The sequence below is a fragment of the Lynx canadensis genome, chromosome E3 (genome assembly GCF_007474595.2).
Source record: "Lynx canadensis isolate LIC74 chromosome E3, mLynCan4.pri.v2, whole genome shotgun sequence".
NCBI classification, from domain to species: Eukaryota; Metazoa; Chordata; class Mammalia; order Carnivora; family Felidae; genus Lynx; species Lynx canadensis.
In genome coordinates, this window is record NC_044318.1 from 32196373 (window position 1) to 32318268 (window position 121896).

The following is a 121896-nucleotide window of genomic DNA, read 5'->3' on the forward strand; positions in this document are numbered from 1 at the left end:
GAGAAGGGGCACTGTCCTCGGGAGCCTTCTGGGCAGCAAGGCTGGACGTGGCCACGTTACTTGTCCTGGGTCCCGAGTCCGTCGCGCCCCCATCTCTGACATGGGGGCCCAGGGTTCTTGTCCTTTCCTGTCCCCACCCTTCCCCAGTGAGGCTGAAGCAGGAGGGTGGGGGTGGGGGGTTAGGGCACAAGATCCAGAGGGCCAGGTGCCTGGGGTGGGCTGGCAGGTGGCACAGCCCTGGGCCAGGAAGAGAGGATGTCCCGTGCTCTCAGCCAGGACACCTCCAGGAGGGGCACATCTGGGCCTGGGGTCTTGCTGGGGACCTTCCTGTGTCACCCCCTCCCAGCCCTCCACACCGCTCATTCCTCTTCCCAAGCAGACCAACCTGGACCATCTGGGTGGAGCTGAGGGACTTGAGAGGCAGGTAAACTGAGGCCCAGAGAGTGCCGGAGCTCAAGGTCACTGTCAAGAGTCCCGTCTAAGGTTTGGGCTCAGGCTCAGGCTCCCTTAAATCTGAGTCTCGCCCCAACAAGGCCTAAGACATCTTCTTCAGAATTGTGTATGCAGCGGGGGAAGGGGTCTCCTGTGTCTCTATGCCTTCCCCAGGCCCTGCCCACCGCGGAGACCCCAGTGACGCAGGTGGGGCAGGGCCTCCCTCCTGACCTCCCACAGTTCCTACCCCTAGTAGGCGAGTAAGGCAGGAGGCAGGGCCGGACTCGGTCGCCGGCCCATGCCCCATGGGCAGACCCTTCTGATTAATGCCTGACTGGAGCTTCCAGGAAGAGCCTCCACTCCTCCCTCAGATTGGGGCCCCCAGATCAAGTCTGTGCCTCCCCCTTCAGACTGGGGCTTCCAGGACCATGACTCCCACTTCAGACTGGGCTGTGGGGGCTTGGTTGTCCTGTTGAGCCCTTCTGTCTGTCCCCCGCCTGCCCCAGAGCGCATCAGCTACGTGCCCCAGCTCTCCAGCCCCACCCTGGCAGGGACGCTCACCCAGTCTACCTTCACGCTGGAGCAGCCAAGGGGCCAGTTCAGTCGCCTCAACATCTCCGACTTGGACACCATCTGGCTGGTGGTGGCCCACAGCAACGGTGGGTGCTGCAGGGGCAGGCCTGGGTGTTCCCTCTGTGAAATGGGCAGGAGGCCTGGGCGGAGCAGCGGCTGTGGGGGGAGGGGAGGCTGGTCTGCAGGGGATGAGGCGTGAGGGCTGTCTGGCCAGGTGGGATGGGGTGGGGCCCTGCCCTCTCGGCCCCCACCATCTGACCTGCGGCTACCCTCAGCCACCCAGAACTTCGCTGCCCCACAGAGGGTGGAGGACATCCCAGTCCCGGCTGACTTCAGCCAGAGGGGCTACTATCTCACGCTGATGGCCAACCGGTTGCTCTACCCGGGCAACCAGCCTGGCAACCAGCTCCGGGTCCTACGCGTTGGCAATGATACCCGCTGCTCCCCTAAGACGAGAGGCTGTAACCACCCCCTGCCGGGCCCGGGCCCCTATCGGTGAGCTCCTGCCTGTGCCCAAACCTGAGCCTGGGGCAGCTCCGAGCTGAGTGCCTGGGTTTCTGCTGGGGGGGTGGGGGTGGGCAGGGGGCAGGGACCAGGGACGCCTTGGTGAATTCTCCCTTCTTTCTTGGGCAGAGGGCCCCCCATTTGAGCCCCTCCCCCCATGGGCCATCTCGCCCCTGTGGGTGTTTTCCCATCCACAAACTGTCCCCAGCCCTGTCTCCCCTCACTCAGGGCTTGATTCACTGATGTGGGGTGCTGGGGAGCTAGTGCATTCCACACACATTTCCTAAGTGAGGATGTTGAGGCCCAGAGAGGGTGAGGGATGCGCCCAAGGCTACACAGCTGGAATTGGAACCCCTTCTGGTGGGTTCTAAGGCTGGCTTTCAGGCCCAGTCCCCAATTCCCCAACCTCCCAGTACCCGGGAGTCAAGAGGTCAGACAGGTGCCAGGGCCAGAGGGTTTCAGGTTCCGGAGACCCCCACCCCCAATCCTGGGTCTCCTTCTCAGAGTGAAGTTCCTGGTGATGAGTGACAGGGGACCTGTGGCTGAGACAGAATGGTCCAGCGAGACCCGCCTGCAGCAAGGTACGGGGCCAAACGAGCAGGTCAAACACTGGGGCTGGGGGGCTGGGGCCTGGGGGGCTCCTGAGGTCGGGCTGGGCTGGGGAGAATGGACCAGCCCCCCATCAGAGCCACCATTACCATCCTGCTGTCTGCAGGTGCCCCTCCCCCAGCTGGGGCAGGGATGGTTGGTCTGGAGGCTGTTCCAAGTCCCCCTTCTGGGTCAGAACTCTCTTCCTTCCTCCCCAACCCCCCACCTGCCTGGGGGACCCCCTCACACCTCTCAGCCAAGGCACTACAGGCTGTCCCAGGACCCCAAAGCGCGGGCACCGTGGTCATCATTGCCATTTTGTCGGTCTTGCTGGCTGTCCTTTTCACTGCCCTCCTTGCTCTGCTTATCTACACCTGGTAAGTGGCCAGGGTCTGGGCCCCCTGGGAAGGGTGGGGTCTCTGACCCAGACCACCTCTTATCCTCCTCATCCTCTCTACCCAGAAGCCAGTAGGGCTTGTGAGTGTGTTCGTGTGCGTGTGCGTGTGTGTGTGTGTGTGTGTGTGTGTATGCATGAACCCCTCCCTCCTTTGTCCCTTTCTGCCGACCAATGGCCGGGTGCGGGACGGTGGTGGCCTGGGCGTGTCCTCGCTCTCTGAGCGGCACCCCCTCGCCCCCTGGCGGCAACAGCTGGAATTGCGAGTAGGGGGCTCACCGCAGACACTCCAGATGGGAGACACCGAGGCGGAGAATTGCTTTCAGTTGAAGCGCTGAGCTTTGCCTCAAAACTTCATTCAGAACTCGCATGCTGGGGCCTGGTGGACAGGGGTGCCCACAGGGCTTCCTAGAGAAAAGGGGAAACCTGGTCTCTGGGTGGGATTTGGGGAAGGGGGCAGCAGTTCTAGGAGGGAGGGGGGAGGGTCTGGGGCAGGAGGGTTTCTGGCAGCCAAGCAAGGGGTGGGGGGCGGGGGTCATGACTCCCAGCTGAGGAAAAGGGCTGTGTCCTGAAGGCCAGAGGGAGCCAGTGGCGGCTCTCGATGAGGGGAGACAGGGCAGACCCTGGGGTGCGGGGAGTAGAGGAGAGTGTGGGGGCTGGGAGGGCACAGCTGGATTTGTGAGGTTTAGAGGAATAGCCCGGTTCCCTTAGATTAATCCAGCCCGGCCAGTGGAACCTCAGTTTCCCCAATGCTCCTATGCCTCGAGCTCCAAGCCATGGGCAGTAGCTGTAGTACTTGGATCAGGCCCTACGCTCATCTTCTCTCCCCTCCCCGAAGTCATGACACCTGCAGGAGCGCTCCCATTTCGGGCCCAGAGCAGTCGACTTGCATGAGAAGATACAACACCCACCACGTGACTGACCCCCCAGCCGTGGGGGCCTCATGAGGGGTCCGCACCTGCCCCTCGGCCTCCTCCCTGGTCCAGGCTGCAGGTCCCGGGCTGGGAGCATGCCCGGAAGCTTCTGGAGCCCTGGAAGAGAGTGTTTCCAAGTGAGGGTGAGGGGAGAGTGTCCTTAGCCCAAAATTAGGCCTGTCCCTGTCAGAAATAAATGTCCCCAGCAGCCCTGCACATCTGTGTTGTTGTTCACCTGGGGAGTCTCCCTGGACCCCTGTCCCCAGCTCTCCTGAACAGGGTGGGAGTGGGGGCTCTTAGGAAGATATAGCACCGGAGGTGAGGCCCAGGGTCCCAGGCCAGCTGAGCCATCTGGGTCCCGGTAAGCCTCTCGTCTGGCCTCTATGTCCCTATCTGGAAAACGAGGGTGATTACACTGGCCTCACTGGGCCCAGGTTACTCTCCACCAATGAGATGAGTGTGTTCACCCTGCCCTGCATGTCTGGCCCTGGGTGTCCCAGCCCCCAGTGTCCTTCCGGTGGCCCCCTCTCCAGCTGAACTGGCCTCCCGGCTGGAGGGCTTAGGGCCTCTAAGCCTCACACCCAGCCCTGTGCTCACTCTGGGCATGGGGGGAAGCAAGTGCATGTGGCCCTAGGGCTCCTAGGGAAGCCTGGGCTCAGCCCAGAGCTGACTCTGGCCCCAAACCTAGGCCAGGGCGCCCAGCATTTGTTGTCATCAGCCCCACTCCGGGCCGGGCGGGAGATGACCCGAGCAGGGTTCTGCCCTCAAGTTGCCCTGTTCCGGGGGGGGGGGGGGCGGGAAGGGAGGTGGGGGGAGTAGAGGGACACCAGCACTTCGAGGACTAGAGGGGATGCAGGTGCCAGATCCAGATGAGGCTTCACAAGAGGCTTGCTGGGCAGGTGTGTCCTTGGAAAAGGAGCAGTGCTGTGCCAGGTGACACGGGAAGGGGGCACAGGTCGAGGCAGCAGCCTATGCAAAGGCCTGGAAGCAACTAGGGGCTGGTGGGCGGGCAGGTTTGGGTGGCTTGAGGATGGGGTGAGGGATGGCAGGGAGGCGGGGGGGCGGCCCTTGCCACGTGCCCCTTGGGGCAGGGGGCAGGGAAGGAGGGCGCTGGCTGGGTTCCCAGGTGCCTGTCTCTGGGAGGGGCAAATGGCCCTGATTTAATAGCCAGTGCAGACACATCCCGTTCCAGGCTGGGAGGGGTGAGGGTGGGGAGGGGGGTAAACAGGCTTCCGCCCCCTGCCTAGGTCAGCCTTGACCTCTCCAGAGCCTTTTCAGAGCAGCCATGAGCCCCAACCCTGGGCCTGGGTGACCCTGGACACGTCCCTTACCCTCTCTGGTCCTCAGTTTCCCTTTTTGTGAAAAGGGAGGGTTGAACTGGGTGACTAAGGCCCTTACTGAACAAACCGACGCCCTGTATGGTGAGGCCTGGCAGGAAACAGATGGCATGCTGTCTGGCAGGGCAATTGAGAGCGTTTACAAAGGTGTGGTCAGCGTGCTAAGGGAGCCAACAGGAGAGGGCCCGGACCCAGTGTTTATGACGGGGACATAATCACTCCCGTACCTCAAGGGCTGACAAGAGGGGAGTGGTATCTCCAGGGCCAGTGAGCGGGAGTCGTGGGTGAGGGTCTGCCCAGCAGGGGCTGGAGATAGAAGGACGCAACCACTAGAGGGAGCCGGCGAGTAAATACCCCCCTTTCTCCTGCCTTCTGACCTCGCGCTGGTGTCTCGTGACCACACCTAACCAGAAACAACAGGGCAGGGGGCTCTGGGTGATGTGGTCCATGTGCCACCCTCTTGGGACCAGAGCGGGACAGAGAAGGACCAAAAATGGGTAACAGAGGACTCCTGTGATCTGTTTTACTCACAGCACTTCTGACACCAACAAATTCTCTGTTGTCTACTATGATTTATTTTTCTTAAATGTTTATTTATTTTTGAGAGAGAGAGAGAGAGAGAGAGAGAGAGAGAGAGAGGGGCAGAGAGAGAAGGAGACAGAGGCTCCGAAGCAGGCTCTATGCCGACAGCAGGGCTCGAACGTGCGAACTGTGACGTCATGACCTGAACCGAAGTCAGATGCTCAACCGGCGGAGTCACCCAGGCGCCCGGGTGTACTATGATTTAATTCCATTCTGACACTAACTCCCTGGAGTTAGTATAGATGGGTAAAGGGCTCAGCCCCATAAGACTGCCCCCTCTGGCTTCAGACACTGCTGACAAGTACTGAGTTCAGGGATACCCACATTTCTGTCCAACTGGGCTACAACTCAGGGACTCCTGTGACCCCATCCGCGGATTGGCTGATTTGCTAGACCGGCTCACAGAACTCAGGAAAACCGTTTACTTGCTATTCCGGGATTGTCATAAAGGCTACAACTGAAGAGCAAAATAGAAGAGCCACCTAGCGTGAGGTATGGGGGGAGGGGTGCGAGGTTGGCATATCCTCTCTGGGTGCCCCACTCTCCCAGCATGTTTACCAACCCGGAAGCTCTCCGAACAGGGGCGCCTGGGTGGCTCAGTCGGTTAAGCGCCCAACTCCGGCTCAGGTCATGATCTTGTGGTTCATGAGTTCGAGCCCCGCGTCGGGCTCTGTGCTGACAGCTCAGAGCCTGGATCCTGCTTCGGATTCTGTGTCTTCCTCTCTCTCTGCCCCTCCCCTGCGCATGCTCTGTCTCTCCCTTTCTCTCAAACATAAATAAATGTTAAGAAGAAGAAGAAGAAGCTCTCTGAACCCCATCGACTAGGGTCTTTCTGGAGGCTCCATCATGGAGGCATGGTTGATTCAATCACTGGCTCAACTTGCTCCTCGATCCTCGCCAGCGGTTGTCGCGGGGTGGGGGTGGGGCTGGAAGTTCCAACCATCTAAGCGCATGGCTGGTGCCTCTGGTGACCAGCCCCATCCCGAAGCCACCCAGGGCCCCCCCAAGAGTCACCTCATTAGCATGGGCTCAGGTGTGGTTGAAAGAAGCTTGTCTGAAAACAAAGGACCTTCTTGTCTCCCCTAACATTCAAAAACTTCTAAGACTCTTAGGAGCTCAGTGCTGGGAATCAGGAACAAAGATAATTAAATAAATACACACATTAGTTTGAGAGAGAGCAAGTGTGAGAATGGGAGGGGCGGAGGGAGAAAAAGAGAATTTTAAGCAGACTCCATGCTCAGCGCAGAGCTCGATGCGCAACTCGATTCCATGAACCCCGGATCGTGACCTGAGCCGAAATCGAGAGTCGGGTGCTCAACTGACTGAACCACCCAGGCACCCCAATATCATGATGATATCAGAGAGGGTCACAGACCGCCTTTGTGCCAAGCCTGTGGAATCAGACCCTTCCCCACCTTTGTGGTCTCCAGACTGGACAGAAGGGCAAACAGGTGACCTGAAAGTCCTGTCCCAGACAGAAGGCTGCCTGAGGCCAGAGTGGGGGTGGGGGCGTGCAGAGGGGACGCTGCAGGAGCGCATCCCGGAGGCTTGGAGGACAGGGACCTCTGACGGGACATCCCAGAGGCCCCCAGGGCCACCATACAACCTCCATAGCCAAACCTAGATCTGCCCCCAGACCCCCACCTCCTTCTGGTGCCCTGGTCCTCCAGGCCTCAGGCCAAACGTTGAAGCCCCTGATGAACCTCTCCCCTTAACTACAGGCCCCCGCTGAGTACACGCACCGTTTTTGGTGACAGGCACAGCCAGGCCCCGAAGCCGAAGCCATCTCCTCGGGTCCTGCCCGGTGCTGAGCTCAGAGCCCAAGCTCAGGGATGCGGAGAGCCCAGCACGTGTAGGCGGGATTCTCTCCCACCCGAGCTCCCGTGGAGCCTCAAACAGGCCTGGGTTTGCTTCCCTGAGCTCTTCCGGGGCCTGGGAGCTCGGGGCTGGCTGGAGGGGGAGGCCCGAGCCAGGGTGGCCCCGTAAAGCTGCTGATCACGATCCGCATGCAGCAGACAAGGAACCTCAGCTCTGGAGCTGTGTCGTGGGACCCGCTGTCGGGGAGAGTCACTCGACGGTCAGGGCCCTGGGAAGGTCTGTGCCCTGGCCCCAGCCCCAGCCCCGGCCCCCTGCCTGACCCTCCTGGCTCTTTTCGTCCATGAGAAGGACAGAAGAGACGGGCCACAGGCTCCCATCATCCCCTTCCCCGATCACCCACTCCTACACCCAGCAGACCCTCACTGACTTCGGGCTCGCCGGCACGAGACATGGAAACCTGGCCTCGTGGGGGCTAGGTATGCACAGAGGTAACAAGGGGACCTTTATGTGACGGAGCAGGAGCTGGTGGGGTGACACTGACCGCTGACCCACTCAGCATGCCTGCTGTCGGGGGCATAAACCTGGGGAACACGGGCCTGGGGACAATCGTCTTGAGCCATGAAATGATGTCCAGTGGGTCCCCATGTCACCTGCTATCAGGCTGAAAAACAGACAAATGGATCCGGGCAGGGGCCTTTTTCTGCCTTGCTAGCTGTTTCACTTTTGCTTTTCTTTCTTTCTTTTTTTTTTTTTTTTAAGTTTATTTTTGAGAGAGAGAGCGAGCTCGAGCGGGGGAGGTGCAGAGAGAAGGGAACAGAGGATCTGAAGCAGGCTCTGCACTGACAGCACGGAGCCCGACGCCGGGCCCGAACTCACAAACGGTGAGATCACGACCTGAGCTGAAGTCAGACGCTCAACCGACTGAGCCCCCCAGGACAAGCCATGGGAACTTGGCTCGCTTCCTGGAGGAAGCTGTCTGAGCCGGCCCAGAGACGGGCATGACCGTCTCCCAGTGGACACGGGATAAAATCAGAGAGCTGCCTTCTGTTCCCGGGTTGGGCTCAGTACAGGAAGAGGACAAAAATGGAGCAGACACCCAGACACCCAGCTGTGCCCTGCAGCAGGAACCCAGGTGGCCCTCGTGGACTGTCACGGGAATGTAGACGGCTCCACCCCCTCCTCCCTGCCCGTGGGTATTTGCACCCCATCTTTGGCACAGGACCCAGCTCCGCTGGGAACACTGGCTCGCACAGAGGGGTCTGAAGGCCTGGGTGGTGCCAGAAGCCAGGCAGGCAGGAAGGGCTGCGAGGCCCCGGAGAGGAGGGAATCAGCTAGTCCTGGAGTCCGGGAGGGGGCTGCTTCTGCATCTGACCCTATCCTCTTAAACTCCCTGGGGGATGTTTCCACCCTGAGCCGCCAAAATGCACCCCACCTGGAGAGAGGGGTCTCTCTAGGGTCCCAGTCACCCAGTTGGGAGGCCTCTCCCAGGGAGGACAGTCCAGCCAGGGGGGTGGTCTCCTCCACCCTCCCAGGATCCGTTGGTGAATCCCAGGCCAAGGAGCAGGTGCTCCTGGGATCCCCCTGGGGATGTGCTGTTTCAGGGGCCAGAATCTCTGCTTGCTGGGTGGGTCTGAACTGCCCAGAGTCAGGTCTAAGGTTCCTATCAAGATGGCCCAGGGGCTCACACGTGATGGTCCCCTTGCCCTGCTGATGCTGTTCCCGCCTCCTGCCACCTTCATGGAGACCCCAAACCCTCCTGGCCCTTCAAGCCCAGCTTGTACGTCTCCCTTCTCCTTGTGGCCACCTGTGACCCCTTCACTGCAAGTTATTTGTCCCCCCTGAATCTCAAGGACTCCAAGAATATTCCCTGGTTGTCCATCCATCCCTAGTGGGGTGAAGGGTCCAAGAAAGACAGACGCGGAGCAGGGGAAACAGACAGGAGACGCAAACCACCCTTGTCAGCCACCCCTGGTCACTCCAGCCCAACCCAGCGAATGCCACCCACAGAGGGCTCGGTGAGTCACAGGAGGGACTGACCCATGGCACAGCACTTACTGGGTCCCAGGAACGGGCCGAACAATTCCCAGACGTGAACCCCTAAATCCTCAGGCAAGCCCGTGATAAATTCATTTTACAGATGAAGAAATGGAGGCATGGTGAGAGCCACCAGGGCAGGAAACACAGGGGAAGGGAACCCAGCTTGGGGTGGGGCAGGGAGGGTCTCAGAGCTTGGCTGGCGGGGATGGGGCTGGAGGGCTCCTGGAGGGGACTCAGGGTGCCCAAGGCTCCCACCCCTGCCTCTGATCTAGACAGCAGCTTGGGTGGTCCCCTTACCACACCCAACTCCCTCCCCCAGCTTCCTCAGCGGGAGGATGGGGCAGGGCTTTCCACTCCTTTCGGAAAGGTTCAAGAGGTTAATGAGAGCCAAGCACGGAACTGCAATCAGGAGATGAACATCTCGGAAGACAGGAACCTGGATCTGGGCTGAAGGCCAAGGGTGGGGTGGCCAACGGCATCTCTGGTCACGGAGCCTGACTACCCGCTGTCCCAGGGCCACAGCTGAGCCCCTCTGACCAGCCAAGGGCCCCCACGGAATCCCCAAGAATGTCAGAGACCCCTTCTCTTCCACTGCGCACCTGCTCCAATCAGGGTTATTTGGGAGGTGGGCCCTCAGGGCTGACAGACTCTGCTTGTCCCCAACTCACCTGCCTTGAGTCTAAGGCCCGGTTGACAGGGGTAAAGGGGAGAACAGGTTCGGAATCCCGCCAGAACCCTGGAGGGATCCCAGGCCTGTGTTAAGGTCCCAAGGCGTTAAGAGCGGCACACAGACTGGACCTTGAGTCTCCGTCTTCAGGCTTGGTCCCCAAGGTGGGGACATTTATCTCTTGACCTTTCTCCATGTCCCCAGCTGCCTGTTGTCCTTCCCAGGCTGCATGCTGGGCCCCGGGGGCAGAAACAGCTTAGCCACAGTCCCTGTCCTAGGGGGCAGAGGGTAGCCAAGACAGAGGGGTGTCCTTTTGGGGGTAAGGAAGCGCTCTGTCCTTGCTGACCAGTCAGGCGGGCCCTTTGGCTGGGGGGGGGGGGGTGGGTTCATGAGGTGGCCGGAATGATGCCAGAGGTGTCCTTCTCTGCCAGACAAGGCTGAAGAATCTGGGCCGGTGGAGGAGACATCTGGTAGGTCCACTGGGCAGAGGTGGGGACAGGCGTGAAACGCCCTGGGAAGGACCTTAAGAGTTGACCCGTTTAGGATTCTACCCTAGGACCTCGTAATTCCACTCGGAGGTATTTCCCCAAGGGAAGCGAGCACTCGTGTCCAGCAGAAGACACACGAGCTATGTTCACCGCCGTCTTACTCGTGACAGCCCCCAAACTGACCACAGCGCGGGTGTCTCTCCACGGGCCAAGGGAGAAGAAATTGGAGGAAATTGTGGGAAGCCAGGAACACAGTACATTCTGTATGGTTGCATCCATCTGAAGGTCAAAAGCAAGCAAGACTGTCAGGATTGCTGTTGTCTCTGGGGGAGGCAGTGACTGGACGGGGGCGCAAGGAAACCAGCTCGGGGCTGGGAATGTTCTAGATCTCTGTCTCGGGGATGGTTACCCAGGTGTATGCATGTGTGAAAAATTAAGCTGCTCGCTCAAGATCTGTGTGGGTTTGGTGGCACCTGGCGGCTCAGTGAAGCGTTAGATTTCTGGGTTGTGGCTCAGGGCATGATCTCGCGGTTTGTGAGTTCGAGGCCTGCGTCTGGCTTTGTGCTGACAGCTCGGAGCCCGCTTGGGATTCTGTCTCTCCCTCTGCCCCTCCCCAACTCGCTTGCACATGCTGTCTCTCTCTCTCTCTCTCTCTCTCTCTCTCTCTCTAAAGTAAATAAACATTAAAAAAGAAGAGACTTGTGTGTTTTACTGTAGGAGAAAGGGTCCGTGTTTATTCATGAGCCTCTACGGACGGCACCGCGGCCACGAGGCCCTGACCCAGAGAGGAACTGGTCCCCCCCCCCCCCCGCCCCACGCCCCACGCCCGCCCTCACCATCAGCCAGGCTGCCCCTCCCCCCAGGCGCAGGTCAGAGAGACGTGGGCCAGGAAGAGAGCGCGTGGGGTCCGGCAGGGGAAGAGGGGACAGTCACACAGAAGGTGTAGGAGGACGGTGGAGATCCTGCAGGGGGCGGCTAGGGCAGGAGACCCCAGTGAGGCCGGGGGCCCGAGTGCCCGCTAGGCCCCAGGAGCAACCGGAGTGGAGGAGGGGGAGGTGGGGAGCACTGCCCGTGGTTGGGAGTGAGGGGTGTGCTGGAGCCTCTGGGCAAGAGTCAGGCTGAGAACCGGGAGCCGCCTCCACCTCCTGTGTCCCCCCCCCCCAACCCTGCACCTCCCTTCTTTACCCCAAGACCCCTGGTTCCTGTCAGCCCAGCCAGGGTCCTGTGCGGAGCGGAGCGGGGAGGCGATGGCGCCAGAAGCCACAGCAGGTTTATGTCCTGGCTGCGGCTGCCCTGCTCTCAAGCCAAGTTCCTGTCTCACACATACATCCTTCTCCCCTTGGAGCCGGAAGAGGCCCGGTCGGGGCCCAAGAGGCCAAGGTCTCCCCGCGATCATGCCGTCCCCACAATCTTGGGCCATTTCTGTTCAGGGGACACCCCGAGATCTGGGCCTGGCCCCTTCATCCCTACTTCCTGGCCCCATCTCTACTCCTTCCAATCCAGCCCGGTGTCACCCCTTCCAGGAAGCCCACTCGGAACGCCGCCACCCTGTGTTAGGAAGGGTGTGCTTTGGTTTTCTTAGAGGCCCTGGCGGAGATCTGGACCCAAGACCGTGGACTCCTGGCCTTCAGCTTGCAACACCCAGGACTCCTGGTTTCTCACTCGCCTTGCCACGCCTCAGTTGCCCACTTTGGGGGTGGTGGGAAAGTAGTTTTTACCCACAGGGGCTGAGGCTGAGGGGGTTCACAGAAAGGGGCCTCTGAGCTCCCTGCTGGCAGCCACCCTCTGTCACTGGTGGGATCTCCATGCCCACAGGGTGCCTGAGGGACACCTGTCACCAGCCCTGTGCCTGCCTCGGCCCACCTTGGCTTCTTGCCCGAGACCACTCTCAGCCGCTTTGGAAAGCCCAGAGGGACCCGCAGCCTGTTCCCACCCCAGCCCCCAACAAGGGGTCCCTGGGGAGAATTGAGGGGCCATATCGTCCTTCCCTCTGTCCCCACCTCAGTCCGGGGGCTAGGACGGTCCCCTCTCTTTCTGTATTTTCTCTTTCTGACTTCCTGTCTCTCGCGCTCTGTTTCTGAATGTTTTTCTCCACCTATTTCTCTCTCTGCCTTTCACTCCGGGCCGGGTCTTCTCTCTGTCCTGCCAAGGACAAGGACAGGGCCCCGCTAGGAGAGGACAGCTTTGTCAAAGCGACATCGCAGCTCCTTGTTTATACAGCAGATGTGATGCCAGCACTTAGGCCCGAGTTGTCTGTCTGTGGTTTCCTCATCCCCTCGCACTGAGAAAAGAATGTCCCTGACGTGCTCCGCACTGGAAGGTGCCTCCTGAGGTCTGGTGACATCAGCATGCCGTCTTCACAGCCACTCACTCTACGGGGTGCAGCCGCCACTGTCCCACTTTACAGATTAGGCAAGTGAGGCCCAGAGAGGCAGAGTTACTCGCCTAAAATCACACAGCAAGTCCTATTGGAGCAGTGGATTCAGGATTTGAACTCAGTGCTACAGCTCCAGTGTCCACAGTCTTCACCACGGGTCGCAGTTTTAAAAACCGTATTTAAAAAAAAATTTTTTTTTTAATATTTATTTATTTTTGAGAGACAGAGCATGGGTGAGGGAGGGGCAGAGAGAGAAGGAGACACAGAATCCGAAGCAGGCTCCGGACTGTGAGCTGTCAGCACAGAGCCGACGCGGGGCTCGAACCCACGGACCGTGAGATCCTGGCCTGAGCTGAAGTCGGACGCTTAACCGACTGAGCCGCCCAGACGCCCCTTAGAAATTGTATTTAATGCTCTCTGTCTACATGGGGTGGGTGGGGTGTCAAGGCCAGCCGAAAGAGGGGAAGCTGGGAACAGAGCCCCATCTGGCCTGTGAATGCCCTTCCACCTGCCCCCCAAGACTTCTCATGGCTGCTGAGTCCACACTGCCTGGCACACGGCTTCACTCGGCCCAGAGACTGCCAGGGCTCCCTGCAGTCCAGAGTCCTGCGCCCGGAATTTGCGGGTGCCCAGCTGGGCCTCTCTGACCTTTGTGTGGGGGCGGCCCTCCCCACCTTCAGCACATCTGCCCAGCTGCTGGGATCCGCATTCCCTCTCCTTCCTCTGACCCACCGTCTCAGCACCCCCTTTGAGCTGCAATGCCCGAGTGCCATTGCCCCCGTCCTGTCTCCTCCCCGTAGAAGGGACGTACCAGCAGCCACTGTGTGGGGGGTGGGGGTCGGGGGTGGCAGGGTGGCATGACAAGGCCTTTCCTCTGGGCAGTGACAGTTTTCCCCAGGAAGCGCTGTGGGCGTGGGCCTCCAGCTCAGGAAAATCCACAAGGTCTGGTTGGGGCAAATGCAATGGCTCCAAAATATTGAAACCACAAAACCGAAAACAATAGTAAATGTTTACTTAAGTTTCTTCTAGAAGTAACACTCTGTCAGCCTCACCCACTGTTACACTTAGTATTTTAAAACATGTCACTGTGCATGAAAACAATTTGTAGGTCACATTTTCTCACTTTGGAAAAATCCCCAAGATTCCCAAGAATGCATGGCGTTTGTAGAAAAATCAAGGCCAGCAGCAAATCACAAGAGCTACTTGTGCCCAGATAGCTTCAAAAACTAAGTTAGAACATTATTTTCAAATATGTTTATGGCCAAAATATACATATAAAGTTGGGGTCTATTTGCAGTTTTTATTTTTTATTTAAAAAAAATTTTTTTTCATTTATTTTGAGAGGTAGAGAGCAAGGGAGGGGCAGGCAGAGAGAGGGAGGGGGAGAGAGAGAGAATCCCAAGCAGGCTCTGCCCTGTCAGCGCAAAGCCCGACTTGGGGCTTGAACCCGCGAACTGCGAGATCGTGACCTGAGCTGAAATCAAGAGTCGCCTGAGCCACCCAGGCACCCCTGAACCAATTTTTTTTTTAAGCGCACTCTTCAGCGGTATCAAGTGCATTCACATTGTTGGGCAACCCATCTCCAGAACGTTCTCATCTTGCAAAACTGAAACTCTATACCCATGAAACAACAACTCCCCATCCCCCCTCCTTCCACCTTCCGGTCCGTGGCAGCCACCATCCCACTTACTATTTCTAAGAATTTGACGACCCCAGGTATCACATATAAGTAGAAGCATGCCGTGTTTGCCTTTTCATGGCTGGTTGATTTCACCGGGCGTGATGGCCACAAGGTTCATTCGTGTGGTAGCATGTGACAGGATTTCCTTCTTTTCTTTTTTTTAATGTAAACACTACCCCCAACGCGGGGCTCGAACTCACAGCCCTGAGATCAAGAGTTGCATGTTCAGGGCGCCTGGGTGGCTCAGTCGGTTGAACGTCTGACTTCGGCTCAGGTCATGATCTCTCGTTCGTGAGCTCGAGCCCCATGTCGGGCTCTGTGCGGACAGCTCAGAGCCTGGAGCCTGCTTAGGATTCTGTGTCTCCTCCTCTCTCTGCCCCTCCCCTGCTCATGCTCTGTCTGTCTCTCTCAACAATAAATAAACTTTTTTTTTTTTTTCAACGTTTATTTATTTTTGGGACAGAGAGAGACAGAGCATGAACGGGGGAGGCGCAGAGAGAGAGGGAGATACAGAATCGGAAGCAGGCTCCAGGCTCTGAGCCATCAGCCCAGAGCCCGACGCGGGGCTCGAACTCACGGACCGCGAGATCGTGACCTGGCTGAAGTCGGACGCTTAACCGACTGCGCCACCCAGGCGCCCCTAAACTTTTTTTTTTAATTAAAATAAAAAAAAAAGAGTTGATATTCTCCTCTAGCCTCCGGGAGTCCCTTCTTTGTTTGAGGCAGAATAATATTCCCGTGTGTGAGTGTGCATGTACGCGTGTGTGTAACACATTGTCTCTGTCCATTCTCCTGCCGATGGACATTCAAGTTGCTTCTATCTCTTGGCTATTACCAAAAATGCTGCAATGAACTTGAAGGTACAGATACCTTTTCAAGACCCTGGTTTCAGTTCTGTTGGCTAGATACCCAGAAGTGGGATTGATGAATCCTGTGGTAATTCTATTTTTAATTTTTGGAGGAACCTGGTATGGGTGCGTTTAATCAATTTTGTTCCAGTTTTACAAGGATGTGAGTGACTTATAACCTCGTATTCGTTTTTGGTACACAACACGATGATGTAACACAGGTATGCATTGTGAAGTGATCACCACCAGAAGTTTCCTTAACGCCCACTACCTCACGTAATTATCATTTTTTTTTTCTTGTGATGAGAACTTTTAAGATCTACGCCCTTTGCGACTTTCAAATACGCTACACAGTATTGTTAATTACAGTCACCAGGCCGTACGGTTAGATCCTCAGGGCTTATTTGACCTTATGTCTGGAAGTTTGGAACTTTTGACCAGCTTCACTCATTTCACCTGCCCCGCACTGGGTGCATTTTTAAATGTTTTTATTGGGATGTGGAGTGGAGCCCTGGCTGAGACAGGTGTAAAAATAGCCCTGTGTGTGGGCAAGGCATTCAGCGTGCAAGCTGGGGGGGGTGGTTCCCCAAGTAAAACTATTTTTCTATCACTCAATGTCATCTTAAAGTTTTTAAATTCATTTTGACAGAGGGAGAGAGAGCAAGTGGAGGAGGGGCAGAGAGAGGAGACAGAGAGAGAGAGAGAGAGAATCCCAAGCAGACTCCTACTGCCAGGGTGGAGTCCTATGTGGGGATCGAACCCACAAACCATGAGATCATGACCTGAGCCAAAACCAGGAGTCGGACACTTAACCGACTGAGCCACCCAGGCGCCCCATCACTCAATGTAATCTCGATCGAACACTCATTTTTGATCTCAAGGCTGTCCCTTGTCCAGGGCTCTTTCCCTATCCCTGTGGAGCCCGGAGGCCGTCACTGGTCCTGCCGGCCCTTTGCAAGGCTCCTCTGAAGCTCCAACATCCAGACTCTGCAACTCCAACACGTTCTTCTTCCCACCTTTCTGATCTGCTGTGAATTGGCTTTCATGAGCCCTGGACACTTTTGACTGGCATGGGTCAAGATATTAAAACCTATTTAATGACTGGGCACCTGGGTGACTCCGTCGTTAAGCATCTGACTTTGGCTCAGGTCGTGATCTCACAGTTTGTGAGTTCAAGCCCCACACGGGGTGAGCTTGAGCCCCACATGGGGTGAGCCCTGCTTCTCTCTCTCTCTCTCTCTCTCTCTCTCTCAAACAAAACAAAACAAAAACCAAAAGACGTATATTTTATGACTGCTTTGGTATAAAGATGAACACAGTCCTGACTGGACTCATTTGTTATATATTCACTAGATTATATTCATTTTTTTGTCCTTCTAAAACATTTCTGTGGGTTCCTAAAAACAGGTGCGTGGAGATACTCCATTCGCCCGACCACGTGGGGCAGGGGCACAGAAGTTCAGGGTGGGAGGGAGACCCGTACGCTAACGCCTCAAAATGTCAGCCTCCTGTATCTCCAGCACCCACGTCCACCCACGTCGCTCCTCTGCTCCAAACCTTCTCTCCACGGGGAGCATTCCCCTCCCACCTGTGACCGCATCATGCACCGCCTCCCCATCCTTCCAGACCAGCTCAGTGTCACAGCCTCCGCGAGATCTCCTGAGCCCACACCACCTCCATACCTCTCGTTCATTTCTCCGCCCTCCACTTACCCACCCCTGCATGTCCATTTCTTCCCTTCAGCTGTGAACCCCTTGAGGGCACGGACCGCAGCTGGCTGTTCTCTGGGTCCCCAGTGCCCAGCAGGCGGCCTGGCACACAGCAGACACTCAGTGAATGCCGAACACATAAGCGGGCGGCCGAGTGAATGAATGAGTGAGTGAGCAAGGAGGATGGGAAAGGAGGGCAGTGGTCTGCTCCACAAAGGGGTCCGCTCTGCAGGCCTCCACAGACGGAGGGTCTGGGCCGATGGGGGAGCCAGGGCTGGGCTCCCCTCCCGGCCCCGCCCTCTGACTCACCCCTCCCCAGAGACCGATTTCTGGGAACACGCCGACAGCTTGGCTGGCCTCCCTGGCTGAATCCTCCGTGTTGACCATGTTCTGCCCCGGGAGTCCCCGCGTTCAGAGGCTGTGCTCCCAGGCTGCAAGGCCAAGGCCAAGGTGGTGCAGAGGGAGAGCAGTCATGTGTCAGCAGGGGGGGCGGGAGCAGCCCCCATACAGCCTCCTCCTTCCTTGTAAAGTGGGTGAGCTGCAGGACGCTGAGCACCCCGCGGGCGACTCTGGGGAAAGGGGGTGACAGCACCTGAGGCTCGGGGTGTCACGCGAATCAAATGAGAAACCTGTGTGGGTGGCATCTAGAGAAACCAGCAACATGGCAATTCGAGACCGTGAGGTGAATATCGTCACTCCCGGGGATGCCCAGCCCCTCAAGCCCCTTCCTCTCCGCAAGCCCCTCCTCCCTCCCCCCCCAACCCATCTTCTGAGGTAGGTCCCTCCCAGGACAGATGTGTGCTGTCATTGGCTTTCCCAGCCCTGTGGTGACCAGGGGGGATGCCACAGTTCAGTGCAACACCCTGGCTTCCGGTGTCAGTGTGAGATGAGGGGTCTGTGGTTAGGGCCGGCGCTGGGGGTGTCTGCACAGAGTCACTTCCGGCATGTGCTTTGGGGCGTTGTTTTCGGCTGGGTGTGGCCTTTGGGCCTGGTTCTCTGGCCCTCCCACAGAATCTGTGACACGCTCAATGGCCTTCTAAGGAATCCCTTTCTGTTTAAATTAGTCAGAGCTGGTTTCTGTTGTTTGGAAGTAGAAACCAGGGCAGTACGGCCCAAAAAAGCTAAGGGGGGGAGGGGTTGTGGGTGGTATCATTAAAGGTCTAGAGCCCAGACAAAAGGAGGGTTTGGTCTGTTCATGTTTGCTCTGCGTGGCACAGCACAGCAAGGAGGCCCAGCCCCTCTCTGAAAGCTCCATTCCAGAAAGGCCTGTGACAAACTGGAGGCTTTCTAGGGACAGTGACCAGGGCAGCGTGGGATCTAGAACTCATGGCAGGGGGCGCCTGGGTGGCGCAGTCGGTTAAGCGTCCGACTTCAGCCAGGTCACGATCTCGCGGTCTGTGAGTTCGAGCCCCGCGTCGGGCTCTGGGCTGATGGCTCGGAGCCTGGAGCCTGTTTCCGATTCTGTGTCTCCCTCTCTCTCTGCCCCTCCCCCGTTCATGCTCTGTCTCTCTCTGTCCCCAAAAAAATAAATAAATGTTGAAAAAAAAAAATTAGAACTCATGGCAGGGGAGGGGAGCCTGGCTTGGGGCTGAGGCGGCTGGGGAGAACAGCCATGGTTTAGGCCTCGAGGGCCACTCTGGCAGCTCGGAGGGGTGGGGATCCAGGCCTTGTTCACATCTGGAACAGTCTTTGAAGATGGACAGGGCTGCCTGTGGAGGAGGTGGGCTCCCCAGCACTGGGGGTGAGCAGGGACTAGATCCTGAAGTGGACAAGAGAAGCCTGGCTTCAGGGCACCTGGGAGGCTCAGCTGGTTAAGCATCTGACTTCAGTTCCGGTTACGATCTCGCAGTTCGTGGGTTCGAGCCCCGCGTCGGGCTCTGTGCTGACAGCTCAGAGCCTGGAGCCTGCTTCAGATTCCGTGTCTCCCTCTCTCTCTGCCCCCCGCCGGCTTGCACACACACGTGCGCTCTTGCTGTCTCTCACTCTCTCTCAATAGTAAACTCTAAAAACAAATTTTAAAAAATAAAGAAAAACATGTATGTCTGCTGTACCATTGTGACAGAGACTGTCTCCAGTAGGCAGTACAAAGAATTAGGGATGTGGATTCGTTGGAGGAGGGGATTTGTGGCTGGGAGAGAAGAAAGACTGACTCTTCATTGAAAGCATTAAAATTTTTTTTTAATGTTTATTTTGGAGAGAGAGAGAGAGAGAGACAGAGTGTGAGTTGGGGAGGGGCAGAGAGAGAGGGAGTGAGAGAGGGAGACACATAATCCGAAGCAGGCTGCAGACTCCCAGCTGTCAGCACAGAGCCGGATGTGGGGCTTGAACCCACAAACTGTGAGATCATGAACTGAGCTGAAGTTGGGTGCTTAACTGACTGAGCCACCCAGGCTCCCCAAATGCATTTTTGTTATGCTTGTTTTTTATGTTTGAGAGAGAGGGGGAGAGAGAGAGAGAGAGAGAGAGAGACAGAGAGAGAGAGAACAAGTGGGGGAAGGGCAGAGAATAAGGGAGACAGAGGATCTGAAGCAGATTCTGCGCTGACAGCAGAGAACCTGATGTGGGGCTCGAACTCACAAACCGTGAGCTTGTGACCTGAGCTGCAGACGCTCAACCGACTGAGCCACCTAAGCACCCCTGAAAGCATTTTTTTAAAAAGCAATCTCTACACTCAAGGTGGAGCTTGAACTCAAAACCTCCAGGCCAAGAGTCACATGCTCTACCAACTGAGCCAGCCAGGCACCCTCTTTCTTTTTCTTTTCTTTTTTTTTTTAAAGGAAGCATTGTAAATATCCAACGGCTTTTGAACTTGGTAAAGTGTGCGTGTGTTGTACAAATAACAAAATAGGAAAAGAAAACAGAAGGTAAGAGAAAATAGAACCTGTGCTAGGCACCCACACATAGTGTTTCCTGGGCATCCTTGGCAGGTGTCACTGCGCCCTTGTTGCTGGTGATGAAATGAAACCAGCTCATGGCAGTTCAGAAAGCCACCCAGAGTGACCCAGCAAGGGAGTGGTGAAGCTGGGTCTAGGATCCAAGTGTGCAGTGATGTTTCAGACGATGCCCTCGGAGCAGGAAGGGCGGGGGGAGGGGGGACAGATGCCCAGGGCCAGTTATGGCTGTGCCAGTCCCAGGACTGTGACCTCTAGATCTGGGAGAAAACCGCGAGGGGCCAATTCTAGAAACCTGAGCTCCTCATCCAAGTTCCCACCTCGGGGGAGGGAGGAGGCGTTAAGTGAGGTGATCACTGAGAAAGCCCCCTCCTCACAAACAGGTTCTCAAAAAGAATCCTGGTCTTTCAGACTCAAATACACTGTCCCCAAAGCTCTGGACTGCCCTGGCTCTGGCTGCCTCCTTCTGTGTCCAGGTGGCTCTAACATAAACACACATATTGTTTGCTAAGTTCGTCCGATTGTTCATTCATTCATCTTACACCTACGCAGCGCGTCCCACGCGTCAGGCTCCGGTGGCCAGGGCTGTCCTCCTCGCGCGTCCCCTGCCCGCGTGTCCCCGCACTTGCCCGCGCCTCTGAGTACACACTAGGGCCCACTGCCCCCGTGCACCTGGGAACTGGCATTGGGACCACGCCCGCCGCCCACACATACCCGTGGCACGGGCCACCCGGCGCCGACCGTCGCCCCCTAGCCCCACGGCGCCCCCGAGCCAGCAGGGCAACAGATCTCGGCTCAGGCCCCTCCCATCCCCCCAGGCAGCCAATGAGCGCGGCGGCCTGGGCCGGCCCCGCCCACGCCGGGGAGTCCCGGCCGCCGATTGGCCCTCCGGGGAGCACTGGCCCCCGCACGTGGGGCGGGGGCGGGGGTGAATGAAGTGGAAGCGATTCCCCCGCCCCCGCGCTTACCTCCCGCGCCCGGCTCGGCCCGCCCCCCCGCCCCCCGGCGCCCAGTCCCGCGCTGGCCGCCCGCTGCAGCCGACCCCGGCGTCCGGCTTTCCCGGACCCGCATCCCGCGTCGCGGACCCGCGATGGCCAAGCGCAGCTCGCTGTCCATCCGCATCGTGGAGGGGAAGAACCTGCCCGCCAAGGACATGTGAGCGCTGCCGCGGGTGGGGGCCCCAACTTTCTGGGGAGGGGCGCTGCCCCTTGTGCCTGACCTTGCTGGGGTCCGCACGGCCCGCCCACAAGTGGAGCAGCGCGAGGGTGTGGCGAGTGTGGCCGCGGTGGGGGACTGGAAGGGAAATGGGGACAGTTAAGATTTGTAGGGGGTGACAGGGAAGGGCTGTGGACTGGGGAGGGGACGGGGGTCTATAGGGGCCTTAGTTAGCAGGGAGACAGCGAACGGCGGCTCAAGAAAGGAAGGGTAGAGCTTTAACAGGACAGGGGCTGAGCGTGGGGGAGACCTCGCTAGGAGATGCCTCAGTGAACTGCGGGGGGTGTGGCTGGGGGGGTGGGGGTGCCCCCTGGAAACTAGGGGTCTTCCTCAGTAATTCCGAAACCTTTAGTACCCGGGAGTGTGCACCTGAAACACGCCCCCAGGGCGGGGGGCTGTCCCGGGGCTTCCAGCTGCGCGCTGGCGTGGAGGGTGAACCTGCAGGTCAGGAGGCCGGTACCGTGCAAAGATGGGGTGGCTGAGCCATGCGGTGGCTTTACCTCCTCACAACTGCCCAGCAAGGCCGTTCTCATCGTTCCATTTTACAAATAAGGAAACTGAGGCTCAGAGACGTGAAATGCTGGCTCCAAACGGCTGGGCACCATCTTGGGGCCAGAGCTCCTAACCAACACCAACATCTAGGGCTTTCCCTGGTCCCTGGCCAGATTTGAGGAGGTTTTAGGGGCCCCTTGTCCCAGCCCCTTTCTCAGTAGGTTCCAGAGCTGAGTTGCCCCATCCAATCCTTGCCTCCCTCGCATACAGCCTTAGACAGCATCTTATCTCTGAAGCCTCAGTTTCCCCTTCTGTAGACTGGAGGTCAGAATCCCTTAAGCACAGGGGTGTCTGGCTGGCCCAGTCAGTAGAGCATGTGACTCTTGATCTCGGGATTGTGAGTTCTAGCCCCAGGTAGGGTGTAAAGTTCACTTAAAAATGAAATCTTAAAAAAATAAAATCAAATCTCTTAAGCACAAAGCTCCAGGTGCGCTGGCTGCCTGGAGCAGGGTGTGGGGGAAGGGGAGCCCAGAGGCGGCACTGGGTCCAAAGTCTACTGTCGGGAGCCCCCCTCCACACCCCTCCTCTGCCCAACCCCGGCTCCTCAGCAGGCACCTGGATGCGAATGGGGAGGGGTGCAGGAGGCTGGGGCGCGGGCATCTCTCCCATAGGCGCAGTGGCCCCTGGCCCCCGTGACTTTCCCCGCTCTCTCAGCGCCTTGAGCAGTTCTAGTTCAAGGCCCCCTGGGCCAGGCGAGGCCAGACTCAGCAGTTGCTATGGCAATGGGTGAGGGAGGGGGCTGCGAGGGCCATCTCCAGGTGGGTTTCTGAGCTTGTAGGTGGGGCGGGAGCTGAGCCTGCGGTCTCTGGGGAGAGCAGGCAAAAGAACTCCGAGGAGGGTCTTAGCCTCCGGGCCCAGCCTCTGAGCACCCCCCTTGCTGGCACTGGTAACTAGGTCAGCTGGGCCTCCTCTGGCTGGTGGCTGCCGGGAGGAGCATCCCCTCCGTCTGTCACCTTCCCCCCCCCCCCCCCCCGCCCCGCCATCCCCGCAGGCCCTAGTGCCTGGCCATAGGCTTTCCCCAGCCCTGGGTGGTGAAGCCGTGGACTTCGTCTACCAGGGGGCCAAGGTGCCGGCTTCTCTGGCCAGCCCTGCCTCTGCACAGCCGAGGGGCCTTGGGTCTCCTTCCCCGGGGGAGTGGCCACCGAGGCCTGTTGGTTTGCCTCCGGGATCTCTTTCCTTGCCCTGCCCCCCTCCCTACTCACCTCCCCTCACCTCCTTTCCTCCGCCCTCCCCTTAGTGGCTCTGACCTGTCACCTGGCTCTTAAATCTAGCTGTGACCCCGCCTCCCGCCCCCCCCCGCCAGCCTCTCCTGGTTGGGCTCTTCCCCGCCCTGCTTTTGCACACGTTTAGGATCTTCTGCCTTCAAACACGCCCCTTCAGAGTCCTCCAGAAAACTCCTGGTCATCCTTCAGGACCCCTCTCAGACGTCCGCTCTGGCTTTCCCTGGTGCCCTCCAGCAGGGCTGTTCATTTGCTGTTTTGTGTCCGCCAGCGGTTTGGGGGCAGTTAGGATGAAGCCCTTGGTGGCAGCTGCTGCTTCTTGGCAGCCTGGGGGTGAGGGTAGGAACCGGGACACATTCATCTTGGCATTCCTGGGGCTCTGGGGTCACCTGGTCCACAGTAGGGGGGGGGGAATAAGGGGTGTGGAGGACCTTTCCATTTAATCCTTTTATTTGTCCTATGAAGTAGATATGCTCAATTTGTAGAAGGGGAAACTGAGGCTCAGGGTGTGCAAGTCACCTGCCAAGGCCACACAGCATTTGGGTAGGGAAGTCAGCATTCAAACCCACTCTTTCTGCTGCTGACAAGCCAAGAATCCTGGCTGGACCAAGGTTTCAGGCCTGCTGTGGGGCTCTGTGGGGACTGAGCCTTGCAAATGCCATGCAAATGATTTAGCTCCCGGATGTCAGGGGTTTGAAGATCACCGGAGGCCCCGCACTGAGTACTGGAGGCAGGGGTGGTGGTGAGCCTGCCTCACTGTGCCTCATCGGCCTGCCTCCTGAGTAGCATCTCTTCCAGCCGGGACTCGCACACCTCTGAGGACGGGGAGCTCACTACCTTTATAGTGGCCCATGTTGACTGAGACTGTTCTAAGGAGGGAGACATCATCACACGGCCACGGCCTGCCTCCCTGCCACCTCCACTCATGGGCTTTTCGTTCTCTTAAGGGCACAGAGCACAGCTGTGCTCCCCATCACCGACAGCTTTTAGAGCCCACCTGTTCCTGTTTTGTTTCCCTCTACCGTCTCCCATCCTTGGGTGCCTGGGTCAGCCAGACAGGAGCTAAGTCTCATAATGACTGGTGACTGGCTCCCACGCCCAGTGGCCCTGGGGACGGGCCCGGAACTATTTCAGGGTTTGCCCTGATCCTTCCCCTTCCACAGCCTGGAAACTGCCAAAGGCCTAAATATAGAGACCCTGCAAGTAGCCAGGCTGGGGAAGGAGAAGTCAGACAGGGGACCAGCCCAGGGGCCTCATCAGGGCAGAGGGCACTGGGCAGGGCCACAGGTCCCAGCAGCTGGCCAGGGATCGTGGTCGGGCCTCTGGCTTCAGCCTGCTCTTGACACCGGCCCCTCTGCCCCCCTGTGACCCAGCCACCCAGCTCACCCTGCCCCTGCACATGCAGGTCTGTCCCAGCCTCCGGGCCTTTGCCCACTCCAGCGACCTTGCCTGTAACACAAGCCACAGACCTCACTCTTCATTCAGAGATTCATTCCCTGAGTGACAACTGCGCTGTGGGCAGAGCTGGGCTACAGGGGTGCCAGGGGTGAGGGCAGAGGCAGGGTAGAGGGGGTCCACCCCCCAGAGGCCTCGGCCCACACCGATGTCTCCCTCCTTCGGAGTTCCGGTGCAAACATGCACGCAGCTGCCGGGGCCCTGCCGCCCAGCCCAGCTCCTGGGGCGCACAGGGCCCTGATTGCTGGAGGCCTATGGCCCCCTGGCTTTGGGGTGGTGGGATGCAAGCTGGGGTGTTCCCCAGGGGCTCTTTGGAGGAGGGGGCTCCTAAAGGACAAGGGGAGGGGCTACAGGAAGAAGAGCAAGGCGTCTAGGGCGGTGCCAACATTTACTGAACCTCTCCCACTGGCTGGCCCTCTTCGAAGGTCAGGGCCCGAGGCAGCCGTGAGCCACCGTCGTGGCCCCACCGTGCCATGTGGGGAACTGAGTCTTGGCAGACATTTCCGGTCAGCATCAGGAGGACCTTTGGAGATGTTTGCATCTCGTGGCTTCCTCTGCAGGAAGGGCCCCTTCTGAGAAGGGAAGCAAGACTTGGAACTTCCCCAACCTCCAACAAGCAAATACACTTCCTTTTAATGGACACTGGGCCTGAAAGGCACTTCTGGAGACAGTCCTCACCCCCTTACTTGCCTGGGACCAGCCCTAGGCCTAGACCACCCCAGGAATCCCCCACCAACGGAGACCAGGGCGCCTGAGCAGTCCCAGGTTGGTCTGCCCCTTCCTTCTTTCCCGGGTGGCCGAGAGCTCGGGGGCAGACTTACATTTGTTCATTCATTCGTGTATCCAGGAAACATTCCTGGGACCCCTGTCCTCGCCCCTGGGGGGATGCAGAAGTGGCCCCTGCGCTCAGGTAGTCAGGTGGGGATGGCAGCTGAGGACAGTACTCACGAGCAGTCCCGGGATGGAGAGAAGATGGAGAGTTTGTAGGCAGTGGGACCCAAGGGGAGACCTTACTTCCTGCCTCTGGGACGGGGCAGGGCTCTTGGGGGGGTAGGTGGGGGGGGGTTGGGGGAGGCTGAGGCTGGGAGGTGGGCCTCGCTGTCCAGGCTGGGGAGCAGCAGTAGCAAGGGGTAAGGGTTCAAGGGCTCAGAGGAGAAAACCGGCTGACTTGGGTGTTGAGGATAGGGGTTTCTCCAGCTTGCCCGGGGCTGTTCCTTGGGCACCGTTACAGGGCGGGGCGGGAGGAAAGGGTGGCAGGAAGAAGCATCCATTCATGAGCGGGGGGGGGGGGGGGGGGGGGTAGTGAGCCGTTTCTCCCCTTCCCCTGCATCTGGGCAGGGGAGCCTCGGTGCCTCCCACACTGATGGCGGGGCACACGTTTTGGCCTGAGGAGCCTTCAGGCACCAGCCCGGGCCCTGGTACCTCAGACTTGATTGTCCTTCTCCTGGGGTCACCGAGGGGAGGGCTGGGAACCCCTACCCTCACCCTGCCTGCAGCTGGACGCCAGTCCGCCCCTCCCTGGCCTTCTGTCTTGCAGCACCGGCAGCAGCGACCCCTACTGCATCGTGAAGGTGGACAATGAGCCCGTCATCAGGTACGGGGGTGGGGGTGGGGGTGGGGGGTAGAAGGGGAGGTCTCGGAGCATCTAACCCCTGTCCCCCGCCCCCACCCCCAATGCCCTGACACACCCGCTTGGAGGGGAGAAAGACCCGACCCGACCAGGAACTCCTCATGCTAATGACTGACCTTGACGCCCATCCAGGGATTATATCCAAGGGCTTCTCACCAACTCTGCCCTTTTTTTTTTTTTTTAACGCTTATTTATTTATTGATTTATTGATTTATTGATTTATTATTTTTTTTATAAACATAGGGGCACATGTGTCCCTTTGTTTTTTTTTTTAATTTATTTTTAATGTTTATTTTTGAGACAGAAAGAGACAGAGCATGAGTGGGGGAGGGTCAGAGAGAGAGGGAGACACAGAATCTGCACAGGCTCCAGGCTCTGAGCTGTCAGCACAGAGCCCGATGCAGGGCTCGAACTCACAGACCGTGAGATCTTGACCTGGGCCCAAGTCGGAAGCTCAACCGACTGAGCCACCCAGGCGCCCCTAACGTTTATTTATTTTTGAGAGACAGAGAGTGAGCGGAGGAGGGGCAGAAAGAGAGGGAGACACAGACTCCGAAGCAGGCTCCGGGCTCCGAGCTGTCAGCACAGGGCGCGACGTGGGGCTTGAGCGCACGAACCGTGAGGTCATAACCTAAGCCGAAGTCGGCCGCTTAACGGACCGAGCCACCCAGGCGCCCCGTTTACAATCTTTACAGCCCTCAAAAGGGACAGAGGATGAGGATTAGGACCAGCAGCTGTCATTTACGGGGTACAGTCTGCCGGGCCCTGTGCTACACCTTTTGCAGCCCGTTTGAAAGCTTACAACGAGCTGGCTGTGATATTATTAAATCGCGTTTGCAGATGAGGAGCCCGGAGGCTCAGAGAGACTAAGTAACCTGCCCAGGGTCACCTACCTAGGAGGTGGCAGATTCGGACTGGAACCCAAATCTGGCGGAGCCCAAAGCCAGAGCTCCTTCCCCCTCCCCGGCCCTTGCTCCCGCTTCCTGAGAGACTCCCACAGTGGTTGTACCCCAGAAAGGCTGCTCCAGCCTGGGGGCCCCAGCCTGTACCCAGAAGGGCCACGTCCCCTGGGTGTGGACAAAAGGGCTCCACGATTCTGGGCAGGGCCTTTGCGGTCCGTGCCCCGGACTTCGTGGCCGGAGCCGCCCCCCTGTTCCGCCCACCTGAGCGCCCATGGCTGACTGCCAGCCAAGGCTGACAGACTCGCGGTTCTCCCCCCCACTGCAAACAGGACCTCAAGTCTTTTGCCTCATTCCCTCCAAACCACGATACCAAGAGGGGGCAGGCAGGATGGCTCTGGTTGTCTCTGTGACAGACAGGGAAACTGAGGCTCCAGAGTTCAAGTTACCTGAGAAGTGGTTGGGGTGAAGGTGACGCCCTGAGCCTTCATCCGGGTCTTTGGGGGTTTCAGCTCTGCCCCACCCCCACCCCCACATGCCCTGCTGAGTCCCGTGAGCTGAGGGGCGCTGCCCTGGGGGTTTGGCCAGAGCTGGGTGAGGCTCTGCCCACGCAAGACCTCTCTGGGTCAGGCTCTGGACCGTGACTCCTAGGCCCCCCCAGGAGGATTGTCTAGCTCCAGGGTCAACTTGGCCATCCCCCTGTTCCCACCCTTAGTAAGTCTGTTCAGCATCAGGAGCCAGGGTGAGGCTGGGAGGCCGGGCTTCTGGTCCCGGCTCTGCCACTGCCCCGTCACGGGACCTGAGGCCAGCTACGGCCACCTGTGGTCTCAGTTTCCCCAGATGGAAAATGGCCTGATGGATGCGGCCCTGTGCCCTGCCCAGAGCAGCAAGGAAGATCAGGAAGGAATGATTAATGGTGGGCAGTAGGGTCTAGGACAAGGAAAACCATCCACTGGCAGAGCACTTGTTCCCGGGAGTGGAAGGAGATGTGGGGAAAGGTGGACTTAGGTCACACGGCCCCGTCTTGCCGTGGCCTGGAGCCTGCGGGGGGCCCAGACAGGTGCTGAGGGTCCTCTCCTGTAGGACAGCCACCGTGTGGAAGACCCTGTGCCCGTTCTGGGGTGAGGAGTACCAGGTGCACCTGCCGCCCGCCTTCCACGCGGTGGCCTTCTACGTCATGGATGAGGATGCCCTCAGGTGGGTGGGCCCCCACTCTTTGGCTGGGGCCCAGACCCCACCACCTGCGCATTTCACTGCTGGGACTGCTGGTCGCTTTGCATCCTCTTTACAGCCTGGCGGGAGGGGGAGCCCAGAAGGGTCTGGAAGGGATCGGGGTTTGAGCGTGTGGGTGTCTGTGGGGGCGGAGGGTTCACTGGGCTCACACCACATCGTACGTGTGCGTGTGCGGGGACACAGGCGCGGGTGTGCTGGGCCGCGCGTGGGGGCTGCGAGCTAGAGAACCCACAGAGCATGAGCTCGGCAGATGCGTGGGCACACGTGTCCATCTGTGCGCAGAAACAGGGCACATACGTACCCACCAGAGGGTCCAGAATGCAGGGCCTACGGGAGGGTCATGGGTCCTGCTGCAGTAGGCTCCTGTAAGTGACGAGCGTCAGCCTCCCTGCTTCCCACAGGGCCCCTGAACTGGGCAGGAGGGGGGTCCCGAGCCCCCTGCAGAGCCCTGCCCAGCTCTGGTTCCCTCTTCATCCTCCAGCCGGGACGACGTTATTGGGAAGGTCTGCCTTACCAGGGACACCCTGGCCGCTCACCCTAAGGGTAAGACCCCCGGGAGGGAGCCTGTGGCCCACTCTGGCCTCCCTCCTCTCTTGCCCCACTGCTCTGCTTGTCCCTGGCCTTCCCCCATTTCAGAGACGCTTCTTCTAGGCTGCTTCAGGGCCCATGCTCACGGAGAGCCATGTCTGCCCTCCCTAGAAGGGCCTCTGGCCAGCTCCGGCACCCTGGCCTCTGTGCCCTGGGCCCCATTCTGCCCCCTGGCTGGGACTGCACCCCCCTAGGGCCGAGGGGGGCTGCTAGCAGTGGGATCTGAAGCCTCGGCAGGCAGAAGAAGGGCCTCTCTATGCTCCATTGCTGAGGTGTAGAGGCCCCCTCCTCCCAATCGGGCTGGCTCTTTCTGTACCTCTGGAGTCCCCCCAGCTTGGGCCCCAGTGCCACCGTGTCCTAAGCCTGTGAGGGGTCAGCCAGTGGCCGGGCTGGGCCCCTTTGGTGACTGCCGGGATGCTGACATTGTTTCCAGGGTCAGCTCTTTCCCAGCCTCGCTGTGTGACCCGGGGCCTCCTCTGGGCTGGGTCCCTATCTGCCAGGGAGGGTTCAGGCCAGGAGCTCTCAGACAGTACAGGTTCCGCTTGTCTGAGTCCCCGGGACTCTCCCGGGGCCTTCCCGGCACGCACCTGCTCCTGTCTGTGAGGCCGGGCAGGCATGCGGGCGTGGGGGGGACTTTGCTGACTCATGGAGCCTCTTGGCCCCTGCCAGGCCAGAGGCCTTTCCTGCCCGCTGCCCCCAGCAGCCCCTCAGGGTCCAGTGGCCCAAGTGATGCTGTTCCCTTGCCGCTTCCCCGTCTGGCCTTAGTTCCTCCTCCAGCAGCCCTAGACAAGAGCCACTGTTTTAAGTTGGAGAAACTGAGGACAGAGAAGGCAGTCCCGTCGTGAGTCAGGGTCAGAGCCGTCACATGCCTTGTGACACAATAGTAAGGACACAGGGGTCACCGGATTTGGATGCTCATCAAGCCTCTTCCAAGTGCTGTTGCTCAGCTGCTGAGCCTCAGTTTCCTCATCTGTCAGTGGGGACAACAGCCCCCGCCTCACGGAGCTTGAGGGGACCCCGAGGGGCCTGCAGAGGGGGCCGGGTGGCGCCTGGCGGGGCTGAGGGAGAGGGCCAGGCCCCCGGCTGAGCCGCCAGCCCTACAGGTTTCAGCGGATGGGCGCACCTGACGGAGGTCGATCCCGATGAGGAGGTGCAGGGCGAGATCCACCTGCGCCTGGAGGTGGTGCCGGGGCCGCGGGCCCGCCGGCTGCTGCGCTGCTCTGTGCTGGAGGCCAGGTGAGACGGGAGGCGCGGGGGAGCGGGGCGGGGGGCCCCACACAGCTAGGGACACCGGCTAGGACTCCCGGTGTGCCGTCCCCCCCTCCATGTCCTGGCCCTGCACCTCCTCCCACGAGGAGGGCCTCGGACCCGAAGAGGTTTCCTGGGTGACCGCACACGGGAGGCTATGTCTCTTGGAGAAAGGGGTGAGGTTCTAATGGTGGAGCTTCGGGCATCACAGAGGGGACCCCAAACTCTGAACGTGCAGGCCCAGTGCTAAGACTGGGCTTCCGCTGCCTTTAACTCCAGTATGAACTTGACCTGATACAGCGTGGGTGTGTAGCGGGGTCCTCAGTGGGGTGGGGGGTGGAAGGAGTTGCTGGAAAACTCCAGATGGGAGGGGCGGGGTTCTCTCCAGGAGGGAAGCTTGGGTGGGAAGGTGGGCCTGAGTCACCTGTGACAGGGTTCCCCCTCCCCCCCCCCCACCCCGGCTATTTTTAGCTGCAGGCTCCCCTCCCGTCTGGGCCTGAGTGTGAGTCACACACGTTCCATGAGAAGCGCCTTCCTTTCTGGCTCCAGCCCACCTCCACAGGGTCCTTGCTCGCCTCTGGGGCGGCAGGGTGGGGAGTGGAACCCCATGTGGGTGGGTGGCTTCCCTGGGAGGAAGATCTCTCTCCTGCAAATGAGGACTGTGGCTCCCCTGGGCTTTATTTTCTGTCCTGGGGCTGGAACGTGGAACAGCCACAAACACATGGAAAACTTGTGGGTGGCCGAGGCTCCAGCCTGGCCTCCGCTCAGCAGGTGCCTGGGTGGGAGGAGTGGTCTGTCCAGACCTCTCTGTAAAGTGTGAGGGGCCTTGGCCCCCGCCGCCCCCAGCTGAGACCCTGCTGGGGTCCTGAGAGGCCTACGAAGCTGCCTTTGCTGCAGAGGCAGAAAGAACGTTTCTCCTCTTTCTGGGCAGGTCCTCAAGGCCAAGCTCTGGGATTCCTATTAGACGGTTCTGAGGAAGAAAAAAAACCAGGCGTGAGAGGCTTTGAGCTGAAAATACCAAAAAGAGCAGAAGCTAATATTTATAGTAGATGGAAGAAGGATGGGCTTTGTTGTTTTGGCGCAAAGGGTCCTGAGCTGGGGGCGCCTGACCGCCCTTGGGCCTTGCAAAGGACCAGCTGTGGAGACAGGGCAGGATGGCCTATCGGGGCTGCTCATGAAACCCCCCTGGCCCTGTGGGGCAGGCCTTCTAGAAGCCCGTGATCTCAATTGTTGGGGCGATCTTCTCCATTCCACTGACAAGGAAACCGAGGCTCAGAGAGGTGGCCCCAGCTCAGTCCTGCCCTGGGAACAGATTGGGGGTGGGGCGGCACAGCCCGGGCTGTTCCACGGATGCGCTCGCCTCCCCCAGTCCCCAGAGCAGCAGCTAGTCCTGCCGAGTCAGAGGATCCCTGGTCTGGTGTGGGTGCCCCCGGAGGCCCATGGGGTGAACGCTGTGGGAATCAGGGTCCAGAAAAGGGAGGGGTGCTGTGCATGGTTACCCGGTGGGCCCGGATGACCCCCGCAACGGTCACGTGACAAGCGGGTGCTCCACTTTCCCCAGGGACCTGGCCCCGAAGGACCGGAATGGTGCCTCTGACCCCTTTGTCCGAGTGCGATACAGCGGCCGGACACAGGAGACCTCGGTGAGGGGGCTGGGGAGGGGGCAGGCAGGCTCAGGGTCTGGCCTGGGCCCTCATCACCCGGGAGGTCAGGCTGGGACTACGGTCCCACAGAAGAGGCTTGGAAAAGCGGGGTGACCTGTGTGAGGGCGTTAACAGAGCCCAGCCCTTCTGGCACCAACCTCCGCAGGCTGGGCCGAGACAGCCAGCAGCTCCCCGCATGGCTTTCCTCACCTCCAGCAAATAGCTGGGGTGGTGGGCGCAGCCCTGGGAGGAGAAGGGGGTGGAGTCTTGGCTTCTCGGTGCCATCTGCTACCTTTTTGCTGTGTGGCCTTGGACAAGTGCCTCACCCACTCTGAGCCCCAATTTCTCCCGGTTTGGGGAAGGTTTGAACAGGAAGTTTATACCTCTCCTGCTGCAAGGCCCCTGCAGGGATCCCACGTGGGGTGTTTGGGGTGGCTGGGCCTTGGGGGGGCCCCTTGGGGTCACCCCACCCCTACTCACCCCGTTTTGGGCAGATCGTGAAGAAATCACGCTACCCACGCTGGAACGAGATGTTTGAGTTTGAGTTGGAGGAGGGGGCCGCGGAGGCGCTGTGTGTGGAAGCCTGGGACTGGGACCTCGTCAGCAGGAATGACTTCTTGGGCAAAGTGAGCACCCTGCCCCTTCTGGCTGCACCTGCCCCGCCTCCATTCCAGCACCACCCCCTCCTCCCCTCCTCCCCTCCTCCCCCACCCCGCCCTGCTGCTGCTTCAAAGGGGCACTCCCCAGGGCCGGCCACTGGTGCTCAGGGACCCCCGGAAGGGACTCCCCCAAAGGAAGATTCCTTGGCAAGGAAGAGCGCTGCGGGCCCCAGCCCCAGCCCCAGCGCGGTCCCCCTGCCTCTGCCTTGTCCCCAGGTGGTGTTCAATGTCCAGAAACTGTGCTCGGCCCAGAAGGAGGAGGGCTGGTTCCGGCTGCAGCCCGACCAGTCCAAGAATCGGCGGGGAGAGTGAGTGCCTGGGGCTCGGTGGTGGGGCTGGTGGGCTGGGGGTCCCCAGGGCAGGGGGGCGCGGGCAGTGGCTCCAGTAGGCGGGGCTGCGTGAGGTGGGGGGAGGGGCTGACGCAGCTCCAGGTTTCTTTCTGCGCTTGCCCGATGGCCCAGGCTCCGTTATCCTGGCCCATCCTGCCGCCTCTGGCTTCTCGCAGCCTTGGACTCAGCCCTGTCCTCCAAGGCAGTCTCCTGCTTTCCACCTTCTGGCAGATTCTGGAACAGGCCTTCAGCCCTTTCCCTTTGAGGGTTTCTCTGCAGACCTCAGACCATAGTTTGAGTCCCCAGAGCTCTGACTCTCCCCCCAAATTCTCCAGGAGTAAGGTTGCCAGATAAAATACAAGCTGTCCCCTTAAAGCTGAGTTTCAGACAAACAATGAATAATTTTTAGTGTAAGTATGTCCGTGCGATGTTGGGGACCGACTTCTACCAAAGATATTCAGATTTAACTGGGTTTCTTGTATTTTTATTTTGGTAAATCTGGCAACCCCCTCAAGGAAGCCCTCTGGCCTCCTCGCTCACCACTCAGCCCGGAAGTGGGGGATCAGCAGTGTCCCCCACCTTGGATGGTTCACTCTGTCTCTCTGCAGAGGACCCCAGACCCCCCATCCCCACCATCAGCGGGGCAGGGGCAGGGCAGGGGCTGAGTCCCGCAGCAGGCATTTCCATAGGACGAGCCGTTTTGGCGGCTTCTACTGTGTGTGAGGCCATGTGCTAGTGCATCACTTAGTGAACTGTCCTGTGCTTCTGGACGTGGGGGCCTTAGAGAGGTTAAGCCTTGGTCAGCACCCTCCCCAGAAGGGGTCTGAGCAGAGGAGCTTGGTAGTTAGATCCATTATGGCGAGTTGCTTAATCCCCTCGAGCCTCAGTTTCCCCTGGCAGGTTGTTATGACAGTTGGGGATTGTGTAGGTGGAGGAGCGGATCTCTGAGGGTTTACAGATTCAAAGCTGGGAGCCCCGCATGTCCATATGGGTCGAGCGCAGAGTTCAAGGCGTCTAGAAGTGACAGGGAGCCAGGCGGTGAAAATGGGTGGTGTTCCCCTGAGTTTGGAGGCGGGAAGGGCTTTCCAAGCAGAGAGCACCTTGGGGAAAAAGTGGGAGGGGTGCAGTGCAGGGAACCAAGGTGGAGGGCAGGCCCCAAGGGGGAGTATGGAGGCAGTGCGGGAGGGGGCACGGCCCAGGTGGCCTGGGTCCCTGGTGGAGAGGTCACAGGCTGCCCGTTCCAGGGGCAACCTGGGCTCCTTGCAGCTGGAGGTGCGGCTGCGGGACGAGACGGTACTGCCCTCCGGCTGCTACCAGCCCCTGGTGCAGCTGCTGTGCCGTGAGGTGAAGCTGGGCACCCAGGTGAGGGGGCCCCGGGGGAAGGTGGGAGGGTCCAGGGACAGCAGGCCTGTTCTCCCTGTCCTTCTAAACCTGCTCTGAAGAGCAAAACTCTCAGTTGTCAGGACGGTGAGGAATTAACCAATGCCCAGGGCCCCTCGCCATTCTGTGGGAAAGCACCCCTCCCCCTTCCCCGTGGTGGTCCCAGGCCCTCAGAGTGAAGGGTTTGGGTTCCCCTGTGCGTCTTCTGACCCTGCCTCTCCTTGCTGCCTCCTGCAGGGCCCAGGGCAGCTGATAGCACTTATCGAGGAGACAACCAGCACCGAATGCCGCCAGGATGTGGCCACCAACCTGCTCAAACTGTTCCTGGGGCAGGGACTGGCCAAAGACTTTCTGGACCTGCTCTTCCAGCTGGAGCTGGGTCGTACCAGTGAGGCCTGGGAGGGAGTGGCCTGTCTGAGGGTGTGGTGGAGAGGGGAGCCAGGAGCCAAGGACTCCAGAGATGCTGAGAGGGGAGAAATCTGGGAAGTCTTCCTGTAGGAAGCTGCCTGATCTGATTAGGGGGCAAAGGAAAGAGCAAAAGGCAGAGTTGGGGCAGTGGGCTGGGGGCTCCCAAGGTCCTCTGTCCTCCCCAAAGCCTGGTCCCTCTCTCAACCCCCCTACCCACTAGAACCTCTGCTTGTAGGTGAGGCTAACACCCTGTTCCGGAGCAACTCTCTGGCCTCGAAGTCCATGGAGTCTTTTCTGAAGGTGAGGTTGAGTGATATGTGCTCTTTGTTTCATAGATGAGGAGTTTCAGAAGGGCCAAGAAGCAGAGTGGGAGCTTAGATTCCAGTCTCCTGTGTCCAGGGCCCTTTAAGGCTAAGAATTGCCTTCATCCGTCCATGCAGTCATCCTGTGGCAGCCCTGTGTCGCGCCGTCCCCATTGTGTGCCCCGCTCTCTCCTGAGTAGACACAGCAGGCAGATGGTGTAGGGGGTGGCTGGGAGGTCAGCTGCAGGGAGATGGCAGGCAGCTGGAGGCGGGAGACGGGACCAACGCCACTCACCGCCGCCCCCAGGTGGCTGGGATGCGGTATCTGCACGGCGTCCTGGGCCCCATCATTGACAAGGTGTTTGAGGAGAAGAAGTACGTGGAGCTGGACCCCAGCAAAGTGGAAGTCAAGGACGTAGGGTGAGGCCGGGGGCGATCCCTGGGGGCGGGGGTGTCAGGCCCTTTATGCAAATGTATGTTTTTCGCCCTTTCTGCCTGGGCCCGGGTCTACCTTTTCATCGCTCTGCCCACCTGTGCGTTGCCTGTGTGCCCCTGTCTCCGCTGATGCCTTACTGCGCCTGTCTCCAGGAGCCCCTGTGCAGCCGTGTGCACGGGCGCTGACCTCGACCTTCTCTTGCGGGTCCCCTGCGGGCCAACGCAGGTGCTCGGGGCTGCACCGCCCGCAGACAGAGGCCGAGGTGCTGGAGCAGAGCGCGCAGACGCTGCGCGCCCACCTGGCGGCGCTGCTGAGCGCGCTCAGTCGCTCCGTTCGCGCATGCCCCGCCGTGGTCCGCGCCACCTTCCGCCAGCTTTTCCGGCGCGTGCGCGAGCGCTTCCCCAGCGCCCAGCACGAGGTGCGCCCTCTGCCGGTGGGCCGGGCGGAGGGAAGAAAGCGGTGGGGAAGGGGGCAGCTGTGGCGCCCGGAGGCGCGGTGTTGGGGGGGGGGTGGGGCTTCGAAGCGCCTGGCGGGGTCGTGGGGAGAGGGAGAGGCGGGGACAGCACCAAAACCCAGCGGGCTGTTCCGAGCACTGGCCTCGCGGAGTCCAGCCCCTGCTCTCCCGCACCCCCTAGAACGTGCCATTCATCGCCGTCACCAGCTTCCTGTGCCTGCGCTTCGTCTCTCCCGCCATCATGGCGCCCAAGCTCTTCCACCTGCGGGAGCGGCACGCGGACGCCCGCACCAGCCGCACCCTGCTCCTGCTGGCCAAGGTGCGGGCCCGCGGACACTGGCGAGATGCCCGACCGGGTGCCCGGGGGGCCCTTGCCTGGACAGCGGTGTGCCCCCCACTGGCTCCAGGAACACCTGTAGCACCGCACTTTATAGTTTGCAAAGCGTTTTCACGGGCACCGATCTCGTGTGGATGAGGAAACGGGTCTCCGAGGGGCAAGAGGTTCCCCAAGGCCGTGTAGCCTGCGTGTGAATAGCGGGCCTTGTAGCCCCAGCTCTACTGACTCCCAGGCTGGGGTCGTCACACCCAGTGGAACAGGCTGATATTAAACTTGCTGTGAAAGGCCAGCCGGTTGGGCTCAAGTAGCCTCGACTGTCGGGTCCCGAAAGGCTTCAGACTCCATGGGGTGCTCGGCGCCGAGTCCCAATGGGGATGGAATGGGCCTGTGAGCAGTGCGTGTGCTGCCTCCACCTCTGCTTCTACAGTGGGGGTAGCACAGATTTGGTGGTGGGGCGGGGGAGGTTGCAGGGGTGGGCCCTTGACCCAGCAGAGCCTGGCCCTCGGCGGCTGTCCCCCCTCAGGCGGTTCAGAACGTGGGCAACATGGACACGCCAGCTTCCAGAGCCAAGGAGGCTTGGATGGAGCCGCTGCAGCCCACCGTGCGCCAGGGCGTGGCCCAGCTGAAGGACTTCATCACCAAGCTGGTGGACATCGAGGAGAAGGAGGGTGAGCTCTCCCGGAGAGAGAAGCCCCGCGCCCCGCGCAACCGCCCCAGACACGCGTTTGCTCCGCCCCCCGGCTGGTGGCCCCGCCCACACCGGATCCTCCTCCGGCCCCGCCCACAGCCCTCCAGGTGTCGTCGCCCCGCCCTGTGTCTCCGGTCCCCACCTACCTCTGCGCCTCTCTGGTTGCGTCCGCGGCCTCTTGGTCATGTTTGCCCCGCTCCCTGCCCCATGGCCTTGCCCGCTGCCGCCTGTGCCCCTCGAGGCCCTGCCCCCTGCCTGCTGTTGATGTTTGCTCTGCCCGAGTCCCTGCTTCAGCTTGGTCTCGGCTCACATTTTCCCTCCCTCCCTTGCCCGCCAGAGCTGGGCCTGCAGCGGGCGCTGAGCTTGCAGGCGCCGCCGGTGAAGGAGGGGCCGCTCTTCATCCACAGGACCAAGGGCAAGGGTCCCCTCATGTCCTCCTTCAAGAAACTCCACTTTTCCCTCACCACCGAGGCCCTCAGCTTCGCCAAAACGCCCAACTCCAAGGTGGGTGAGGAAGGAGGTGGGCGAGCGGGAGCACCCTGGAGGCACCTGTCCCTCCCTTGGAGCCCACCCAGGGTCCACTGGGATCAGAGAATAAAGCCGGGCAGGACCTTGTTTGGGTGGCAGCCACAGAATCTCTTAAGACTCACGGGAGGGAAGCTTCTCTTCCCCAAGGGCCGGGGGTGGGGGGACAGTGCTGCAGTGTCAGTCCTGGCTTCCTGGTGCATGAATTGGGTGGGGGGCTGAGGGGTGCTTCCGGGAAATCAAGGAATTAGAGAGGGTCTGGGAGGAGCCCTGGTTTCCAGCTCTAGGAAGGGTCTCAGTCCCTCTGAGCCTTGTTGCCTTGGCCTTCAAGTTGAGGATGATGGTCCCTATGTGCCAAGCTGTTGAGGGTAGAGGAGATGGTCGCTCTGAGGTGCAGCACCTGGGCCCTGCACGGGGCGGGATCTTGGCCAGTGGAATGACTGAAGGCCCTGGGCTGGTCCCTCTGTGCTTTTCTCCCAGGAGTGGCGGAGGGCATGCTTCTTGGGCAGACCTGCTGACCCCGAGCTGGGCCGACCCGGCCCCCAGTCAGTCAGGCTCTGGGGACAGTCTTCCAGGGATGCCCAATCCAGCCCTGAGCAGTCGATGGGGGAACTGAGCTCCCTGGGTGACTCCTCAGCCTGGGCCTCTCGCTTTCCAGCGCATTCCACTCTAAGCAGCTGCCTGGCCACTGAGTCCCCTCAGGATTTTCTGCAGCCTCAGCAGAGCCCAGCAGGACCTTCCCTCATCCCCCTCTGGGCTCAGCATTGAGCTCTGCCCTGTTGTGGACATACCGCCTATCCCCCTGTGCAGCACCACCCCTGTCTGCCCCCCTCCTGTCTCCCCGCCAGCAGGTGTACCCCAGAATGGGCAGCACATCCTCTGCCCTTTTCTTTTTTTGATTAAAAAAATTTTTTTTTAATGTGTATTTATTTCTGAGAGAGAGAGGAGAGAGAGAGAGAGTATGAGCAGGGGAGGGGCAGCAAGAGAGACACAGAATCCAAGGCAGGCTCCAGGCTCTGAACTGTCAGCACAGAGCCTGATGCGGGGCTCGAACTCACGAACCGTGAGATCATGACCTGAGCTGGTCAGACGCTGAATTGAGCCACCCAGGCGCCCCTGATTTTTTAAAATTGAAAAAAAAATTTTTTTTTAATTTTAGAGACAGCACATGTAAGAGGGGCAGAGGGAGAAAGAATCTTAAGCAGGCTCCACGGTGAGCATGGAGCCTGTGCAGGGCTCGATCCCACAACCCTGGATCATAACCTGAGCCGAAATCAAGAGTCACATGCTTAACCGACTGAGCCACCCAGGTGTCCCTCCATCCTCTGCCCCAAGATGGCTCAGATGTGTGTCCCCAAGGCTCCCCTCCAGGTTTCCCCACTCCCCGCTCGTCACTGAGGCCAGCAGGGGTTGGTGGGCTTGGATGCCAGGCTGGGGGGTGTGGGTGCTCTCCAGAGGGCCGCGGGGACTGGTTATTTGTGTGCTAAGGGCCCCGGCAAGCTCTGATGGGAGAGACGAGGGGCTGGGGGCCGCTGGCACAGGTGGAGTTTCAGCAGCTCGGGGGCCCCTCGGGGATGTGGATCTGTTAGGCACAGAACTCCCCATCATCCCGTTTGTGTCTTACCATATTGGATGACGACAGGAGTGAGAAGGGGCCAGGAGGTGGGTTGTGACTCTTAGAGCTGGGCAAGGTAAAGGCAAGTTGGGAAATTATTCATAAGGGAAAAGGCACAGGGTCTGATCCCGGCAGGTGCTACCTTCCAGCCCTGGGGAATGCTGGGATTCCAGACAATGTTTCCCATGCTCAGACCTCCCGGGGCCGCCGGGAACCCTCGAGAGGCCAGGCATCGGTCACCATCTGTCTGCACTGCATCTGGCCGAGGTCACTCACAGAGCTGGGTCCTCTACGCCAACCCCCGCTGCTGCAGAAAGGGAGACTAAGGCCCAGAACTAGGAAATGGCGGGGCCCCGGCTGGGACCCTGAGTCTGCCCGCTCCACCCACTCCAGAAAAGTACCCTCATCAAGCCGGCCAACATCCGGGCGGCGGAGAAGGTGGAGGAGAAGAGCTTCGGCAGCTCAAACGTCATGCAGCTCATCTACGAGGACGATGCGGGCAAGCCCCAGACGGTCTACCTGCAGTGCAGGGTGGGGGCCGTGGAGGGCCCTGGAGGGGAGGGGTGCTGTGGGAATGGCCACCTGGGGGGCGGCTACACGGAGGCCCCAGGGAGTCCCCTACCCCTTTGTTGGCCACATCGGGTCCAGCAGGGTGTGAGATCCGGCGTGTGTGTGTGTGTGCGTCTCGTGTGTCTGTGTCCTAGACTCGGGGCGCCGTGCCTGCCTTTCCCTGGGCCTGTCCGGTTACCCACATGTAGGTCTGTGCGAGGCCCAGCATCTGGACGTGTACGTCCCCATGATTTGGAGCTTCGTGTTGTACCTGTTTGCGGAAAACTGGATTTCTGAGTATGTGTGTTGGTGCCTGTGTGTTTGTGTGTGTGTATCAACACGTAATAATCACATGTTTACGGAAGTGTGTGGCCCCGAGTGCGTGACCTCAAACCGCCTTCTCGTCTTTTCACATATTAACTCATTCACTCATCTAAAAAATATCTGGTGAGCACCTGCAAGGTCCCCAGCTGTTCTCAGCGGTGGGGGTTCAGCGGCAGGCGGAACACAGCCTTGCCCTGGTGGAGCTCGTGTCCCAGGGGAGCAGATGGATGTTAAATAAATATTTAAAATGTCAAATGGTGGCAGTGCCTTCAAGAGCACAAACGAGACTTAGGGAGGGAAATAGGATGAAGTAGGCTTCGGTGGGGGGAGGACCCCCGACGCGTGGCATTTGAGCAGGGCCACTGTGAAGGAGGGACCATCTAGGGGGGACGCAGGGACCAGGAAGGAAGGCTGAAGTGGGAGGGGTTTGGCTTGTTGTGGGAAGTGACTGTCCCAAGCCACAGGGGGAAACAGTGACAGCAGGGCCACCACGTATCGTCGGCAGGGGGTATGCTGCCCCAGGGACAGCGGAGGGGGCCGGTGGTGGCCGCGGTCCAGCCCACGCTTTGCGCGTTGGCCCACGTGCCTGGGAGTGCCAGGGAGGGAGGGCTTCCCGGAGGGGGTGACCTCTGACCGCCGCCCCCGGTGTCGCCTGTAGTGCGTGAACGAGCTGAACCAGTGGCTGTCTGCGCTGCGGAAGGTGAGCATCGGCAACCCTGGCCTGCTCGGCTCCTACCACCCTGGCGTCTTCCGCGGGGACAAGTGGAGCTGTTGCCACCAGAAGGACAAGTCAGGTGGGAGAGGAAGCGCGGGCCCCTACCCTGCACCCATCCACGCGGGGCCTTCGAGCCCTGGCTTGCTGGACTGGCTTGGGGGGCCGCCTGTGCGCCTGCGGGAACTCGCCAGAGGCCGGCCGGCCCCTGCGGGTGCTCCAGGCAAGGAGGGTTCGTGACTGGCCGGTTTGGGAAATGCCTTGTGGTGTGTGTGCCGCGTGAGGGGACACGGAAGGCCCTGTGGTGGCCTGAAACCCAGTTGGGATCCCGTTTCTAACACCCTGTGACCCAGGGCTCCCTAACTCACTTGACAGGAAGCCTTGTCTTGCCCAGTGACTGAGGTTCTTGCAGAACCAGGGTTCCAAGGAACGCGCTTTAGGAATTCCTTGCTGATGAGGGCAAGAGAGGGCCCCGGAGTTCGCAGTCGGGTACCGGAGCTGTGGGCGGGGGGACCCTGGGCACTAGAGGGCTGGCCGGGAGGAGCCTCTGCTAGAACTTTCGGTGATGACGGAAATGGTATGTGTCTGTGCTGCCCGGTACTGAGCACGTGCTGGTCGTGAGCGTGTGTCTAGGCTTGAAATGTGGCTAGTGTGGCCCGGGAACTGAGTTTTAAGTTTGTTTTCTCGTATATAATTTTATTTTAGTATTGCTATTTTTTTAACGTTTAATCGAGAGAGAGCGGGAGCAGGGGAGGGGCAGAGAGAGAGGGGGGCAGAGGATCTGAGGCAGGCGCTGCGCTGACAGCAGAGAGCCCAATGTGGGGCTCGAACCCATAAACCGCGAGATCGTGACTTGAGCCGAAGTCGGATGCTCAACTGACTGAGCCCCCCAGGCGTGGCTAGTGGCTACCCTGTCGCACAGCTCAGTTCTGGAACTGTGACGATCTTCCCTTACTTCTGGCTGCTTCACAAAATTCTTGCTCCCCAGTCACAGAAGAGCCTCAGCCCTTGGAGCCCCCCCCCCCCGCCGCCCGCCTCCAGGCCAGGCCCCTGGAGCCTGGCACGGGAGGCCCTCGGAAGCTGACCCACCCACTCTAGCCCGGGCCCGCGTGTGTGACTGAGCAGTGGCGGGTCTTTACAAGGGTGTCGCTGGTCGGTTGGCCTGACTTGGAGCCGTTGGCTTTGATCTTCTTGGTGACAACCCTCGTCATTGGTGAGGGGGGCTCCCCAGGGCACTAGGTGGCAGGGTCTGGTAGCCCATTTTATGGAGGCGGAAACTGAGGCTTACCAAGGGCCGGTACCTCTGCCAAGGTCGTAAAGCCAGCAAGTGGCAGGGCCAGCTCATTCCAAGGCACAAACCCCTCAGCTTCCCTCCTCGTGATCTTACGGTTCCAGGGCACTCCCTTCTTCCTTCCAGAAGGTTGTGCAGCTCCCACGCTCTGCCTTCGTGTGTCCCAGGGCTCGGGAGCAAATCCGAGGGATGAGCTGCTGCCCTCCTGGGGCCCCTGAGCGTATTCCTGTCCCTCTCCCGGCCTCAGTGTCCCCACCTGCGCTCCCAGGAAGTTGGACGTAAGCTCTCACAGGGCCTGCCCACACCCTGCCCTCTCTGTGCCCCCAGATCTGGGCTGTGACAAGACCCGGTCACGGGTGACCCTGCAGGAGTGGAATGACCCTCTCGATCACGACCTGGAGGCCCAGCTCATCTACCGGCACCTGCTGGGCGTGGAGCCCGCGCTGCGGTGAGGGGGCCCGTGCAGCCCCAGGGAATGTGCCAGGCGAGGCCCAGAGTTGGGACTCGGGCTCAGGGCTGCTCTGTGTGGCTGGTCTCTCCCTTCGCATCAGGCCCGGCACGGGCCTGCCTTTGGTGGCCACACCTGGGGAGGGACACATAGGTCTCTGCGGCATGAGGCACTTAGGGCAAAGGTCCATGGGCTCTGGAAGCCCCAGCCTCCCAGCCTGTCCAGCCTTCCTGTTGTGCCCTCGGGGCTCAGGGGTTGCCCTCGGCCACCTCTCCGAGTTCCTCAGCCACCTCCGTGGTGCCCTGGTTCCCAACCTTGGCCCCAGCTCCCCAGCTCAGGAACCAACGGGATGCCTGCGCCCTACCCCACTGACTCAGAGGCTCTGGAGGACAAGGCCAGCATGGCGATATTTTTAAGCAACCCGGTGTTTCCTGAGAGTACTGCCTCCCCGAGTCTGCGGAATGGGGGCGGTTTTCTCTCCCACACTCCTGTCCCCGGGCCCTGGGGGAGGGGGGCTACGGTCCTTGCTCCTTCACGACTTGTCCTTGTTTCCAGCGGTTAACTCTCTTCCTCAAAACCCTTCAAAGCTCATGCGGTCAGATTAGAACCACTGGCCCCCTTGTGAGCCACAGTCACCAGTAGCCTCCAGGCCACCCTGCAGTCACCTCCTTTCTGCCGGTGCGGCCCTGTCACCAGCTCCCTCTCCACCCCTACTCTGGCCCCCTTGTTCAGGGACTTCATCCTCCACCTCCAGGATGAAGCCACCACCTTGTCTGCTCTGTTCCTGGGACCCACGGTTACCCCCATTTAAGCCAGGAAGTGGCAAAGGTTTGAACCCAAGCAGCCTTGTGTTCGGGTGGTCCCAACACGGGACCAGGGCTCATAGTCCCAATCACAGCACCCTGCTTGGAGAGCCTCTCCCACCTCCAGAACGCCTCGGCCACCCTTCTCATTGCGCCCACCTCCTTGCCACCCACACCACCAGACCTCCTGCCTCACCCGCACCTCTGATCCACTGACACGGTGGCCTGTCCTCAGCCCTGCTGTACCCACTTCCCATGGCTGCTGGTACCAATTACTGGACACTTGGTGGCCAGAAACAACGCAGATGTATTCTCTCGTGGTAAATGTCGAATAAGTAAATGAACAGAGCAGGTGAGGGCCTGGACCGACCCTGCAGGACCTAGAAGGCATCTGAGGAAGAGGACCCCGTTAGATCTTACTTAGCACAGGGACACCTCTCTTCCAAAACAGATCAGGGAGACCATCCAAAGGGCCAAGCCAGTCGAATTCCTAACTAAGGAACTTCAAGCCTGGGGTCCACTTGGCCGCCCACTCTCCCTCTGTGCAAACTCACAGGACTGTACCCTTGAGGGCCCAGGGTGGCCCAGGGTGGCCCAGGTCTGGTGGACCCCGGTTAGGAACCGTGCTTGAATTGTCAGTTTCCTATTTCCAGAAGAAAGAAGCTGGTTCCACAGCCAGTTAATAGTGGGGACTTTCAGGCCCCAGTTGGCCCCTTTCCCCAGGGCCCTCTGAAATAGGAGTGGTGCCTTCTGATGACCACTGCCCCCCCCCCCCCCCCCCCCCCCCCGCTGCCCCGTTTTGGAAGTGGGGAGGACCAGAGGAGGCTGGAAGAGGAAAAGTGCCAGGGGACCAGGGGACCAAGACCTGGGCCTCTGTTTCTTCCCCACAGACTGAAAGGGTCAGCCCCCCAGTCCCAGGACCTCGTCCAGCTCAGGGGGGTCACCCAGCCTTCCTGGCCAGGGCACCAGGAGCCCTCACTCTGTCCTCCCCCGCAGGGAGAAGCACCGGGAGCTGAGCGCGGGCATAGAGGCGGGCTCTGTGCTCACAGGCCCTGGTGGAGGTAGGTCACCGCCCCCCCCCCCCCCCCCCCCCCCCCCCCCGTGTGGACTCTTGCAGGGGCCCGAGCTCCCTTCAGGGCTACTATGGGCGGGGTCCCACTCCCAGGGGCTCTCTGGCCTTTGGCCCCACCTTGCCCCCATCCCGCATCTGCCTCCAGCCCCTGAGGACCCACTGGCCCAGCTGCTGCAGGTGCTGCGGGACCTCCAGGAGGCCCACAGATCCAGCCCAGCCAGCTCACCGCCTTCCGAGCCCAGCTGCCTCCTGGAGCTGCAGACGTGAGGCCTGCCCCACACTCCCTGCCGAGCCCCCTGCCCGGTGCTTGGAGACCCCGCCCCCCGCCCCCATGTGCTTCTGGCTCTTCACTTCAGTCCCCCTCCCTGGGGAGCAAGGCTCAGGGCTCTCCTGGGCTGGGTGAGTCCGAAGGGACCAGGCAGCAGGGGGTCCATTGTCACCCACCTCAAGTCTCTAGGGGACTTGGGGAGCTCCTGCTTCTCCGTGAAGCCTGGCTGCTCCCCGCGGGCCCTGCAGCCCTCGCTGCTACTGGCCCAGACTCTGGGGACCCCTCCTGCCCAGGACAGATCTAGCCAGAAACCACCCCTAGGATGGCCCCTGCCTGTTGGACTGATGCTCCTTGGGCCCAGAGAGGTGGGAGGGGACACGGATCCCAGGAGGCTAGGCCTCGACCTCAGCATCCCCTTCGCTCCTGGCCACCCCCACCTGCTCCCCTGCGGCCACTGCCTGGGCCCCCAGGAGAGCTTCGCGGTGCTCTGTCGCTGACAATAAACCTGCTGTGACTGCCTGGCCTCTGGGGTCTTGTGATGGGGGTCGGTGGAGGGAGTGGGCCTGGGGACTCCAGTGGCTCTTGTGGGTGGCCAAGGACTGGGGCCACCAGCATAGCCTTTGTGTATCCCTTCTGTCTCCCACCCCCAAATCCCGGGGGGATTCCCTCCTCCCCACCACTGTTGTCGCCACCACACCCCTGGGTCCCACGGCTCCATCCCCCACGGGCTCCAGAGCCTGACTTGTCTCCCCTTCCCTTCCTGGCATAGGGGGTGCTGAGGCTGCGCCGCCCCCCGCCCCCCAGCAGCGTCTGTTCTCTGGCTGCTTCCTTAGGGCCTCACACAAGTCTGCACACCTGTTGAATCTCCTTGGGTTTCAAGAACCTTGTGGTCAGGGACTATGGACCCCAGGGTCTGCTGTGCCCTAATGCAGAGTGAAGGGGAAAGAGGTGTGCACTTAAGGGGCTGCCACAAGTAGAAGCCCAGGCTTTAACCGCATACACGCGGCCCCGTAGTGTCACCCACCACCCTCTCCTCCAAAAGGGTCCTGGGGTGGGGCGGCTGCTGCAGCCCAAAGGGGGTTACAACAAAGTGCCTGGCCGTGTACCCCCGCACCCTCAGGGTCTCTCAGGCAGGGAATGAGGTCCCGTTTGGGTGAAAACGACATCCCCTTTTCCCCTCACCCCCGCCCAGAACAGTTAAGTAGCAATCCCTGGTCCAAACTTTCCCAGGATGGCCCAGAAGGGCGGGTTACAGCCTCAGGGCATTGTCACCCTCCTTGCCTTTCATTCCTCCCCACCTACTTAGCCTGGTGTGGCCTGGCTTGCAGGCCGGTGCCAGCCTCCACTTCCTCACCCCAGGGGCCCAAAGCTCAGGAGGAAACAGCCCCTCCCAGGAAGTGGTGTGGAAGCTCCGGGTTTCCTTGGGGGCTCCTCCGCTGCTGAGGCTTCGGTAGCTTATGGGAGACCCAGGCCCTTGGTTCTGCCAGCTCAGGCAGGGCCTTTAAACAGTAGTACGGGCGCCTGGGTGGCTCAGTTAAACCTCCGACCTTTAAGTTTCCGACTTTGGATAGGGTCATGAGCTCCGGGCTCCTGAGTTCAAGCCCCACGTGGGGCCCTCTGCTGTCAGCACAGAGCCCACTTTGAATCCTGTCCCCCTACCCCTCTCCCACAAATAAACATTAAAAAAAAAAAAAAAAGATTAAATTGGCTTTGGGATAGATCTCAACAGCAGTCATTAAAAAACCAAAAACCCCTAAACCGTAGTCTGCCGAATACCAACCAATGAAAACGGACTCCTACACTTGCCCCTCCAAGCTCCTCTCTCCCCCTTGGATACACCTGTCCCCAGCCCTTACCCGCTGTCTGGCTAACAAGAAGCTCATTAGGCCACAAGCCCCCTTGGCCAGCCAGGGACGGCACAGCCGGGGGCCCGTGGCAGGCGGCCTTGGCGGGGGCTTCACAACCCACTGGCCCGGGGACCGGGAGCCCGTGAGGCGTCTTCCGCCCCCCGCCGGCCACAGCTGCCCACTGCGCCCTGGCTCCATCCTCCGAGGGCCTCGCTGGGTACTCCGAGGGCACATCTCCAAAGAAGGATCAAGGGGCACGGGGAAGCGGAGAGGGGCACATTGCCACTTAGCCCGGAGAGGCCCTCTCGGCACCAGCAGAGCAGCTGCCGGCACCGCGAGCGGGGGCCGAAGCGCGCCCACAGGGGAACGAGCACAAGGAGCCGACTCCGGGTTTACGCATGCGCAGAACCACCAGCCCCCGCCCCCGCCCCCGCCTTCGGTCCACGGGCTTTTCTCGTGCCTGCGGTACATCCTCCGGGCCGATAGGGGGCAATCAGCCGGTCTTCACGCGGGTTCGGCCCGGCCGGAGTAACCCGGAAGCAGCCTCTAACCCGGAAGAGGTGGTGTTATAGGATTCTGCCGGCGGCGGTGGTGGCGGCTGCGACGCTAGGATGAACGCCCCTCCCGCCTTCGAGTCGTTCTTGCTCTTCGAGGGCGAGAAGAAGTAAGTGGAGGCGGGGCGGGCCGGGGGTCGCGGGCAGAGTCTGGGGCTCCTCCGGCTCGTCCACTGCCGGGAGGACGGAAGCAGCTTTTACTGGGCGTCCCGTCCGCTTCGCCCTGCGTACGCCAAACTTGAGACTGCCCTGCCGGGCGGTGGTGAATGTCTCCATTCTGCAGAGGAGGAAACTGAGGCTCAGAGAGGCTAACTGCCCCGGCACACAGGAAGTGGCGGTCTGTATCGGAACTCAGGGTACCTGATGCCAGAGTGCTTTTCCTCTGGGATCCGACAGCCTCCTCATTTCTCTTCCTGGCCGCCGCTTTCATCCTCCTGATGCAGCCAGAGTGATGACTCCTAGGCTCTTCACTCGCCCGTGGGGAACCCTGGGATCTTCACTCGCCCGTGGGGAACCCTGGGTGACCCCTTGCCTGCAGGGGGAAGGAGAAGGGTGTCTCGTGGTCTCAGACTGGGCTTGGCTCCTGGATACCCCACTTAACGTCTCCATACCTTTGGGCAAGTGACTTAATCTGCTTGAAGCCTCCTCTGGAAAATGGGCTTCTTGCTGTATTCAATCACAGGATTTTCTCTTAGGGGAGCTTAACGAGGTAATTTACGGAAAGTCAATTAAGCATCGGCTTTTCCTTCTCTTAACAGCCTGGCATGCAGGGAGGGCTCTGTGGTCTAGCCCTTACCAGCCACTTAGTCTCCCTTGGGAGCAGAGGCTGTCCACTGGGGCCCATTTTGCCCCCCAGGGGGGCTTTGGCAGTGTCTGCATTTTTCGTTGTCACGAAGGGGGTGCTCCTGGCAGTTAGTGAGTAGGGACCAGGGATACCGGTCGTGTCCTGCGGTGGTGTACAAGACAGCCCCCGACAAAAACGAACTATCCGCCCTTAAATGCCAGTGGTGCCAAGGTGGAGGAACTCTGCTTTAGGAACAAGGAACAGTCCAGAGTAGGTGAGGGTCCCTGCAGAATCAGGGCGTAGCCACCCTGCGCGCTGAGTCAGAGGTCTTTATGGTTGAAGAGATTGAGGAAGGCTTCCAGGAGGAGGTAGGACTTGAGCCAGCGTTAAAGGGCAGGGTTTAGACTTGGGGGAGGAGAGACCCTGTTCCCCATCAGTTGCTCTTGTCTCTTCCTAGGATTACCATTAACAAGGACACCAAGGTGCCCAATGCCTGTTTGTTCACCATCAACAAAGAAGACCACACGCTAGGAAACATCATTAAATCGTAAGTTCCAAGGCAAAGGCTCTTGGGCAGTGTTTAGGGGGCTCTCTGAGGCAGAGCAGAAATTCCAGATTTCCTGGTCTTTCTGAGCTACTGGAAGATCTGGGTGCTTGTTCTGGCAGCTCACACGTAAACGTGCATTTTCTGCAGGACACTGACCCGTGTCGGTTCACGTAGCCATGTTTCTGTGTTGGCTCATCTAGCTGAGGAAAGGAAGCGAACGCGCAGGGAGCCAGAGGAGAGCAGACCTACTTGTGTTTTGGGGCTGGGCACGGAGCAGCAGTCAGGATTAGTGGCCCCCCACCCCGGCCACCCCGGTTTGTCACGGTGACCTCAGTAACACCTGGCATGCAAAGATAACACGTGCCAGAGACTGTAACGTACAGAGTAAAGGAAAGAGGTGGGAGAGAGGCTGTGGTGACCTGGCGCCCCTGTGGACAGAGCGCGGATATTGGTTGGTGGGTGTTTGTTTACGCCGGTGAGATCCCGGCCAGATGCGATTGCTGTTCCGGCCCAAGGATTTGTTTCACTGATGAAAAGCACTATCGGTGAGGCCGGGTCTTTCCAAGGTTTGAGGTCGTGGGCAGGAGCCTGCCCGGTCTCCCGGCTGAAAGGAGGAGGTGGACTTGGCCGCCTGTCTTCTCTCTGGCCGAGTCCTGCCCTGAGCCGGGTGGTGGTGCTCAGGCCCTCCTGGGGCCTCGCCGCTCCCATGCAAGGCGAGGCACGTCCCCCGGGCTTCAGTTCACTTCGCCACAGCCTTGCAGAACGGGGCCCTCTGTGTGTGGGCAGCAGCTGCCAGCCCGTGTTGCCCAGAGGACTTCGATTTCTCCCCCTGCTGCCTTTACTGCTCTCATCGGGCTGGAAGCCGGGCTTCGTATTTTGTGTTCTGGTTTACTGAATCCTGGCTGCCTAGGGAGGGCTCTTTTGACTTCCCCTGAGGGAAGTTTTCTGGAAATCCTGCTTACCACGTGGGATTCCCACAGATGTGTTTATGAGAGGCTTCCCCATGTGGTCTATCTTCGAAGCGTTTTCTTTCAGGATTTTTTTTGGGGAAATCAAGAGCAGGGAGCCACCTGGGGTCAGCCCCCCGGCTGTATTTGCTTATAGGTTTCAACCCAATGGGAAGATTCCTTGGTGATAGGCCTGGTAATCCCCAGGGGTGCTGGGCTCAGCCTCCCTGCGTCACACTGGCCATCTGTGTGTCCCAGACAGCTGCTGAAGGACCCCCAGGTGCTGTTTGCGGGCTACAAAGTCCCCCACCCCTTGGAGCACAAGATCATCATTCGGGTGCAGACCACACCGGACTACAGCCCCCAGGAGGCCTTCACCAATGCCATCACAGACCTCATCAGCGAGCTTTCGCTGCTGGAAGAGCGATTCCGGGTGAGGAGCCAGCTGTGCGGGGGGCGGGGATGTTCTCGTGCCCACATCCGGGGCAACCATTGGGGGCAGGTGGTGACCGAGCAGGGATGTGACTATAGTCTCGAGCAAGTGCGGACTAAGGGGTTATGGAGCCTGCTGTCTGCACGCATGGGTGGGACCTTACTGAGGGCTCCAGGTTTTCCTTGGGTGCTCTTATGGCCCCTTGGGGCTCCTCCCCCAAGTCTTCTCTGTGGTGCCGGCTACTCTGGTTTGTAAGGCCTGGCTGCTTCCAGGGCATTTCTGGAGGGGGCAGCTCATCCTGGGGTGGGGAGTCCCATAGTTAGGGGGGATGGCCACACCTGTCCCTGCAGGGGGGCTCAAAGTCTAGACCCAAGATAGAGCGGGAAAGATCCACGGCTTGTCAGATTTTAACATCTGTGTCATCTGCACCTTGCACAGATGGGGTGGGGCCGCTGCTGACTGCCCGGCTCCCGGGAGAGGGGCCAGGGTGGCGGTTCCCTGGCAGACCTCTGTCAGGGACCCTGGGGTTGTGTTCCCGGCACCCAGCCCCGGGCCTCTCCGGCTAAGTGCTCTGCTGCCCCTCTCTGCTCAGGTGGCCATCAAAGACAAGCAAGAAGGCATCGAATAGAAAGCTGGAGGGGTCTTGCTTGGCACCTGCACTGGAACCTTCTCCAGGCCTCAAGTAGAGAGCTGCTTCCCCAGCTTCGGGGACATCCTGGTGAGCCCCTCCCTCCAGAGCCAATGTGTATGTACATAGAGTCTGTTTTACCTTCCAAATAAAAGTGTGGCAGGAAGAGACCTGGATGTGGGCTAAAGCAAGGTGACCACACAGCACGTGGATTGCGAGGCTCCATGGAGGTAGATGACCTCTTGCACGGTTACTCTGGGGCTGTATTTCAGAGTGGAAGACTCAAGAGTTTTGTCTGAGAAGGTGGCGCGATCCCTCATTCTAGACCAACAACTGCAAAGCTGGGGGGCGGCCAGGGAGGCAGTGCTTCCAGGAGTCCCTCAGCTGCCAGGTCCGCCTGCCCGTGTCAGACTAGGAACGCCAGACGGGGCCACAAACCGCTCTCCAGTCTTCTCTTAAACAGTAGAGACTTTAATAAAAACATTCGCCGATAAAAAGCTCCCTGTCATTAGCCCCAAAGCTGAATAAGTTAAGTTGTGTCCCTGGTGCTCCGCGACAGGCAGGAGGCCCTGCTCTGGCTACGGTCTCTTCCAGATGGCCACGATGTTGGAGTCTGTCAGAGCGGTGAGGTAGGTAAAGGTGGGGTTGGCCACCACTGTGTTCACCATGGTCTTGGTCACCATCTGGCCGAGGGCCCAGGGCTGGGGCCACTTAAGGATCTGGGGGGAAGAGAGGGGGGCTGGGCTCCCGCTTCCTACACAGCAGTCCCGGCGGCAGGAGAGGGACACGCGGTGCCTACCTGCGTCGGGGCCTGCGGAGCTGCTGGCAGTGGAGGCTGCTGGGTCAGGATGTGCCTGACGTCATAGACCCACACGTTGCCCTCCTCGTCTCCACACAGCACGATGCCCTCATCTGCCAGGACACACACGTTGAGATCGAAAGGTGGGGCGGAGCTCCGGGAGGTGGAGGGCGGGATGGGGCGGCTGGGGGGGGGGGGGGAAGAGGCTCACCAGGACAGGTGCTGAGCGAGAAGTAGGCCAGCTTGGTGGGTGACCACTGCAGCCGAGCCAGGACCACCACCGCTAGTGTGGACTGCTTGCCCCGGCCCACCCACGTCTGGCTCCAGCTCCACAGGCAGATGGTGCCCAGGCTGTTCCCCTTGGAGGCTGCGGGCGAGAACTGGGGTTGGCCCTCTCCACAAACACTTCTGTCGCATAGCGGGGACCCCTCAGGAGCCCCTAAACCCCAGCCCAGGGAGGGGCGCCTGAGTGGCTCAGTCGGTTAAGCATCCGACTCAATCTCATCCCAGGTCACGATCTCGCAGTTGGGGAGTTTGAGCCCCACGTCGGGCTCTGCACCGATGGTGCAGTGCCTGCCTGGGATTCTGTCTCTCCTCTCTGCCCCTCTCCCGCTTGTGCTCTCTCTCAAAATAAAAAAATTTTAAACCAAAAAACCCAGCCCAGGGAGAAGCGACCCACAAAGGCCTTACCGGGGCCTATCCTTGGTTCTCAGGCAGCCAGGCTGTCCCTGAGCAGGGCTCACTCACCCACGACATCCTCATTCACAAACGCCAGCCCGTCCACTCTCCGCCCTGGTGCCTCCGAGCCCTCGGAGAAGACAAACTCCACCTCACACACCCTGCGGGGCAGCAGCAGATGCCGGTCAGCTACCCCTGCATGGACAGGAGCCGTGTGCCTCTAGACGTGCCCTCTGCCCCAACTAGGAGATGCGACAAGATCTGTCCCGGGCCCTGGAGAGGTTCGGCTTTGCCCTGGAAGGGGAGCCAGCACCTCTGGGGACACGGCCACAGGTGGTGGGAACTCGGGAGCAGGAGGGGCTGGTTCTCCCACCCCATCCTGGGGGGCAGGGCCGGGAATGGTCTGGAGAGGCAGGCAGCTCTGGGCCGGTGCCGGGAGCCAGAGGGTGGTGGGAAGTGACTGCTGCACTTTTCCAAGCTGAGAAGCGTATGGGGTCGACGCTGCTTGGAAAGGCCGCCCGGCAGCTGCCCACGGTCCCCGTGCCACCTGGAGCCAGATAGGCGGCTGAGGAGCAGCAGACCCATCTGAGGCGTGGGCCACCACAGGGCTTGGACCCCAGACAGATGTGGGTGGGCAAAGGGTAGGGGGCAGGCCCAGGGCTTAACCAGGTGTGGCACAGGGCCACCACAGGCACTGGGCCAGACAACTGCTCCAGCCCGTGCTGAAGCTTCTGGGATTTGCCTCCATGTAGCAGCTGCCTCACTCCTGTCACCCACCTCTAAGGTTCTTCCCAGGCCATCGACTGCATTTAGGACAAAATTCACAATCTTACCGGGGCCGACGGCCAGTGGCCCCGGCCCGACCAACCTCACCACCTCCTGTGCCATCTCCTCCAGCTTCCCAAGCTGGGCCAGACCTCCCGGGTCAGGCAGCTGTCCCCACCCTGTGCACAGGCTGCTGCCTCTGTGTGAGCACCTCCCCCCTCTGCCTGACTCCCTGCTAGGCTCACATGGTACCTTAGTCTTCTTTGCACCTGACCTCACACCTTGGGGGTAACGGGCCATCTTTTTTAATGCCTGTCTCTGCCACAAGGCTGTGAGCCCCGCAAGGGCAGGGATGCTATGCTGAGCTCAGTCTCTGGCCTACCGGGAGGTACGGATGAGCCCCGCGCCTCCCCATTGCCCTCAAAGGTGAGGTGATCACAGCTCAGAGAAGTGACCCGGCCCGGTCCCCCTCCCCCCCACTGAACACCAGGGAAGGAATGGGTCACGAGGCTTTCCTCGAGAGACTGGCAGGAGGTGGGGACAGACCAGACTTGGGAAGAGGCCCCTGAAAACAGCCTCTGGCTGCCCAGAACAGGGCACAGCTTGGGCACCACCCCCGGCAGTCCCGCTCAGGGTCAGACGTCTGGACTGGCCGCGGCCAGGCTTTCGAGGCCTCCCGGGCCGGCCTCACCTCCTCTTCTGAGGCTGGTCCAGCCGCACGTCCCAGCAGCAGCAGCCACCCTCGCAGCCAGCCAGCAGGTAGGCCTCCGGGCAGGACGCCACAGGGCAGAGGCGCAGCGGGATGGAGGCAGCATCGAGTGTGAGCAGCTGGCTGCCGGCAGGTGGGGAAGAGTGTGAGACCGCGGCCCTGTGTTGGCGCCCCGCCCCCCCGCCCCTCAGCATCATCACCTGGCCTGGAATTCATAATCGTGGTTGGGCACCCCGACGTCCCAGAGGATGATCCGCTTGTCATAGGAGGCCGCTGGGCAGGGGATGGGAAGGGGAGAGGCGGCTCTGAGGAGGCCCTGCTTCCTCCCGCGGACTCCATTCCAGGCTGAGGCCGTGGTCACAAGGCCAGCCCGAGGCAGGCCGGGCCACAGCTGGGCCACGGAGGGCTCGAGTGCCTACGCTGCCTACCTCGCCCTAATCTAACGTGCCCCACGGCAGGCAGCCATCTTCTTAGGCCTCTGCTCACACATCACCCTTGTCTGGCTTACCACTCTTGGGGGGCAGGGGTGTCCACCCAGGTCACAGAGCAGCCCAGGCTGTGGGAAAGCTTCAAGGCCATGGAGCAGCTGGGGGCAAAGCCAGGATCTGACGCCCTGTCAGTCGTCCGCAAAGCCACGCTGTTTCTACTACGGCCAGAGCAGAGCGTGGCGCCAGCCATGAAGCCCGCCAGCTGCAGGAGCTCCCTACCGTGCTGGGGAGGGCGCACTGAGGCGTCTGGGTGCTGGGGACACCGCAGGGGTGTGGGAGAGGGTCTTACTGAAGAGGTGGGTCTCGTGGGTGGGGCTGAAGCAGAGGGTGGCGATGGCCTTCTTGTGGGCCCGGATGACTCCGCAGCAGAAGCCAGCACGCACGTGCAGCAGCCGGACCAGGCCCCGCAGGCCTGCAGCCGCCAGCACACTCCAGCGCTTCTTGTGGCCTGCCTGCGTGACCACTGTCAGGGCGGTCCAGGCCACCGAGAAGAACTCCTGGGGGAGAGGAGGGAGAGGGCGTCACTAAGGGGCAGGGCTACGTGCGCACGGTGCCTGCTAGGTCAGGCCTGCGGCACTGAAGCCCGGCAGAACAGAGTCACCTAGCGAGCGGGTGGCCGAGCCTGGGCTCCCAACCCCGGCACTCTGCCCACAGTCCCGCACGAGCAGGGCCCCGGCACTCACCTCGCCAGGCGCCTTGTACTTGTGCAGTACGATGCCCGTCTGGCAGTCTATCACACACACGGCCTCCCCGCCACACGTGGCCACGGTCTGTGATGTGGCCCTTGCCTGCCCTGTTGTGAGGGGTCAGCCTAAGTAAAAGCGTTTCCTGTGAGGTTTGCCCCAGCAGCTCCTTCCTGGCCTTGACGACACTTCATGAGCTGTCTCTCGCAGGTCCCCCATCCACCGAGGCGGCCCCCTGACCAGAAAGCTTGTTCCTGCTCGTTCCCTTGGCTGTCACCCTGGCCCTGCCTGCCCCACAAGGATGTACCCTCCTCCCAGGCCGGCTCGAAGGCGCAGGCCCAGAGCTGGGTCTCCAGGTCCCGAGGGCTGTTGTTCTTGCTGTGACACTGCAGAAAGTGCAGGGGCTCCAGGTCCAGGGCAGGCTGTGGGGGCAGAGGTGGGGTTCACAGCTGCCCCAGCCCTCACTCCCTGCCAGCTGCCCAGCTGCTTCCTGGCCCCTGCGAGCTTACCTGGCTGCCATCGGAGCCCATGGGGCTGCCCTCCACATGGGCCGGTGGGGAGGGGCATCCCCGCTTGCTGGGAGACAAGCTGAGTGAGACGTCACCCGATCGTTTCAAGGCCATCGGTCTGGCCTGTGGAGGGGGTCAAGGCTGGGCTGAGAAGAGCCTGGTGACCATGGGCCCATCTGCCCAGGGCTTCCTTCCTCTGCATCACTCTCCCATGGGTGTAGAAAGCCAGGGTTGGCCCAAGGTCAGCTTGAACTCGCCCAGGCATCAGAGGCCATCTCCTGGGCTCATTTCCAGGACCCCTCCCCTTCCCTCCTCTAGTCTCTCTAGGCGGGAAAGGCCAAGACAGGCCTGTGGAGCCTTGAGAGCTGCACGATACACCTACCCTGGGCTCCTGGGCGGCTGTGGCTTTTGAAGGCCTCTCCGGGATGCCGGTCTCATGCACCTGGGTCCCACCAGAGGCCACCAGCGCCTCAGAAATCATCTGCACCTATGTGGGGCCGGGACATCAGGAAGCTGGGTACATGCAGTCCTAGGGGCCCCCAGCCCCTCCCCAACTGCTGGGACAAACAGCCTGTGCTTCCCATGCAACCATTAAGTCAGCCTTCCCTGACCCATGCCACTCTCCCATAAATCCTTATGGCCAGAGGCTTCCAGGGCAGCTGAAGGCATGGGAGCCATAGAGGATCTGGGAGAACCAACTCCCAGCACAGCAGGAGGAGGGCCATACCCGCCACTGGGTGAACTCGCTGAGGGACTCAGGCCCATAGCGGACGTTCCTGACTGCGGACTTCACAAAGTCAGCCTGGGCCTTCTCTGCCTCCTCCTCTGGGCTCCGTGTGGCCATGAACTTCTCCCAGTGAGCGGTGACCTGCCACCAGAGGGACCAGATTCAAGCCCAGCCCACCCCAGATCTCCTGGACCCTCTGTGGAACCTCTGCATCCAATCTTCTGGCCCCAATTGTCTCCACCTCACTGTCTCCTGGAAGTCTCACTGAACCACAGCCTTCTTAGCTGCAGCATACACAGTCCTAAACAACCCACACGTGAGCAACTGGCCCAGAGTAAGGTTACTTGAAAGTGTCTTAGCCTCCCTGGCCGGGCCCCGCTCCCACACCTGGAGAGCCAGACCTCTCAGGACGAGAGACCAAGCACCACAGCCAGGCTCAGAGCAACATGTCAGGCTAGGACATAAAGGCCACTCAGTATCAGGGCAGAGCACTCCCGTGACCCTCACTCGGGGTTCCCCCAGTGTTGCTCATTCCTCAAGGTCCCCAAGCGTTTCCAAACACCAGAGAAGCCTGCTGGCTCCCTTACCCTGCTGGTCAGCTCCCGGTTTAGGTTCTCCACCTGAGAGGAAGTGGAGGAAGCATCCTTGCCATTGACCTTACGGAGCTTGGGCAGGAGAAAGGAGACTTTCAGGTTGTCACTGACCTGGGGGATGAGGGAGAGTGGCTCAGTGTCCACCTGTGGCTCAGCCCAAGCGTGCCGGCCCTGGGTACGGGGCAGGTGGGGGAGGGGGTACCCTACTTACAGTCAGGAAGGGGTTGCCTTCCAGGCTCAGCTCCTCAAGCTGCGGGAATTGACACAAGGCAGTGACGTCTCCCAGCTGGTTGTTGGCGCAGCGGAGGATGCGCAGGTGGGACAGGCCCAGATTGGCGGGCAGCGTCTCCAGCTGGTTGTTGGAAAGGTCCAGCTCTTGCAGCTGCGTCAAGCGGCTCAGGAGCTTGGGGTCCAAGTGCTCTGAGAGCAGCTTCAGGCCAGACAAGCTGGGTGGGGGCAGACAGGGAGGGCTGAGGGGGAGGGGAGGGGAGGGGAGAGGAGGAGGCCCCCCCCCCCAGGACAGTCCAGGGTGCCTCCGAAGCCTTTTCCAGCAGAGGATCACCTTCGTGCACAGCTTTTCCTTCTTAAAATCTAGTAACTACTTTACAACTAAGTACAGCTGGCACCTCCAGAACGCTTTCCCTCATCCTCTATGGGAACTCCTCTGTGCTGCCCTGGGCCTCGGGAATTAGCTCAACAGGTTGCTCAATACCCTTCCTGCAGGACTGTCTCCCCCTAAGCCTGGGCCCCCTTCAGGGAAAAGGCCACTCAGGGCCCAGCCGGCCCCTCTCATAACGGCAGCCTTGAGTTTGGCCCGAGTGATCAGCCTCCGCCTAACCGACAAGGCGATAACGGGGCCAGGGAGGGAGTGGGCATGGGTCGCAGACTTTCTTCATTCCCAGCGGGCGACGCAGGCCCGGGTGGCGGGCTGTGTGTCCCCCGCCCCACCCCCCCACCCCCCGGCCCGGCGGACCCCCGTCGCCCCCGGCCCGCCTCTTACTCCAAGCTCCGGATTTTCCCCAGCCGGTCGCTCTTGGGACGCCCCCGCTGCATGAGCAGCCGCGCCGAGAGGGGGCCCATGGCGAGGAGACGCGACCCGCGCTGGCCGGTCGACGGCACCGGCGTCCGGGCGAGTCCGTGCCTCCTGGAGACCGAAGTTAACGTCCGCGGCTGGCGGAGCTCTGGAGGCGGCGCCGCGCGAGCCCGTCGGGGGCGACGACCGGAAGGAAGCGGCCCGGCGGACCTCGTGCCCCGCGGGCTGACTACGACTCCCAGCGGCCCCCGCGGCCCCGCGCCTGCGCTTTGGCCGCCAGGACGCGGCGATGGCGGCTGCGGCGGTGGCGGCCCCCGAAGTCCTCCGGGAATGCGGCTGCAAGGGCATCCGGACCTGTCTGATCTGCGAGCGGCAGCGCGGAGGTGACCCGCCCTGGCAGCACCCCCCGCAGGTGAGGGTTGGGGGAGGGGCCGTGCCATAACTCCCTTCTTCAGATAGGGAAACTGAGGCCCAAACTGGCGACGAAGATGGGCCCCGGTTCAACCCGTGTCAGAGACCCTCGCCGTGGGGGCGTTGCAGGATCAGATGAGTGCTTTGAGGGGGGTTTGGATTGGGGAAGGGGCTGGAGTGGGTGCCATCTGACTGCAACTCCCCTCTGAGCCCTGGGGGTGGGGGGTAGTGTGACAGCGGACCTCCACGTAACCCCCGTGGGGCCAGGAGCTTCACGGAGTGGGGAGACGAACCGGAAAGAGGAAAGGATGCCGAAAACCAGGCAAGGCGAAGGTCCTAGAAACCGTTGGGCAGAAGTGGGCAAGGAGGAAATTAATTACAGTTAATTAATGAAAAAGTACTTAGAACCTTTGAGGTGGGCGAGGACATTTCCACTGGGGGAGCTGCTTAGATAAAGGCCTGGGGTAGGTGCGTGTGTTTGGAAGGAGGGTGATGCTTGGGGGGTGGTCAGTGGGGCCTGATCACAGAGGGCTCTGTGTGTGGCTGCTGGATAGCCTGGATTTGTCCCGAGGGCCATGGAGAGCTGCTGAGGGTTTTAAAGGAAGTTAACACGTGAGTTTTAGAAAGATCCTGGGAGGGGGAGGGGAGGATAGGAAAGTATGGAGCCTGGGAAGCCAAGGAAGAAACTGTCACAGTGTCCCTGGCAAAAGCTTGGAAGGGTCAGTGGGAAACAGTATGGTGATTCCTCAGTAAATTCAGAGTAGAATTACTGTATGATCCAGCAATTCTGGGTATACACCCAAAAGAATTGAAAGCAGACGCTTGAAGAGAGATTTGTACACCCACATTCACAGCAGCCTCATTCCCAGTAGCTAAAAAGTGGAAGCGATGTAAGCATCCATCAGTGGATGAGTGGATAAAGAAAATGTGACACAATATGTACAGTAGAATATTATGCACCTTAAAAAGGAAGGGCATTCTGACACAACATGAATGAATCCTGAGGTCATTATACTGACTGGAATGTCAGTCACAAAAGGGTAAATGTTGTAGGATTCCACTTATATGAGGTTCAGAGAGTAATCAGATTCTTAGAGTCAGAAAGTAGAATGATGGGTGCCTGGGCCTGGGGGAAAAGGAGGAGTTGTGGTTTAATGGGTACAGAGGTTTGCTTTTACGTGATGAAAAAATGCTGGAGATGGGTGCACAACGTGAAGGTTTGGTGGTGAAGGCGGTGAATACGTTTTATGTATATACATATATATATACATATATACTTACATGTGTACATATATGTACATATGCGTGTGTACATATATATACTTTTTTTTTTTCTTACCGCAATTAAAGCGTGAAAAGTGCCAAAAGTCTGAACTTTGCCTGTGACCATGGGTGTGGAGACACAGGGCACTGTGGGGTAGCACCTGCTCAACTTGATGTCTGTGGGATGAGCAGAAGGTCCAGGATGGCTCCCTAACTGTAACATGTCCTCCGTGTGAAGTGCTAGAAGACAGAGGACAATGGGGTGGGTAGCAACGGCCATGAAATGCAAAAGGGGAGGGAGCAGAATTAATTGGGCAGGGAGGGCTTCGTGCTGCCACACCGCTGGGACAAAGTCATGGCCAACCCAGCTGGGAGCTCCGGAGCAGACTGACTGGTAGAGGAGTCCCATGTTGGGTATGAAAAGCCAGACCCGCGCTGAGTCATTGGCCGGGGGCTGCCTGGGACCCGGATGGTCTCTGGCCAAAACCTGGGGCAGATTCTGAAGGCACTGCAGCAGGAGGGGGTCAGCCGGGCACTCCTCCAGGATGACTGGCAAGTTCTCTCCTTCGAAGGGAGATTGAGGCAGTGCCTGTGCAACCACAGAGGAGGGCCGGGCCCGGAGTCCTCCCCACCTCTCCCTCTAGCTGTCCAACGTGCTCGCCCTCCGAACAGCTCCGGGGTCCTTTCCTTTAGACGCTGGGGAGGGCAGGAGACACCCCGCAGTGACGCTAGAACAGTGTGAACTCGCGGGCAGCCTTGGGCTGTGCAGCCTTCAGCCGGTTCCTTAACTTCATTCATCCTGGGTCACCCCATCTTTAAAACAGAACAGAAAATGGTTACCTGGATGCTCTTCCCACCTACAGCTGAGGAATGTGACAAAGGAGAGGGCCCCAGGCAGGGCTTCTGCATCACTGCCTCTCTCAGCCTAGTCTGGACTCCAGCTGCTTCCCAAAGTGGCACCAGGGGAGGGAGAAGCTCTCGGCAGGGGCCGCTCCTAAGAAGGGGCCTCCGGAAGGTGCGCACACAGTGTGAGGAAGGGCTTCGGCGGCTCCAGGTCCCTCGTCTGTCTTTTGCAGAAAACACACCGCTTCATTTACTACTCTGACACTGGCTGGGCCGTGGGGGCTGAGGAGTCTGACTTTGAAGGCTGGGCCTTCCCGTTCCCTGGTGTGACGCTGATAGAGGACTTCGTGACCCGGGAGGAAGAAGTCGAGATGGTACAGCTGATGGACCGGGAGCCTTGGAAGCTCTCCCAGTCTGGACGGAGGAAGCAGGTAGGATGGCCCAGAGCCGGGGACTCCAGGAGGGCCAGGCTGGCTGGTCAGAGAGGAGTCACCCTGCTGGGCCCCTGCACACTCCTTGCCCCGTGCCTTGCTCACCTCCCTCCCAGCGCCTCTCTCGGCAGCCACAACCCGTGACACCCCCTCACCAGGGCCGCTAGGGGGCGAGCTCCTCTGACCTTGGGGCTCTGGCAGCTGGGGCGTGGGTGTGCTGGAGGGAGGGGCGGAGGGAGGGGCAGAGGAGGGCCCAGCTTGCTCCGCTTCCCCAGACGCACCAGACTCGGTGAGGCGGGGCCGTAAGGCAGACTGGTGCCCCGCTCAGAGGGTTTCTGGAAGGCTGCCGCTCGCCTTCCCACCGAAGTCCTCTCCCCATCCGTTTCGAGATACTTGGGCCTCCGAGTCCTGGGCCTCCTCTTTGTCAGGAATGACAGCCCCTCTTTTCTGCAGCCTTGTCGGCCAGGACCTGAGAGCCGTCCATCGGCCACCTTCTCTCCTTCCCTCCCCCTCCTGTGGGCTTTTCCGTCCCCACTTCGGTGCCTGGCCAGTTATCACACCACTTCCTCTGCTGCTCCTGTGCCCTTTCGTCCCTCGCTATCCTCCTTCCGCTAAACCACAGCCCCCGTCAAGTCTGGCTCCTCTCGCTGGGCGCCTCCCAGTCCTGGCTCTCCAACCCTGAGCTGGGCCGTCCTGCTCTGGAGGTCATGCCAACCTCCCCCAAGGTGGCCCTTTTGCGGCTCTCCTTCCAAACCTTCCCTTTCCCCCCCCGCCGGCTCTCCGCCGAGCCCCCTCTGACTCAGAAGATGCTGGCGGGTGTTGCTCCCCTCTCTCTCCGACATTAGTTTTGCCTCAATTGGGTCTTTTCCACCAGACTGCCAGTAAGCTCTAGCTCTCTCCTCTGCGGCCCGATTCCTCAGAAGAGTTGTTTATTCCGTCTCCAGCTCCTCTCCTCCTGTTCCGCTTACTGTACTCAGCACTTCCATCCCGGCCTCTGCGCCCTAAACCCTGTGGCCGACTTTCAGGCTCAGTCCTGGGGCCTCTTCTCTTCCAGACGCCCCCTCGCCGGGCTCCATGAGTCACGGCTCTGACACGAGTGTGTGTTTGCGACTCCCACGTTCGTGTCTCTGGCCGGCTTCTCCCATTTGTCAGACCTGAACTGAGCTTTGAGTCTTCATCCCCACCCCCGTGCCCCCCTGTAGTGTCCCCACCTTGGCAAATTCCAGCTTCCATCTGCTCAGGCTGGCAACCGTGGAGCTTTCCAGATTCCTCGCTGTGTCTCATTGGTAATCCCCATCAGCTCTCTTCCTTCAAACATACTCGGGATCTGAGAACACAGCACCCCTACCACTGCCACCCCCTTAGGTCCCAGCCCCCAGATCTGTCACTGGGATTCCCACAGGAGCTTCCCTTACCCCTCTTCTGTCACTTTCCACTGGAGAGGAAGGTGACCCCCATTGACGCCCCCTCAGATGGACTCACTGCTCTGCTACAAATCCACCGGGCCTTCCACCCCAGCCTGGGCTTCCCCTGCTGCTCGGTACTCCTGAGATGCTCCAGCGTCAAGCCCTCCCTTCTAGCCTGCCACCGCCTGGGGGACCCAGCCACTCGGTCGTGCCAAAGCCGGCAGGAGAAAGATGTTTCCACCAGACGTTGCCCCCCTCCACTAGAGGGGGACTGCAGGGGCCAGGAGGCGGTGGATAAATGCTCATCCCTTGGGCCACAGGTCTGAGGTGTATTCTAGAAGCTTCCTCCCTAACACTTGTTTTGGGGTTATTTTTTTTAGATAGAACCCACACACTGTAAAATCTGCCCATTTAACACGTACGGTTTGTTTTGGTATATTCATAATGTCACACAGCCATCTCCACTGCCTTACTTCTGGAACGTGCCCATCACCCCAGAGGCAACCTGTACCCATTAGCAGTCGCTCCCCGTTCCCCTGTCCCCTGGCAACCACTAATCTACTTTCTTTCTGGATTTGCCTGTTCTGGATATTTCATGCAAATGGGATTGTATCACATGTGGCCTTTTACGTCGGCTCCTCTCACTGACCATAACGTCGGCCTGTGTCGGTGCTACGCTGTTTGCAGCTGGACAAACAGCTCCTCCGTCGTGTGGCTCTGCCACCACTGCTTCATCCATTTGTCCGATTGCGGACACTGGGTTGTTTCCGCCTTCTGGCCATTGTGCCCTAGTGCTGCTTTGAATGCCCACGTGGCGAGTGTCTGCATGGCCGTGTTTTTGGGACTGGGCGTGGAGCTGGGAGTTTGACTCCTGGGCTGTGTGCTAATTTCTCTCTCGTGGTTCTGATCCCCAGCTTCGATCAGCTTGATGAGGCCGCCTCGGGCTAGCCCGCCCTCCCTCGCCGCTCCTTCTACCCACGTCCCGACCCCTTGGTCTCCCGTCCCCAAACACCCTACCTGCATATGGGCCTTCTGTCTTTAGCTCTGCTTTCGGGGGCATGTAGTCTAAGACATCCCCCTGAGCACATCACGTCCTTTTCCTGCTTTATTTTCTCCCTTAGCGTTTACCAACGTCTGAGTGTTGGCTGTCTGTCTGTCATTGGTGCAGGCCTCCTGCTGCTGGAGAGCAAGATCCTGCTCCACGGAGTCAGGAGGTTTTGCTTGTCTTGGTCGCCGCGATCGGATTCTTCAGCCCTGGTCTGTGATAGCCATTCCTATAAACTCAAGACGCTTCTCTGCTTCTTTTTTGTCCGCCCCCTTCAGGACTATGGCCCCAAAGTCAACTTTAGGAAACAGAAGCTAAAGACCGCTGGCTTCAGAGGCCTCCCCAGCTTCAGCCGGGAGGTGGTGCGGAGGATGGGCCTGTACCCCATCCTGGAGGACTTCCGGCCCGTGGAGCAGTGTAACCTGGACTACTGCCCTGAGCGGGGCTCGGCCATCGACCCCCACCTGGACGACGCCTGGCTGTGGGGGGAGCGGCTGGTGAGCCTCAACCTCCTGTCCCCGACCGTGCTGTCCATGTCCCGGGAGGCGCCCGGCAGCCTGCTCCTCTGTCTGGCCCCATCCGGCTTCCCGGAGGCCTTGGTGGAGGGTGTGATGGCTCCCAGCAGGTCCGTCCTGTGCCAGGAGGTGGAGGTGGCCGTCCCCTTGCCCCGCCGCTCTCTGCTCGTGCTCACGGGTGCCGCGCGGCACCAGTGGAAACACGCCATCCACCGCAGACACATCGAGGCCCGCCGCGTGTGCGCCACCTTCAGGGAGCTGTCGGCCGAGTTCTGTCCCGGCGGGAGGCAGCAAGAACTGGGGCAGGAACTCCTGCAGATCTCTCTCTCCTTTCAAGGGAGACCTATGTGAGCCACCTCCCTGGGGCCCGGAGCTGGCGCTGGGCCTGGCCAGGGCACCGGCTCCAGAGTTGACTGCCTGCCAGGACGGAAGGGCGGGAAGCCCAGCACAAGGGGCTTTCTCCCCAGCCGGTTAGCTTTTCAGAGAAGACTGCTCAGCACCCTGACATCACGACAGCGTGAGCCCTGCCCGGGAGCTGGTTGTGATGGGAATGCGCCTCGGGTCAGTCCTCTTTGACCCGCACCGCGGCCGCCTGTGTGGCTTGTCACAGTTTGAGGGCAGTGGGATCGTTTGAGCTTAAACACGTTGGTACCACCTGAAACCGTTTTCTCCTTTATCCCTCGCTCTTAATGAAGTTCCCTGATAGCCCATTCTCCAGTCCTTTCATTTGGGAAGTGAGTTGGAGAACAGAATCGACAGAACATTTGAAGTTATGTCCGACTTCAGAGCTGGTGATGGCCTCTGAGCCAGGCTCTGCCCAGGTCATGCTTGATCCCAGGGAGGTGGGCGATGCAATGAGGAGAGGGAAGTCTCCGGAGAGTCTGGTCCCACCTCCCCATCCCATGCTGTTAAAAAGTAGGGGAAGGCGCAGTGTAGTTCGCTTCCTGGCGCTGGTGTTTTGTGGGGTGCTCACCTTGGATGCTCAGCCAGCCCTCTTCTGCTTATGAGACAAAATATACTCGCTAGCCACGTGCTCAGTGCCAAACTTCGGAACCAGGGCCCCATCGTAGCCCAGAAAGGTTCATGGTAGGCACTGGTCTTCATTCTAGAACCTTCTATCACCTGTCAGGTTGGGGGAGTCACTGGCCACCACACACTGTGAAGTGGCATTGATCTGGAGACCCATGGAGAGGCTGCTGAGTTTCCAGTGGCTATATGAGCCCGGCTGCAGGGTGGGTGGCTCCCTAAGCTCACTTGGAGCAGGAGGGTAGAGGATAGCTTCTCCCCAAGGTCGTGACCCTCCCAGACCCCGCACTGGGCATTTAGATGTAGGCCTGCCGGTGAGCAACGCAGTAGGCTTGCAAGCTGGCGAGGGGTGGGGGGGGGGGGTCTACCCCATGGGGCCTGTGAGGCCTTTGCCCTGACAGGCTGGGCCTTGGAACACCGTGCACGCGGAGCCTGCAAGGTGTTCTGCCAATGAAGGGCTCCACGGGAAACGTACATCTGGGAAACTGCACACCCAGGCCTGCTGGGGAGAGGCCCGTTAGGGCCGGGAGAGCCACTAAGCAAAGCAGCCCACTTCCCCCAGAATCACCCAGTGCTTGCCAGACATCTGACAGTGGGCCCTTCCTCCAGCCCTACCGAGCGCACCTCGGGTCCACCTGGTCTGCACAGTCCGCAGAGCCCACCTCGGGACGTGCATCGTGTCACGTTCAAACCGGTGACCCTGCATCGGGTTTGTTCTTGAAACTACACCATGAAGACCATCAGATTCCGTGTGTCCACCTAAGCATCCACTGCTTGCGCCCTCAACTAGGATGGGGCTGGGGATGGCCAGGTTGGGCGGTTCAGCCACTGCCTGAGGGGTAGTAACCCTGTATTTCAGGTGGCCGTTTCTGCAGCCAGCGTGCTCTCAAAACACCACACGTGTGTCGTGCAGACAGTCGTGTCTGTTGCAATGGTCTGACCGTCTCAGGCGACAGGAAGGGATGAGCCTTATGGGATTGTATTCCTGTGGAAGCATCCGCTCTGAGGGTGGCTTCCTGCACGGTCTTCCAGAGTAAGCCAGGGAGAGCTCAGCTGATACTCCTCAGCCTGGCTTGTTTTGAAAGATGTTAAGGAAGCTCAGGGCCATTTGCTTGTTTGGAGCTGGGGGCTGGGAGACGCTGAGCTCTGTCCAGGAAGCATCCTCCGGGTTATCCCTGTTGAGATGGATATCCCTGTTTGTACCGTCCCCAGTAACCGTGGGGGCGCTGGAGACATCGGGGTTGGAAAGCGGGTTCAGCAGGTTCTAAAAGGGTCTAACAAGGAATCCTGGCTCGGTCCTGTGCCACTCACCCCGCTGAGCCCCTACACCCGGCTCTGTGGACCCTACCTCTCCACCTACTGGGGGCAATGAGTCAAGACTTCGATGAGCCTTCTATGGGTTGGCCGCACTCACTGGGAAATGGTCCATGGAGTGGGCTCGCTGGACACAGGCTTCTTTAGACCCGGGGGGCCTTGGAAGTCATCCTCCCGAGCTGCAGCAGCAGGGCCCCCCTCGGCTGGCAGAACCTGTCCATACAGCAGTGTTGGTTGCTTTGCACACCTGATTCCTAGGAGCCGCTAGGTTCAAGGGCCTGCAAGTTAAAAATAATACAAGACATCTTTTCCTAGGTGGAGGCCTCCGTGGAAAACAGTTTCAAAACAGAATGGGAGCTTCCTCATGAGTGTCACTGGGCTGTGGGAGGGATTCCTGCTGCCTGGCTGGCTGGACCCCGCAGCCACAGGTACCTGGGATGGAAAAGGCGCCGTGAGACCACAGCTTCAGCGGCTCCCCAGCGTTTTCAACTGGGGGATCTGGGGACCTTCAAACCGACCCCTTCAGCACTTAGCCCTGAGGCCGTCTCTTGCTGTGTTTCTGGAAAGGGAGAGCCCGCTGGGGAAGGGAAGCAGCAGAGATGCCCCATTCTCCCGGGGCCCCGCCAGAAGGGAGCTTCGCAATGTGCCCGGGTCCAGGCCCCCCCACTTGTCCATTCCAGAAAAGTCCACCGCCCTGGTCCGGGGAGACACATGGCCGGTGACCAGCGATTAGGAAGAGGCAGGAGGGGCTTCAGGAGAAGCAGTCTTCCAGGATGCATCAGACACTAGGGGAGAGCCAGGGGCTTCACAGCTTTACCTGTTTATTCAGCTCACTCCAGGGCAACTGTTTTAAAAACCCACACGCGGGACGGGGGTTACGTACACCGCACGTGATCTCCGCAGCGTCATGCATAATGAGTCAATCAGCGCAAGACGGAACAGCCGCCGACACCGGGCTCACGCGGTTTTAGCCTCAGCAGGCTTTCCTAGAAGACACTAGGATACGTCCTGCCCTCGCAGTTTCTAAAATAGAAACACCTGGAGTTTTGAAACTTCTGGTCAGGTATTAAATGGAGACCGTGTTCCGCTCTGGAAAGGGCCCCAGCGTACCTGTGGGGGAGGCTCCGCTCAGAGGAAAATAGGGCAAGCCCACGCCGGCTCCGGGGCAGCCTGCGTGGCCTCACCACCCAGCGGCCGCTGCACTTGGAACGCTTCACAATCAGGTTAAGCCTCCAGAAAGTGACTTTCTAGTTTGTAATGAGCCTTGCCCTCCCCCCAACCCACCCCGCTGAGTCGTGTCTGCAGCTCCAAATAGCAGCTGGTCCCTCCATCTCCCCAGAAGCTCTGGGGCCACCAGGAAGGTTCCCTGCTGACCACCAGTCCCCAGACCATGGTCCTCTCTGTCCCCACAGAAATTCCTCTGCTTGCCCCCTGCCTCTGGGAGCTGGGAGAACGCTCTGGATGAAAGAGAGCAAGAATTACACTCTTCCAATCATTGTTAAAAACGAGATGTGGCACCTTTCCTGCCCACGTGCCAGTCACAGGTAACCCAGTGTGTAGCCCTGTGCGGTCAGGCCCGAGGCTCTGCCCATGGAGCAGGCATTAACAGCTGGCTCCTAGCTGGAACCGGGGGGTGCTTTCTAGTCTTGGGAGCTTGGCACATCTGGTGCACTTGGGGCGGAGGCACCAGATGGCCCAGGACAGTGAGGCCAGCATGGCCCCTCTCAAAAGGCCCAGGCTGGAGGAAGGGCCTACTGCCCACTCCCAGCCGTGGGGAGAAGCCAGCCTGTCTTGTCCAGGACAGAGTGGCTGTCTTACAGAGACGCAGACACAAAGCAAATACACAGTAAGCCAGACAAGCCTTTTCAACAAGGCCCCAAGAAAGAACAGACATGCACCAGAGAGCAAGCAAATTAACGACAGACATCTGCAGGATGCAAGGAACACGCCCTTTGGAAGATGCCAGGCTCTTGTCCAGGCTCCCACAATGTCCCGACTTAACAACGGTTGATTCTCGGCACAGCTCCCAGGCAGCCCCTTGGCATTTTGGTTACGTGTTAAGGTTTGTGTCCTCAACAGTGTGTCACATTCCCAGCAACCTCCGCCAGGCCAGCCAGGATTTCTTGGCGTGGGCGACTCAGACCCCACAGAGAGTAAGCTGTCCACAGAAATGCCATCAGAGCATGACGTCCGAGGACTATGAAAACAAAAGTCTCCCTCTCTAGGTGGCTGTTGGCCAGTGTGGTAAGCCTGGTTTTTGAAAGCAGCTCAGGATGTGGCATGCTTCCCCCTGAGCTGAGCTGTAGTATGTATGTGCATGACCCAAGAACATGGGCTACGGTCTAATGAAAACAGCAGAACCCACGCTGCACAAGGCCCGGGAAGTGTAGGAGCTGGGCCCCTGCGTGGGGCTGGGAGGACTGGGGGTTGCTGCAGGGGAACACTATATGGGGATTCGCCTTCCATTAGAAGCGGGACCCGCATTTGGCCAGGGCCGGCCAATGGCCTTGTCTAAACAGAAAGTCCCCCAGGCTGCCCCCTCCCGCCTCCTGGGGTCACAAGGCAGCAGGGAGACAGGAAGCAGGCTCTGCTTCCTGAGCAAGTGACTTTGGCAGCCATAGCCTGGAGAGGCAGCTGACTTGGGCTCCAAGGCCATTTTGTAGCCCAAACATGGAGAACTCTGGACTTGAGCCCTTTCCCCGACCCAGTGGCTTTGTTGGGTCATTGTGACTGGGCTCCAGGCTGGCTAGAAAGAGAGAATTTGAGCCCAGTGTGCCTCAGAGCACCCCTCAGTTAAAAGTCTCCTCAAGAGGGCCTTTCACACGGGATGCCCACAGATGTGCCTTGCCAGCCCCAGCAGGCCTCCATCCTTGGATGTCTTCCCAGGGGCCTGACAAGTCTGATGGCCGGCTGAGCACCGGCAGCACCAGCTGAGCAGACCCGTGCTCCAGGTTCCTGCCCTCTTCCTGTGAGCCAGGCCACTGATTCCCCCCAGGGCAGCAGAGGAAACCACCAGGCAAAGCTGTGGGTCTGTACCCCATCTCCTCAGACACCCAGCCACCAGGAGACCCACCTCACGTGTCACCGGGCAATCCCTTCTCTGAAACTCTCCGCCCTCCCCTTGCTCTCCCACCTCTGCTGGCCGCCTGTTCCACGTGTCTGAGATTGCCCTTGCCCATGACGCCTGGGTGCTGCCTGGAGCCCTGTCCCCTGCCGCAGAGAATCCCCAGGCCCAAGGACTCAGGTTTTTGTTTTTTCGTTTTGTTTTTTTTTTTCTCTCAGCTCTTGGCAACAGAGTCTCTCTTTTGACTACAGATTTCCACTTTCTGCGGGAGCATCGTCCAGCCAGGTTCTCCGACATGAAGACAGGGACGAGACTCTGGTCTGGAACTTTCTGGCAGTGCCTAGGCAGCCTTGTCAGGAAGCCCCATGTTCCCGTGTGATGCTCCCCAGAAGGCAAGCAGCTCATTGCTGGCTCCCGGGGGGGGGGGGGGGGGGGGGGGGGAGGGGCGCTGCTGGCCTGTGCCCGGGGCGCCGCGCCCTCACACGACCTGCAGGCTGCGTTCGTGCCCGTCCAGCTGCACCTTGAGCTTGTGCAGCTCCTCGATCTCGCGGTTATGCCGCTCGGTTTTGTGGCGTACCAGCGAGCGGTAGAAGTGGATGGTGAAGACCACAAAGATGAGACCTACGGGCACCATGATGATGGTGGACACGAGCGCGGCCTGCCAGCCCGTGTGGCCGCCGGGGCCGGGCGGGGGGCCGGGCTGGCGCCGCGCGTCCACGGGCAGGAACTTGATCCAGCAGAGCAGCACCACCTCGGCCAGGAAGAGCAGGATCCCCAGCACGGTCGAGAAGCCCCAGGCCAGCTCGATGTAGGGGTGCATGCGCTCGTGCGGGGACTCGCTGATGGAGTTGAGGTTGTGGATGTTGCTCACGGCCTCCACGTTGGGCAGGATGCACGTGCTGATGAGCAGGGCAAAGAGGTGCACGGCCACCAGCACCGTGGTGCAGGCGCTGAAGGCGATGAGCAGCGGCCGCGGGTACTGGTACTGCGTCTCCAGCTGCACCTCCACCATGGCCACCTGCAACGCAGAGCAGGCGAGGCTGGGCCGGGGTGCCCGCAGCCGCCCCCCCACCTCCCCGTGCCGGGCCCACTCGGGGCAGAGGGCTCCCACCTCACTGTCCACATACTTCCAATTCTCCTGTTTTCTGATGAGCTAAAGGACACATCTCACTAAGGAAGAATCCAGAAAATGCAGGGGAGATTAAAGCACAAGGTGGGGGGCGGTGGGGCTCACCCCCCGGGGGGGCCCTCCCAGCCCAGAACTAAGAGTGTACCTGGGGTACCTGGGGTACCGAGCTCTGACCCAGGAGGCCACCCTTCCCTGGGAACAGGTGGCTTTGCTGCTGACTTAGCTGCAAGACAATGGCTGTTTTTCAAAAACTAAAAGCTAACCTTTCAAAAAGTAAAAAAAAAAAAAATAAATAAAAAAATAAAAAGAAATCATGGAGGCTCCCGTGGGTCCCCAGGTTCCCAGACTCGGAGGTGCACGCCCAGACAGCCTCACACAGGCCACAGGGTGCAGCTCACAGCCCTAGAAGCCCCGGGGGAGAAGCCCGCATCTCAAAGGCCAGGAATGGAAACAAAAACGAGGGCAACGGTGAGGGGGGGGAGGCTGTGGGGAGGGGGCTGGGCTGGGAAAAAAGCTGAGTCATCAACCGCAGTCACAGGAAGCCCGGGCCAATAGGTAATGCCTGAGATGGATAAATCGAGAAACAGCAGTCTGGAGAAAGTTTTTCAGAACGAAGAGCCTGAGGGCGCCGCAGCTGGGGGTGGGGGGGGTGGGGGGGGTGGGGGGGGTGGGGGGGGTGGGGGGGGGTGGGGGGGGTGGGGGGGTGGGGGGGTGGGGGGGTGGGGGGGGGGTGGGCAGCCAGGGTTGCTGGGATGGCTTACCTGCCCTGCAGCAGCACTTTGGTTTTAAACTGCATGCACGTATTCATTTTGATAAAATAAAAAACACTTTTTTAATTAAAAAAATTAATTTATTTTGAGAGAGCGAGCACAAGTGATGAAGGAACAGAGCAAAAGGGAGAGAAAGCCCAAGTGGGGGAGGAACATACAGGGAGGGGGAGAGCGAGAATCCCAGGCAGATTCCACACTGTCAGCGCAGAGCCCAATGTGGGGCTCGAACCCACGAACCATGAGATCGTGACCTGAGCCGAAACCAAGAGTCAGACGCCTAACTGACTGAGCCACCCAGGTGCCCCCGACAAAAAAAAAAAATTTTTAATCCATGACCCCAAGATCAAGAGTCACATGCTCTACCAACTGAACCAGCCAGGCGCCCCAAAACTAATTTTAAATAAAAGGGAAAAAAGACCCACAGAGGGAACCAGAAGCCCCAGCCTAGCTCTGTAGTAGTGAATGTCTACAGCCAGTCAGGCAGGATTTGCTCACCACAGGCCCTAAAGGGCATTCACACTACGGGCCGGCAACGGGCAACGTGGCCCTCCCCCTCTTCCCCCAGGGCAGACCCAGGCTACCGAGAACTCCCTCTGTGGCCTGGCATTCCCCTGCCCCTCAGCACAGTGGACCACCCCCAGCGGATGGTGCAGTCCAGGCCTGGCAAGGACTCCGGGGCTCACCAAGGGTCTTCCCCCACGTGCCCACAGGTAAGAAACCAGACCAGTCAAGGAAGGGGGACAGGGAGGCAGAAAGAGAGAAGGCAGAGGAAGGCTTCTCCACCCACTGCGTTCGCTTCCTAGATCCGAGCCATCTTCTGTTTTTACATTTTTACAAGAAAGACAACTTCACAACTTCTAGCAAGTCCTGCCTCCTAGAGTGAGAGACTCATCCTTTCAGCACAGATGGAACATTTGGTTGGTAAAAAGAAGATACGGCAGTGCCAGTGGACCACAGCTGAACAGAAACTCAGAACTGACCACTGCTCCATACAGTTGCCATAGGACACGCGTTGAGGGGGTGGTCTTTTCTCAGTGACCCCTGTGGCCTGGGCAGGCTCTCATTACCACAAAGGACATGGCTCAACAAAAAGGCGTTGTGAAACACAGAGGGCATTGAAGTAAGAAACAAAGATAATTAAAGGGCCTGCAGTAGGAAAGCAGTTTTGTTCAGCCTCATGGAGAGAAAAGGCCGAAAGGCCATTTTTCAATGTGTTTATGCAAAGATTTTATGAGGCGGCCACGGTTCACTGGCTCTCTGTGTTAGCAGAAGGATAAACATGAACAAACGGGCTTAAGGTTAGGCATAAATGCTCGCTGTGGGGCAAAAGAACAGCTTTGCAATTCTAATCGGGGACACGTAGCAAACGGACTCTTCACTTTTTCTTGGCCCGCCCTTGTTCAGCCATGGTTTCCACTGTTGAGATCCTATCCGATGATCTGTGTTGGTCTTTTTTCTCGCAAGCTGCTCCACAGTCTGAATAGTTACCTGGCCTGCAGGTGGCGTGTTAATCTAGTGGGCCCACTGCTGCTTTCCCACCCCTGGTTCTGCTGCTTTCCAGTTTTCACCATTACCACTGAATGTCCGGTGCGTATTAGGCCGTGGCCGCCCCCATGAGAGGAACCTTCTAGAAGAGAAGGTGAGGGCACCACATGGCTTCTGAAGTGTATCCCAGGTTGCTTAAGGAAGCATTTACTGGTAGAGGAGATGCCCCATAAATGTTGAAGAAACGAACGACCGATCACTGGCAAGTGTGACTGCCATTGCCGAGCTAAGGACAGACAGCAACCTGCAGGATCCATCCAGGCCCTGCCATCCTGGTCTCTGCCTGCGGTCACTATCTTCAACCTAAGACCACTTCGTACCCCTGCGGGCTGCCGGTAAGTGTCAGACTAGCCCTCCAGAATTCGATCTAGGTTTTAGAACCTTATGCACAGGGCCTTTAAACAAGCAGTTTGGGAGGCTTCAACTTGGGTGAGCCTTTCGTTGGCTGGGGAAGACCGCGAAGCTTCTCAGAGTTTGGAGATCTGAGTGTTGGGAAGGCGGGGGTCTAAGAAGACGGCTGCAGACAGGAAGTGACTTCGGAGACCCGGGCCCCGCGCACAAAGGAAACTGTCTTACTGCATCACATGACGCAGCACTTCTCACAGTGTGTTTTCCAGAGTTAAAAACACAAGCGCGAGCCAGACAAACCTAACCTGAGACTATAATTCTGCCATGTGGAAAACAAGCCTTCATAGAGTCGTTTAAACTTCTTACCCGCATTCCGTACAATTAAGCTTGAGAAAACATTCTATCTTTTGCATGTGATGGAAACCACAGGAAGAAAATAACTATATGCCAAAGTTGTGCACCATATGATTTTATGCTTTTGGTGTTATGTTAAAAATAAATAAATAACACAATACAACACATAAATAAAGCCTTTGCTTTAAACTACTGACCTGGGGTGCCTGGGTGGCTCTGTGAATTAAGTGTCTGACTCTTAATATTGGCTCAGGTCATGATCTCATGGTTTCTGGGATGGATCCCCAAGTGGGGCTCTGTGCTGACGGACAGCATGGAGCCTGCTTGGGATTCTGTCCCTCTCTGCCCCTCCCCCGCTTGCATGTTTGCTTTCTCTCAAAATAAACATTAAAAAAATTTTTTAAAGGGGCACCTGGGTGGCTCAGTTGGTTAAGCATCCGACTTCAGCTCAGGTCATGATCTCACTGTTCAGAGTTCGAGCCCGGTGTCGGGCTCTGTGCTGACAGCTCAGAGCTTGGAGCCTGTTTCAGATTCTGTTTTCCTCTCTCTCTCTGCCCCTCCCCTAATACTCTCTCTGTCTCTCTCTCAAAAATAAACTTTAAAAAAAAGGGGGGGGGGGAGGTGCCTAGGTGGCTCAGTCAGTTAAGCATTTGACTTCGGCTCAGGTCATGATCTCGTGGTCCGTGAGTTCGAGCCCCGTGTCGGGCTCTGTGCTGATAGCTCAGAGACTGGAGCCTGCTTCGGATTCTGTCTCCCTCTTTCTCTGCCCCTCCTTCACATTCTCTCTCTATCTCACTCTCAAAAATAAATAAATAAACATTTAAAAAAAAATTTTTTTTTAAAGAAAAAAATTATTTCCAGTCAATGGGGAAGAAAGAGGGGTGGCCCTCCCTGCGTTCTCACTCTGAATCCTGGCATCTTCACCTTCTGGGACAATTCCCTGAAGGGATGTGAGTCAGGGACTTTGAGGTCAACAGGTGACATGGCCCTTCTCAGGGCCCGCAGTTTGGCCCAAGACTGACTCCTGTGCTGGGGAATGACTCAGAAGGAAGGCAGTGGCCTGGCAGCCAGGAGTCAGGTCAGAGGCTCTGCTTCGTCACCCCAGAGGCCACATTTGGGGGGCATCTGCGTCCTGAGTTGGGCCAAACTGAGCAAACCCCAATCATTGCAAGAGTCCTGCTCAAATCCTTCAGATTTTCCAAAGTCTTGAGGGGTGCCCAAGGTGGGAGCACACAGGGGGTACTTCTCTCCCTGCATACTGAAGCTACTTTGATTACTCTCAACCTCCTTGCCAGGTAACTGCTTGGGGACCATCCTTGGCAGCCAGCCTGTCTGCCAGTGGGGCCTAGAGGGAGTGCTTTGCTCCCTGAAGCATCATAGGATCTCGACAGCAAAAGCCCATTTTGCAGGCCGTGTTCCCCACCACGTGTCTGCACTCACCATGGCGAAGCCTGACAGCAGGGCAGAGGTCCGGCTGGAGGCCTTCAGCTTGGCTCTGCTCAGGTAGAGCTTCCTCCAGGAGAGCGCCTGCACAGAGTGGTGGTTGGACGTGACCAGTTCCAGGTAGCTGCGGCGGACCCAGTCCCGGTAATCCATGCCCTTGTGGCCGGGTTCAGAGCAGGCAGGAGTGGAGGGGTCCACAGGCACGTTGAGCTCGGCGCTCATGGTGGGAGCCAGGCTGGGGGCAGGAGGCAGATACTCTCAGGCATCCCAGAGGGTTCCCGGGACCTGGAAAAGCCAGAAGCCAAGCAAGTTGACCTTCTCTGGGACCTGCTGTCTATACCTGACACTGGGGGGTAGTGGGAGTATGGGACCCTGATCCCTAACACAGGACCGTGGGGCCCATCTGTGGGAGAGGAGGGTCAGGAGTACACTTCCAGGAACCACCACAGTGTCCACTGTGCCTCCCTCCACAAAGCTAGAATCCGGCCTTCCATCCCTATGTTAGAAAGGCTCCAGTCAAATGTGGGTGAATGGAATTCTAAGGTCAGCCCCAAAGCACCTAAGGAACCTTCCAATCTGTTGCTATCCTCAGGGAATAGGGAGCTATAGCATTTACAGAGACCCTAGGACCTAGTGGCTAGGCCTGGATTTTAATCTACCATGTGATCTTGAGCACGACATCTGAACTTTCTGACCTTGTGCATCTTCAGACGGGGGACATCCCCACCCTTACAAGGCTCTTAGACAAAATAACAGACCCAAAGACTCAAAACTGCTTTTCAGTGTCTAGGGTCCAACCACAAGAAAAAAAAAAATAATAATTCCAAACAGCAGCTAATTTCTCAAATCCAATTTAAATTTTAATCAGCGCAGTTCACCCCCCAAAATACTTGGTTTATATAACTGAAGGGAAAGCCACATCCAGGCTGCGGTGGAAACCCTGAGCAAAAGGAAAAGCTGAATCCACCAACTGACATGAGCACATGTTACAGAGAAACGGAGACCAGAGACCTCTGCGGTCATCCCAGGTAGATATCAGGTTTGACAATAACACGGAATGAAGATCAGAAGGGCCGATCTGTCAAGACTTGTGAATTTAAACCCAAATCTCCACTAATCCAAATAGGGGATTGGCGGTCTCATGTGGCCCAAGGGACCGGCCCGCGCAGCAGCACGCCAGGATCGGCTCTAATTAATCTGCAGGGCAGACTTCAAGGGCATCGGCACCTCGCAGCTCACTTGGCATCAGATGTGAACTTGTATGTTCAGGCCCGCATAGGCCCCACAAAAATCCAACTTAAGGCTATTACAAACAGATCAGTGTTTCTAGGTCCCAGGGAGCAGAGCTGGGGGTGGGTAGGTGGTAGAAGGGGTGTTTACCAGGGTCAGTGGCTGTGGAAATGCCCCAAACTTGATCTATCCACACCAATCTCTGAAAGGGTTCTATGGGAGGGTCCTAGAGGTGGAGAAGAGCTCTCTCTTTTGGGGTGCCTTCCTCTTTGTTCTCCACTAGGCTGCAGAGGTACAGCTTTTACTGGCCAACAGGACCCTGGGGAACAGTTCTGTGTTCTCCTATTTCTGCCAGGGGATACCAATTACTAGGTCGTTTCTAGGAAAGTTGGCTTGGGAGCCCTGGTCACTGCCCCATGCCCCTGTCTGCAGCCAGAAGCATTGCTTTCCAGCTCTTCAATCACTGGACCGTCGCTTCCTTCGGGGAGAATTAAGAGAAACGTTGCTCACTAACTAATCCATTGGTTAGCACCAAATAATTTAGAATGGCATCATTTGGAAATTGACTTTTCCTCTTTTCTTTATCCATACATAACAGAAGCCAGCCAACAGGTATGAGGAAGACAGCATATGGCAGGTGGATGGGTGAAAGGCACAACCTTTGCCCTCACAGAGTATCCACCTCTCCATTCTCCACCCCAAAGACACTTCTTACTGGGCTTTAAGGTCAGACTGCACTTGGTACTTAGGCATCAGAGATGAAAACGGTGAGGATCCTGTGAGTTGGGTGGGGAAGCAACACAAGGGGGGGATTTTCACCCGATGAGCTAAATGCTGCTTTCGTGGAGGGGGTGTGAGGACAAAGGAGCAACTTTGGGCAGGGAGAAGGTCCCTGCTAGGGAGCAAGGACAGGAGCCAAGGGCATAGGTAGTAAAGGCAGTACTTGCAAAGAGGGACCCTCCCTCAAAGACGAGATTCTGCCCTCATGGGAGGGTTCTGAGAGGCAAGGGACGTGGCAGGGAGGCTGGCTGCAGAGGGAGTCAGGGAAATGTAGGTGGAAAGCAGGATGTGGTAAGTGTGTGGAGCCCAAGGCAGCCCAGGCAGTGTGACCGTGCTGGACTCCACGGTGGTGCCAGGCTGCAGGGGCTTTGAAGGAGCTAGTGAAGGGAGCAGCAGCCTGGGGTCGGGGTGGTCTGGGTGGCTGTCCGCTGAAATGTTTGGCTGCCCGGGAGGAGCAGGAGGACCTGGCTGCCTCCAAAGGGTGAAAAGACAAGCCCAGGGGCCATCAGTGGGCCTGGGCTGGGCTCAAGTTGGAGGGTGGAGAGGGAGGGCTTTGGGGGCCATGAGGGCTGACACTGGCCTCTGGGTAGTGCCCGGGCAGCCTTGGCCCTGCAGATGTCCTCTGAGTGGCAGGGAGTGGAAGGAAGGGCAGGCTGTCCGTCTGCTTGGAGCGTGGGTCTTGAGGCAGGCCTGTGGGTCCTGGAGATAGAGAGGCCACTTCCTGCTGAAGGAGTAGCCTGGACTGGATTCATATCCCACCTAACCGCCCCAGTCCAGGTGTCCTACCTTCTGCCAGGCCTCCTCCCCCTGCCCCAGGAGAGGCAGAGTTCTCACACTCTGGGCTGGGGTAGCGGTGGGGTGGGACAAGATGAAAATTGACATCTCTGTCGGGTGACAGAGGCTTCAAAGGATGCCCTCCTGGCTAAACTTCACGGAGGCTTTTTTGTTTGTTTTTTATATGTAAGGAGCAGTCAGAAAAAAAAGCTCTTGAAGAATAATGGTGTCTCTAAAGATGAGCTATTTATTCTCCTTGGCAGGCCTGCCTGAAACATTTCTAGGCGGCAGGTTTGGGGTTTGCCTGTCCTAACTTCCTTTAAACATCTGGGGCATGAGCAATGGCGAGTCTGACTCTGTCACACCCGCGCGGGGCGGGGGCGCAGGAGCCTCCGCAGCCTCCACAGGGTTCCCCCAGAAGCGTCTACCTGTATCTCTGTCCCTTCCCCTAGGAAAGCCTCAGTAGAAGCAGGACCCGCACTCGGCCCCTGTTCTGGACTTCCAAGTCTTCTCAGCGCCGCACTCCTCCCAAGGATCCCTTAGGGTTGGGGTCACCTGGCCACCCTCCAAATCCGCAGCCACCCCATCCCAAACCAGCCCAGGAGAAAGCCCACCCCCTCCCCCGCGTCGAGTCTCCCATTGCAATTTTGGTCCCCCAACAGGGCGGGGTACCTCCCCCCGCCCCACTCCGCCAACCGCCCCCCACGGCCAGCACTCACCGAGCTGCCCTGCCTGCCGGCCGGCTCCGCTCCCACTCAGGCTTGTGGCATGCGGCGTGGCCGTGTTGCCCTGTGGCCCCGTGGCCCGGCCGGGGCGCTGAGCAAGGCCCCCTCCCTCCTTCCGTGCGTCCCGCCGGGTCCCCCCCTCCCCGGCCCCGCCCCCGCGGGCTGCCCCACCCCCGCAGGCCACCGCAGCCGCTGCCAAGGCAACGGCGAGCCGCCGTCACGTGGCTGGCCCTTGGGGGCGCTACGGACCACGTGATCTGGCTGGCCGGGAGGGGAGGGGAGGGGCGGGGCTCGCTGCCCCTCCTGCCTTACACCCCGGCTTCGGGGATCCGTTCTAGCCAGGACCACCCGGCCGGAAGCCGGGGAGCGGAAACCGGTAAAAGGTGCGCATCTCTCCCGTTTCCCCGGCGGGCGTGCCGTGGGCCACAGTGCACTCGGATTGGCGCTGCCGCGAAGGGGGCCGGAAGCCTGGGCATCCCTCGCTTTCACCATCCTCCCTTCCTTTTCCCCCCAGCCGCGCGGGCGCCCGGCCCTGACGACGGAACACAGGACTATGTGGTAGCGCTTCTCTGGGTCCCTGGATCTGGACAACAGGTCCAGGACAGGGTGAGCCCTGCTCGGCCCGAGTGCGTGGGTCTGAGTAGAGGAAGGGAGCACAGAATCCCCAGGGTGAGCCGCAAAGGATGCCCAGGACTGGCTGTGGGCCAGGTGGAGGGCTGGGGAGAGACCAGAAGGGCACGCCCCGTGGGGAGAGGGAACAGGTATCCCATTACCAGGCCACAGGGCGGGTGGGTGTGAGGTGAGTGCGGTAAAGGGCTGGAAGGTGAGGCTCTATTTCGTAAGGGTTCAGGCAGCCACACCCGCTCGCCAGGGTGGACCGTGGCACTCCGTAGAGTGTGCAGGAGCTGGTCAGGTGGTCATCCGCCGCACCCCCTACCCACAGGCCCAGGGAGACACTTGGGGTCCTAGGCTGGGTGCAACTTGCTGGGCCCCTGATAGACCTCCACCAAGCTGTTATACTGAGATCTAAAACAGGAACGTTTTTCAGGAAGTGCACACGATAAGAGGCAGGATGGATTCATATCAACCCCTGTGCCAGAGGGCCCCTCACAGTCCTTCCTCACAGCCCTTCCTGCGTGCCCTACATAGGATTTTTCCATCTGTCACAACAGCATCTGACAGTGACACATTTATCCAAATGAAAGAAAAATTCCACTCGTGTCAACCAGTCCAAGTTTTCTGACAATTGTAAGAGGAGAGGTTAACGGATGTCAGGCCAAATCCATTAATCTCTCAAGGCGCATTTTAGAGGCCATTGCTGAGAGCCAGAACGACACCTTTTAATCCAGGAAGACACTTAAAAACAGACCACAGCATAGGGAAATCCCAGGGTCTGATTACCGACCTTCCCCCATCAACACACACACATTATAGATGGCTATAGGAAAGGGATCATCTGAATTTCACAGGGCAAAATCCTCAAAAAGCAATAGCTCTTTGTAAAATGATGTGGAAAACAGGAAGACGACACTTGGTAAACTAGAGTAATTGCATCACAGATGAACATTCTTTCCACAACAGAGTCACTTGCTTAAGTTTTCACCGTTGGAGTCTGATCTGACTGCACATCCTTTAGAAGGCTTTCGGTACTAGTCAGTGATGCCTCCACCCTCAAGCACATCTATCCAGCATGTCTGGACAAAAGGAAAATCTAAGTCATAATTACCTGTGCTTTTCAGAGTCCATTTCCTAACCAAACACAGAAAATGGCTCCCCCCCCCACCCCCCGCCTAGATGAGTAAGGAAGGTGCTGGCACCATGCTGAAAGGTGGTACAAATTACAATACTAATAGTTGGAGGGCCCCTCAGGTGCACAGGTAGTTGAGCGTGAGTTACACAGAAGTGAGGGAAAGGCCCACAGGGACCAGCCACCCAGTTGGGATGTCTGGGTGACAGTCTGGGCTGTGATTTCCCTAGCTGCTTGGCCATGGCAAGTTTCTCCCTTGCCCAAGGCCTAAGTTTGAAAAAGACCAATTCTTGGAGGCACATCCCGGGGGCCTATCGCGTTCATCTTCCCCATCAATGCATACCCTTATTCAGCTAAGACTGTGGCCCTGCTGTCCCCTTCCCTGAGTCTTCTCATCCAGAGGGCCTCTCAGCTGCCCTGGACTATGTAACCAGTCCGGACAGTTCTGTCCCCTTGGCCATATGGCCGAGTCCTCGTCACTACCCCTTATGAGATCTTCAGTTCCCATCTCTCACTTTCTGACCCTTTCTCACCCAGTCCTCAGCCGACCACCTCGCTTCCTGGACTCTGCTGAGACCCGCTTTTTGCCCCCAGCCTCCTTTCTGACTCAGCCTGAGCCCTCGCAACCTCTCCTTCCACCACGTTCCACTTCACGCCCAACTTCTCAAGTGACCTGTCCTTACCATCTCCTTCTCGGCCCCTCTGCAGCTGCCTGCCAGCATGGTGCTGACTCTGGGACAGATGTCAGCCGTGCCCTTTTCTGTCTTTGGGACCCCGTCGTTCCAGCTAGAAACATCTCTTTCCTTGTTCTGGTGACCTCCCCTTTTTTTTTTTTTTTTTTTTTTTTTTTAAACCTCTGTGCAGTCTCCTCCTTTTCTGTCCCCTAGATGTGGATGTCTCTCCACTTTCCCCTGACTGGTTTCATCCATTCCCCTTGTGCCAGGCAGCCTGTTGACTCCAAATGGTCACCCCAGCCCGGCAGGGCGTGGCCCAAGGGCCCCCACCTCACCATGCTCACAGCTGAATTCCCCATCTTCCCTCACATGCCTGCTCTACGTCCTGGGTTACCTGTGTCAGGAAGTCCCAGCAGCTACGCAGCTGGTGACATTACAGATCTGTCATTAATGATTACTCCCATCCCCATCCAGTCCTGTGAAGTCTCCCATTTGTCTCCACAGGTCTCAGACTAATTCAGGCCCTCGTCACCTCTGCACTGTGTTACTGCAAGTGCCTTCCACCTGTCCCCTTCCCATCTAATCTGCACACTACAAAGTGGAAAATTCCCGTCTCTCCCCTGCCCCCACTGAGCCCTTCAGTTTTCCCTGGGGCCTTAGATCAACTCCAGTCCCCTCACCTAGTGACTGAGGGCCATGACAGGGCATCTGCTTCTCCTCGGCTTGGTTTCTTAGAACTCCTGCATTACTGGGCTACCCAGGAGCTCAGCTCAGACCTGCCCTCATCCCCGAGGCCTGGGTCACATGCCACGCTGTACCCTGTGCTGTGTGCAACTGTGCTGACCTTTTTCTTGTCTGTGTCTTATCAGATCTGGAGCTCCTTAAAGGCAAGGCCTGTGTCTTGCTCACCATCGTCCCCACTGCTGAGCCAGGTACACTCAGGAAACCTTCAGATTAAGCTTTCAGTCACGTTCAACAATTTGCTGTATTCTGTGGAAAAAGAAAACTGCTTCAGGACTTGCGCCGGGGTGTTCTCTTGACTGAAATATATTAAAATACGGTAACGGTAGCTCACTTTAATCAAGTGTGCCGAAGACTAAACATAAGTAAACTTCCACGGGGGAGGAGAAGGCACACCTGTCCTCACAACTCTCCTTCCATGCAGCCTCGAAACTGATTTAGCGATATTCCCACTCCCAAAAGCAACATCGCTCCTCTAACTCAATTAAGTAACACGCTTTTTCCAGAAGGGTTAATGCTGAAAACAGGAGAGTAAGCTAGCAACAGTCCTTGATAGGTTAAACCAGTGTTTCCGAAGGGGGGCCTGTGGCAGAATCTGCTGGGGTGCCTGTCCCAAATGCCCAGCTGCCACGAGGTGGTCTCTGGGGCGCGGTCGGGGAGTCCAGATGTCAGAGGTGGGCTCCGCGGTGGCCGGGGCCGTGGCACCAGTGGCCTCCGGCAGACACGACCACGTGCGCCTGTTCAGGCTCTTCCTGCCGTAGCGGCCATTTTTCCGGTATGAGCAACTTCCCCGCCTGCTTTCCGTCACAGATCTGCTCAGTCACCCCTCATTTATCGAACACCCGTGGTGTCTCGGGCACTGTGCTGGCACTAGAGGTACAGCAGAGGACAGAGCAGGCAGGTCCTTGCTCTCGTGGTGCTCTGAGGTGGGGAGGGGAGGGGTGCTAGTGGGGCAGGGTACAGACCAGTAAACGAGATGGATGCTAGGAAGAGAATGGAACAGAACAGGGTGGGCGGAAAGCTGAGGTCCGACAGCACAGAAAGAGGCAGAGCAAGAGGGGAGTGGGGTACGGACCCGGGCTGAGGCTCCAAAGGGAACCTGAAGCCACAAACCCAGAACACATCAGCGAGGATGGTATTTGAAGCCCGGGTCAGGTTAAGATCTCCTGGGGCCTGGGTGTCGATGACAAACAGCAGCGCACTGGGTCACCCAAACATTTAGAGTTTGAGCAGAGAAGCCAGCCAGGGAAAGGCAGGAAGAAAGGCAGGAGGCAGCACTGTCAGAGATGCTGAGAGTTCAGGCTTCTCTACTGTGCAGATGCCTCCACGGGCTGGATGTGGTGAAACTGAAGGCTTTCAGTTTGGGGGTGAAACCTTGCAGAGGCGGAAGAACTCTGGGATTTGGGCTGAGAAGGGAGGAGATAAATGGCGTGGTAGGTGCAGGAGAACCTGGAGCTTTGCTCTGTTGCCACAAATGGGAGACCCCAGAACTGCTGGAGGTTGTTGGGGCGGGGGTGGGGTGGGGTGGGGGGACAGTGGCTCCAGCGACAGGGAGGGCGACCAAGGCAGGTGTGTGAAGTCCTGGGGCATGAGGGCTTGGCCTGAACTCCTGCTCTCTCTGCTCTAAGAGAGCTACTCGCTGAAGGGGGAGGTGCTGTAAAAGCACCTTTCAGATGGTGGGAGATGAGCCTGTTCGGGAAGACCTAAGGATGGGTGGGGGGGGTGCCGGTTCCCAGGTGACACCTGTGGTCTTGCATGCCAAGCGGGACTGAGGAGTTCAGCTCCTGATGCCCAGTGAGATAAGTACCGTTCTCGCAGGGAACACACCAGTCAAGTCCAATCCCCTGCATTAGCAAACACCACTCTCTGGAAGCCCAGGCTCGCTCACATTTGACACATACACAGCCGGTTCTCATTATTCCTGGTAGTTCCATTCTGCAAAGTCACTGTGAGCACTGAGTGTTAGTGACTGCCCGGCCGCTGCCATCTGGGGAAACATGGGACTTGGTCATGTCAACTGATCAACACATAACCTTGTTTTATGTGTTTGTTCAAAAGCACTCCTGGTTGGGGGTGGCTGGCTGGCTCAGTCAGCAGAGCACGCGACTCTTGATCTCGGGGATGTGAGTCCAAGCCCCACACTAGCTGAAGAGATTAAGAATAAACTCTTTAAAAGATAAAACTAAAAAAGCTTTCGTTTATATTAACAACAAACTTGCAGCCAACAGCACTGTAACTCATGCCCGGACAAAGCTTACGTAAGGAAAGCACATCCTGGCCTTCTTGCCCTTAGGACACTAGACAAAATACTTTCAGCACTATGCTTCGGGGCCGTTTTAAAAATGGCAAAATCGGGGCGCCTGGGTGGCTCAGTCGGTTAAGCATCCGACTTTGGCTCAGGTCATGATCTCGCGGTCCGGGAGTTCGAGCCCCGCGTCGGGCTCTGTGCTGACAGCTCAGAGCCTGGAGCCTGTTTCAGATCCTGTGTCTCCCTCTCTCTCTGACCCTCCCCCGTTCATGCTCGGTCTCTCTCTGTCTCAAAAATAAACGTTAAAAAAAATTAAAAAAAAAAAAAGGCAGAATCAAGAAAAAGCCAAAAAAACTGTTACTAAATGATGTGTTTGAGCTGAACAAGAAAAACAATGTTTTTTCTTGAACTCAGCTGGGAACAGGGCATTAGGCAACTCCGATTTCTCACCACTCTGTGCCTGCAAATGACCACAGAGCACCATGAGTACTGATCTTAGGGTTACAAATAAGTGTTAATGAACAGGAGACTTCACAAACAGAACCTGTGAGTGGGTAAGGGGCAACTATATTTAATTTTTTTTTTTTTAATTTTTTTTTTCAACGTTTATTTATTTTTGGGACAGAGAGAGATAGAGCATGAACGGGGGAGGGGCAGAGAGAGAGGGAGACACAGAATCGGAAGCAGGCTCCAGGCTCTGAGCCATCAGCCCAGAGCCTGACGCGGGTCTCAAACTCACGGACCGCGAGATCGTGACCTGGCTGAAGTCGGACGCTTAACCGACTGCGCCACCCAGGCGCCCCTATATTTAATTTTTTTTAACGTTTATTCATTTTTGAGAGACAGCATGAGTAGGGGAAGGGCAGAGAGAGAGAGGGAGACACAGAATCTGAAGCAGGCTCCAGGCTCCGAGCCGTCAGCAGAGCCCGATGCGGGGCTCGAACTCACGAACTGTGAGATCATGACCTGAGCCGAAGTCAGACGCTTAACTGGCTGAGCCACCCAGGCGCCCCTGGGGGGGCAACTGTATTTAAAATTATCATATATAATCACATGTACGCATGTGCAGGCATGCACCAGGAGATTACTAAAGAAGCAGCCTTCCTCATCAGGGAAATATAAATCAAAACCACACTGAGATACCACCTCACGCTGCTCAGAGTGGCTAAAATGTACAAATCAGGAGACTATAGATGCTGGAGAGGATGTGGAGAAACGGGAACCCTCTTGCACTGTTGGTGGGAATGCAAACTGGTGCAGCCACTCTGGAAAACAGTGTGGAGGTTCCTCAAAAAATTAAAACTAGATCTACCCTATGACCCAGCAATAGCACTGCTAGGAATTTACCCAAGGGATACAGGAGTGCTGATGCACAGGGGCACTTGTACCCCAATGTTTATAGCAGCACTTTCAACAAAAGCCAAATTATGGAAAGAGCCTAAATGTCCATCCACTGATGAATGGATAAAGAAATTGTGGTTTATATACACAATGGAATACTACGTGGCAATGAGAAAGAATGAAATCTGGCCTTTTGTAGCAACGTGGATGGAACTGGAGAGTGTTATGCTAAGTGAAGTAAGTCATACAGAGAAAGACAGATACCATATGTTTTCACTCTTATGTGGATCCTGAGAAACTTAACAGAAGACCAGGGGGGAGGGGAAGGGAAAAAAAAAAGAGAGGGAGACTCTTAAAAACGGAGAATAAACTAAGGGTTGATGGGGGGTGGGAGGGAGGGGAAAGTGGGTGATGGGCACTGAGGAGGGCACCTGTTGGGATGAGCACTGGGTGTTGCATGGAAACAATTCGACAAGAAGTTTCATATTAAAGAAAAAAAAAAGCGGCCTTCAGCCTATAGCTCTGGCACTAAGAGAGCAGTGCACGGGCATCCCTTGTCACTAGGTCCGGGCCGCACACAGCGTCTCCCCAGAGCAGCACAGCGCTGTGGTGCAGGGGCTAGAATGGTGGGTTCTGGAGTCACACTGCTGGGATTCAAATGCCAGCTCTACACTTACTGGCTGGGTGACCTGGGCAAGTTTCCAGACCTGTGTTCATGAATCTTGTCTGGTAAACCTATAAGGCCATCTAATCGAAGGACAGAGTATTCTAATACGAGTACGTTGGCTGGCGCAGGGCTGTCTCGTTAAGTGCTCAATAAGTGTGGGGAGGAAGTCCGAATTCCTGTACCTGAGGTTTCCTGACATGACCAAGTTATGCACACCTGTGTCGATCAATTCCAGAGTTTTCTCCACCCACAAGCCAATGAACGAGGACATTACTGAATGATTCTCCCCTCATCATGGTTTTTTTTGAGGCGGGGGGGGGGGGGGGTGTCTCTCTCTGTATCTCCCACTCCCTTCTCAATGATGACACCTAACTGTTCTCTTTTCTCAAACAATACACCGAAGACCAAGAGTCATTCAACCGAAGGTATGACAGCACCTTAAAAATCGCCAGAAATTGCCACACACAGACATTTCCTAGCTAAACATCCTCTTCTGAAATGCAGTAAAGGTGCAGAACATAAACCTCCAGTCTGGCACCCTGTTACCTGCTCTGGCACATGCCGCCCCATCCAACACAATCTGCTCTGCTGTGTCACTAAGCTCTTGACCAGGTGAACCGGGCAGAGGTGGTATCAGAACTGGAATCCTTAGGTCTTTGGGTTCCAAGCTCTGGCACCCTCAACAGCCTCCAGGGCAAGCGAACACCCACAAGATCCAGGCTGCAGATTCAAAGCGAGAGTTGTGACACACATCTTGTGGGGAGATAAGGAGACTAACGGCTCAAAGACAGTAGAACAAAAAACCAGCACAGAACTAACCAGCCAGTTCCTGATGAGAGAAACACAGGTTTCAAACGTACAGCCACGGGGCGTGCCCATTTATTAGGGCTGATTTTCCATTTCAGCTTCCTGGGAAAGAAAAATTCCTGTGGCTTGAATTGCTTAAAGGACAGAAGTTATCACAGATGTCGCCTGGCTCAGGGCGGGGCCGGGAAATCCATACCGCAGAAATGAAAAACAAGTAGAATGTTTCTTAGTTTCTCTTCACTCAAAACCACTGTATCTTTAATTCTATCAAACTCCATAAAAGGCACAAAATATACTTAGAAACTTGGAATTGGAGATAAATCATCCAAAAAGTGAGCAAAGGCTCTCATTCACACCATCTCTGTCCCTCCCGCTGGCCTGAAAGGCTGCCCCTGGCCACCTCCCACTTTACTTAGCCCCCCTTTTCTGCAGGATGAAGACACAGCTTTTGGTTACCACCCCCCCCCACCCCCCCCACTTCTGGTTGGGCCAGGACTCCCCATACTCTGCTCTGGTTCAGCCCAGCCTGGATTCTCAACCTGCTTATTTTTCTTGTTTTCCTCAAAGCTCTCTTCACACTCCAAGTCACCCTTCCTATGGCTCGGCCCCCTGGTTAAGCCCCCCATCTCCCCTTGCACACGTGTGGGGCTTCCCGATTCACACCTGTGGACAGGGGGCAGCCGGGCGGCAGCACGTATCACAGGGTACAGTCTGCCCCGCAGCTGAGGGAAATGGCGGTCAAGCACCCTGCGGTGCACCGTTGGCCCCAGAGCCAAGGCCATTTCCTTCAGCGTGGAAAACAGGTCCATGTTACAGGACCATCCCTGTCACACCATGTCCCAGCCTTCCCTATAGCTTCTGAACAACATTTCACAGGTCTGAACAAAATCTGAGATGTTTCTGCTCTTTACTAAACATTTCTTTCACAGAAGCCTAAACTCATCACTGTCCAAATAGCAGAACAGGGATCAGGGGCAGCAGGTTACACATCTTCCCCATCAGCAGGAACATGAATGAACTCTGCTTGGCAGCCCTGAGTGTCCAAGAGACAGTGTCCAACAGACGGTCCTCTCTGTCCCATAGGCTCAGAGTCCTGCTGACAGGTGGGGCTGGGAACGATCAGGAGGGGATCCCACTTGCTTCTCTCCAGCAAAGCGTTGGGAGGGAAACTGAGTTGAAACACACATTCCTTTTCCCTCGGGTTGTGTGGACAGTTTCCTGAGGTCCTGGTCACAGCATGGGTTAGGCCGCAGAGAGCTGCTACAGCAAACACTGTCATCGACCCAAGATGAAGCTGGGCTGCTCCTCCTCCTCCTCCTCCTCCGTTCCAGACGCTTCCTCGGAGCTACTGGATGGCTGCTCCTGGGACTGACCAGATCCTGTAATCACATGACATTTGATTAGAGACATACAAATTCACCCAGAGAAGCAAAGGGCACTTTAAAAATGGAGGAGCACTGGGGCGCCTGGGTGGCGCAGTCGGTTAAGCGTCCGACTTCAGCCAGGTCACGATCTTGCGGTCCGTGACTTCGAGCCCCGCGTCAGGCTCTGGGCTGATGGCTCGGAGCCTGGAGCCTGTTTCCGATTCTGTGTCTCCCTCTCTCTCTGCCCCTCCCCCGTTCATGCTCTCTCTCTCTCTCTCTCTGTCCCAAAAATAAATAAACGTTAAAAAAAAAAGTAATAAATATTAAAAAAAAATTAAAAAAAATTTTGCATGTTACGTGCATTGTATACTGTATTCCTACAATAAAGTAAGCTAGAGAGAAAAAATGGTATTTAGAAAATACATTTATAGTGCTGTACTGTAAAAAAAAAAATCCATGTCTACATGGACCCATGCAGTTGAAACCCAGGTTGTTCAAGGGTCAGCCGTAGTTGTTCCCGTACAGTAGAGCGAGGGGCCAGAGGGGGTCCTCATGTCCATCAGTCCCTTACGCCACTTCTCGGGTATAAAGGGTCAGTCACAGAACTGCTCTACCACTGCTGGCAGGTGGATCTCCTCCTTGTGAAGAAGGTCCAGGAGCATCCATAAAGAGAGCCCAACACCCCATCTAGTGGGCCTCACTGTCTTTTTTTGAAAGGCAATTCCTTTTATTTTTAAGGTATTATAAGGTATTCATTTAAAAAATTTTTTTAACATTTATTTACTTTTGAGAGACAAAGAGAGACAGAGCATGAGCAGGAAAGGGGCAGAGGAAGGGAGACACAGAATCCGAAGCAAGTTCCAGGCTCCAAGCTATCAGCACAGAGCCTGATGTGGGGTCAAATTCACAGACCACAAGATCGTGACCTGAGCCGAAGTCGGACGCTTAACCGACTGAGCCACCCAGGCGCCCCATAAGGTATTAATTTATTTTTTTTAATTTACATCCAAGTTAGTTAGCATATAGTGCAACAATGGTTTCAGGAGTAGATTCCTTAATGCCCCTTACCCATTTAGCCCATCCACCCCTCCCACAGCCCCTCCAGCAACCTGTTTTTCTGCATATCTAACAGTCTCTTATGTTTTGTCCCCCTCCCCGTTTATACATTATTTTTGCTTCTCTTCCCTTATGTTCATCTGTTTTGTATCTTAAAGTCCTCGTATGAGTGAAGTCATATGATATTTGTCTTTCTCTGATTTCACTTAGCATAATACCCTCCAGTTCCATCCACGTAGTTGCAAATGACAAGATTGCATTGTTTCTGATTGCCGAGTAATACTCCATTGTATATACAGACCACGTCTTTATTGGTTAATCCATTGATGGACATTTGGGCTCTTTCCGTACTTTGGCTACTGTCCATAGTGCTGCTATAAACATTGGGGTGCATGTGCCCCTTCGAAACAACACACCTGTATCCCTTGGATAAATACCTAGTAGTACAATTGCTGGGTTGTAGGGCAGTTCTATTTTTAATTTTTTGAGGAACCTCCATACTGTTTTCCAGCGTGGCTGCACCAGTTTGCATTCCCACCAACAATGCAGAAGAGATCCCCTTTTCTCCGCATCCTCGCCAAATGTGTCATTGCCTGAGTTGTTATGTTAGCCATTCTGACAGGCATGAGGTGGTATCTCTTTGTGGTTTTGATATTTATTCCCCGATGATGAGTGATGTTGAGCACTTTTTCATGTGTCGGTTGGCCATTTGGATGTCTTCTTTGGAGAAGTGTCTATTCATGTCTTATGCCCATTTCTTCACTGGATTCTTTGTTTTTTGGGTGTTGAGTTTGATAAGTTCTTTATAGATTTTGGATACTAACCCTTTATCTGATATGTAGTTTGCAAACATCTTCTCCCATTCCATCGGTTGCCTTTTAGTTTTGCCGATTGTTTCCTTCACTGTGCAGAAGCTTTTTATTTCGATGAAGTCCCAATAGTTCATTTTTGCTTTTGTTTCCCTTGCCTCCAGAGACGTGTTGAGTAAGAAGTTGCTGCGGCCAAGATCAAAGAGGTTTTTGCCTGCTTTCTCCTCGAGGATTTTGATGGCTTCCTGTCTTACATTGAGGTCTCTCGTCCATTTTGAGTTTATTTTTGTGTCTGGTGTAAGAAAGTGGTCCGGGTTCATTTTTCTGCATGTCGCTGTCCAGTTTTCCCAGGACCACTTGTTGAAGACACTGTCTTTATTCCATTGGATATTCTTTCCTGCTCTGTCAAAGATTAGTTGCCCATATGTTTGTGGGTCCATTTCTGGGTTCTCTATTCTGTTCCACTGATCTGAGTGTCTGTTCTCGTGCCAGTACCATACTGTCTTGATGATTACAGCTTTGTAATACAGCTTGAAGTCTGCCTCACTGCTTTTTATATGCCCCCCCCCCCCCGCCGCCGCCCAGGTCTGTCAACATGGCAGGGCGATGTCCCCGGCCAGCCCTTTAGCATTTAACACTAGGCTGACAATGCTCCTGTGGAGGTCTCAAGCTCTCACTACAGTCCACAAAAGGATTCGAAAACTGTTTTGCAGAGGGCTCTGCCCACAACAAACAGGCCAGCTTCCCCGCTCTTCCCACAGACCCAGAAACCTTCTCTCTTGACACTCCACGTGCAGCTCTGAATTCCAGTGCTTCCCCGGCACGACTGCCGGTACCCACAGTGCAGCTGAGCTGGCCGACAGCAGAGCAGAGAGACAACTTATTCCCAACTCCTCCTCCTCTCTCCTCTCCGCGGGAGCAGGGCAGTGGGCGAGAGCTGGAACAGCAGAGCCAGAGCCACCAAAGCAGCCGGGTCCTCCAGCCCCTTGAGGGCACAGTGGGCTCCCCGGGCCCGCCTACGGACCTCCTCCCTGCAGACGCACAGGAGCTCAGTCCAGCACCCCCAGAGCACAAGGCACCCGAAGCTTTGCTACGCTGTCATCACCGCATCAGACAGAGAGCTTCAAGGCAGGAGGTGTGGGGTGCCCAGGACACAGCAGAGCCTACGATTCACCCGCACACCCTGGGACGCGACACTAAAGAGCACTCACGGCAGTGGGTGGAAACCTCTCAGATTTAATGACTTTCGGGTATTCCTCCTCCTCCTCAACCTCCTGCCAAAAGTACAAACAGTGAGCACTGAACACCTCTCCACGCAGCGCCTTGCTTCACTCTAACAGAAGTCTCTGGACAAGTCCCACGACAAGAGATCCAGTTCGCGGATGAGGAACGGGGTTCAGAGAGATTAAGTAGCTGCTACTCAACGTGTCATAATCGGTAAGACCCAGGCCTCTAACCTGACTGATTCTCTAGGACTCGGCCTACCTTGCATGCACAAGTGCACAGGGAAACTGAGGCAAAAGAATAATGAGGAGACAGGAGTGGGGTGAGCACACTGAGTGGATAAGCAGGGTGTGGTCTGTGGTCTGTGACTGGAATACCAGTCAGCCTTAGAAAGGGACATCGTGACGCCTGACAGACACCACATGGAGAAAACTTGAGGACACGACACTAAGTGAAATAAGCCAGAGAAAAAGATACCTCTGGGTCCTCTTCTGTGAGGTGCTCAGAGTAGTCCAACTCTCAGAGACGAGAGTAAATGGGCGGTGCCAGGGGCTGGCAGGAGGGAGAAGGGGGATTCAGGGTTGAATAGATACAGTTCCCGTTTCACAAGATGAAGAGTTCTGGAGACGGATGGCGGCACCATGAGAAAGTACTTAACACCACTGAACTGGTTAAGATGGTAAATGTTAAGGGGCGCCTGGGTGGCTTAGTTGGTTAAGCATCTGACTTCGGTCATGATCTCACGGTTTGTGAGTTCGAGTCCTACACTGGGTGAGCTTGGGCCCTGCTTCTCTCTCTCTGCCCCTCGTGGGGTTCTCTCTCTCTCTCCACCCTCACTCACTTGCACACTCTCTCTCAAAAAAAAAAAAAAAAAAAAAGGTAAATGTTATTTCACCACAGTTAAAAAAAAAAAAAAGAGAGAGAGGGAGAGACGCATACCATGGAAAGACGATGAAAAGCTAGAGATGGACTGAAAACCCGGCTCTGAGCCCCAGATGCTACCCCTCAGCTCTCTGAGCACAGCACTCAATGGAAAAGGACGTTATTTCTATGGCACACGGCACGATGCCTACAAGACCTTGGGCACTCGGTCTCCACCCTGAAGAACAAGGAGGCAGAGTCTTTTCCGCTTGTAGCCCATTCCCCACATACCAGCTGGGAGTCCTGCTCTAGAATGTGGACTCCAACGCGGAGCCCATATTCTGTCCGTCTCAAGGCTAAGAACCACCAACCACCCCTGCACAGGTCTGAACACAGGACAGGAGCACAGGATTTGATCTTCCACTCTGATCTTTTTTTAAAAATTTCTATTTAAACCTATTTTATTTCTACTTTTTATTATTTTTTTAAAGTTATTTTAAGAGAGTGAGCGAGAGACAGCGCACATATGCAGGAGGGACAGAGAGACAGAGAAAGAGAGAATCCCAGGCAGGCTCTGTGCTGTCAGTGTGGAGCCCAACTCGGGGCTCGATCTCACTACCTGTTGAGTTCATGACCTGAGCTGAAATCAAGAGTTAGATGCTCAACCAACTGAGCATCCAGGTGTCCCTTCAACTCTGATATTGAAGAAACCGTGAGACGCTGACTAACCTGGGTGTTTGTGCAATGGGTGTTTTGGAAGCCTGAGATGCTAACAAGAAGAGGAGGGCTCGAATCATCCCTTGTGATGGAAAAACCCCTGAAAATGTGGTACCTCACCTAATAGTAAACACAACTGATTCCTATGTGTGGGAAACATGTCAGGGCCTAGAAGCATTGCTCTCAAAGAGGAGAAACCTAGGAGTCTGGTGCACATTCGAGTCCTTTGGTAATTCAATAAAATTATTTCACTCGCTCTATCTTTCAACATAGTAAAGAAATAAAAAACGAAATGCTCATTACTACTGTGTTTAGTATCTAGGACCTAAGAATTCAGAAAGATGCTGTCCCAAATGAAAACAACGAGACACCACAACACACACCCCAGAATGGCTCAATTATGCAAACTGACGCTACCAATTGCTGGCGGGGATGTGCAACATTGGCAGCTCTCACTTGCTGGAGGGACGGCGACACGGAACAGCTGTTCTGCAGACCGTCCATCAGTTTCTTATGCGGCTACACGCGCTTATCATGTGACCCAGCAATCACCTCCTAGGTACACAGTCAACTGACCTGGAAACACATCCACATAAAAGTCACACAGAAGTGTTTGTAGAGGTTTTCATCACGATCACCAGAAACAGAAGGCCACCAAGATGTCCTTTAATAGACGAATGGACAAAGAAACTATGGTGTATCCGTACGACGGAATGGTGGAATACTATTCCACAATAAAAAGGAACAAGCTATAGAGCCGGGCCAAAGCATGGATGGATCTTAAACGTATTTCTCTGAGTGAAAGAAGCCAGTCTGAGAAGGCTGCGTGCTGCGGGACCCCGGCTATCTGGTACTGTGGAACACAGTGAAGAGATCGAGGCTGCCAGGGAATGCGGGTGGCAGGAGGCTGGAGAGGTGAAGCACAGGGGATTCTTTTTAAGGCAGTGAAGCTATTCCGTGTGATACTGTAATAGTGAACACATGACGTCGTGCCTTCGTCAAAACTCACAGAACTTCACAGCACAAAGAATCAATCTTAACGTGTGCAAATGTAAAGAGTTATTTAGGATGTCAAGGATCCCAGGATGAATGCAAAAAGTGGCACATGAATCCAACTGTATAACAAATGGAGGAAACAACCTCTGTGAAGGGGGTGGGGTGCCGCCCCGACGTACTTTTGGATACGGCGGTGTCTGTAAGACCAAAGGCAAAGGAACTGTGCGTAACACTGCACCAGCTGATAAAAGTTGTGTTGCACGGGTAACCGGTTACCAATTCTGAGCCACGGTCCACGTCCATCGGAACTGAACAACTGAATAACTGAACGGTAGGTAGTAGGGGCCAGGTTACTCACTGTCACAAGTGGGAGGTTATAGGCAAACAAGTGAGAAGGCTGGAATGATCCATGTGGCAATGAATTAGGGTTGGAGACATCGAGATAAACTCACCTTGAGTGAAATATAGATTAATACGGATGGTTATATATAGAAATAACTATAAAAATGCACTTATACACTGGTCAGTACACGTGCACTTTTCCTTGGCCTACAAACAACCACACCCCAGTAGCAAAGAGCACACCTAACCCCCAGATCTCGGTTTGTACTACCGTTCCCCAATAAAACAAACCAAGACTCCTCAGAGAAATGGCTGCTTCTAGGTCTGGGGCAGGAAATACACGAGGTAAGTCTGGAATACCTTATAGTGCCAGGAAGGAAGGAAGGCAGGCAGGAAGGAAGGCAGGCAGGAAGGCAGGAAGGCAGGAAGGCAGGAAGGCAGGAAGGCAGGCAGGCAGGCAGGAAGGAAGGCAGGCAGGCAGGAAGGCAGGCAGGAAGGCAGGCAGGCAGGAAGGCAGGCAGGCAGGCAGGCAGGAAGGCAGGCAGGCAGGCAGGAAGGCAGGCAGGAAGGCAGGCAGGCAGGAAGGCAGGCAGGCAGGCAGGCAGGCAGGAAGGCAGGCAGGCAGGAAGGCAGGCAGGCAGGCAGGAAGGCAGGCAGGCAGGCAGGAAGGCAGGCAGGCAGGGAGGGAGGGAGGCAGGCAGGCAGGCAGGCAGGCAGGCAGGCAGGCCGGGAGGGAGGCAGGCAGGCAGGCAGGCAGGCAGGCAGGCAGGAAGGAAGGCAGGCAGGAAGGAAGGCAGGCAGGAAGGAAGGCAGGCAGGAAGGCAGGAAGGAAGGCAGGCAGGAAGGAAGGCAGGAAGGAAGGAAGGCAGGAAGGAAGGCAGGCAGGAAGGAAGGCAGGCAGGAAGGAAGGCAGGCAGGAAGGAAGGCAGGCAGGAAGGAAGGCAGGAAGGCAGGAAGGCAGGCAGGAAGGCAGGCAGGCAGGAAGGAAGGAAGGAAGGAAGGAAGGCAGGAAGGCAGGAAGGCAGGCAGGGAGGCAGGGAGGCAGGGAGGCAGGGAGGCAGGGAGGCAGGGAGGAAGGGAGGAAGGGAGGAAGGGAGGAAGGAGGAGGGAGGAAGGGAGGAAGGGAGGAAGGGAGGAGGGAGGAGGGAGGGAGGAGGGGAGGGAGGAAGGAAGGAAGGAAGGAAGGGAGGCAGGGAGGAAGTGAGGAAGGGAGGCAGGGAGGCAGGCAGGCAGGAAGGGAGGAAGGGAGGAAGGGAGGAAGGGGGGAGGGAGGGAGGGAGGAGGGAGGAAGGGGGGAAGGAAGGAAGGAAGGAAGGAAGGAAGGAAGGAAGGAAGGAAACCCCACCTAAATCCCACAATAACAGGAGTATGTAAAAGGGACACAGGAGCCAAAGCAAAGTGCCCCCAATGGCCAAAGCTATAACAATTTGAGTAACAAAATAAATAAAGTGGTACTGGATTCGACCTAAAGTATAAAATAAATATCCACAAGTCCATATTGATATAAATAGACAAACAGGGGAGAAGGGACAAACCTGTGAAGGATTTCCAATAATTCATGTAGCATTCCCACCCACACAGAGAGGGTGCATAATCCCCCACTCCATACGTGCGGGCTGCACATAGTGACTTCTTCCCAAAATGTACAGTGTGGGAAGGAGGGAAAAGGAGTGAATTTACAGTAGGCAATCCTGACAAGCACTGCCTCAGCCAGGTGATCGAGTTCAACACATCAATAGTGCCAGTCATCTTGACAGTATACAGCCTTGACATGATGTCATTAAGAATGGAACTTTACTGGGGCGCCTGGGTGGCGCAGTCGGTTAAGCGTCCGACTTCAGCCAGGTCACGATCTCGTGGTCCGCGAGTTCGAGCCCCGCGTCGGGCTCTGGGCTGATGGCTCGGAGCCTGGAGCCTGTTTCTGATTCTGTGTCTCCCTCTCTCTCTGCCCCTCCCCCGTTCATGCTCTGTCTCTCTCTGTCCCAAAAATAAATTAAAAAAACGTTGAAAAAAAAATTTTTTAAAAGAATGGAACTTCACCTCTTTGGCCTTCCTCCCCAAAATAAGTAACTCCAGTCTCATCATGAGAAAAGTATCAGACCAATCCCAATCGAGGGATACTCTACAGGACACCAGACCCTCAAAACTCTCAAAGGCAAAAAACAAGCAAAGTCTGAGAAACTGTGACCGAACGTAACGTGATATCCTGGGTGGGATTCTGGAACAAGAAAAAGGCATTAGAGGTGAAAACTAAAGAAGTCTGAATAAAGTATGGACTTTAGCTAATGTATCTATCAATAATTGGTTCATTAATTGTGACAAAGGAACGGTTAACTTCAGATGTTAATAACAAAGGAAGCTGAGTATATGGAAAGCCTTTGTACTATTTTTGCACTTTTTCTGTAAATCTAAAACCATGTTAAAAAGTTTTTATTAAAAAAAAAAAAAAAAAGGACACTGTACCACATTCATGGAACTGGGATTACAGCTGAATAGTGTTGGGAGGAAGAATTTCTTCTGCCCTTCAAGGTCCCTCTAGCTGGATTAAGAATCAAATTGACATGGGACAGTAATAGGAGAAAATCAAATTTAGTTTTGTCTGTATGGGGAATCCAGACAGATACAAAATTCCAAGAACACGCAACATGAAGGTTTGAGTGACATCCTGAGCATAGGAGAGGGCAGGAGCCTGAGGATACAAAGAGGCGGAAAACCGTTAGCAGGAAGGTAATAGGAGATGTTTGGAAAACAAAGGTTGTCCTATTGTGCAGATAATTTCTTAGGTAATGAGGAATCTCTATTAATAGCTCTCTCTCTGACAGAGCAGGCGGTTGAGGGGGGAGGTAAAGAGCTTTTCCTGAATCTGCTAGGTTTTGGTTGCTTTTAACTTACGAAAACTAGTAACAGGAAACCTCACCAAAATGGAGTTGAGGGGTTTTGGCAGGGGGAGGTCTCACACCCTACCATTCAAGGTCAGCTGCAGACCCAACAGGGAGAGATGGGCTTGACTTTGCACGTGGTTACTACTCTTCTATCCCAGGCAGAGGAAGAAATGCTTTACTGTGTATCCCCCCCAAAAGCCCAGCCACTGAGAAGCCACCATACTTTGAATTCTCAGTTTACTCCACTGGACTTCCGGTTTGTAACGGCCTTCCCAACTTACCCCTGTCCTCTTTAAAAAAGCATTACCTCGCCTTTGTTCCCCAGACTTGGCCTATGGTTTTCTGCAGCTTGTCTGCCCCGACTGCGGTTCTTTTCTATTTCCAAATAACCCCCTTTTGGCTGCTAAGATAACTAGCAATTTTTTTTAAATGTTTTTATTTTTTATTTTTGAGACAGAGAGAGACAGAGCATGGGCAGGGGAGGGGCAGAGAGAGAGGGAGACACAGAATCTGAAACAGGCTCCAGGCTCTGAGCTGTCAGCCGAGAGCCCAACGCAGGGCGCAAACTCATGGACTGTGAGATCATGACCTGAGCTGAAGTCAGACGCTCAACCACCTGAGCCACCCAGGCGCCCCAGATTACTAGCAATTTTTATTTTTAAGGTTAACAAACTCAAAATAATGTTCCTGCCAACGTGCCCCATCTTGGGACAGCCCGATCCTGGCTCCTTCAATAGACAACTACATTACAGGATTTAGCAGATTCTATAAACCGAGTAAGCATGTGCAGCACCCTCTGGGAACAAGGTGGAGGGGATAGTTTGGTTAGGTTGAGGAGGGAGGTTAGGTAAGGCTTTACAAAGAGAGAAAACATGGCAAGAGGAAGGTGGGGGATGACTACAAGCCCTTTGGGCAGAGGGGGATTCAGGGGGCGGGAAAAAGGAAAGAGCGGAGAGCCCAGAGCGCATGAAGTGAGGTGGAGAACAGAGGGGTACACCTGGCGAGGGCAGAGAACCGCTGGAAGGGAGTGGCCAGACCCAACTGGTGGAGAGGCTGGAAAGGAAGAACGGGAACGCGGGAGCTGCTGACTAGATCTCAAGCAGGGTCACCTCGTGGGTAAACATGGAACGTGGAGCCACATCACCTGGGGTCAAATCCTGCCCTGTCCCCTCCCTCCCTCCGGCTCTGTGGGTGCCAGCACTGTTTGGTGCCTAAGGTCCCTCAACTGTAAACTGGGGATACCACAGTGCCTGTCTCTCAGGGTCGTCGGGAGGATCATGTTAGTATTCACAAAGCTCGTACAGCTGGGGGTACATAATAAATTTTCAATAAACGTTAGCCATTGTTATAATTTTTTTTAAGTAAACTCTACCCCCAGGGCTTGAACTCATGACTCTGAGATCAAGAGTCACATGCTCTACCGACCGAGCCAGCCAGGTGCCCCTGGTATTACATAATGTTAAAAAAAGAAAAAAGAAGCCCAAAATTGAGTCATTTGCCGCCCCCCCCCCCCAACGACAGCAAACAAGACTTAATGACAGTTTCAACCTATGCCAGGAATGTGACTTTTAAACAGTGGACCTGAAATTTCCAGATCTACACGGGAGAGGTCATCTGAATGATAAACACCCTGCCATTCCCTTTTGCCCTCCCCACAAAGATTTCCCAGCTTGAAACAGTCCTTTCTTTTCTTTTGCTTGTATCTTCTTGCCTGACCCTCCTTCCAATAAAAACCTTCCATTTTGTACACCTCCTGGGGGCATCTCTCCACTTGCTAGATGGGATGGTGTCAGTTTCATGAATCGCTTAAAATTAAGCCAATTTGATCCTCAAATTGACTCAGATGAATTTTGTTTGAAGTCACATTCTTATCCATGCGGAGGAACATAAAACTTTTTTTTTAGTTTATTTATTTATTTTGAGAGAGACAGAGCAAGCAGGGGAGAGACAGGGAGAGAAGGAGAGACAGAATCCCAGGCAGGCTCTGCCCTGTCAGCACAGAGCCCAATGCGAGGCTTGAACTCACAAACCGTGAGATCGTGACCTGAGCCAAAAGCAACAGGCAGACACTTAGCTGACTGAGCCACCCAGGTGCCCCTGGAGGAACAATTTTTTAAAAGCCAGCACTGGCAAGGATATGGCAGAAGTGTACCCCACTGCATTCTGTAGGTGACAGAAACAACTGGAACTACTCCTTTGGGAAGTAGCGTATTTCAAGAGGCACGGAATCTTTTTAGATTCGATGATCTAGTAATTCCCACTGCTAGAAATGTATCTTAAGGAAATAAACCATAAAGGGGGAAGGGAGACAGGTATATAATAGTTGCTAACGTGTCTTCTAAAGAAGATAAAAAACAAATCAAGCTAATGTCTAACAAAAGGGAAAAAGGTTAGATGTATCAGCACGTCAACTGCTGGATGTCATCAGTCACTGAAAAAAATAGGAAGGACTGGAAATTCTCACCATATTAAATAAAATAAGCAAAACAGAAAACTGTTCATACACTGTAACTACATACAAACGACACGTGCATGTGGCAAGAGACTGAAGCAAAAGAACAGAAAAGAGGCTTTACTAGATAACATTTGACCTGTTTCCATTAGTGCTATACTATTGTTTACATAACATTTTAAAATCCAGGAACCTGACTTTATTCACATATTTTAGGAATACTAAGTAAATGCCACTGAGTGTAACTGAAATGGATACTTTTTATTTTTTGCTTCTTTACTTTTTATTTTTATTTTTTACTTAAAATTTTTTTTAATTTTAGCTTTTTAATTTTTTTTTTATATTTTATTTATTTTTGAGAGAGAGAGAAAGAGAGAGAGAGACAGAGCACAAGTGGGGGAGGGGCAGAGAGAGAGGGAGACACAGAATCCCAAGCAGGCTCCAGTTTCCCAGCTGTCAGCACAGAGCCTGACACGGGGCTCAAACCCACAAACCATGAGATCATGACCTGAGCCGAAGTCAGATGCTCAACCGACTGAGCCACCCAGGTGCCTCAACTTTTTAAAGTTTATTGGTCTTTGTGATCTCTGTACCCAACATGGGGCTTGAACTCATGACCCCGAGGTCAAGAGCCACAGGCTCTTCTGACTGAGCCAGTCAGTGCCCCAAAACTAGTATTAACTTTTTAAAAGAACAAATGAAAGAATAGACTAGGAAAAAAAAAAAAATCCTTCCTTGTACTACTGAATTGTAAGGATGTGGGAAAATATTTATGAGACAATGTTATGTGATAAAATTAGAATAACTATAAATATAGCATTTATATAAATGGATTTATATAATATACACTTAAAAACTGGGATTAAAAAACATGTCATTACAGTGTTAAAGTCACTATTTTCAGTAAGGATTAAAGTTTTTTTGTGTGTGTGTTTTCTTAATGTTTATTGATTTTTTGAAAGAGAGACAGACAGAGTGTGAGTGGGGGAGGGGCAGAGAGAGAGGGAGACACAGAATCCCATGCAGGCTCCAGGCTCTGAGCTGTCAGCACAGAGCCCGATGCGGGGCTCAAACTCAAACCCCAAGATCATGACCTGAGCCAAAGTCGGAGACTCAACCAACTGAGCCACCCAGGAGCCCTAGGATTAAAGTTTTGACTTTATTCTTTTCTGCATATTCCAAAAATTTTTATTTTTTTAAAGTTATTTATTTTGAAATCCAGAGACAGTGTGAGCAGGGGAGGGGCAGAGAAAGAAAAAGAGAAAGAGAGAAAGAGAGAAAGAGAGAAAGAGAGAGAGAGAGAGAGAGAGAGAGAGAGAGAGAATCCCAAGCAGGCTCTGCACTGTCAGCACAGAGCCCGATGTGGGGGAACTCACAAAATTGTGAGACCATGACCTGAGCCAAAACTGAGAGTCAGACGCTTCAATGATGAAGCGACCCAGGCCCCCAGATTTCTTTTTTTTAATCAATTGATTGATTAATTTTGAGAAAGAGAGAGCGAGTGAGTGAGCGCAAGTGGCAGGGCTCGAGCTCACAAACCTTGAGATCATGAACTGTCTGCATATTCCAAAAATTTCTAAAATGACCATATATTATCTTTATTCTCAAAAGACACAATACGAATAGTTTCTCAACATAGCGCGTATAAGAATTTTGGCACTGAAACAAACAGTTCAATCCAAAACATATATTGAGTTCCTTCCGAACACACCAGTTGACGTGAGTCTTGACCGGGGCAATTTTGTCCCCCCTCCCCACTGGCAATGTCTGGAGACCTTTTTTTTTTTTTTAAGTTTTATTTATTTTCAAGAGACAGTGTGTGGGGGGAGAGGCAGACAGAGAGAGGGAGACAGAGAATCCCAAGCAGGCTCTGCATCGGCAGTGCAGAGCCTGATGTGGGGCTTGAACTCACAAACCGTGAGACCATGACCTGAGCCAAAATCAAGAGTTGGATGCTTAACCGACTGAGCCACCCAGGCACCCCAGTCTGGAGACCTTTTTGATTGTCAGTAACCTAGGTAACAGTGGGTCCTACTGGCCTCTAGCAGGTAGAGTTAAACATCCCACAGTGAACAGGATATAGCCCCTCCCAGCAAAGAATTCTTCAGCCCAAAATGTCGATAGCAGGATAGCACAGAGGATGAGAAACTGCTCTTAACATACCTAACAACAAATCACTTGAGGCCACCCTGGGTTTCTTTGATAGGGAGGCCTATGTCAGGACAAGTAACATTGGTGTTAGAACACATCGTTTCAGGAGTTCAAGGTTTCAAAAATCCAGATTGGCTTAATGCCATCCCGTGGTGTTGTTCAGACTGCACTACAGGGTGTCTTCACTGAATTACTGGACCGGCAAGGACAACAAACGGGGAGATTTCCTCGTGAACAACAGAATGGAACTCGTAGCCAGCTGTCCCTTGCTGCTTTTTAGAAGGGCCTAAAAAGCTGGAACGCTTTCAGTCCAAGCCCATCAAGAACCCAGCGGTGCACAGAAGCCACCTTGTGGCACAACTCGGTATCACCACATTAAGTTTCTATTCATTTCAATCAGACAACAAGAAGATCTATTTTGTCTTTCACAATATGAAAAATAAGGAAGGAAACTGAGAAGGCACAGTAAAAGGCACACACACTGTCTTCATGACCAGCACTCTATCCTGCTCACTGGTACCAAGCACACACAACCATGTATTATTACTGATCACTGTTTAGTACGTACAGGTGCTAACTTCACAATTAAGCGTAAGAGCAGGGCCCATGAATCTGAACAATGATTTTCAAATTTGTTGGTCTGCAGCCCAGAGCTGACACTATTCTTTCAGAATCTGAAAGAAAATTTCACAAATACTTAACCAGAGTGTGATGCACTCTGACAATTTCTAGTCTGTTCTATTGATGTCTGGAAAAATGACAGCTGCAGCCTCAAAACTAACTGCATGACTTAGCGAGTGAAGATCACACCCTCGGCTTGAGAAAACACCGTGTTACTGTGGTGTGACTCCAGGATGTGGCATTATGACAAACATCTGTCTTTTTGATAGAACTGAAGTTTAAGACAGGCGGAGACCCAGGGAGAGGGCACAAGGCTGCTATAAAGAGGCTGGAGGCTCCAGATGAAATCTCCCAGAAAACACTAAAGCCTGCTGTAAGATCTCAAATACACTTCATAGCCTTGGGCAAATTAAAGAAAGGCGACAAAACTGTACGGTCAGGTGCACCAAATGTCTAGAAGAGGTTAGAAAAGGAGGACTCAAGAGGCCCCAGCTCTGTGATGGTGCCACTGGTCCCCTTCAATTATAGAACCGATTACTAAAAAGTTTATATGCCATTCCAAAGACCCAATACAGGTTCGTTCAAGTTTAAGTGCAAACTAACACCTGTTTCTTGTTCTGAAAGAGTTTTTAGACTCACTGGTGAGGGACCACCCCACGCCCCCAAATACAGTAATTACAGCAAGGCATTTGGCAAAGTTATCAAACTACAGAATTTTAGATCGAGAAAGAGCTTATCAGTTATAAGCTAAAAAAGAAATTTCAAATAAGAGAACCCAGATGTTTGAGGTCAGGGTGAGCCAGAGGGAGAGCTAACTCTAGAACTTACCTCTACTGTACTCACTCCATGATCTCATATTACCACTTAGTTTCTTATGCCACGTCTGTTGGTAAGAGGAAAGAAGAGGGAGTCTGGTTGATTTCTTAGTGGGAGAATTAACTCCACACTAAGAGTTTTAACAAACCAGTTCCTGCCAGCCTACAAGGAGGAACTCTCCTGTGGATGTTAAAGGGCTCTGGCCCCCACCCAGGCTCAGTCTGGTTCAACATTTTTATCAATGACAAGGGAATTATGTTTATCAAATCTGCCTATGACAACATCAGAAAGACATGGTAGGCAACATGCTGATTTCAGGATATGAATTCAAAAGGATTTTGGAACCTCAATCAACAGAGCCAAGAGCACCAAGTTAAAATGCAAAAGAGCTAAAGTCCGTGTTTGAATTAAAAACAAAACAAAACAAAAAACAAATAGAAGGTTCCAGGTAAGATAAAGCAAGCACACGGACTCCTTCTCTCCACTGAATATAGTGACAGGACCTGGACAGAATGATGGACTCTTGAGAAGCAAGCAGACTGCGGAAAAAGACCAGCCTACAAAGTGCCACTGGAACGGTTTTGAATTCCTAGGGTTTTTCCCCACTCCAGTACCCCTCAGTCCAGACTCAGATGTTCAACATGCAGAAGTGAAGCCTGGGCGCAGACAGAACACAAGAAACCCTCCGCTTGTAGTCTGAGGAGTAAGAAAGGGGGTTCCCGATGCTCAGAGTAAGGGAAATTCTGTGCTTCTTTGTTCTCCATTCTCTCACACCCTAGCTCCCAGGCCATTCCGCCAGAGTCACAGCGGCAACAGCAACTGCGGCGGCAACGGGGGCCTGCTGGCACAAACACTTCAAAAGAGGGGAGCCTTTCTCTCCCATCAGAGGAGCTGTGGGTCCTAAGATAGCCGGGCAAGCCTGCCGCTTTCCCCCTCCGCCCTGGATGCAGGGGCAACTGGAGGAAGGACGAACCAGAGTGGTAACTAAAGCCCCGGCTTTCTGCCTGGAGTTCTGAAAAGGAGAGTCCTAGGGATCCGGAGAGTACAGGAGCAGTCACGGAGAAAAAGATTAGAACCTCCCGAATCCCTGGGCTCACGCTGACAAGCACACGTATGGACGCGGCCCTAGTCATCATACCAAATGCTCTGAGAACCCAACCGACACTGGAGCCGCAACCACAACCTACAGAAGGCTGGCGAGAACCAGGCTGCCTGCCTGCTAAAATAAGTATCAACAAGACCAAAGCCTCATGATAGAATATTCAAAATGCCCAGGATACAGTAGACAGTTACTTGACATATGAAAAATCAGGAAAATCTCAACTTGCACGGGGAAAGACAATCAACAAATGCCAATGCTAAGATGACTTAGATACTGGAGTATCCAAATACTTTAAAGCAGTTGCTTAGAAATCTTTCTGGGAAGAGTGAACACTCTTGAAATGAATGGAAAGAGAGAAAATTGCAGCAAATAGAAGGCATATAAAGAAGAATCTACTGGAAATTTCAGGACTTTTCTGAAAAAACACAGTAACTGAGATAAAAAAAAAATCCATTGGAAAGGATCAACAGCAGAATAGATGGCATAAGAAAGAGATAGTTTGAAGTCAGATCAGTAGGAATTATCCAATAGGAAGACCAGAAACAAAAACGATTGAATAAAAATTTTTCCAAAAAAAAATTTGTTTTTAATTTAATTTACATCCAAGTTTGCAGCATATGGTGCAACAATGATTTCAGGGGTAGATTCCTTAATGCCCCTTACCCATTTAGTCCATCCCCCCTCCCACAACCCCTCCAGTACCCTCTGTTTGTTCTCCATATTCAAGAGTCTCTCATGTTTTGTCCCCCTCCCTGTTTTTATATTCTTTTTGCTTCCAAAATTTTTCCAAATTTGACAAAAGACAAACAGGCCTACAGATTGGAGTAGCTCAGTGAAATCCAAACAGGATTAAACCAAAGAAATCCATGTGCAGACCCATCATAATCAAACTGTTGACATCTAAAGACAGAAATATTAAAAGCAGCCAGATAAAAATAATGATAGAACAATCTCAATAGTTATAAAATTTTCATCAGAAACCATGCAGGCCACAGAAAGTGGCATGGTATTTCTAAAGTGCTGGAAGAAAAAACTGCCAACCCAAAAATTTTTTTAAGTTCATCTATTTGAAAGAGGGGTAGGGGGAGAGATTGAGAGTGAGTAAGCGAGTGCAGGCAGGGGAGGGGCAGAGAGAGAGAGAGCAGGCTCCACAATGACAGTGAGGAGCTCAAACAGTGAGATCATGACCCAATGTGGGGCTCGGACTCACAAACAGTGAGATCATGACCTAAGCCAAAATCAAGAGTCAGACACTTAACCGACTGAGCCACCAAGGTGCTCCCGAAATTTTATATCTAGTGAGAATGTCCTTCAGGAACAAAGGTGATATAGGGGCGCCTGGGTGGCTCAGTCGGTTAAGTGGCCGACTTCGGCCCAGGTCATGATCTCGCAGTCCGTGAGTTCGAGCCCCGCATCGGGCTCTGTGCTGACAGCTCAGAGCCTGGAGCCTGTTTCAGATTCTGTGTCTCCCTCTCTCTGACCCTCCCCTGTTCATGCTTTGTCTCTGTCTCAAAAATAAATAAACGCTAAAGAAAAAAAAAAAAAAAGGTGATATAAAGACAGCCTCATATGAAGAAAAGCAAAGAAAATTCATAGCCAGCAGACCTCTTCTAACCAAATGACTGAAGGAAGTTCTTCAGACAGAAAGGAAATGATGCCAGAGGTAAGCTTGGAACATCAGGGACAAAGGAGGAACAACAGAAATGTAACTATCTGGTTACTATTATTATTCTAGACAATTCTTCAAAATGTACTGGATGATTGAAAACAAAAATAACATTATCCACTAGGGTTTTCAATGTATGTAGATGTAATACATAAGACAACCACAACATAAAAGGTCAAGAGACCTATATGGTGACAAGTTCCTACATTCCACTTAAATACCGATTCTAAGTAGACTGTGAAAGGAGTACATATATAGCAAGCTGCAGAGGAACAACTAAAAAGCTAGAAAGAGGGATATAGTTAAAAACACAATACATTAAAGTGAGATAAAAAAATGTTCAAATAATACAAAAGACAGAGAAAAAGAAACAGAGAAATACAGAAGGAACAACAGAAAAACCCCCAAATAAAATGGTAGCCCTAAAGTCCAAACATATCAATATAAAAAGGTAGAGACTCTAAGAATGGGGGGGGAAAAAACCCATGACTCAAACATCTGATATCTACATGAAACATATTTATTCAGAAGAAAAAATTTTTTAAGTTTATTAGTGCATTTTATTTTTAAATGTTTATTTTTGAGAGAGACAGAGGCACGCGCACAAACAGGGGACGGGCGGAGAGAGAAAGGGAGACATAGAATCTGAAGCAGTCTCCAGGCTCTGAGCTGCCAGCGCAGAGCCTGACACAGGGCACGAACCCACAAACTGTGAGATCACGACCTGAGCTGGTCGTGTCAGACACGTGTCAGACACCCAAGTGTCAGACACCCAAGTGACCGAGCCACCCAGGTGCCCCCAAGAAACATTTCCAATATAGGCAGGGTAAAGTCTAAAGGGATGGAAGCACTTTCAGAATGGCAGAGTAAGGATCTCTAAAAATCTGCTCCTCCATAAAAATAATTAAGAACATCAACAATTGTCAAAACCAACTTTTTCAGAACTCTGGAAACGCTCCTTGGATTGTTCAAGAAAAATGGCTGAACCTTGGTAAGTACAGCAAGTTCTGTGGCATTCTAACGTCTCTCTCTCTCACCATATCCAAGGTAGCCCTCATCACCACAGCAGTTGTGGAAGCCAACCGCCTGGCAGCCACTGGAGGAAGTAAACTGTTGGAAGGTCCTCAGAAGTTCCATACTCAGAGCACTGTCCCTACGTGAGCTGTCTACCTGCTCCCCAGGAACTTCCACTCCCAAGGCTTATCTTCATTCAACCTTAGGGCAAACAGCCCTTTCTCAAGGGTGGTCGTCAAAAACAACCAGTGGCAACTGTTTAACGTTGCAGCTGCCTAAGGTATTAACAGCTGGAGCAATCAAGAAATCCATCAAAACCTGAGGAAAAGTTGGGACTTTAGACAGCCACACGCAGAGCTGTGTACATGTCTAAGAAAGACAAGTGATGGTCCTAATCTCACCTCTGGCTGACCTTGAAGCTCTGTGCAAGGAGGGCATGAAGGCTAAAGCAAATTGTGAACCGCCTGCCAACACGTTGAAGGCATGTTCCTACAGATACGTAGAGCCCCTCGGCAAAGGCTGTGAGACTTGGAAGTTCAAAGAAATCTCTACTCTTCAGCTGACCACTAAGCTAACAAAGCAGACTCGATAAAGAATGCAGGCTTTACAAAATTAGCTCAGGAAATTCACTAAACACTAAATAATAGCAATGACAACACAAAAAATAAATCACCTAGAGCCAAGGACCTTTCTATATCCTGATGTCATGGGTCCAAGTTACAATACCTCCTTCAATATAACATGAGACTGGCTCGGGGCGCCTGGGTGGCTCAGTCGGTTCAGTGTCCGACTCTTGATTTTGGCTCAGGTCATGATCCCAGGGTCATGGGATCGAGCCCTGCATCAGGCTTTGCACTGAGTGTGACGCCTGTTTGGGATTCTCTCTCCTTCTTTCTCTCCCCTACTCACACATGCGCTCGCTCCCTCTAAAATAAATAAAACAAAAAACCAAAAACCGTGAGATTGGCTCCTGTGCCCAATCCTCCAGCCCTTGGATCAGTACTGGATGTTCCTGTGTGTGTGGGGAGGAAGAGGGCTGGGAAAGTAACGAGGTGGTTTCTTTCAGGGATGAGGTCCTAGCAATCGTATTTCAGTGTTATAAAAGAAATGATTCTAAGAAATTCTAAGACTATACCATACAGAGGGTGTCACGCAGTACATTTACAAACCATAAGGAAACTGATCCTGGAAGGGACCAATCATATTTAGTGTGTCAGTGAAAGTCTGACTTTATCTTAAGACCAAAACTCACAACCGTCTAACCAGGAACCATGCCTAGTCAATCAGGGAACAACCACCAATTCAGTAATGTGTACGCACTTGTCATTTTTTGCTCTCTTAGCATCTTTGGTCCTTTCCATCTGAGGCCCCTCTTTCCCGGGTTCTCAGCTCAGGGGCTCTCAGGGGAGCGGCTGGCACCTCTGGCCATGTGGAGTGCTCAGAGGTGGACAGGACTGGTAGCACTGTGGGACACTGACACGTGACTCACCCCTATTCCTCCTCGTTAACAAAATCTCATCCCAGTCCAGGGTGGCAATGTACCCGGCTCCCAGGGATAAATCATGACAGGTTAAACACGGTCACAACAGTTCGGTTTTCTATTCGTCTAGCCTAATAGCAGCAAGGGATGGCAAAGTGACCAGTGAAATATAAAATGCCATCTGTTGGGCACTTCTGGGGGATTTTCTGCTCTTCTGTTAAAATACCAGCATCCCCTGCACTTCTCTCCCCTTTGGACACAGGTATGATGCGAGGAGCCACAGCAGCCATCTCACACCCACAAAGTAAAGGCCAAGAGAAGTGCAGGGGATACTGGGCCTGCCACTCCTGAGCTGCTGAACCACAAGAGGCTGCCACCTACCACCAGATTTCTTATTAAGTGAGAGAAATGAACTCTTCTTTAACTACTGCTAGTTTTCTGGTTTGTTTTTTTTTTTTATAACCCAAAGCATTCTTAACTGACTTGCCAAGTGACTCCATCAGGGCCAAAAAAACACAAAAGCACTTTTGCGAGGGACATCCCCTCAGTCTTTCCTACTGGACAAGAATGAGGCATGGTGCAGCCCCAGGTACCCCACAACCACAGGGAGGACAAGCACCTGCCTGAGGACAAGGAGCCAGGGGACAGAGGGAGACAAAGAAGGCCAGTAACATCACTGAGCTCATTTACTAGCCATCCCTGAAGGGAGGTCTGTCCTGACTTAATGCCAGTCAGCATCTTTCTTTTTGCTTACACCAGTTTAACATTCTGACACTTGCAATTAAATGCGTCCTAACTCATGGAAATAAGTCCTCGTGTCTTCAGTGGCCAGCCAACCAGCTCCAAACTCTAAATCTCACTCCTGATAGGCGAGAAAGATCCCAACCAAGAAAAGCAGGTACCACTCACCTTCTTTTTGTTTCTTCTGTTCAAGTTTCATCTTCTTTGCCAATAATTTCTTCTCTTTTAACTTCTGGCTACAAATATAAAATAAATCTATTAATCCCCCCACTACCTTACTATATATTTTAGAAAACAAACAACTACTTATGGAATGTTTAAAGACCTTATAATTACACAAACACTACAATAATGAAATGGAAGAAATACTTTCTCATGATTCTGCTACTCCAACACCATCAACATTATCAAGCTGTTTTCTTCTTGAATCAAAATGAAACAACCTTTCAGAGTCTTGAGGTGATTAAAACAATCTCAGAAATATTGGAGAGATTTTTCATTCCAAGATGTTTAGGGACTGTTTTTATTTATTTATTTTTATTTATTTTTTTAGGTGACACTTCATTACAGCCATCAGCAAAGGTCAGATTTCTGAAGCTGGTGAAGGCTGGGCAGCATTTCCATGTGAAATGTTACAGCTTTACAGGTTTTGTTTCTTATTTAATTCTACATGCAAAAACTGGAACATGATAAAAGAAAAAATACAAAACAGAAAAAAAGATGTAATCAAGTTGTAGCATACAGATGTGCTCTTTAACTACCTTTACTATGCCTATTGGAAAGCAAATGAAAAAGAACTATCCCAATACACGAACAGATTGCCAGAAACAGACTAAGAATTAAGGACCGTTCAGGAGCCCCTGCGTGGCTCAGCTGGTCAAACGTCTGACTCTTGATTTTGGCACAGGTCATGATCTCATGGTTAGTGAGTTCGAGCCCCACGTTGGGCTCTGTACTGACAGTGTGGAGTCTGCTTGGGATTCTCTCACCCCTTCTCTTTCTGCCCCTACCCTGCTCGTGCTCTCTCTCTCTCAAAATAAATAAATAAAATTAAATAAGTAAGTAAATGAATAAATAAGAATTAAGGACTGTTTTCAGAATCCTGCTCAGCTTTTTAAAGGTCGAGGGAGTATTTATTAAAACACACACACATGCAGTCTACACGCTCACATGATGTCACTGAGGGAGGTCACACACCCTACTTTAAGGAACAAGCTAAGGGAACCTTACTCACAGCATATTGTTAAACTTGGTGTTAAAATACAGAAGGGAAGGAGACCCAGAAATCCATGTGAGCACCAAAGTGCTGACCTGAGCTATGGAGAATCTGTACGGGGGAAGGGGGATGTAGTGGTAGTAAGTGACTTAATCTCTTCTCGGTTATTGGAAGAAAGGCCATTCCTCTACTGGGTAACACCTAAGACCTTGACAGGTCATAAGGTGAACTTCTGACCGCAAGGACGACTCATTCCCCAGCTCTCACGTTTCTGCCTTTAAGTTTCATCGGTTATGAGAAGCCACAAAGCCCTTACCGCTTTTTTCGGCGCTTTGCTGTCTGCTCTTCTGCAGCAATTTTATTTCTCTCCAGTCTCTTCTGAAACTCTGCATCCAATTTTTGCTGTGAAAAAACACATCATTTAGACACACTCTGGGCTGGGTACGGGAGCTCTGGAAGTCACACCACTGGGGGTGCCATAGGCACATCCGGGTCTCTGGGGCCACTGTAACCATTAAGAGGATGCCCCCAGTATCTGGCTCTCCGATGGCGAAAGTTACTTTGTTCCGTAGGGTGGCAGTCATACACAAAATACGAGAGCATGAGAAGGTGCACACTGTGTATTCCCTGAAGGCAGAGGAAGAATTACCGGCTACGTAGCCAGGGCCTTGGCTAGTGTGACATTGTGATTTATAGTAAGAAACGTATACAGCTGACCTTTGAACAACACAGGTTTGAACTGTGCGGGTCCACCTACATGCGGATTTTTTCGATAAATACAGTCCAGTACTGTATTTTCTCTTCCTCGGGAAGAGAAACATTCTTTTCTCTAGCTTACTTTATTATTTAACATTCTTTTCTCTAGCTTACTTTATAGTTAAGGCTATTAGAGTTTTAGGAAAGTCAAAAGTTATATACAGATTTTACTGCATAGTGGAGGGGTTGGTGCCCCTAATCACCTGCTAATAGTCAATTGTATTTGGTCTTCATCCATTACTTCTGGAACGTGGTTCCAAAAGCTCCTATAAATTTCCTATTCAAGAGCCACAGGGGCACCTTTTATTATAATACTTAATTATGTTCCCAGTTTCTGAAACAGCTCCCAAGAGAAAGGTGAAATGGTGTCTTTTTTTTTATAACAAGCCCCTTTTCAACCACAGGAGTTTAAGTTAACGAGTGAGTTCTGGAAAGCCCTTAAGGAGCAGGGCTGGTCACCAGGGTAACTTTCAGCCCCACCTCCTGTGCTCCAGGGAGGGAGAGGAGCTGCAGGCTGAACTAACTGCCAAATGCCAATGAGTTGATCAATTGTGCCTTAGTAGTAATGCCTCCAAAACGCCAAAAAGATGGGGTTCAGATGGTTTCCGAGTTGGTGAACACGTGGAGGGGCTGGGAGGGGACAGAAGCTCTGTGCCCCTTTCTTCCACCTGGCTTCTCCTGAGTTCTGTGAGTCCCTCTGAGCAACTTAATTGAACCTGAGGAGGGAGTGGTGGGGGACCTCTAATCCACAGCCAGTCGGTCAGAAGGACAGGGGACAACACCTGGGCGTGGGACTGGCCTTTGAGGTGGTTGGGGGTGGGGAGGCAGTCTCATGGGACTGAGCCCGTTGAACATGTGGCATTGGACATTCTTGCCTGGTGGATGGCATCAGGATTGAGTTACACTGTAGGATGCTCAGCTAGCATCACAGAATTGCTTGGTGTGAGAGAAATCCCCACATACTTGGTGACCAGAAGTGTCAGAAGAGGAGCAGAGAACTGAGAGTAGAGGAGACACACAGGAGCACGTTTTTTCCTTACGGTGACCTGGGCTCACCAGATGGAACAGCCAGAGAGGTGGAACCATGGGATTTTCAAGTCCTAATGATGACAGTCATCAGGTGACTGATTCCACAGCAAGACAACACCCAGTGCCATCACTGCTACTAAGCACATACATGTGTCACACAGGAGTGTACACACATCCATACAAAGCCAACCCTTGTATTATCCCTTCCTAGCAGCTCCCTGTCTCTGAGCCTTCGTTTTCTCACCTATAAAATGGGGAAAAGACCAATTCCTCTCTCCCAGAGCCTTTAGAAAGGATAACATACGATAACCTACTAGAAAGCACTTGTAAACCACAAAGATACAATGATCTAAAATGCCGTCTCTGAGGCGCGTAGGTGGCTCAGTCGGTTAAGCGTCCAACTTTGGTGCAGGTCATGATCTCACAGTTCGTGAGTTCGAGCCCCGCATCGGGTTCTGTGCTGACAGCTCGGAGCCTGGAGGCCTGCTTCGGAGTCTCTGTCTCGCTCTCTCTGCCCCTCCCCCACTTGCGCCGTCTCTCTCCCTCTCAAAAAATAAAATTAAATTAAAAAAAATAATAAAATGCCATCTCTTCCTTCCAGTCAAAGCCTTAAAGGTCAACAGAGTAAACAAGGGGCCAGCAGAGGACAAGGTGGCTTCAACCCCTCTGCTGGCCTGCACTGCCAGGGCTGTGTGGCTCTGCTTAGAGTGACGCAGAAACTCTCTGAGAGCAGAGATCATGAAATAAGAGGAGTCAGGACGCCTGGCTGGCTCAGTCCAAAGAACGTGCAACTCTTGATCTCGGGGTGGTGAGTTCCAGCCCCCAGCTGGGTACAGAGATCACTAAAAAAAATAAAATAAATAAAACAGGGTACCTGGGTGGCTTAGTCAGTCGAGCGTCTGACTCTTGATTTCGGCCCAGGGTTGTGGGATGGAGCCCCGAGTTGGGCTCCGCGCTGAGCACGAAGCCTGCTTAAGATTCTCTCCCTCTCCCCCCACTGGGCCCTCTCCCCCACTCACACTCTAAAATAGAAAGTAAAAAATAATAAATAAGTAAATAAGAAAAAAAAGAGAGAAGGGTCTCCTTTCAAGGAACTCAGTTCCGATTAGAGCACCAGAAAGCAAACGACTTAAAAGGAAAAGCATGTGGTCTGTTCACAGCTGGACCGTAAACTCACTCTGCTGCCGGAGCAGCTGCAGCCAACAAGTGACCCACCGGAGCCCCGCCGGGCTTGGCAGGACTTGAGCTCACCACGAGCGGCACCACGAGCTCTTTCAGTGGCGACGCCCTGTTAGTCACCGTGAAAGGTGAGGACACCCTTGCCTCTTTGTTTCTTCTAACCTCAGAGCCTGTCTTTCGCCGTGTGAAATAAGAACCTGCGTGTCTGTGTGGATTCAAGGTCTGTGAAACATTTTTCTGTATTTTCCCTGGGTCTTTAATCAATGTATAAAAACCAGACTAGCTGATGGTAGCTGAGCCAACAGCCTGCTCTGTTTCCTTCCCTCTAAAGTAGTTTCAAAATGAAGCAAAAGTAGCTTCAGATAGTTTCTACATAGAGTTTTATTTATTCTTGGTAGTGGAAAACCCACTACAGGGACCAGGTAGAGGTGTGACCAGCCACCAGAAACTCCCCCCTAGAATTGAGAATGCCACATCCAGAGGACGGCAGTAGCTGGAGAAGAACCACCAACAGCTGGGGGCCAAGACAGACGCAGGACAAGCAAACAGCAGGTGAAAACCACCACGGCAAAGATTCCCTTCTGTTCCAAAATCATAAAGGTATTTTTCAAACTCAATTTTTGGCCATTCCAGTAAATTTTTACATATTTTCTTCTGTATCATATCTATCCCTTTAATAATTTCCCTGGTATTTTATGTTGGAAAATTTCCAACATAGAAAAGTTGAAGGAATCGTACAGTCCGTATACCCACCACCAAGATCCTACAGTGGACATTTTGCTACTTGCTTTAGCACACACCTGTCCACCTATCTATCCCTCTATCCTTCCATCAATCCATCTTATTTCTTTTTAACACATTTCAAAGTAAGTTGCAGACACCAGGACATTTCACCTCTAAAGATTTAAGCATGCATATCATCAACTAGAGTTTAATATTTGTTAACGGTTTTTCTGTTTTTTTCCACTTAAGGTAATACATACAAGAAAATGATCAAATCTAAAGTGTACAATGTAATCACACCAGAAAGTTCCCTCGTACCTCTTCCTATCCAACTCTCAGAAACAACTATTCTGATTTTTTTTAAAATGTTTATTTTGACAGAGTGAGAGAACTCAAGAGAGAGCTCGAGAGAATCCCAAGCAGCCTCTGCTGTTAGCATAGAGTCAGGTGCGGGGCTTGAACCCACGAACCGTTGAGACCACGACCTGAGTGAAAATCAAGAGTCGGACACTTAACCAACTAAGTCACCCAGGAGCCCCTGATTTTTTTTTTTTTACATAGTTTTCCCTCTTGTAGAACTTCATATAAATGGAATTTTACAGTGTGGTCTCTTTTATGCAAGGCTTCTTTCACTCAGCATATGTTTTAAGAATCATCCACACTGTTGTATATATCAGTAGTTTATTCCTTTTTATTGCTAAGTAGTATTCTATTTTTGTGAATGATTATTTTAATGTCTGTTTGTTTTTGAGAGACAGAGCATGAGCTGGGGACAGGCAGAGACAGAGGGAGACACAGAGTCTGAAACAGGCTCCTGACTCTGAGCTGTCAGCGCAGATCCTAATGCAGGGCTAGAACTCACAAACTGTGAGATCATGACCTGCATCGAAGTTGGACGCTTAACCAACCGAGCCACCAAGGTACCCCTTGTGAATGATTATTTTAAATTTTTAAAGCATTTTATTTCCTTTATATAGGAAGAAGTTCTACAGTGAGTTAATTTTTTTTAAGCAAATTATTGGAAAATCACACACTGTTGCCCAAAGTGGTTTCCTCCTTTATAAAAAGCAAATAAGGGATACCTGGGTGGCTCAGTCAGTTAAGTGTCTGACTCTATCTCAGCTTAGGTCTTGATCTCAAGGTGGTGACTTCACAATACAAATACACATCATTTTAAAGCATGTGAATCTCTAAAACACACAAACGTATTCCATGAAAAAATAGGCACCATAGTCAGAGTGAGGAAAAGGTCCTACATTGCATGGTGTAAGATTAAGAATGAGAGGTAATCTCTCATACCTGTTAAAAGGAGAAATCAGGGGCGCCTGGGTGGCTCAGTCAGTTGGGCGTCTGACTTCGGCTCGGGTCATGATCTCGCGGTTCACGAGCTCAAGCCCTGTGTCGGGCTCTGTGCTGACAGCTCAGAGCCTACAGCCTACTTTGGAGGGAGGGAGGGAGTGTCTCTGCCCCTACCCCACTTGTGCTCTGTCTCTCTCTCAAAAATAAAAACATTAAAACAAAATTTTTTAAATAAAAAAATTAAAAAATTTAAAAAGGAGAAATCAAATGTGGGAATCACAAAGAATTTGCCAAATAATATTTGGTTTTTATTAATTGCCAGGTTGGAAAATAGAAGAACCCTAAAACATCAGGATTTTTTCTGATTTTTACTAATAGTCAAGAATAAAATATAAAGGAGCACCTAGCACCACTGCAATAAAAAAATCCCTTAAAATCTTGGGGGCGGCTGGGTGGCTCAGTCGGTTAAGTGTCCGCCTTCAGCTCAGGTCATGACCTCACAGTTCATGGGTTCGAGCCCTGCACCAAGCTCTGAACTGACAGTGTGGAGCCTGCTTGGGATTCATTCTCTCTCTCTGTCCCTCCCCAACTTGCACTCTCTCTCAAAATAAATAAACAAACTTTAAAAAAAACAACAACAACAATTTAAAATCTTTGGGGCACCTGGCTGGCTCAGTCAGTAGAGCATGCAACTCTCGATCTCAGGGTCATGAGTTTGAGCCCCACGTTGGGCATGGAGCCTACTTAAAAACAAGCCCCGCCAAAACTTAAAATCTATGAACAAATATAGTGAGATAAGTATCAAATCTCCATAAGTCATCATTGAGAGACACAAAAATTTTTAAACAAAAAAAGATAAAAGTTTCTAGAGGGGATAACTAAACACTATAACATCCATTCTCATTCAATTTAAGTGACAGATTCAACTCAATTCTAGTAAAAAAAAAAAAAATCCAACACAATTTTTGGATAAATTGTGTGGATAAAATAACTCCAAAACTCTCTCTGAAAAATAAATAAAATAAGCGAAATGTCCAAAGAGCATTTTTTAAGAGCAATAAAAAAGAGGTTTCTGGCCCTTCCAGTCAGGTAATAAAAATCTTAATAGTTCTTTAAATTTTTTTTTTTTCAATGTTTATTTATTTTTGGGACAGAGAGAGACACAGCATGAACGGGGGAGGGGCAGAGAGAGAAGGAGACACAGAATCGGAAACAGGCTCCAGGCTCTGAGCCATCAGCCCAGAGCCTGACGCGGGGCTCGAACTCACAGACCGCGAGATCGTGACCTGGCTGAAGTCGGACGCTTAACCGACTGCGCCACCCAGGCGCCCCAAAAATCTTAATAGTTCTTTAAAAAAAATTTTTTTAATGTTTATTTACTTTTGAGACAGAGAGAGACAGAGCATGAGCGGGGGAGGGACAGAGAGAGGGAGACACAGAATCCGAAGCAGGCTCCAGGCTCTGAGATGTCAGCACAGAACCAGACGTGGGGCTCGAACTCATTAATTGTGAGATCATGACCCGAGCCAAAGTCGGACACTCAACGAACCGGGCCACCCAGGCATCCCTTATGATACAATTTCTGATTTTATTTTATTTTATTTTTTTATTTATTATTTTTTTTTTTCAACGTTTATTTATTTTTGGGACAGAGAGAGACAGAGCATGAACGGGGGAGGGGCAGAGAGAGAGGGAGACACAGAATCGGAAACAGGCTCCAGGCTCCGAGCCGTCAGCCCAGAGCCTGACGCGGGGCTCGAACTCCCGGACCGCGAGATCGTGACCTGGCTGAAGTCGGACGCTTAACCGACTGCGCCACCCAGGCGCCCCATCTGATTTTATTTTTGAAAAAGAGACAGAGGGGCGCCTGGGTGGCGCAGTCGGTTAGGCGTCCGACTTCAGCCAGGTCACGATCTCGCGGTCCGTGAGTTCGAGCCCCGCGTCAGGCTCTGGGCTGATGGCTCGGAGCCTGGAGCCTGTTTCCGATTCTGTGTCTCCCTCTCTCTCTGCCCCTCCCCCGTTCATGCTCTGTCTCTCTCTGTCCCAAAAATAAATAAACGTTGAAAAAAAAAAAAATTTAAAAAAAAAAAAAGAAAAAAAAAAAAAAAAAAGAAAAAGAGACAGACACAAAGCATGAGTGGGGGAGGGGCACAGAAAGAGGGAGACACAGAATCTGAAGCAGGCTCCAGGCTCTGAGTTGTCAGCACAGAGCCTGACATGGGGCTGGAACCCACGAACCATGAGATCATGACCTGAGCCAAAGTCAGATCCTTAACCACCTGAGCCACCCAGGTGCCCCTCAATTTCTAAAGCCATTCCCAATTCTTATTTGACACCTATCATGAAGAAATGCCAGTCTCTACGCTAGACAACTCAAAGTAGACACACGCACACACACTATCCACACTAAACACATAGCTGACTGGAATTATAGGCATTCAGCCAAAAAGAGAACAACAGAATTAGAAATAACTCAAGTGATGCGGGACATCTTGCTTTCTATTCCATTTCACGGCAAATGGCCTGGAAGGGAGAGAGGTCTCTGCTGTCCTTTCTGCCCAACTGGAAGTCTCCCTTCTCTCATACATCTCCCAGCGGGAGCATCTTGATGTGCTGAATCTGACCTAGGACTAACCTGGATTTACTTGACGTCTGTTTCCCATGCTGACTTAAGAAGGCAGCCTTCACACCAGGTGTATCTTCTCTTCTTTAAATGCCTCTTCCTGGGGAGCCTGGGTGGCTCCGTTAAGTGCCCAACTCTTAATTTCAGCTTAGGTCACGACCTCATGGTTCCTGAGATCGAGTCCCACATCAGGCTCTGTGTTGCAAGAGCCTGCTTGGGACTCTCTCTTTCTTTAAAAAAAAAAAAAGCAAAAAAAAAAGCCAAAAACAGCAGCAGCAGCTTTTTCCTAAAAGTCCCAAGTGTACATTGTCCAAACCCAAGGGCTCAGCCAACCTTGTCACTCACTGACCTTCTCAGCCATGGCATCCATGTAGTCCTGTCGCTGGTACTCTCTCCGGCGTAGATGCCTGTACACGTGGAACTCTCCACTGCCAGCCCCAGCGCTGGAACCTATAGCCAGGAGAGTCCAGAGTTCTTAATGAAATCCAGTTACCGACACGGGTGACCCTTGATCAAAAAGGACCAAAAAAACAAACTGGAAGTAATGGAAAGGACCATGCCCCACTGAACTCCAGAATCTAGCAGTGACTTGCACAGTGTCGGCATCATTAAAGAATTGTTGCATGAATGTTGAAGGGGAAGTCACTAAAAATTCCACCCTAACACAGTAGTAAGAGGAGAAACAGTCTGCAGTTAAGTGACCAGAAACCTAGAAGATCGCTTAAGACCTTTCCCTCCCCTGCCAGATGACTTCACACTTGACACGCTAAATTTCTACTGAGCTGAAAAGATGTCCATGTATATTAAAGGAAAAAGATAGGTTACTAAATAGTATGTGTAGAATGGCCACATTTTTAAAAATCATTTTTCCGGGGCGAGCCTGGGTGGCTCGGTCGGTTGGGCATCCGACTTCGACTCAGGTCATGATCTCACGGTCCCACGGTCCGTGAGTTCGAGCCCCGCGTCGGGCTCTGTGCTGGCTGCTCGGAGCCTGGAGCCTGTGTCGGATTCTGTATCTCCCTCTCTCTCTGCCCCTCCCCTGTTCACGCTCTGTCTCTCTCTGTCTCAAAAATAAATAAAAAAATAAAAACGTTAAAAAAAAATTAAAAAAAATAAAATAAAATAAAAATCATTTTTTCTTACACACGAGTGATTTTGACTAGGGGAGTTTAGAAGGCTGTAGCAGCATGCTACAAGGCGAATGATGGAATTATGGGGGTTCAAAATTTTTCAGACCTCTGTTACTTAGTCCTCTTTATAATCAGTATGTTAATTTACAACCACCTAAAATAATAAAGCTATTTCCGGTTAGATTTTAAAAAATACGTTATTTAAACAATGCAGAAGGGATTCCTGGGTGGCTTGAGCACCTGACCCTGATTTCAACTCAGTCTCGGATCTCACAGTTCCTAGGTTTGAGCACAGAGCCTGCTTAGGAATTTCTCTCTCTCCCTCTGTACCTCATACCGCTTGCGCTGTTTCTCAAAATAAATAAATAAACTTTTTTTTTTAATTTAAATTTTTTTTAAATACAGAAGAAAATTCTGTAATGCCAAACTGTAAGCAACAATACCCCTTTGCTGTAAGTACAAAGTTACCGAAACAGTGAACTTTTTTTTCCTATTATAGATTTAATTAAATGCTAACTGCAGGATTTTTAGATCTACGCTTCAAAAACTATATTTACACACACACACACACACACACACACACACGACATTACCCATTACATCTCGAACAAATTCTGGGGGAGGCCGGGGTGCCCATTCACTCATTTTTTCTGGAATCGGAACTGCTTTGTCCTGCAACATTTAAACACAATAGCGTTTTTAAGCACAAACCTGATGACAATCACATCTCTTAAAACCAAAGCATTTAAACTGGATTGGTGAAGAAACGCTGCTTTTGCTCCTTGGACCTAAAGCCGATTTTCTTCGCTGCCTTAGATTTACTTCATCCCATACATCTTGGGGTCTACCACAGCCCGTGGCCTCGCCAGGGCTACACTTAACTTTCCAAAACAAAACTCAGAAACGTAACTCACCATTTATGGCTGGAAACTTCTAACCCTAACTCTACTACATGCGGAGTCAACCCTTTCTAGCCAAAGGTGTAAGAGACCTCACCCAATTATTTTTATGACTGAGGGAGTGATTTGCTCCGGGTGGCTCAGCCAAAGCCTTTCTAACAATCAGTGCTGTTTAGAAGTTAATAAACCCTTGTGCTAACCCATGAATGCTATCGTTCCAGTCAACGCTTCTGTTCACAGAAAGTTAAACTCGAAGTGTCTAAAAGCACCCTCATCCGGGCTGGGCTCCAACACAAGGACAGAAGAAGCTCAAGGTCTGCGAGGTAGCCTACTCCTTCCTAAGGGCTGGCCCTGGGGTTCGGGTACTCAGTTCCTAAGTCTGGAGGTGGGAGAGGTGGGCCCGTGGGTCCCCAGCAGCGCCGTAACGGAAGGGGACTCGGAGGAGGAGTGGAACCAGTGCTTCGTCTCACCGGGTTCTTCATGAGCCGCTCCAGCTTGAGCTTCTGCTCTTCTGCCGCATTCTTGGGGATGACGAGCGCTTGTGGCTCTTTCTTGGGCCTCGGCGGTCGCACCGAGGAAGCAGCCGAACTCGCCATGACAGCTTTCCAGTTCCCCAAGGCGAGCGGCGGCGGTGGCGGCGCGTACTTATGACGACAGAGCCGCGCGCAAGCGGGGCAAGCGCAGTCTTCTCGCAGGGCGGGGCTGGGGCGGAGTCGCAAGCCGGAAGCATCCTGCTGAATATTCATGAGCTCGTGGCGGAGTAGGTTGTCTTGATCAAAGCTGTTTGCTTTCGTTTCCTGTGTTTGTACAAATCAAGGCAGCCGAGAGCCCAAGTTCCAATGGGAGAGGTGGCCTTGCACGCCGGAGGGTGCGACCCCAGTCGCCCTCTCCAGTCCGCGTACGCGTCGTGGCGCTGCCGGGAGCCCTGCTAATGGCTCTCAGCATCCCCTCCTGCCCCCGGGCCTTTGTCCTGGCCGTTCCTCGGGGATGGTCCACTCTCCCATTTATGACAATCTTATGAGAAAGAGAAAAGGGCCCTTCCCGTCTGGGAGCTGGCTTGGCACTTACAGCTAGACCTTGATGTCCTCCTGTTGGACGTAAACAATTTCCCAGAACACCGACCTCACACAAGGCATAAACAAGACTGCTCTGTAATCATGTTTGAAAGTAGATGAAAACAGGAATATTGTTGAAACCTCATTCTGGCTCTTATGAGTAACTACTGCTTCTTTAAAGCATTAGCCTCGGTTCACTTTATTTCTTTTTCTCTATTTTTCCTTTTTCTTTCTTTTCTGTTTTTTTTTCCCCCCGGTTCTCTTTAAATATTAAGACAGCCAGTCATGGAATTGTGTTGCTTCCTGACAGCACCTAGAGTTAAATCCACTTACTTGAACCCTCCCCCAAATCACTTCACCCAAACACAAGTGCTACAAGAAGTCCTCTTTCACACCCCCTTGTTGAAGTCAGTGTAGTCTCCTTTCCTAAAAGAGACAGCAGACCAATTGTTTTTTCAACTGCAGGTGTATTTCTGCTGGTCCTCACACTTGCTAGTTTTCTCTTGTATTTGTCACCAGCTAAAGAATGGGCATTCTATTCACCGCCGAGCATTCTATTCACTGCTGTATTTCGACATCTGGGGCAAGGACTGGCTCACAGCGAAGGACACACAATTAACCTTTGCTGATGACCATGGGATCCTGGGGGCCAGGCACCTCAGATACTAATGTTGCTGCTGTCCGCACGGCCTGCTCATCCAGGCAGCTCTCTCACTGACTGTCCCAGTCCAGCCAGGTGACCCCGGTGACAGGGTGTTTTGTTAATGCCTTAAAGCTATTCCTGGCCCCCCCGATAGTGGGTGGTTTTCCAGTGACCAAGGGTGATGAATTAGAAGTCCTTGATTGGCCTATGACTGTCACCGGAACCTAGGGAGAGCCTGACCTGGATGTTGTCATGGACACATGACCTCCATCATATACCCCAGCCACCCAGGTACCTCACTTTTCCCCAAACGTACCACACACAAAAAAAGACTTTACCTGGAGTGTCTTTCTCTCCCTGGAGAACTGCCCTACACCCTTCTTAACTTTGTTTAAATGCTAACTCCTCCACGAAGCCTCTTCTGATTGCCCCCCTGTTCCCTCCTCCAGGCAGTCAGTTGCTCCCTTCTTGGTGCTCTCCCTGCTCTGGGTCCTGATGGCTGGCATATGGTAGTTAGCACAGCGTGTCCTCACCATCTGCCTACCCACAAGTCTGGGAGGAGGGTTGAGCCAGAATGCCAGCATCTAATCCTGGCCTCGAGTTGAGTGGTGCTTCCAGAATGCTTGCAAAACAGGAATTAGGGAAGGAGGAAGGGGGGCGGGGAGTCAACAATTGCCTGAAAAAATAAAGAAAGAATGGATGTGTCAATGTGATAACCAAGGGACGGATGAATGAATGAAAAAGGAATTTCAGTGAGCCTGAAAAAGAACGAAGGAACACTCAATAAATAAATGGATACTCCAGGAATGAATGAATGCATGAGATAGTGGATCAGCTGAGTTAAGAGCCAGGAGAGCAGCCGTCTCTGTCACCCCTCCACCTCCGGGTCTGGCACAGAGCTGGTGCTTGGCAGATAGCTGCTGGATGGAAGTTAAGTCAGTGAACGGAGTGAATGAGTGCACAAGGGTGGGGGGCATGTGGGTGTGATGGAGCTGGTAATTACAACCTCAGTGTCTAAGCCTAGTCTAAGTGTGTCGACACGCTCATCATCCTGATTTACAGATAAGGAACTGAAGCCCCGAGGGCTGAGTGATTGGCTCAGGATTACACGCAGACTCAAACCCAGCACTCTGGCCCTAGGTCTGTGAGGGCCCGATTGATCACGTGACTCGTGGACGGCTGGACCAAGGCCCCCAGCAGGCCTTGGTGGGGTCCCTCCATGTGGCACCTTTCTAGGGCCGAGGCCAGATTTGAGGTCCTGCTCCCTGGGGGGAAAGGGTGTCTTCCGCCTCCCACCACTGGCTGCCCCACGAGAGTGGACTCTGACCCAGAGCGCCTCCTCTGCTGCCACCAGAGGGCAGCAGAGCTCTACCCAGGTGCACCTGCTGGCCTGTGCCCCTGAAGCCCAGGACCCCTGGGGATGCTTTGGAGTCTGGCAGATCTGGTGCCAAAGTTTGGCTCCGCCTATTCCGGAGCGTGGGCTGGGGAAGCAACTTAACCTCTAGAAGGTTGTTCCCTCATGCACGAGTCAGGGCACAAACCCACCCTTGACACTTTCTCGT

General features: G+C 54.9%; 7 protein-coding genes and 1 long non-coding RNA gene across 12 annotated transcripts in view; 4 read left to right on the forward strand and 4 right to left on the reverse strand.

The window, feature by feature from the left end:
• Positions 1-3621, forward strand: part of UPK3BL2 (uroplakin 3B like 2) — an 11690-nt gene extending 8069 nt beyond the window's left edge. Inside the window, exons 6-10 of the mRNA XM_032591652.1 lie at positions 939-1091; positions 1281-1500; positions 2014-2090; positions 2354-2474; positions 3330-3621. Of these exons, the coding sequence (XP_032447543.1) occupies positions 939-1091; positions 1281-1500; positions 2014-2090; positions 2354-2474; positions 3330-3438 (680 nt within the window). The 3' untranslated portion in view covers positions 3439-3621. The remainder of the gene's footprint in view (positions 1-938; positions 1092-1280; positions 1501-2013; positions 2091-2353; positions 2475-3329) is intronic.
• Positions 3622-20874: 17253 nt separating this feature from the next.
• On the forward strand, positions 20875-44644 carry RASA4B (RAS p21 protein activator 4B). Of its 5 annotated transcripts, none has more exons than XM_030300847.1 (22): positions 20936-20995; positions 24843-25047; positions 25820-25876; positions 27895-28008; positions 28526-28587; positions 29736-29868; positions 31442-31523; positions 32018-32149; positions 32399-32490; positions 33756-33873; positions 34129-34279; positions 34535-34599; positions 34909-35021; positions 35263-35455; positions 35673-35810; positions 36352-36496; positions 36854-37020; positions 39050-39187; positions 40188-40323; positions 41860-41980; positions 43780-43844; positions 44001-44644. In XM_030300847.1, exons 4-22 carry the CDS (start codon positions 27989-27991, stop codon positions 44120-44122), a joined length of 2193 nt encoding a protein of 730 aa, XP_030156707.1. In that variant the 5' UTR covers positions 20936-20995; positions 24843-25047; positions 25820-25876; positions 27895-27988; the 3' UTR covers positions 44123-44644. The 5 variants fall into 5 exon arrangements, with proteins under 5 accessions (XP_030156704.1, XP_030156708.1, XP_030156706.1 ...); XM_030300845.1 differs by having other exon boundaries at positions 27900-28008; XM_030300844.1 differs by lacking the exon at positions 24843-25047 and having other exon boundaries at positions 20875-20995.
• A 1874-nt stretch (positions 44645-46518) lies between these two features.
• On the forward strand, positions 46519-50033 carry POLR2J (RNA polymerase II subunit J). Its single transcript, XM_030301430.1, has 4 exons — positions 46519-46634; positions 47766-47855; positions 49061-49235; positions 49828-50033. Exons 1-4 carry the CDS (start codon positions 46582-46584, stop codon positions 49861-49863), a joined length of 354 nt encoding a protein of 117 aa, XP_030157290.1. The 5' UTR covers positions 46519-46581; the 3' UTR covers positions 49864-50033.
• Positions 50034-50313: 280 nt separating this feature from the next.
• LRWD1 (leucine rich repeats and WD repeat domain containing 1) lies at positions 50314-57043 on the reverse strand. The gene is made up of 15 exons (XM_030301425.1): positions 56815-57043; positions 56026-56260; positions 55809-55925; positions 55222-55362; positions 54877-54981; positions 54495-54617; positions 54293-54407; positions 53986-54095; positions 53592-53799; positions 53015-53087; positions 52797-52937; positions 51410-51501; positions 50874-51029; positions 50663-50775; positions 50314-50582 (listed from the first exon to the last, which is right to left on the reverse strand). The coding sequence occupies exons 1-15, from the start codon at positions 56892-56894 to the stop codon at positions 50442-50444; spliced, it is 1950 nt and encodes a 649-aa protein (XP_030157285.1). The 5' UTR covers positions 56895-57043; the 3' UTR covers positions 50314-50441.
• Positions 57044-57111: 68 nt separating this feature from the next.
• On the forward strand, positions 57112-63471 carry ALKBH4 (alkB homolog 4, lysine demethylase). The gene is made up of 3 exons (XM_030301426.1): positions 57112-57259; positions 59598-59795; positions 62525-63471. Exons 1-3 carry the CDS (start codon positions 57137-57139, stop codon positions 63110-63112), a joined length of 909 nt encoding a protein of 302 aa, XP_030157286.1. The 5' UTR covers positions 57112-57136; the 3' UTR covers positions 63113-63471.
• LOC115504445 lies at positions 61140-85370 on the reverse strand. Its single transcript, XR_003965699.1, has 3 exons — positions 85359-85370; positions 85030-85032; positions 61140-61349 (listed from the first exon to the last, which is right to left on the reverse strand). It is a non-coding gene; the product is annotated as an uncharacterized LOC115504445 (long non-coding RNA).
• On the reverse strand, positions 65906-77581 carry ORAI2 (ORAI calcium release-activated calcium modulator 2). The gene is made up of 3 exons (XM_030301427.2): positions 77258-77581; positions 73752-74039; positions 65906-69183 (listed from the first exon to the last, which is right to left on the reverse strand). The coding sequence occupies exons 2-3, from the start codon at positions 73974-73976 to the stop codon at positions 68644-68646; spliced, it is 765 nt and encodes a 254-aa protein (XP_030157287.1). The 5' UTR covers positions 73977-74039; positions 77258-77581; the 3' UTR covers positions 65906-68643.
• A 170-nt stretch (positions 85371-85540) lies between the features above and the next one.
• Positions 85541-119280, reverse strand: PRKRIP1 (PRKR interacting protein 1). The gene is made up of 6 exons (XM_030301428.2): positions 119107-119280; positions 118331-118409; positions 116957-117057; positions 109315-109400; positions 107951-108018; positions 85541-86867 (listed from the first exon to the last, which is right to left on the reverse strand). Exons 1-6 carry the CDS (start codon positions 119230-119232, stop codon positions 86764-86766), a joined length of 564 nt encoding a protein of 187 aa, XP_030157288.1. The 5' UTR covers positions 119233-119280; the 3' UTR covers positions 85541-86763.
• Between the last annotated feature and the right edge of the window lie 2616 nt (positions 119281-121896).

Coding starts and splice junctions, on each gene's coding strand:
- RASA4B (XM_030300844.1), top strand. CDS start 20,931: ATGGCCAAGCGCAGCTCGCTGTCCATCCGCATCGTGGAGGGGAAGAAC. Junction 36,497..36,853: donor GGACATCGAGGAGAAGGAGG/GTGAGCTCTCCC, acceptor CTTGCCCGCCAG/AGCTGGGCCTGCAGCGGGCG. Junction 39,188..40,187: donor CGGTCTACCTGCAGTGCAGG/GTGGGGGCCGTG, acceptor TGTCGCCTGTAG/TGCGTGAACGAGCTGAACCA.
- POLR2J (XM_030301430.1), top strand. CDS start 46,582: ATGAACGCCCCTCCCGCCTTCGAGTCGTTCTTGCTCTTCGAGGGCGAG. Junction 46,635..47,765: donor CTCTTCGAGGGCGAGAAGAA/GTAAGTGGAGGC, acceptor GTCTCTTCCTAG/GATTACCATTAACAAGGACA. Junction 47,856..49,060: donor CTAGGAAACATCATTAAATC/GTAAGTTCCAAG, acceptor TGTGTGTCCCAG/ACAGCTGCTGAAGGACCCCC.
- LRWD1 (XM_030301425.1), bottom strand. CDS start 56,894: ATGGGCCCCCTCTCGGCGCGGCTGCTCATGCAGCGGGGGCGTCCCAAG. Junction 56,261..56,814: donor GGGAAAATCCGGAGCTTGGA/GTAAGAGGCGGG, acceptor GCCCCCACCCAG/CTTGTCTGGCCTGAAGCTGC. Junction 54,408..54,494: donor TGGGCTCCGATGGCAGCCAG/GTAAGCTCGCAG, acceptor CTGCCCCCACAG/CCTGCCCTGGACCTGGAGCC.
- ALKBH4 (XM_030301426.1), top strand. CDS start 57,137: ATGGCGGCTGCGGCGGTGGCGGCCCCCGAAGTCCTCCGGGAATGCGGC. Junction 57,260..59,597: donor CCTGGCAGCACCCCCCGCAG/GTGAGGGTTGGG, acceptor TGTCTTTTGCAG/AAAACACACCGCTTCATTTA. Junction 59,796..62,524: donor AGTCTGGACGGAGGAAGCAG/GTAGGATGGCCC, acceptor CGCCCCCTTCAG/GACTATGGCCCCAAAGTCAA.
- ORAI2 (XM_030301427.2), bottom strand. CDS start 73,976: ATGAGCGCCGAGCTCAACGTGCCTGTGGACCCCTCCACTCCTGCCTGC. Junction 69,184..73,751: donor TGCTGTCAGGCTTCGCCATG/GTGAGTGCAGAC, acceptor TCTGCGTTGCAG/GTGGCCATGGTGGAGGTGCA.
- PRKRIP1 (XM_030301428.2), bottom strand. CDS start 119,232: ATGGCGAGTTCGGCTGCTTCCTCGGTGCGACCGCCGAGGCCCAAGAAA. Junction 117,058..118,330: donor ATTTGTTCGAGATGTAATGG/GTAATGTCGTGT, acceptor TCCTGGCTATAG/GTTCCAGCGCTGGGGCTGGC. Junction 108,019..109,314: donor GCAAAGCGCCGAAAAAAGCG/GTAAGGGCTTTG, acceptor TTATATTTGTAG/CCAGAAGTTAAAAGAGAAGA.